General features: G+C 35.7%; 3 protein-coding genes and 2 pseudogenes across 3 annotated transcripts; 2 read left to right on the top strand and 3 right to left on the bottom strand.

Annotated features, from left to right (window-relative positions):
- Nucleotides 1-11,152: 11,152 nt before the first annotated feature.
- Nucleotides 11,153-13,192, bottom strand: LOC132562309 (cocaine esterase-like). Its single transcript, XM_060227051.1, has 2 exons — nt 11,646-13,192; nt 11,153-11,327 (listed from the first exon to the last, which is right to left on the bottom strand). Exons 1-2 carry the CDS (start codon nt 13,190-13,192, stop codon nt 11,153-11,155), a joined length of 1,722 nt encoding a protein of 573 aa, XP_060083034.1.
- Nucleotides 13,193-18,481: 5,289 nt separating this feature from the next.
- On the bottom strand, nt 18,482-29,696 carry LOC132562313 (interferon-induced protein 44-like). Its single transcript, XM_060227053.1, has 7 exons — nt 29,619-29,696; nt 24,459-24,998; nt 23,677-23,729; nt 22,290-22,487; nt 21,476-21,622; nt 20,474-20,645; nt 18,482-19,643 (listed from the first exon to the last, which is right to left on the bottom strand). Exons 2-7 carry the CDS (start codon nt 24,988-24,990, stop codon nt 19,333-19,335), a joined length of 1,413 nt encoding a protein of 470 aa, XP_060083036.1. The 5' UTR covers nt 24,991-24,998; nt 29,619-29,696; the 3' UTR covers nt 18,482-19,332.
- A 5,026-nt stretch (nt 29,697-34,722) lies between these two features.
- Nucleotides 34,723-38,221, top strand: LOC132562310 (uncharacterized; annotated as a pseudogene).
- A 240-nt stretch (nt 38,222-38,461) lies between these two features.
- LOC132562311 (uncharacterized) lies at nt 38,462-43,407 on the top strand (annotated as a pseudogene).
- A 1,403-nt stretch (nt 43,408-44,810) lies between these two features.
- On the bottom strand, nt 44,811-65,223 carry LOC132562316 (plasminogen-like). Its single transcript, XM_060227055.1, has 4 exons — nt 65,131-65,223; nt 46,406-46,955; nt 45,867-45,991; nt 44,811-45,491 (listed from the first exon to the last, which is right to left on the bottom strand). The coding sequence occupies exons 1-4, from the start codon at nt 65,221-65,223 to the stop codon at nt 44,811-44,813; spliced, it is 1,449 nt and encodes a 482-aa protein (XP_060083038.1).
- Nucleotides 65,224-144,179: the final 78,956 nt, after the last annotated feature.

Consider the following 144,179-nt stretch of genomic DNA (forward strand, 5'->3'; position numbering starts at 1 on the left):
TTCTAATCATGTATCGGTACCTGTAAAATGTATATAAATAGATATGATGCTTCAAGTTTTAATAAATGATTTGGTTTGAACTAGGTCATTAATTACCAATGATTATTATTTATCACATAATCTGTGTGTCATCCAGTGAATTTGCCCATGAACTTCTGTGCTTTTGTCACTAATGTAATTTAACCTGGAGCGTTTGTCATTGACTGTACCACTCCGAAATCGATTATCATGTCCTTCGTGTAATATGGACCATGGCGTTACGTCACTGAAAAACAAAAATGACAAAAATTGCTGCCATCATTTGATTTCGTCTTTCACATTTTTTTCCTTTCGTTTTTTTTTTTCTTTTTTTTTACTTAAAATCTTTCTTGAATATGTGATAAAACGTGTCCTCAATCTGTTTCCATCTCATTTAAGATTTTATGATTTTGCTCGTCAATGCTCAAAAACTAAGTCTAAAGATCCCTTATATTACACTATACCAGGTAACGCAGGCACCAATGAGAGACAGAGAATGATACACAGTGCTATGTGAGATAGTTTATAAAAAACGGTACCAATGTGAGAAAGTATATGATGTACGTTAGCAATTTGATGAAGCAGATTGTGAGATAGCGTGTAATACACGGTATTATTTTGAGATAGCGTGTAATACACGGTATTATTTTGAGATAGTGTTTGATGCACGATGCCATTGTGAGATAGTGTTTGATGCACGATATCATTGTGAGATAGTGTTTAATGCACGATTTCATTGCAAGATAGTGTTTGATGCACGATATCATTGCGAGATAGTGTTTGATGCACGATATCATTGTGAGATAGTGTTTGATGCACGATATTATTGTGATATAGTGTTTGATGCACGATATCATTGTGAGATAGTGCATGATGCACGACAGACAAAAGTGGCCCGAAGGTGGCTCGCCACTTTTGTCTCTATATATGTGCATCGTATTGATCAAATTGCACATGCTTTTGGGCAGTGCCGATATACTAGTCTTCTCTGTTAAAGAGTAGTCTGAGTGTTTTAATATATTTCGGTATGAAATACGTCCGAATTCTTAAAAGCGATTAGGAATATATAAATTTCATTTCGTTATATTTTAAACATGGCGTGGGGCTATAAGCGCGGTTAGGTTTACGCGCGTGCTCACGTGCTGGGCGAGTTTAGTGTGGTCACACCTGTAGGATTTTTACCTGTTCTGATCATCGACGAGACTGTTACACAACATTACGGACGTATTTTGCAAAATGAGCGAGGAACGGACAGAACATTTCAATTCTGGGAATGGTTCTGAACATTCTAGCAATAATTTGTCCACGTAGGACGCTCTCTCCTTGTTTTCCTCCCGTTTGCACACAGCTCTGTGTATGCACAGAAGGCAAATTCTTGAGGAGTTTGATAAGAAACTTCGTGTACACGAGCCGAGTGCCCAAGGTGATGTTCAAGTTTTCATCGAATGAAAAGCAGTTTACTTTCAATTCGGCCCGTGTTTCTGAAGTGAAGCGTTCTATTTCATTGGTCAAACAGGGTAACTGTGTTCAAGCTGTTGAATTACTAGAAAAGTGTATTAACTCTATTTCTGAACGTAATAAGTTGGTGAGAATTGCGGACAAACATGGGTGGGACACAGTGGACGAATATATGGATGACCCTATCGCTGATGGGCCTGATGACTCCCTTCGTCTCAGGCAATTAGGAAAAGACAGACCAACTCCAATGTTTCAGCCACTCAGTCTAAACCCTATTCAAAAGGAGGTTCGCATCAACGTGGGGGCTATGGAGGCGGTCCTTTCCAGGACCCCCAGCAATCTTTTCGAGGCCATCAACAATTCCCTGGTTTCATGGGAGAATTCCCTTCGTATGGACCAACATCTTTCCCCGGCAACGGTTCCCAGCATATTTATGGAGTCGGGACTTACCCGGGGGACGGCCCCACCCTCGTCTACTCTCAGACATTTGGACAAGGCCAGTCTGCAAGAGGCGGGACAGGTATGAGTTCAATCTGTTTCTACTGCAACGGTCCAGGACACTGGGCTAACAACTGTCCCAGAAAGATCAGAGCATTGACATCCGGTAATCAGACAGCCCCAGGACCCAAAAACTGAATTCTCATCAAAGTTATCGGTAAGATCGGTTGTAAATTTTAGTAAGAATGATGACATTTTCAATAGAGGTGAAGTGAAAAATATTGAAGACATTAGAGTTACATCTGTCAAGGGCAGGTTAAGAAGTTGTTAAGATTTTTGGAGATATACGTTAAAGGCTTCCGATAACATTTGTAATGTTATTGAATTTGGTTACTTGATGCCATTCAGTAATGAGCCCCCTTGTTCTTTTTCTACTAACAACAATTCAGCTTTAACACATGGAGAGTTTGTTACGTCAGCTATAGCAGATTTAGTGAAATCTGGAGTTGTTACGGAATGCGATGCCGTGCCTTATGTTGTGAATCCTTTGTCCGTTTCGGTAAACGCGAAGGGAAAAGAAAGGCTAATTTTAGATCTCAGATATGTGAATTCTTATGTCGTTAACAAAGAGTTTAAAATGGAAGACGTGAAAGAAGCCTTGAACTATGTATCTACTGCTGGTTTCATGTTTAAGTTTGATCTCAATTCCGGTTTCCATCACGTAGATATACACCCAGATCATTTTAAGTTTTTAGGATTTTCATGGAATGACGTTGATGTAAAATTTAATGTCTTTAGATGCTTACCTTTTGGTCTATCCTCTGCGCCCACATCTTCACAAAGCTTTTTAGACCATTAATACGAAGGTGGGGATCTAAAGAATTTAGAATGGTGGTCTATCTAGATGATGGCTTTGGTACAAATGATTGTTTTCAGTCTACTTTAAAGATGTCAGAATCCGTGTTAGCAGATTTAAAGGGAGCAGGGTTTGTACCTAATGATCAGAAAAGTGTTTAGATTCCTGTGCAGTGTCTAGAGTGGCTAGGTTTTACCTGGAATCTTAAACACGGAACATTGGATATCAACGTAGGTAAAAGACAAGACATTCTGGAGTAGCAACCGACGTCATAAACAGGTCGAACGCGATTTTTGCCAGAGACGTAGCAAAACTTACAGGAAAGATCATCTCAGTTTGGGGAAGTCTTGGTAATGTGTGTAGGTTTAAAACTAGATCGTTACATAGTAATATCTGTCAAAGGAAAACCTGGGATACTCTGGGACTCTTTAGTACATAGTATGTGGTCCTCGGATGAGGTTCGTAGGAACTCTACTTGGCGTTGACTCAAGGCTATGGTGATTACCTTAAACAGTTTTTGTCAGAAGTTGTATGGTAAAAGTGTGTTGGTTCGTACAAATAAACAGGGTGTCTCACGCCTCCTAGAAGTAGGAAGTATGCGTACAGACTTACAACAGTTGGTTTCAGAAGTGTTCAAGCTAGCTGAACAGTATAGGTTTTCTTTGTGTATTCAGTGGATACCTAGAGGAAACAATACGTTGGCGGATCAGTTTAGCAGGATAAAAGACTTTGACGACTGGTCTGTGCATGATAGTGTTTTCAAGCTCTTCGATAGTAAATTGGGTCCTCACAACTGTGATCTGTTTGCAAACAACAACTATAGCAAGGTCACCACAGTCTTTTCTAAGTACGCATGTCCAGGGTCAGCTGGGATTAACGCCTTCGCTTTCGATTGGTCCAAATTCACGTGTTGGGCGGTTCCACCTGTGTGTTTGATAGCGAGGGCTATCAACCACTTTCGCACGTGCAGAGCTAGGGGTACTCTGGTTGTATCACGCTGGCAGTCAGCTTCTTTCTGGCCTGTATTAGTTTCAAACGATAAAGAGTTTGTAGTTGACGTGCTTGAGTATGTGAAGCCCGCTTGCTTCTTTAAAGGCGGCTCTCAGGCTAACAGTGTTTTTGCGTTAACTCCGTTTCATACTAACGTTTTGGTTTTGAAAGTGGACTGTACTTAAAATGTACTTTTTTTGTTATTCCCATGTTGATATTGGGATCAGGGGTGATGGTTTTTCTATTTCGTGTTTTTGTAACGAAACTTTTGATTAACATGTTACGCTCATTAGTATTTACATGTGTGTTATTTTTTTTTCTAACAGTTTCCAGGGTTCTGGATTCAAATTAGGATCCGTATGGGACGACATCAGGCATATGGAACAGAACCCTTCTCTCACACAGGCCACTGTTAATACAGAGCTTTTAGTAAGGGCCAGTCGCGCCGATAACACTATTAAAAAAATACGACTCTTATTTTTTTAAGTTTAAAGATTGGTGTGATACGGTACGTTTAGATTTTTTACCAGCTAAAGCTAGTACTGTAGCAGTTTATCTTTCGTTATTGGTACAAAAATCTGTATCGGTTTCGGTTTTGAATTCTCATTTTTATAGCATTAAGTGGCAACATGATTTTTCAGCGGTAGATAATCCATGTAATGACAAGTTTGTATTAACCGCCTTGGAAGGAGCAAAAAGGCTGGTGTCAAAACCAGTCTGTAAGAAGGTACCGTTGTCGACTAAGCATCTACTGAATATAGTGGAGAATTATAGTGATATCAATAGTTTGGTAGATCAAAGGATTTGTACAATATGCCTGCTTGGATTTGCAGGAGTTTTTAGATTTAGCGAACTTGCGCGAATGAAAGTGTCGGATTTAGTGTTTTTTAATTCGCATGTCGAAATTAACGTTACTAGCAGTAAGACTGATGTTTACAGAGAAGGTAACAATGTGTTTATTGTCCGAACAGGAAGTTCTACATGTCCTGTGTTACATCTTGAAAGACATCTAGTTTTGGCTAAACTTGAAAAAAAATTCAGAACAATTTGTATTTAGAGCGCTAAAATTTTCTAAAAGTAACGGTAGATAATAAGCCTTTGTCTTATACAAGGATGAGAGAAATCTTCTTAGATGCTATTTCTAAGATAGGTCTAATAATTTATGGCCTTACAAGGAACAAAGGAGGGCATAAATATATGCTAATGACTACACTCACGTGGACGAAATCCAGAAACCAATATGAGAAATACACCTACAGAAGGACGGTTGGAGTGTGTTTTTTTCAAAAAGGGACATTGTTAAATCACTATGTCCAAAATTGTCAACATATCGAAATGAGTTATTTAGACATGCAAATTACATTTAACCTGATTTTTTTTTGTTTTGTTTTTTTGCAATAACAAATAAAACAATGTCCCCTTGAAATCGATGATCATGACAGTATCTGTTTTCAGCTAACAACGTAGATTTCTCAAACGGTGGAAGAAAACCAGTACAGATCCAGTCTGGAACAAACATTCGCTTGATTTAAACATATGTCATTGTAAATCAACATTTATTAAATAATTGGACAAATTGGGGTAGGTGGGATTGGGGGAGGAGGCGGTATTTCACGAGCTTGATACTTTGTATATATGTAGATAATGCATCTGCTCCGTGCAATCGAAACAGGTGATACACTGTCCACATGTCTAAACTCACAACTCGTCAATGTGTATCACTTCATTTTGCATTTAAGATATTATCTTTTTTTTTTCAAGTGTATAAAGGTACAGAATCAAAGTTTGTCATAAAGGTCTTCACATGGGTTACCACATCTATATTCAGGTGAACTATTTAAGTTCAATTCATCATTTTACTGCGTTTCAATAATGATAAAAAAAGTCGAATCGAAAATGAAGAGGCAACTAGTAATTCTACAGTTCTTTATGTTCCAATCACTCGCAACTTACAAATTAACTTTTCTATTCCTTGTTAATTTGTTTTTATAATGGGCCGTTTCTGATCAAGCGTAGACAAAAAAAAAAAATAAAAACAAAAAACAAAACAAAAAAAATCAGGTTAAATGTAATTTGCATGTCTAAATAACTCATTTCGATATGTTGACAATTTTGGACATAGTGATTTAACAATGTCCCTTTTTGAAAAAAACACACTCCAACCGTCCTTCTGTAGGTGTATTTCTCATATTGGTTTCTGGATTTCGTCCACGTGAGTGTAGTCATTAGCATATATTTATGCCCTCCTTTGTTCCTTGTAAGGCCATAAATTATTAGACCTATCTTAGAAATAGCATCTAAGAAGATTTCTCTCATCCTTGTATAAGACAAAGGCTTATTATCTACCGTTACTTTTAGAAAATTTTAGCGCTCTAAATACAAATTGTTCTGAATTGTTTTTCAAGTTTAGCCAAAACTAGATGTCTTTCAAGATGTAACACAGGACATGTAGAACTTCCTGTTCGGACAATAAACACATTGTTACCTTCTCTGTAAACATCAGTCTTACTGCTAGTAACGTTAATTTCGACATGCGAATTAAAAAACACTAAATCCGACACTTTCATTTGCGCAAGTTCGCTAAATCTAAAAACTCCTGCAAATCCAAGCAGGCATATTGTACAAATCCTTTGATCTACCAAACTATTGATATCACTATAATTCTCCACTATATTCAGTAGATGCTTAGTCGACAACGGTACCTTCTTACAGACTGGTTTTGACACCAGCCTTTTTGCTCCTTCCAAGGCGGTTAATACAAACTTGTCATTACATGGATTATCTACCGCTGAAAAATCATGTTGCCACTTAATGCTATAAAAATGAGAATTCAAAACCGAAACCGATACAGATTTTTGTACCAATAACGAAAGATAAACTGCTACAGTACTAGCTTTAGCTGGTAAAAAATCTAAACGTACCGTATCACACCAATCTTTAAACTTAAAAAAATAAGAGTCGTATTTTTTTAATAGTGTTATCGGCGCGACTGGCCCTTACTAAAAGCTCTGTATTAACAGTGGCCTGTGTGAGAGAAGGGTTCTGTTCCATATGCCTGATGTCGTCCCATACGGATCCTAATTTGAATCCAGAACCCTGGAAACTGTTAGAAAAAAAAATAACACACATGTAAATACTAATGAGCGTAACATGTTAATCAAAAGTTTCGTTACAAAAACACGAAATAGAAAAACCATCACCCCTGATCCCAATATCAACATGGGAATAACAAAAAAAAAGTACATTTTAAGTACAGTCCACTTTCAAAACCAAAACGTTAGTATGAAACGGAGTTAACGCAAAAACACTGTTAGCCTGAGAGCCGCCTTTAAAGAAGCAGGCGGGCTTCACATACTCAAGCACGTCAACCACAAACTCTTTATCGTTTGAAACTAATAAAGGCCAGAAAGAAGCTGACTGCCAGCGTGATACAACCAGAGTACCCCTAGCTCTGCACGTGCGAAAGTGGTTGATAGCCCTCGCTATCAAACACACAGGTGGAACCGCCCAACACGTGAATTTGGACCAATCGAAAGCGAAGGCGTTAATCCCAGCTGACCCTGGACATGCGTACTTAGAAAAGACTGTGGTGTGACCTTGCTATAGTTGTTGTTTGCAAACAGATCACAGTTGTGAGGACCCAATTTACTATCGAAGAGCTTGAAAACACTATCATGCACAGACCAGTCGTCAAAGTCTTTTATCCTGCTAAACTGATCCGCCAACGTATTGTTTTCTCTAGGTATCCACTGAATACACAAAGAAAACCTATACTGTTCAGCTAGCTTGAACACTTCTGAAACCAACTGTTGTAAGTCTGTACGCATACTTCCTACTTCTAGGAGGCGTGAGACACCCTGTTTATTTGTACGAACCAACACACTTTTACCATACAACTTCTGACAAAAACTGTTTAAGGTAATCACCATAGCCTTGAGTCAACGCCAAGTAGAGTTCCTACGAACCTCATCCGAGGACCACATACTATGTACTAAAGAGTCCCAGAGTATCCCAGGTTTTCCTTTGACAGATATTACTATGTAACGATCTAGTTTTAAACCTACACACATTACCAAGACTTCCCCAAACTGAGATGATCTTTCCTGTAGGTTTTGCTACGTCTCTGGCAAAAATCGCGTTCGACCTGTTTATGACGTCGGTTGCTACATCCAGAATGTCTTGTCTTTTACCTACGTTGATATCCAATGTTCCGTGTTTAAGATTCCAGGTAAAACCTAGCCACTCTAGACACTGCACAGGAATCTAAACACTTTTCTGATCATTAGGTACAAACCCTGCTCCCTTTAAATCTGCTAGCACGGATTCTGACATCTTTAAAGTAGACTGAAAACAATCATTTGTACCAAAGCCATCATCTAGATACACCATCATTCTAAATCCTTTAGATCCCCGCCTTCGTATTAACGGTCTAAAAAGCTTTGTGAAGATGTGCGGCGCAGAGGATAGACCAAAAGGTAAGCATCTAAAGACATTAAATTTTACATCAACGTCATTCCATGAAAATCCTAAAAACTTAAAATGATCTGGGTGTATATCTACGTGATGGAAACCGGAATTGAGATCAAACTTAAACATGAAACCAGCAGTAGATACATAGTTCAAGGCTTCTTTCACGTCTTCCATTTTAAACTCTTTGTTATCGACATAAGAATTCACATATCTGAGATCTAAAATTAGCCTTTCTTTTCCCTTCGCGTTTACCGAAACGGACAAAGGATTCACAACATAAGGCACGGCATCGCATTCCGTAACAACTCCAGATTTCACTAAATCTGCTATAGCTGACGTAACAAACTCTCCATGTGTTAAAGCTGAATTGTTGTTAGTAGAAAAAGAACAAGGGGGCTCATTACTGAATGGCATCAAGTAACCAAATTCAATAACATTACAAATGTTATCGGAAGCCTTTAACGTATATCTCCAAAAATCTTAACAACTTCTTAACCTGCCCTTGACAGATGTAACTCTAATGTCTTCAATATTTTTCACTTCACCTCTATTGAAAATGTCATCATTCTTACTAAAATTTACAACCGATCTTACCGATAACTTTGATGAGAATTCAGTTTTTGGGTCCTGGGGCTGTCTGATTACCGGATGTCAATGCTCTGATCTTTCTGGGACAGTTGTTAGCCCAGTGTCCTGGACCGTTGCAGTAGAAACAGATTGAACCCATACCTGTCCCGCCTCTTGCAGACTGGCCTTGTCCAAATGTCTGAGAGTAGACGAGGGTGGGGCCGTCCCCCGGGTAAGTCCCGACTCCATAAATCTGCTGGGAACCGTTGCCGGGGAAAGATGTTGGTCCATACGAAGGGAATTCTCCCATGAAACCAGGGAATTGTTGATGGCCTCGAAAAGATTGCTGGGGGTCCTGGAAAGGACCGCCTCCATAGCCCCCACGTTGATGCGAACCTCCTTTTGAATAGGGTTTAGACTGAGTGGCTGAAACATTGGAGTTGGTCTATCTTTGCCTGAGACGAAGGGAGTCATCAGGCCCATCAGCGATAGGGTCATCCATATATTCGTCCACTGTGTCCCACCCATGTTTGTCCGCAATTCTCACCAACTTATTACGTTCAGAAATAGAGTTAATACACTTTTCTAGTAATTCAACAGCTTGAACACAGTTACCCTGTTTGACCAATGAAATAGAACGCTTCACTTCAGAAACACGGGCCGAATTGAAAGTAAACTGCTTTTCATTCGATGAAAACTTGAACATCACCTTGGGCACTCGGCTCGTGTACACGAAGTTTCTTATCAAACTCCTCAAGAATTTGCCTTCTGTGCATACACAGAGCTGTGTGCAAACGGGAGGAAAACAAGGAGAGAGCGTCCTACGTGGACAAATTATTGCTAGAATGTTCAGAACCATTCCCAGAATTGAAATGTTCTGTCCGTTCCTCGCTCATTTTGCAAAATACGTCCGTAATGTTGTGTAACAGTCTCGTCGATGATCAGAACAGGTAAAAATCCTACAGGTGTGACCACACTAAACTCGCCCAGCACGTGAGCACGCGCGTAAACCTAACCGCGCTTATAGCCCCACGCCATGTTTAAAATATAACGAAATGAAATTTATATATTCCTAATCGCTTTTAAGAATTCGGACGTATTTCATACCGAAATATATTAAAACACTCAGACTACTCTTTAACAGAGAAGACTAGTATATCGGCACTGCCCAAAAGCATGTGCAATTTGATCAATACGATGCACATATATAGAGACAAAAGTGGCGAGCCACCTTCGGGCCACTTTTGTCTGTCGTGCATCATGCACTATCTCACAATGATATCGTGCATCAAACACTATCTCACAATGATATCGTGCATCAAACACTATATCACAATAATATCGTGCATCAAACACTATCTCACAATGATATCGTGCATCAAACACTATCTCGCAATGATATCGTGCATCAAACACTATCTTGCAATGAAATCGTGCATTAAACACTATCTCACAATGATATCGTGCATCAAACACTATCTCACAATGGCATCGTGCATCAAACACTATCTCAAAATAATACCGTGTATTACACGCTATCTCAAAATAATACCGTGTATTACACGCTATCTCACAATCTGCTTCATCAAATTGCTAACGTACATCATATACTTTCTCACATTGGTACCGTTTTTTATAAACTATCTCACATAGCACTGTGTATCATTCTCTGTCTCTCATTGGTGCCTGCGTTACCTGGTATAGTGTAATATAAGGGATCTTTAGACTTATTTTTTGAGCATTGACGAGCAAAATCATAAAATCTTAAATGAGATGGAAACAGATTGAGGACACGTTTTATCACATATTCAAGAAAGATTTTAAGTAAAAAAAAAAAAAAAAAAAACGAAAGGAAAAAAATGTGAAAGACAAAATCAAATGATGGCAGCAATTTTTGTCATTTTTGTTTTTCAGTGACGTAACGCCATGGTCCATATTACACGAAGGACATGATAATCGATTTCGGAGTGGTACAGTCAATGACAAACGCTCCAGGTTAAATTACATTAGTGACAAAAGCACAGAAGTTCATGGGCAAATTCACTGGATGACACACAGATTATGTGATAAATAATAATCATTGGTAATTAATGACCTAGTTCAAACCAAATCATTTATTAAAACTTGAAGCATCATATCTATTTATATACATTTTACAGGTACCGATACATGATTAGAAAATAAGATTACAATACTGTGACAGTTGTATTGTGTGAAAGTAAAATTAGAATTTTGCACAAATGCATATTTGTGACTTATTTCCGGAAAAGACAACAAATTGGCAATTTTTTTATTACAAAATATTGCAGTTACTTATTGAGATATTCTTGGTTGAGATCATGTGTGAAAGAAGGATCACAGCTCTGTTTTGGCTTTGTTTTGAACCATGTTAGGAAGATCGTGTAACAAGAAGTTCATCCTTCTTTCATAAAGGTTCTGTCCTTGCACGGGCTTGAATTTGAGTTCCAGATAGTCCCTAGTCTTAATGCTGAATTTCTCCCACGGCACCAGACCAACGCCGTTCGGATTGCTAAATACGAAAATAAAAATTGAGCATCAGTATGATAAATATAAACACACACACAACAGATGAAGTCTAGAACGTATAATTAAATCCAGGTATCACACCTGAGTGTAAAGGGATTCTAAACACTATAACGATGAACATGTCTTTAATGACCTACAATTGTATGCAAACGGAAAAGAGGGTTTTTTTGGGGGGTGGGGGAGGGTTTGCTTTCATTCTCGTGGGTTATCTAATATTTTTAAAGAAATTATTTCAGAAAGAGTGATTAGGGAAAAGTAAGACTTTTTTAGCACGATTTTTGTAATAAATGGATGTGCTTACCCCGTTTTTGCAAAGTTTGTCCAGTATGACACTAAAACATCCGTAAAGGCTCTCCCTTCCTCCGTAGTTAGCGACTCATCTTGTTGACTAGCTGGACCAAACAGATAAGGAAGTTCCATTGCATGTCCAGCACCCATCCCGTCCATCCAGGCTGGTAGTGGGAATAAGTAAGTAAAATTCAGTGGCTGACTGTACACGTAATGATATGTATTTGAAGATGTCCTGTCCTGAGCATGGAATTCAACAAGTTGTAACGTTGGTGCTACAAAACACGAATCCTCGTACAAATAGTTGATATTTTTACTTTGTTGCAGTGGGTCGTCTGAACTGTACTCCTTGCAAATGGCATCAGAGAGTAACTCATCTCCATACATATCCCTGGCTACGGCTGGTCCTAGGACCTCGCAAAGTACACGGGTCGGCAATCCTTGTTCTATATCAAACTGTAGGGATTTCTGATGGTCATTGAACATGTACATAGTGAGCGACCCTTCGTTGCTTGTAGTTCCCGCTATCACATCCAAGGACCTATAGAAAACAGACACGTCTGAGTTGAGATTCCTAAGGCTTTCAGTCGGCTCCTCAAAAAACAATTCACCATCGACAACCGGCCAGAGTACTGACCGTAACGAAAAGTATCCAAAGTATTCGACGTTCAGAGTAGGGTCCATCTGGGCCTCTAATAATTCGTCTGCGGTCTTCTTTTGGAAGCATTCCGTTAGCACAGTGTTGTCTATTGCAGCATCAGTGTCTGGAATACATTTCAGTTGTTGAGCCATCGCTTTCGTTACTCTTAATGGATCTCTGGAAAAAGCCATCAAGCTGGTCACGGCGCCACTCTGTGCAATGATCCGATGAAAGAGACCTTTTATGCTAGGAATGACTGCTAGTGTCGATACCGCAAAACCTCCAGCAGACTCACCAAATATGGTCACTTTGTCCGGATCTCCACCGAAAGACGCAATATTCCGGTTAATCCACCTGAGGGATTCTATCATATCCCAGATTGCAAAGTTGCCCGGAATCACATTATCTCCAGTACTAAGGAAACCAAATATGCCCAGACGATAGTTGATGCTGACGACAATGACATCCTTTAGTGCCAGGTAGGAAGGGTCATCAGCAGCGGCCTGTCCTATCAAAAACGACCCACCGTGGATCATAACCATCACAGCCTTTTTCTCAGATGTAGTTATGGCGCGTGGAACAAACACATTAAGTTGCAGACAGTCTTCAGACAGCTCTTGATTCTCGAGTCCTTCCCACACGCCGGCAAGTAGCTCTTTATACTGTATACAAGACGGTCCGAATGCTGTACCGTCCAATGGCTCTGTCCACGGTTCGATTGGCACCGGTATTCTAAACCTCAGCTCACCTATCGGAGGTTTTGCATATGGTATGTTTCGAAACTGCAAAACATTTTGTCCAAGTGCTGGGACGATTACGCCTTTGATTGGTCCGGACGGAGTGACAACAATAGGTGCAAACTGGCTTGCAACAGGTGCGACTATCAGCGATACCACATATAAAGCCAGGAATCCGGCCATCTTGACGAGCAACTCTGTAAGAACATAGGTGAGGTTAGAGTACGATTGAAATAATACCTAAGCTTGTTAAGACATCCTTTCAAGATGTTCGTACTCCCAGGCCACTTTTCTTCATTGTACTTTTTTAATGTCTCCATGTTGATTTTTCTTTTGTTCATACGGAAGATTGTCGTCGTTTAAATAATTTTTGAGTTTAAGCAGATTACAAGTCGGTAAACTTCGGACCTTGGGCACAGATAAGAGGTTGGTGGTGTGATCCTACCCGAGTTGAAGCTAAATTATCATCCCGTCTTCCCTTCCCCCTCCCCCCCCTCCCGCCCGCCTTCAGCCCGCAGTACTATCGTGGCTAAATAGCTTTGCACGGCTCTTTACAATAACTCTTAATATCATACGTGGCAGGACATGGTGTTCAGCGAGATAGTCAAAGGCTTCTACATAGAGATCCCGCCTCAATGTGACATGGGCTGTTCAGTGAGAAACACACCCAGTGAACAACCATACTCTTTATATATTTGTGTAGATTATTCCCGTCATACCTGAATATATAACTTCGAAGATCTTTACCCGCTGTAAATATTCAATATATTGATGAAAATCCTCACACACCACGCCCATCTCTTATGGTGGGGATGCTGATTGCAGTTGTATCACGAATCACGTTCACATTGCAATACTTATTGCTGTATTTTGTAGAAAATGTCTTGTATAAGAATTCTAACATTTCTTTTAATTATTTTAATTAATTTATTAATTCAAAATATGTGATATACGTACATACTATAGGTGAAAAACTAAAATGTGTCAACTAATAAGTAAGAATAAGGAGAGGAGAGTGTGCGAGAAATATGGATGAATGTATTAAAAAGTATTTTAGTTCAGTTTAATAACCAAAAATATGTATTACATAAAGTTTACATAAAAATACATTTGTAAAGAAATGATAACTGTAAATACAACTAGAATATGAAAGACACTGACAAACATGTATAGATTGTACACTCAAGTCTAATTATATTCGAAGATAACGTATTCATTCAACTAGAAAGAAAGGGTATAAAAAGGTGAACTCTCAGCTATACGTTCCCCTTGTTTTCAAAATAACTTTTATTCAGTTAAATGAATGATAAAATATAGGTAGAGCTGCATATCTACAGCTGCACAGGTAACACTACAGGTAGCCTTGAGCTGTAACACCGGGTGGTCACGCGCTGTACTCGTACTCATGACGTTTTTATATCGGGATTTTATCTCATTAGCTGTCTGGTGCAAGGTAAGATTGAATGAACATCCAGGGAAAAACGTTTAACAATGACCTTTCCGGTCGTTCGTTCGTTCGTTCGAGCTATATTTGGACCATGGGTCGAGAATTCGTGCTTAATCCCTGTGGTCCGGCCTCGTTCGGCCACCGTTCGGTCCGACAACATGTGTATACTTAGCCGTCATTCTAAATATACAAGTTCTCAAAATCCATTTTTGTGTGATCTTACATGAAAGGTTATACAGTATTTAAGCGAGTTTAGATAATGGGAGTAATATTTGATATAGAACGTGTATTACAGAGCGAATTGACACTCTATCAATGTACATTTACGTGTACCTAAAAATGGAAAGCGCCAAATTTCGGTGTTACTGATTGTTCCCCGTGAAAAAATCTAAATATCCAACGTTATTGACCCCGTCGCCTAATATTTTCAACGGAGCCACATGTACATTTGTATATTAGCAGCACACACGCGTACATGTGCAGCAGCGAAGATGTGACGTACCCGGTTTGAAATACACCTACATGTATATTTAGTATGAGAGGAATGACGCTACACATGCATGTTTTAGGTTATGGTGACATTTTACTTACGTGACATAGGTCCAGCACGACTCCACACTGTACTGTAGCAACAATGCACTGTCGACCAAACTGACAGCTATAAATTTACTGAGGAATATAAACACAAAGACTCTCAAATAAAAATCTAAATATAGAACTAGTTGGTCAGTATGTGGAATATCCCTGAAGTTTTGTTTAGTTCTACTCGCTCTACCTGTGGTGGTTTGTGTTCAACAGGGTAAAGAAATGAACCGGTCTGTAGAGCATTAAGTCGTTACCATAACACAACCACGGTCTCTGTTTAGTGTCACTACTTCATAAATAATCTCCGTGATAACAGCCCTGTTGCTGTTTAGCGAATTATATGTGACATTTGTCACATTGCCCATGAGTACGACTCCGTAACTGTTCAGTTCAGGTATTTAGATAAAAGCGAAAATTTCAAATTCTTTGAAAATCCTCTGCTGGGGAAATCAGATTTCTTGTTTTGTTTGATGTTTTGCTGATGTTAAGCACAATATGTTTCTATATATTGTAGCTTTATGTAATCCTGTTTCGTAGAATACTTACAAATAAAAGTATCATTTATTCAATTAAACATTCATTTCCTTTGTCATTATATCGGTTTTAAGCAAATATTATGTGTTGTTTTTCAGAATTAGTACAGTGCATATACGTAGTGCAGAGAAATAAAAGAGACGACACGATCTAATTATTGTCAAGTTTATTTTAATATTGATTAACCATTCTAAAACAGTTACATGGAGTGATAATTAACATAGCATGTTCATTATAAGTATGCATTCTTTATGTAGATGTCCATTCTAAGATGAAAATGATGACCATGGTAAATAGTAGACAAGCAAGTAGGCAAAGGTAGAATATTTCATCCCCGATCTACAAAATGAAGTCAGATTTAGCAAGTAATTCATTACTGTAATTATCAGCTTACCCGTTTATACAAGTATGATACCAATCAGTTGTTTTCGGGACTTAAATTAAGTAAATTAGCTAATATCTTTTTCAAAAAGTGTTTCAAAATTAAATCTAGTTGCCAGGTGCAAAAAATCCTGTTGATCCCAAAAGGAAAGTTAATTTGCTGTAAACCATTTGTATCTCCACTGTTTCTCTGAAAACACAAAAGGTGTCCTGAATCTCTTTACAATTGTTTGTGATAAAAATGCCTGAGTCACCTTTGTTAAATTTTTGTCTTTAACAAATGCCAAGCAAAAACTTACAAAAATAGCCTTATCCAATATCTAGCATACAGATTAAAGCCTGCAGAGTATTGCTTGTAGTAAGTGTTGATTCAAAGGATATTGCAGAAATGTGACCAAATTCAACTCTTAAGATCCTGCGGTAAAGTTTACAAAACACTGAACCTACTTGACAATGAAATTGCATCCTATTTTGTAATTCCAACGGAAAAGAAATAAAAATATTCGAACGTTTGACCCCTGTGACCTTCAAAGTGGGTCAAGGTCATTCACTTGAACACGATGGAAAACACACGACGACAGACAAAAGGCGATAACAATAGGTCACTTGAGACTTGGCGGCCTTATGTGACCTGAAAGTCTAACAAGAACATTGTAATGTAAAGGTAATTTAATCCGATGCCATATGATTACAGTGCAATAGTGGAACTTAATATTGCAGTACAAATTTATTATCTTACTTTTCATGACTTTTATCATTTATGTAACCTTCGAATATGTCGCATTGATTTTAAGTCATTTAGATGTATGTTTATTAATTAATTATAATGAATATAACTTTAAGACAATGCTAATGGTATTATGGCGTATTTATACACGTACGTGATGGTTGATATATTGCAGATTATTAATGACCAAAAGTTCAAATGTTTTCAGTTTTGTAAACTCCACACAGATATAGAAAAAAACAAACAAAAAACAAAAAAACAAAACTACAACAAAAAAGATACACCATCATTTCAACATAATCATAATCCAAATGCAAATTCCTATTAAAGGAAAGGACATCATTTCTTCAATTATGATTGAAAAGAATTTAAAGTGTGTGTATAAAATGTTCATTGAAAAGATAGTTATTAAGCCATTAAGATGTCAAGTAAAATGGGCAACAAAAATTAATTTTAACGAAAATATTAGTTGAGGTGATGTATACACTAGTTGTTTTAAATGTACAAAAGAGACCAAACTTCAAGCATTTCAATATAAAATTTGTCAAAGAAAACTTCCTACAAACTATATCTTATTCAAAATGAAAATAGCATCCAATGAACTTTGTACTTTCTGTGAAAGAGAACCAGAAACATTGGAACACATCTTCACCCAGTGTTATTTCACCATCCGATTAATTGAGGAATTTACTGCCCCGGTATGTACAGTACAATAATCTACATATATATACATCGTTTAGAGAAGTAGATATTTTGTTTGGAAAACCTGAATTCGGACTCTGTTTGAATCATTTAATACTATTGTTAAAACAGCACATTTACTCTTGTCGAGTTAAAGAGTGCATACCTAACTTTGAAATTTGTAAAATTTTATTCAAAAAGACAATGAAAACTGAAAAGTGGGTTAGTATAAAGAATAATGGATTAGCGGAATTTCAACAAAAATGGGGATGTTTTGAAAATGCGTTGGACATATAAAAATACTTAACGTTGCTAATATATATTCCCCTTTCTATATTGTAAGATCATTAGTAACAAAACACATATCAAGAGTGATGTTTCAGTTGGGTAAGGCCCTCTGACAATGCCCCGGGGTACCCTTTTGCACACAATGTCACTCTTTTTTCTTGGGGGAGGGGTGGGGGGAATCCTGTAAATGTGAATTGTGTACATGTGGTAACAGTGAGAATGGTGAGAGGTGTACAGTTATGTTTAGATTTAGCTTATTGTTAGCAGTCGTAATGTTGAATGTAAGGAATGTTAGTATGAACATTTAGGACTAAAAGTATGTGTGTAGGTGTGTGTACATGTATTTCATAGTCTGGAATATGAGAAGTCTGAATGATGTGTGAAAGTATGAGAGCCCTCCTGTGTGAGGACACATTTGTAATCTTATCTATGTCTCGTCTTAGTCAATAAAATGTATAAAAAAAAAATAAAAAAAAATAAAAAAATAAAAAAAGGCGATAACAATAGGCCACTTGAGACTTGGCGGCCTTATGTGACCTGAAAGTCTAACAAGAACATTGTAATGTAAAGGTAATTTAATCCGATGCCATATGATTACAGTGCAATAGTGGAACTTAATATTGCAGTTTTATCATATATGTAACCTTCGAATATGTCGCATTGATTTTAAGTCATTTAGATGTATGTTTATTAATTAATTATAATGAATATAACTTTAAGACAATGCTAATGGTATTATGGCGTATTTATACACGTACGTGATGGTTGATATATTGTAGATTATTAATGACCAAAAGTTCAAATGTTTTCAGTTTTTGTAAACTCCACATAGATATAGAAAAAAACAAACAAAAAACAAAAAACAAAACTACAACAAAAAAAGATACACCATCATTTCAACATAATCATAATCCAAATGCAAATTCATTAAAATTTTATTATTTTTGATATCTTTATCCTCTAGATATATAAAAACAAATGTATTTTGTCTCTTACAATGGCAGCAAAAAAATCAAACCTCTCCAATAGCTAAAGGCACCAAGTCAGTGCTAACTTGCACAAAATGTACACGAAGCACTTGTAGTTTTGCGTTTCCACATTAACAAAAAAGCTTTCAAAAATAACGAAAGAGCAAAAATCACTACAAGAATGTTAGTTGCCCCATAGTAGTATAAAGTCTGTGGTTCTCAAGAACAGTTATAAAGTTATGTTCCATATAAATGAAATCTGTTTCCATGGATACAGAAAAATGTTATTGTAGAACATCTCCAAAGCAAAAGTCAGTACTAGAGAATTAGCCTGATAGTTGTACAAAGTTGCGAGTAGTTACATGTATTTTGAACGGTTTCAAAGCTCTGGTCCCTGTACATACGCAGATGGATGCAGAGAACCCAATAAAATATCTCTCCACACAAGTTTTGGATACAATATGTTTGAGAAACTTGACGTCTGTTTCTGGTTTTTATCATACAAAACGTTTTTTGAAAATAGGCGGTACTCGTACCTGAAAATCCATAAAGCGATTATTCGTATCTAACACACTTCTTTCCGACATTTGCTTACATATAAAAGTATTCACTCGAAGTGTGAAATTAACATAGATATAAGAAAGAATTTTGAATTTCTAACTTCTGATTTTCTTCTCACGATAAAGATTAATGTTCTTTGTTATCTGATGTCTTATTCCTTGATTACATTTTGTTGTGCTTTGGCATCCTCCATTTCATCCAGTTTGTTGTACAGGAAGTCATCAACAAAGTGTAGCATTCGTCTGAGGCTGAGTAGTGATAAGATGTTGGTATTCTGATCAAGTTCCACCTCACTTTCGTAGTTCTTGACAGGAAGTATGTGTGATCTAGGTAAACCCATCACTGTGGCAACCCTGTCAACACACTCCTTCATCGCTGGACTGAAGAACACCCTTCTGATGTCGTCTGAGACCTCCGCACAGATTCTGTCGATTTTTGTCAGCAATACAACCTGGGGTATCCCTGTGATGAACAAATACCAGATGATTTTGACAATTGATGCTCATAATGTTTTAAAATTCATTTAAATGCCATCATGCTGTTAAGGTATAAGCTTTTTAAAGCAGCAAAATAAGTGGATGAATAATTCCAGCTGACACTTGTTAATGATGTAGGTCAAGGCAATACCACAATACCAGCTATAAATTGTCCGGTGTCGTATGCTGACTGGCTGTGGTATAAATTTTGCGCAACGGGGATCAACTACCCTGCTTTTGTGTAGATAGACTTGATATGGCGTAGAATATTTTCTGTTTCAATTCACATTTTTTTCGAACAAAAGGGGTAGTTTGGAGGAGTCAAAATTGTTATTCACGTATTTCCATGCTTTAGTATGAAGGAAAACTAAACTGCTTTGAAAATTGTCTTAATTCAAAAAAAAAAAAATTAATAATTTCTCAATATGACATTTAATAAAGTGTTGACCTCGGATATATGTTTCAACTATAATTTGTAAGCATGAATTAATGTTTGAATAAACTATACAAAACAGCTTTTGTATGTCGTCAATTGTTTGATGTAAAAACATCTCATATTATCATAAACAACAGATTATTGGAACAGCACGTTATATTAATGTTGTAGATAATTTGAATATTGTGTAAGGACCAATTTTTTTATAGGAGCGATCAAGCATACTTTATGTCTCAGCATGCTACATACCAAATATTTCCCTGGTATTCAGAAATAATAATAGTACAATACATCTCGTTCTTATTTTGAAATATGTGTCAAGGTCATTCGTCGGAGAACAAACCTTGTGAAAGAATAAGAGTGCAAAAACTGAACTGTACCTCTTTGGTTCATGCGCATCTGCATTGATTTGATGCGTTCCATAACTTTATCAGGAGTAACATCAACAGTGCTACCATCTAGGACGAATACCACACAGTGGATTCTATCTGCTAACTTAGGATTCTTCACAAAGCCTATGGTGTCAGGTGTCAGTGGAACGGCAGGGTTGAACTGGCAATAATATACAATATACATAAGTTGATATACATACAGTAGAATCTGATATCGGAGTATTTAGTAACAAACAACGTAAACGGCAAATCACAGTAAGGTGAACACATTTCATTAATTTAGAGTTAGGTACAGAAGCTCTAAAGAATTAATTAAAATACATCATAGAGCTGTTTCGTCCTTCTAGGACTCGTCAGCGGTGCCGAGGGCTTCAAGCCTGAGGAAAATCAAAAGTGATCGAAATAAAAGTCAACATCAAGACGGGGAGGTGCCGCAGCCCCAAAATAAACGTAGCATACAGGACCTGTTATATTAAACATTCTACAAAAGTGAATGTATCAAACGCAAAAAGCTAGCAAAATATCCATTAAACAATGTCACACTGCTTGCTGTCTACGTGGTTAGCGGAAAATGCAGCATTGTTTGAAGAGTTTTTCTTAATGTTTTTAAGAAAATATACCGCGATGGCTGGGCTAATTATTTGGCAGCTTCATATAAACAAGAGTGAACAACTTTTATATGCAGTGTATCTCAAATATGAAGTCACATCCACGATCACTTCTTGAACGGTCAAGAAAAGGACTTCTTTAAGTTAAAAGTGACATTGAGCCCCTTAAACATCGCTAGCAAAAGTTTATAGATACCCAAAGGGATTATGTCCGCCAAAAGCCAAACCCTTAAATATAAGGCTAACAGCTTCAATAAACTCTCGTATGTATATGTTTTAAACATTTTTCATAAACTGCATTTGTTTGCCCGTCAATGCAGTGCATATGGAAAAGATCCATGTAAGATTGTCTAAGGAAATAAATTTATACATTTACACTCACTTTGTACCTGTCTGGTACATGACCGTCGAGTAGGTAGCCAACTTCATGGTCGTCAAGACCTTGATCCTCTTCAAGACCACGCGTGTCACATAACCGGAAGTTGAGAGGTTTACCAGCGTAACCGTCCCTGACTTGATACACCCGGTACTAAATAAAATACATAAAAATATATATAAAATAATGAAAAAAACATAGCAACCAATATCTCATTGATTTCATATTTTGAAATAGATTCAACAAATCGGAAATGGAATCGCAACAACTTTCACTTTTTTGATAACATATATCCAAATAAGCTAGCAAATATCTTCATCTGAATAAGTTTACCTGAACAATTAGTCTATTTGTTTTCTTTCCCTTTCTTTCTATTATTACATACACAAAAATAATACAAACCATGAAAGAAAATAGAAAACAAGAATGCTAACGCCAATATCTGTTTGAAATAAGCAATCAGAGTTCTCACAATTTGACGTTGATGGTTTTGTTTTTCGTATTTACTACTTCCTATAGGACAGGAAAATGTTCAACATACTGTTATGTAACAGACAACTGGTTGCATATATCACAAACATATTAAAAATACTACTTGAACACGTCACTGTACTGTTGCATTAATTATTTGATCACTATCTCTTACTCTGCTGCACAGTCGTCAATAAAACGAATTGAATGATTGAACAATTTTGACATCCCACCAAATATTGATGTTGATTCGATAACTTAGTCCTAATCGATGACATACTATCCTATTCTAAAGATAGCAATGCATATTTTTAGTTTGGTATTTTGTAGTTAATGTATATCTACTCACAGTTGTAGTTAGACTGTGTTCCGCACTTCCAGCGTTGGCCTGGCCACTTATATGTCCACGGAATATAGAGTTGATGGTATTGAAGTAGCTTGACTTTCCAGCCCCGACTTGACCGACCAACAATATCCTAACCTGCTTGAGATCCAGTCCAGGTAACGGTTTATACATGGCCACTTTGTCTTTGATGTCTTCCTCAAGCTGAAAGTAATGTAACTATCTGAGGCCCTTTTTATTTCTCTAGTATCATTTGTTTATCATATTGTCAATGAATCCGTTTCTGTTTCCATAATTTCTGATTCCTTGTTTCTGTGTAATATGTCAGAAGTGTGCAACTGACATGCGAGTGAGCAGCACGATGAACAAGAGGCCAAAGAGCCTTAACTATCACCCGGATTGCAATGCTGTTGTTGGCCTTATATCATGTCATAGAAAAAATGTTGTTCACAAAGTTAGATAACTTGAACTATATTGTACAATGCAATGCAAATGTAAAAACTGCATAACTGCCATCACATGTTATGGCCGCAGAGAAGAAATTACACTGAAAAATATAATTTTCCTATAACAACTACAGTAAACTTTACTTCCATCCGAGGGAGAAATGTCAGCCTCTATGTCATGACATTTTAAATTTTAGATTCCACCATACTTTGGTAATGAAAAGATGATTTTCGAAATTGCAACATTTTGGCTCATAATTCTGGCCCGCTCATCCTGTGAAGTGAGACCATATTGTTTACAAGTTTGTTTTACCTTGGAATCTTTCTGCAAATTTTCAATGAAATCGTCAGTGTCAAGGACTCATCAGTTGATTAAAATGGGATGATTGGAAAATCAAAATGACAGACGCATCTGTTAAAATTTCATAGACATCGCTGCTAACCTCTAAATGGCTAACTAAAGACACATTTTCTAAGGAATATTTTTTTTCTGGTTGGTTATGTCAAAAGAACTTTAGCATAACCAGTAGCAAATTCAAGTGTGTCGTTTCTATGACTACACTGCAACTTCCACCAGAATAAAAAAACAACAGGCAACAAGAAAATACCAACATTTCCACATAATCATAATCCAAAGGACATAATACGAACAAACAAAAGATTTACACAGAGACGCCTGCAAAAGTAAAAGAAGAATCAGACCAGGTGTTCCGTAATGGTAAAATAACCTTGGAACACTGCATACTTCTATGTGAACGTCGGATACATTATCTTAGCAAGTGGCAATATTAAACAATAAGCAATATCAAAAGACATACTACAAACAAAGTATGAAGAGATTGCTATATGGAAATATTATAACTACATGTATGACAAAGGGCTTTAGATAAAGAGAAAGACATTTACTTTACCGTCTGTGATTTTGTATATCAGCAGATGTATCTTACCTTACTACTCCACTCAACATCTTGAATCCATGGCTTCTGAAGCAATTCCTGTTCTAAAAATATTAAAGATTATATAGATGAAGGCAGAAGAAATCCAATAATCCGATATTTAACTAATTGACTAGTTATATTATTACAAGCATTACTGAAATTTGGCGCTCTAATTTTATTCCGAAGCCAGTAAACTTATTATAGTTAAATCTGCAACGAGGTTCTTTTGTATTTTTGGAAGACAATGTCACAAAATTTAAAAAAAAAATTATGAACTCAATCTTTTTTCTATTAATGAAAGAATTAGAACGAGTAATTACTGGGTAACCCAATATATGTATTCTAACAAATGGTGCGACTCTATATGGAATGATATTTCTTAAGCACAAAAATAACGTGAGGTTGTATATTTTTCACGTTCTAATTGATATTGGCTCCAAACTTAAAACTCGTTTAAGTAAAATAGAACGTTTTTAATTAATATTTCACGGTAGGACTGACAGTTACGTCAATCAGTTATTCCTTTTCGAGAAGTCTTACGTAAAACTATATTTGTTAATAGTTGTAAAGGGGTGAATTAAATTTTATCACGAACTTTACTATGCAATAACGTTTTGCAAGGGAGAGATCAACTCATCAGAAGAGGTATTTTCATGCATTTTCGTTGCAACAACGTCACTTCTTTTACCACCTCTGTGCGATGTGAAAAGACAAATCTAAACCCTCGTTTAATGTTCCCCTCGGGTTGAGATATCTTTGTCCACATCACACGTGTGCGTTAGATATGTTACCTTCTACACTGTAGACTTCCAGGTCTAGTACCTGTAAGTTTCCATTCATTACAGAGTTGTAGTTCTGTCCTTGAAAGTCGTAGGTTACTCCCCATCCGTTCACGTTACCATTTAAAGGAAAATATGTTCCTGATTTATTCACAGTATTTGCAAAAGAATGTAAGTCATGCCCACCAAATGTTGGCCCGTAAGAGGCATGTCCATAGATCGCGTTGGTTCCGTTCGTTTTGATAGGAAACTTCATGGGTTGATTTGATCCATTATATTCAAGTCTAAAAAGAAAGGCCTTAGCATCGATGGCATAAGCACCATTGGAATTCCAACTGACAGCGGTGTATCCCCCATACACCGAGTTATTGGTATTGTATAGGATGGTGACAGTGGGCCCCTTGTTGTCACAGAAAGAATGGAAGGTCGTTGAACAACATCCGTCCCGGCTGATCTTGTATAGTAGTGTATACTTGTGTTTTTTCGATGAGCTAATCCATCTGGAAAGATGATTCTTGTGGATTTGTGTAAGCTCGGTTGCCATTGTATTGACTGAAAACGTAAACATATTGTAATTATGCTTTGTCCTATTTCAAGACCGTTTATAAAACGCATCCAAGAGTCAACGCCCAGATATATTCGCTCTTTAAATACTTAACATACTTAAAGCATAAACAGACTTCCTACATAATATGTACATTAATAGGGCATAAGTCAGTTCCCAGTACCAAAAAGAAGTTACCTCTTACCCGGTAATTGTATTCAGCAATAAAATTTGAACCATTAAAGTTTATCACGCTGTCAGTGTTGGCTTCGGTGTTGATTGTGCTGCATATTTTTTTTTCGATCGCCTTATACATGTAATTATATGTACAGCGCGTAAAAGTCACGAGGGAATTTATGCATTTCTGGAGAGTATTTTTCGTGTGAGAAATCAGGACAGGAGGTAGGTCTACCTGACTTAATCTCCAGAATAAAGCTCATAGGGCCTGATAAGGGATTCCGACAAGGGACATGGTCAAACGTCGGATATAAATGAGTCCCAAGGAGGAACACCATAACGGATAAGTGAACGGTCATGAATCGCGAAATCATTATTTCATTTCTCAGTCTCTACAGCCCCTCCCCCCACCCCCACCCCCGTATTCTAAATAAATCCTTCTATTAAACATAACGCAGGCGATGTTTCAGCCCAGATTCAATAACCGCTACAGTTATTTATATTAAGTTAGTAGACCAATCATCCAAATTTCCAAATTTAGCCAAACAACATTTCGTTTCCTTAGAATCTTCATATAACTGCTACTTTGTTGGCAGAAATTATATGTCGTTTTCATACAAAAGTCCATACAATTTACCTTCAGGTAATTGCGATACAGTGCCTTCAGACAAAAAAGAACAAATGATGACAGGCCCTTGAAATATAAATGGGGAGGGGGGAGGGGTTAATAAGATTCAACAGCTAATTCCTAAAATTGATTGATTGATAAGAGCTATGTGATAAGCGAGTCAATTCACAACTAATTTTACCTATATATATAAATAGTAATATATGTCATTTATGTATGGCGATTCCTTCATTGTAAACAAACAAGTTCCATGATTGATGAGACTGCGGTCATATGTCGTTATCTTTATGCCACTGCCAAACATTATACTTACTTAATGGTCGTTATCATGAATGATGGTTTCGTTGATATTATCGCAGTTCTTATCTGGAAAACACGCTTTTACTTTACTTTTCCTTTAAGTATATATATTTGTTTGCATTGTGGATGGCGATAACGCAGAAGAAACTAGGTCTTATGATGGAGCACGTCTAAAAGGAGTCTTACGTATTTGGTCTGCATCATGTATAATTTGGTTTGCAATACGGCGGCGTTTTTCCGCTTACCGTTTGTAATACTTTCTAAAACTGCTATACTGAACGCTAGATCATTCAAGGTGATACCTTTCATTCTATCACTTTGGATTTTCTTCAGTCACAAACCAGGTTTAAAATTCAGGCTCATATCATCACATAAAAGTCCTAGAAGGACGAAGTAACTGTATGATGCAATCTAATTTATTGTTTAACTCTAATGTTAACTTTTATGAATCATGCCTATCTCTGTTCTTCTTAAACTTATCTAAATCTCTAGACAATATATGCTATTCACTTTTTTTTTACAATCTTCGAGATTGCAGATGGCAGACACTGCTTGTGTACTATTTAGTCCTTGAGGTTTGCTGTAAACTGCAAGCTACGTTTGAATTCATTAGAATTGTGGCACGGTTCAAAATATACAGATGTACTTGTCATTTTTCTTAAATTGTAATATATATGAATTATACGAATACTGAATTAAGGGGGCTATTGAATCCTCCATGTAGATTTTGACATTTCTTTCGATTAACTTGAATTTTCCCCGTCGCATCTTAGGTTTAAAATCTAGGCCCTTAGTATCACTGACGAGTCCTAGAAGGACAAAACAGTTATAGATTCAGTTTGATTTATAAATTGGTTCTACTTTGTTTTATATAAATTTGTATTGAATGTGTTATTCACTTGTGTGTCTATTGAGCAATCTTCGTTTAATAGCTAGAATAGCAAGCAATATAATTAAGTGTCTGTGATATTCCCGGAAAGAAGAAAAATTCAAAATCCGAAACAAAATTTACAGTAAACAGATAATCTTCCGAATGGAGGAATCGGGGATGGTTTACTCATCACTTGTCTGCGAAGCGCACAATCGCCGACATTTTTGCAAATATTTGCAAAACAAAGTAAACCCGATTCATATCAAATACGTGGGACCCGATGAAAGGTATCTATTTCTATGTGTGTCTTCATTAAAATTGTGTAATTAGTATTTTACTGGTTTTCTTACTTTCATTTTCATAAAAAAAAATATGAGCCCAGTCAGTCTCATTAAATTATTTGTGAACAGAGTTGTAAGAGGACACATCCCTTAACTGCCCCGATACCTGTACTGTTCTCGTTATCTTTACGTTAGATATGTTAATAATTACACTGTGACCAGTCACAAATGCACATGTATTTCATGCAATGTTATTGTATGATATAAACCAGACGGATCTTGGCGCCCTCCATGGTTTAATTTTTATCTGCTCTTTGAAAGTTCGATATTTTCCCTTCTTTTCTCTTCTCTGTTTTTGCCCTTAATATGACATTTGAAATTTGCAGTAAATTGCGATGATAATCTTTACCATGCAAATCCAACATGGCCACCAGGAAGCCATTTTGTTTCTTCAGATCAATCCCAAAATCAAATGGGTAAAAGGAGAGACCAATGGCAACATACGCATGAAATTTGAGATATCCATTCAGTACTTCTTAAGAAACCTATATATGAAATTTGAGAAAGATCTATAGAGTAGTTGTCAAGAAATAGCGATAATAAACTTGCAAAGTCAAAATTCAAGATGGCTGTCTGATCAGATCCAAAATCAAACCGGCACAACTAGGGATCAAAAGGAACCTACATATGAAATTTAAGAAAGATCTATCAAGTACTTCAAGAAATAGCGAAAACAAACTTTCTATGTCAAAATCCAAGATGGCTACCTTCCGGCCATTTTTTTTATTAATCATAAAATTAAATGGGCACAACTAGACGCCAATGAAAACCTACATGTGAAATTTAAGAGATATCTATCCAGTACTTTTTTTTAAGAAATTGTGATAACAAACTTAATTGAAAAAAATAAAAATAGCCGAATGTTGGCCATGTTTTTCTGATCTTTCTTAAATCACACGGGCACAACTAGGTACCAACGGGAACCTGCATATGCAATTTGAGAAAGGTCTGTCCATTATTTCTCAAGAAATAGCGATAACAAAAAATGTTTACGGACTGCTGACCACGGCGATTACAATAGAAAATCTCAGTTGATATAAGACTGATGATAGACTTACATATGAATGAACTATCCCATATTTCTAGTAGGGTTAAACTTTCTGACAAAAATTGGGTAGCTGAAGACGTCGCTTCCACGTAAACCAAGCGAAAGTGAAACCACGGGTTTAACAGAGCGGTACGATACTTTCAAAAATCGGGTCGTTGAAAACGTCGCTTCCACGTAAAACAAGCGAAAGTGAAACCATGGGTCTAACAGAACGGTACGATACAACGAACATTGACTTTTGTACATGTAAAATTGATATATCAATTTCACTTCTCTTATATGATACTTACACCTCCCCTCTATCTACACTGTGTGCTGATTAATTAAATTACTTCGATTTTTCGTTAATCATCTTATTGCCAAAAGTGAAAGCGGGGAACTACATGTACGATTCAACAAACTTACTTACAAAAGGCGGATCGCTGAAGACATCGCTTCCGCGTAACACAAGCGAAAGTGAAACCACGGGTGTAACAGAACGGTACGATGTAACAAACAATGACCTTTGTATTGTACATGTAAAATTGATATATCAATTTCACTTCACTTATATGATACTTACACTCCCCTCTATCTGCACTGCGTGATGTTTAATAATCATTCATCTTGTGCCAATTACCTCCTGTAAAATGATACTGGCCAGCACTAATCTAATGATAATTGCCCTTCTATTACGCGTTTGTACTCTTATGTGTACTCAACTATCCACCAGTCTGTCTTTTTTCTTCTCGTCTCGTACAATGTAAATTAATTCTCATATAACATCTGAATATTTTGTTTGTATATATTGTATTCTTATGCACATGTATTTAACTCGTATAAACCTGTAAGGCTTTGTGTGATAGCACGACAGTAATGATGATATGTGTAAACTGGTATCATTTAGGGTCAAGGTACATGTAGGGTAAAGTTTATATACCTCCCGGGGAAATAAAACTTAGATTGTCGAAAACACCTGAAGCTTAATTCTTGAGTTATTTTCCCCTTTATCATTTAACAGCGAATCATCACTCAGATTTTGGCTAAAATATGTTAAAACTCCCGAAACGTATCACAAACTGTTAATATCTCAGAATGAAATTATGATATACCAGTTAAACTAACAATAGTATCAAATGTAGATGTAATTTTAACTCGAGCACTGCGTCTCTCCTTTACGGCAAGTATCGTAACTCTAATACCATGCATCATGCTTTGTATACTCTGAATCGATTTTACTGTAAAAATTCTATGATATATCAGACAATATAAAGACATACTTACTGACGTGTAGCTTTCTCTGCTTGTGGTCCCCTCAAATGGGTCTTTCCTACACTGCCTTTCCGTCTTCCGTGTAATGTAAGCGAAAGCGAAAGTAAATTTCAAGTATTTGCGATAAGGGGGTTCTTTTTCTTGTTTCACTATCGTCCTTATCCCTGTTGTTTTTGCTTACGACCACCTTTTTACAACATCATGACTAAAACTATTCTAATGTTTGTGTTGTTTTTACTGATCTTCTGTGTTACGTCACGGCTATCGCATAGTGGAACGAAGGGAAGCATAGTGGAACGAAGGGAAGTAACTCTGTCAGTTCAGAATGCATTTGTTGTTGAGAGTATGTTACAGAAAAGCCATGAAACTATAAACATTGATCAGATGATGTGAAACTTTCCGTAGAAGTTCGCTACTTTTCTTTTGTTATGGAAAGGTTTTTTTTTCATACAACACCCACACAGCATGAAAATATCAGGAACTATCATTTGTTGTGCCATGTCCTAATGTCTGACGTAATAATTAACAAATTGTAAGCTTGCTGTAGGATTACTCTACAAACATATATTTACATGCATTGGTATTATAATATGGTTTAAAGGACCGAACATTCTAGACCATACCATCAATTACAATGTACACAACAATGCCTCATAAAGATTTTATCACCATCATAAATTTAACTTTGGCTTGGTTTGCATCGATTTCAAGAGGAAAAAACCAAAAAGACACTATAGAATTTGGGTGTTTACTGTGTACTGCATAAGTGAAATACGAAGGAAGAAACATTGGTTAATATGCACACTGAGAGATGTAACCCTGATTACCCGTTCAGTACTTAATAACATGTAAGAGACATGAATACCACAACTGAACATATTATAGACCGAAACATATACTGCAATATATTGACAAGAGCATGCCCATGATCATTTGCATGGGGGTGATAGTTATAATTATGTGCTTTGGAGTTGGGCATTTTCTTGTTTTTTTAAGTAACACCATCTAAGTTAAGAAATCATGTGGTTACATGTTTAAATATGTATAGAAGAATCAATATCTAATTGCCGTCAAAATAGCAGAGGGTAGCACTAGTTTGTCAGCCATTTTGTTCTTCCATCAGCCTAAAGATTACATAACCACATATATAGGAACCATGAAAGTATAATATATGGGAAAAATAATCTTTGAGTTATGGCAAAATACGTGAAAAAATACATCAAATAACAGATACACAGCGTGTAAGCATTAAAATTCATTCATGATCAATTATGCGAATTACAAATTATAGAAATCATACATATTTTCAGCATTTTTTTATACGAAAATATCTTGCCTTAGGCTACGTGTCCAAAAGTCAGGATCTACTTTCAGACGTTTCACATGAGTGTGATGAGCTTATTAAAAAGACATTATAATACATGTATTTTTAATGGTATATTTTCTACTACTACCATTAATGCTATTGATGTATTGAATACACTTATACAGCTGATCAACTACACACAAATCCAATAGAATTAAAATTCAAGTACAAAACTTCAAATACAATGTATGATAAATGTAGAATTTTGATAAAACTTCAAAAAGTTAAAGTTAACCAAAAGGCAGTCATGGTGGAAATATACAACCTAACCATTTGTAAATCAGTTCAGTAGCTACCACAGTTGATGTAAATGCAGTTCTAATAGTGTCTATAAGGTCAGGATCATACACTAGAATGTCATTACTGAAAAACTATGTCCTATAATTCAGTACATTCTGTTTTCAGTAGATTTTCAAGATATTGTCAAATAAAAGCCTAATAGAATTTTTTGAGAAAAAAAAAAAAAAAACAAAACAAAAATCAAAAACAATTATTTCAGATCATAAATTGATTATTTAAATGTATGGAAATGGATATTAAAGAAGAATTTGAATTTAATATTTATACATAGGAATTCTGCTCTCAAGGTTATCATAGACATCTGATAATGGGAAAAATAATTATCACAATTATTTGACAGTAGTCCTTCATGTATATATAATGAAAGTTAGAAACACAGAGGATCAGAGTAATTTCAGAACTACACTAACATAATTATATTGCAGCCAAGTATAAAGACAGATATTTAAACAGCATTAATTAGCAAAGTTCAATAACGTTCACAACTGATTCTTATCTAATACACTGTATAAAGTTGTACAAAATAAACTAACTAGATACTAATCGTAATTGACTGTCATTATTCTGTACCTTATGTATAGATGTACTTAAACTCATTTAACCATAGCTTGAATATTGCTCAGGAGCTATATTTGGTGTGCATTATATATTACTAGAAAATAAACAATAAAAAACAAACAGAAAACAAAAGTCTTTCATAGTCCAGACCTTAAATAGATTTAACTTGAGGTCTGACAACTTTTAAACCATATGTAATCTTTTTCATTTTTCACTTTGAAAGTTGTCATCAGTGCAAATTTCCTACTAAGGCCATCATCAGCCGAAGTACCGTGATAAGCAACGAAGCCTTAAAGGTCTCCTGTCCCACAAGAGATTTAAAGTTAACACATCTATACAGTACCTTTGAAAAATATTTGTTTTTCATTCTAGAATATAACTGGAGATTACTGACAAATAAACATAGTGAAAGACAGAATATCACATATCTGGTTCATGTGCATCTGCATGAATCTGATGACTTTCTCTTAAATAACATCAATAGTGCTACCATCAATGACAAAGACCACGTAATGAATACTATCTGACAGTGTAGGATTCTTCACAAAATCTACGGCATCAGTTGATAGTGGAACAGCAGGGTTAAACTGGCAGAGATACAAAACCCATACTGTAGAGCATCAACCAGGGATACATTCATACTGATGTACTGTTAAAGCTCAGATGTAAATAACTGATAATAAAGCAGAGTAAAAATATGCCTTTATCCTATGGGTGAAAATTTTTAAATTCTAAAGAATGAAAAAAAAAAAAAAAAAAAAATGGATTTGTAGGATAAGTTTAAGTTTAATGATGTATATAACAATCAATTTTATTTTTCATCATATTTAAATCAGCTATTGTCTGTGGACACCTATACATCATGGTCATCAAGACCGTGGCGTACCCATCCCTGACTTGATATATCCGATACTATATGGTCACTCACTTACAATAAATGGAGATGATTTTTTAGTTTGATGACATTAACGTTTTAGTCAGCAGATGAGTGTGTATAATCATATACTCAATTGACAAAGAAATGTAGGATGGCATTCTTTGAAATATCTTGCAAAGGCGTTGTTCAAAAACAATTAAAATCTGTCATACAACTCTCTAGGTTACATTGCACATCGTCCTGTACCAAATGTTTCATTATTGTATTGATGTTGTCTTCTAGGAAAGCACGAAATGGGAAAATCTCATGCACAGCAGTGTTGTGACATTGAGTTACACTGTTCGTCATACCATTAGGTAGTCTTCATAGAGGCACAACTTTTCCCCTATTTTGATTAATTTCTGGTAGCATTAAACAATGGCTAAAGGAAGTTCAGAGGGGTCAGGCCATTGCGATGATTATGTATGGTCAAAGTCAAATACAGGTTACCAGACATTGCGGTGTCCATATTTGCAATAAAGAACCTCTTGTTAGACGTCTAAGGGAAACTGGCGGGATGCTGACAGACCTAAGTCTAGGCGTCCGTGCGTGACGTCATAACGTCAGGGCAGGTTTATTCTTCTCGTGCATTTGCATAATCGGCACCTTAGTGCCACTGAATCTGTCCTTCATACCATATGTACTCATAATCGTCCTATTCATGCAACAACTAAGGAAACGCTATCTGTTTGTAGGTCTTCATCTTACCACTGCTCGTCGCCAGCGTCGTATGGTTTGGGTGGCGGCACATGTCCCCAATGTATTCCCATTGAGGCAGTGTAGGCTGGTCTTGATTACTGATGAGTCCCGGTTCACCCTGTTTTGAGCAAACGGTTGACATTGTGTTTACTGGCGTAGTTTTGCTGACTGCTGCATAGTAGAGACGTATAGGTTTGGGGTGGATCGGTTATGGTGTGGGGAGGAATCTCACATTGGTTATCACCACTAGTTTTATTAGCGGGTAATTTAAATGTCGCTAGGTATAGAAATCAGAACCTCCGACCCCATTTTTTTGTTTTTTTTTTTTGTTTATAATTTTTTTATTCATGTTTTCGTCCATACATAGTACAATACACAAGGTCATTAATATTCTTCATCAGCATTTACACACACTTTCACGCTACACATCGTAATATCCTAAATTTTAAAGTTGTACATACGTATTTCATGATAGAAGAAATTGGAAGAAGAAGAAGAAAGGCATAAGGTAGGAGAGTTGAAGAAGAAGGAAGAAGAGCATACGACAGATGGTTGGGAGAATGAAAAAAAAAAAAAAAAAAAGGATTAAGGAAGAAAAAGTATTTAGGAAGATGTTCCATTTTGTTTGTCTGCATTGCAGCAACAACAACAAAAAGGTTATCCTACACATTTTTACTTAAGTAAATATGTTGTTCCATTATTGCAGCAACCTCACATTCCAGCAGGATAATGCTCAGTCCCATTTAGTGAGGATGTGTCAAAATATTGAACATTATACTCAGCGTAAATTGAAAGTACCGTGGTTTATGTGAATTGTATGTGTGGTTACTGTGTGTAACTGAATTGTGAGGCTATTGTGTTAGGTGTGTGTCGATACTATTTTAATTTTCAAATTGTTAATTTCTTATTAATCCAAATGTTGATCAACGTTATATTTACATATATATACAATGTACAAAAAACATGTATACATGTAATCAGGGTATAGAATATGTACGACACTATGTAGTGTAGTTTACTGTGTATTTGAACAATGAAAACATTATTCATGTATCATAGTGCAATAGAGATCACGATATGAAGTAAAGTTAGGTTACTGAAAACCATATCTTAGCAGGTCGGCTGATACTGATATCATACAGGTTACATCTGTATCTCCTTCTGATAACAACATGACAACACGTACTGACAATATTTGGAGAAAACTTTACTAGCAAGTGTTTGTAAACAGTCGTTTAGGTTTGGATAAGAAACAGCGTACTTTGAAGTCGGTAAAAATGTGGGGTTGGTTCGGTAGATCAGTACTTACAGTAATTCTGATAAATCTAACGCTTGTACAAGCCGACCAGATATGCTGTGTACCTGACCAATTTGAAGGACGTGCGTACATTGGATACGGGAATGTCTTCATCGACGGAAAAACAAGTCAAAAGTCTCCGAAAACCGCATACTCTTACATAAATGGTACTATGTCTATATCATACGATTACACCAATAGACGCATGCGTCTAAAATTAGAGGGGACTGAGGTATCTCCATTGATACCCAAACCCTTGCCAGCAAACACAATGTACCTCAACGACTTCGACAAGGTGAGTAGGGCTGAAACCGATTCTATTACACATTCTAAAACATATGTTGATATATGAAATATGTTAATCTTAACGCTAGATACTTGTGAGACCTTTATAGCCGTAACAGTGTAGTTCTACAGAATATTACGTACAATAATAGGAAGGATTAATGAGGGGAAAAATATCCCAACCTATTTATTTTGGTTGATTTGCGATGTTGGTTTTATGTTTGGGATGGTTAATTATCGTTTCACTCATAAAGTGAAATTAATGATAATGGCAAATTTCTTAAAGCTACAATGTATTTATTTCATGCTTTCCCGACAATTACAATATAAGCTCATGTATAGATGTTCAATATGCAAATCGTTATATATCCAGTGAATAGTGAAAGCGAAGAAAATGATGTAACAGTGTTGTAGTTTGTACGTGGTGTTTGCTACAGGGTATAATGTACCAGATAGGTTTAGATGGTTCCTGTGAGAAGTCCGAACTAGATCACAACATGACCAGACAATGCATTTTATGTAAGTACATTATAATGACGTCGATTTGTTGCCAGAAAAATAATTATTACTATGTTTTATTATAGTAGTGATAATATTGAGTAGAATACTACACGATCAAGGGAAAGTAGGTTACCGCAAAGTTTTTTTTCCCGATGGTTCACATTTATGCAGTTACACCAAAATACTGAAGCAAAATGTATAAGACATTTTTCCACAATTCATTTACGTTCTATTTTCGATTCGTTCTTAAAAAAAACGGAGATGTCCTCTACAGATCACACATGTAGTCATTTTATTGGAATATGAAATTTCATTGCCAGACAAATTTAGGTGTGACAGAAAACATTATCATTTTGTTGTCGATTGTGAACGTTCGATTAATCTTTACTCTGAATGTTATTGTTCCATTGTACTTATATGTAGACTATAAATGTATGTGTTATTGAATACAGTAAAAATACTACTGTCTCAGTGTAACAAAGATATAATCGGCAACAATGATATTGTCACGAGTTTAACGAAAGATTTTTCATGTATAAAGGACTGCCTCGATTTAAAAAGTATTTTCTAGGAAATTGATGTATATGGGTGTTTGATCCTGTATGTAACGTTCTGACGTTTATATAGCCGGTGGATCTGAAGTGGTGTACGGATTTCTGGCAGGCGGAAAAAGCAATGTGGCAAATTACATTTTTAACACTGAAGGCTCCATTCCTTTACGGATCACCGCGTCTGTCATCAGAGGTAACTATAACGCGCACTTAGTTACTGTAATCGGCAAGTCATGCCCTTAAGATCACTGATCAGTCACGGAAGGATGAAACAACAATGCTGGAGTTTAATTGATGTTGTCATTGCACAAGTCATTGTCGTTGATTGCGTCGTAACCTGAGTATTGGGTTCTAATTAATTTGGATAGTAACACTGTTTATAATATATATAAACGTTTCACTTTCTTTCTGAATCCTCTATTTTTGAAAAATAGGTAATCTATATATAGAATTATTGGGCTACTGCACCTTTCCATCCATATGTCGTTATTTCTTTTGGTCTGTTTATAGTTTTCCCCAGTTGTAATAACACTTTCGGCCTTTAACACTTCTGTCGAGTCCTAGAAAGAATAAAAAGCTATATGATAAAGTTTTATTTATCATCTGTCCTATATTACATTATAACGCATTTGTTAATTTTTATCTAAGATGAGACAAAATATCGTAAAAACCCAAGAAAATACCAACATGGCAACATAATCATAATCCAAACTAAAATTCCATAAAACCAATCACAAAATATGAAAAAAGAAAGATTTACACGGAAGCTCCTGAAAAAGTACAAGGTGAATAAGACCAGATGTTCAGAAAGAGTGCGCGTCTTCTGCTTTGTCGACGACATCCCCTATTTAATCCTTGGTCAATTCAAGTAATGTCAACTTGTTAAATGAATGAAACACTAATGTAATCTTCAAATTACGACCTAAATATTAACTTTTATATTATTAAATATTAGTGCTCCATATACAAGGGAATAGTTTGAATAGGACGGATTACATTGTTTATCTATAGTATCACGGATTTGTCAATGTGGCTATGTTTCTGTTTATAGGTACATTTACCTATCAACATACCGATTCTTCGTGACATTAAACTAACTGTTTCCTATTCAATATGATTGTTTTAAAACTCCCGCTAATGCATACATTAATTTTTTACTCTGAGTTTTCGCCCCAATGTCATCCCTTGTGTTTCCGTCGTTAGATACATATGTCTTAAATATCATACATGTACGATGCTATACGATGGGTAACATCCGACTTCCATCTAGGAATATCCAGAATGTGTTAATAGTGTAGGTATAATGTCGATAGTGTATTTTCTTTTCGTTTACTTGTTTTTTCAAAGATGGAAACGATTGCTGGCCAGTGCGCGCAAACTTTATACCGGAAGCTGCCATTACAAGCAGAGACGGGCAGAGTGGTATAATGTATAACTTTGAGTTTTTGGATTCCTCACGAGGCATTCAAGATCCCTCAGTATTCAAACCACCACCCCAGTGTAACTGAATTCCAGTTACATTGTATGAAGGTGAGCTCAAAATAAAGAATAAGCTGTTTTTCATGCAATAATTCAGGCATAAGCACAGCTTCTATTGGACTTTCCTGTCCTCAATTTTCATTTGGAACAAAAACAGATAAAAAATCATTTGCATTTTCTTGGGGATCTGCTTACTCGTGAATTTTACATTTATATATGTATGAACTATTACAAATACAATTAAAATTATTTACACGTATATTTATACATGAAATCATGTGTCTATGAAAAAGATTTAGTTTTCCGTTTTAATTTTTGAAAAAAAGAATGAACCGTGAAAGATAGATGGTTTCTCAGTAGACGAAGTACAGTTTTTGTTAATTTTACATGTTTAACTCTCATTTCTAATAACGCTTGGAGTTGATGACACCTTTTCATACAAACGTGTAACACCTACAGTTTCAATTTACCGTGAACACGTATTCTGAAAAGCATTATAGTATATTGTGAAACCCTTAAGACCTGACTTCCAAGACTTTTAACGATTGTGCTATTTTTTCAGATAACTACCGGGATTGTAAATTGATTTTCAATTTTCAAAGTGGAGTTGATCGACAAAGAAAAAGGAACGAACATGATTGGTGTTGTATATCAAAACCTTAATTGATGTATCTTCAATTTATGTATACATTGTATAGGTAAAATGTTCCGAAATATTTCTAATGATGAATTGTTGAATAGTGACTTGTATTTTTGTTTGTAAGTGCCTTCTTCATGGTTTTAAATAGAATTTACATTTATTGGTCATGAAGACAGACGACTTTCTCTGCTCAACAGAAACAATTGCAGGTAGTTTGCGAGTGATATTCTTGTTTTGTCTCGGTGTACGTCATTAATTATGGGATGCCCACCGCAGGTATGTGGTGGTTTCAATATGTACGGTATCTTCTATTATAGGATATTCCACTGGATTAACGTAAAAGCTTATTATCTGTGGGCCTCCTGCAATATTTGTTTTTAGCTGTCCCCTTCCTTTCTATCCTGTATGTTTTCAGTGTTTTTTGTCCTCTCTAAACGTTCCGTTTGATATTCAACACTAGTGTTTCTAGTCAGGTAGTGATGATACTATGTAGTGAGAGGCTTATCACATTTCTTTCTTGACCACAACTTAAGTGTTTTTGCAACATCATGTGAATGCATATAGTTTTATTCTAAATGTCCCTTATACTTACACAACAAGAAAATATCGATAGCAATTAAATAAAGCTTATAATGATAAATCCGGCGAAAGAAAGTTCCTTCACAGTTACATCTTCAGCGACATCGCTATTATTGCAAGCATTGTCCAGATCCAAATGATAACAAATTCTAATACTGATATTGGACACAGGCCTCAGAAGACAGAAGAACGAATGAAAGGCGAACACGTCGAATCGGAATTTGTACGAAGAAACGCGCCATTTATCTTACCAAAATAAAGTGAGCTGCGACATAGCTATACCTGCATTCCCTCATCTCTTTGTCTTTAACGCGGTCTGTTGAGAGACTTATGACGTATCTTGTACATAGAGCCCTTTTTGTGAAAGTGATCTGAGGGAACCACTGACCTCCTTTAGTTGTGACCTGTAACAAAAGCTAATCCTATTAAGAACTAGACGATATGCGGTTGTAATGCGAAAATAAACACAATGTAATTCGAATTATTAATAGTAATGTCTTCTGCACAAACTTTATACTTCACTAATCTTGATTGATGACCACTCTATTTTAACAATGTACAACACATGATTGTGTAATATTGTGGCGGGAAATTAAGTGAAATTTTTCCTGGGGTTCTTACGAGATCTCGTTAAATAGGTTGAGACTTTGGTGGAAATTAAATGCAATATTTTCAAAAGACACATGGGTGATTAATAACATTCATTTTCAGAATCAGATATACGTTATGTAGCCAAGAATGAGGTATCACTGTATCATAAAGCTGTAGCATTCGTTAGTGAAGCTCATAGCACGGAGAGAAACAGGCCGGAAGGGTATTATTCTAAAAACGTTAAAATTCTGTGGAACCTATTCTCGAAACAGATGACCTGGCTTGGTACTGTAATGATTTAAAACACGAATATATGTATATACAAATATCCATATCATATGAATCATAAATATCTCAACATAAAAGAATCAACAAGACAAATTAATTTGACTATCTGTAACGTTTTCAAGTCTTGTTTCGGTTATCTTCAGACGGTTCATATTTATGTGTGTGTGTGAGACCATTATGTTATTGTTCATGCCAGACAGATTGGTGATTATGACGTGTACTTACCATTATAGTGAAAAATGTAGGTCGGCCATAACCTTGAAATAGAAAGTAGACAATAAACTACACGAATCACGGGAATGTTCCGACGTATCTTCTGTAACGTTTTCCTTCGTATCTTGTGACATGTTGTGGCGTATCTCTGTATGCCATTTTTTAATTCCGATGTAAAGTGGCAGGGTTCAGTAATCAAATGCATTGAATGTTTTCACGAAATTTATTGCAGTATTGAGTTAAAGTATCTAACATTGATAAATATTAGTTTCGGCTGATTCTTTCCCTAGAATTCTAGAATTTCCCGCAATAATCACCTAGTGTATTACTGCACAGAAAGCAGCATAGAGTACCAGGATGCTGCTGTTTAATCAATTTAAATAACAAGAAATAGATCGACAATATCCATCGTGAATACCGACCAGATTTGGCTATCGACAAACATCGTTTTCTTTCTACAACAAAACTTTCCATTTAGTTTTCTTTATCGCTGATTTTCCATTTCTGGCTAGCAACATCCTTGCATCCCCACCCTATGATATTAACATGATTCAGTTGGTTCGATATTCACGGACTACAAAATTGACTATGGATAATACAAGTACATTCAATCTTATTTTGAATAGTATTTACGAATGTCCCGTAATATCTTCTTAAACTGAGATTATGTTTCTTTTGGTGGTAGGATGTCAGAGGTATAACAATACTCTAAGATAGAGCGGAAACACTGTCAGTTGATACATGTTACTTGAAGTGGAAATTGTTTAGCCATGATGAAGCGAATTCTATACACTGAAATTATTTTAAATGACTGACAACACATGTGTGTAATCGTGTTCAAAAGCCATAAAAATAAAAGCAAATAAAATAGAAAAAGAAAAAAAAAACGTTTTGCTGCAGTATATTCCTTTAGATTTACTCTTTTACATGTATGGACTTGTACACTTTGATTTGATCAATATAAGTTAATAGTACAAAAAACCCCACATCCACCTCCCGTACAGAAGTCTAGTAAAATGCTGTGTATTTGTTTACACTTAGCGATTGACATCGTTAAATAGAAAACCCTGTCTACCACGAGTTTAACATTTACTGACCAAAATTTAGATTTAACTGCCATAGCAACAGATCGGACATCTAAGGGTACAGGATAAAAGGCTTGCAACCTGTCAAAATTAAATTCTTCTATTCTTGCATTTGGCACTTTGTATCTCCTATTACATGTTGGTGTTATTAGAGTCCTCGGTTATTGTTGGTGTTATTCGTGGGTACTCGGTTCTTGTTGGTGTAATTTGTGAGTATTCGGTTCTTGTTGGTGTTATTCGTGAGTCCTCGGTTCTTGTTGGTGCTATTCGTGAGTCCTCGGTTCTTGTTGATGTTAGTAGAGTCCTCGGTTATTGTTGGTGTTATTAGTGGGTACTCGGTTCTTGTTGGTGCTATTCGTGAGTCCTCGGTTCTTGTTGATGTTATTAGAGTCCTCGGTTATTGTTGGTGTAATTTGTGAGTATTCGGTTCTTGTTGGTGTTATTAGTGAGTCCTCGGTTCTTGTTGGTGCTATTCGTGAGTCCTCGGTTCTTGTTGATGTTAGTAGAGTCCTCGGTTATTGTTGGTGTTATTAGTGGGTACTCGGGTCTTGTTGGTGTTATTCGTGAGTTCCCGGTTCTTGTTGGTGTTATTCATGAGTCATCGGTTCTTGTTGGTGTTATTCGTGAGTCCTCGGTTCTTGTTGGTGTTATTCGTGAGTCCTCGGTTCTTGTTGGTGTTATTCCCGAATCCTCGGTTCTTGTTGGTGTTATTCGTGAGTTCTTGGTTCTTGTTGGTGTTATTCGTGAGTCCACGATACTTGTTAGTGTTATTCGTGAATCCTCGGATCTTGTAGGTGTTATTCGTGAGTCCCGGTTGTTGTTGGTGTTATGCGTGAGTCCTCGGATCCTGTAGGTGTTATTCGTAAGTCCGTGGATCTTGTTGGTGTTATTAGTGAGTCATCGGATGTCAGTGTTATTCGTGAGTCCACGATACTTGTTGGTTTTATTCGTGAGTCCTCGGATCTTGTAGGTGTTATTCATGTGTCCGCGGATCTTGTTGGTGTTATTAGTGAGTCCTCGGTTGTTGTTGGTGTTATTCGTGAGTTCTCGGTTCTTGTTGGTGTTATTCGTGAATCCTCGGTTCTTCTTGATGTTATTCGTGAGTTCTCGGTTCTTCTGGGTGTTATTCGTGAGTCCACGATACTTGTTGGTGTTATTCGTGAGTTCTCGGTTCTTGTTGGTGTTATTCGTGAGTCCTCGGTTCTTCTGGGTGTTATTCGTGAGTCCACGATACTTGTTGGTGTTATTCGTGAGTTCTCGGTTCTTGTTGGTGTTATTCGTGAGTCCTCGGATCTTGTAGGTGTTATTAGTGAGTCATCGGATGTCAGTGTTTTTCGTGAGTGCTAGGTTGTTGTTGGTGTTATTTGTGAGTTGTCGGTTCTTCTTGGCGTTATTCGTGAGTTCTCGGTTCTTGTTGGTGTTATTCGTGAGTCCTCGGATCTTGTAGGTGTTATTAGTGAGTCATCGGATGTCAGTGTTTTTCGTGAGTGCTAGGTTGTTGTTGGTGTTATTCGTGAGTCCGCGGATCTTGTTGGTGTTATTCGTCAGTCCGCGGATCTTGTTGGCGTTATTCGTGAGTTCTCGGTTCTTGTTGGCGTTATTCATGAGTTCTCGGTTCTTGTTGGTGTTATTCGTGAGTCCTCGGTTCTTCCTGATGTTATTCGTGATTCCACGATACTTGTTGGCGTTATTCGTGATTCTACGATACTTGTTGGCGTTATTCTCGAGTCCTCGGATCTTGTAGGTGTTATTAGTGAGTCATCGGATGTCAGTGTTATTCGTGAGTCCACGATACTTGTTAGTGTTATTCGTGAGTCCTCGGATCTTGTAGGTGTTATTAGTGAGTCATCAGATGTCAGTGTTATTCGTGAGTCCACGATACTTGTTAGTGTTATTCGTGAGTCCTCGGATCTTGTAGGTGTTATTCGTGAGTCCTCGGTTCTTGTTGGTGTTATTCATGAGTCCGCGGATCTTGTTGGTGTTATTCGTGAGTCCTAGGTTCTTGTTGATGTTATTCGTGAGTCCTCGGATCTTTTTGGAGTTATTCGTGTGTCCTCGGTTCTTCTTGATGTTATTCGTTAGTACTCGGTTCTTCTTGATGTTATGCGTGAGTCCTCGGATCTTGTAGGTGTTATTCGTAAGTCCGTGGATCTTGTTGGTGTTATTCGTGAGTCATCGGATGTTGTTGGTGTTATTCGTGAGTACTCGGTTGTTGTTAGTGTTATTCGTGAGTCCTAGGTTCTTGTTGATGTTATTCGTGAGTCCTCGGATCTTGTAGGTGTTATTCATGAGTCCGCGGATCTTGTTGGTGTTTTGGTGTTATTCGTGAATCCTCGGTTTTTGATGGTGTTATTCGTGAGTCCTTGGTTCTTGTTGGTGTTATTCGTGAGACCTCGGTTCTTGTTGTTGTTATTCGTGAGCCCTCGGTTCTTGTTGATGTTATTTGTGATTGATGTTGGGGTTGATATAAATGTTTTCGTTTAGGGTTAGGGTTAGGTGTTAGCTGTGAGTTGTTTCTTCTTAAAGAATGGTTGCAGCTGAATTTTCATAAATGTACATAGTTATGGTAGAGGGTTTGGTAATTCTGCCGTCCAGCTTGGGTTTTGTAATCGAGGTAAAATGTTTTGTTATATTGAGGGTACATTTTCTGCTCGCCTTTTTTATTCACAGTTCTTGCCAATTAGTTTATACCTTGCGGAGTTGTGTTGCTGCTGCTGCTGCTGCTGTTGTTGTTGTTGTTGTTGTTGTTGTTGTTGTTGTTGTTGTTGTTGTTGTTGTTGTTGTTGTTGTTGTTGTTGTTGTTGTTGTTGTTGTTGTTGTTGTTGTTGTTGTTTTTGTTGTTGTTGTTGAACTGCACGGCACTAACAAAAAATCAAAAACACAGATGTCACCAGGTCATTAGAAATATATTTACAGATTTCTCGGTTTCCCAACAATGAATTAACATACTTTATCATCTATGAAGTGGTGAAAATCCAACTCGTAGCGTGTTTGTACTCATGTTTTCTGTGTTGTCCTTCTGTAACTTGCCTTATATGTAAGGGTCATTTGACATCAAGTTCACAAATCAGCGTCTAATATCAAATCGATTTGTTGTCTGATTAAAACACAGTTCTTCATCCGATATAAAGTGAACGCAGTGTATAATGAAGGTTTGTATTTTATAAGACGGCTATACTGTGAAGCCAATCAGGATAAACAATCTCACATGATTAAAGTTCAAACATTATATAACCCAGATTTCGGTGGTGATTGCTAAAGAGTTTTTATAAGTAAAGGGAAGGCTGGGATTTTCTTTAGGATGGACTACAGCCATGTATTTCTAGAGTTCAATTGATCTATATCGCTTTGAGTAACCTGTTCTTTGTAAAATGATAAAGAAAGGAATCCCGTAATATACAAACGGTCATGGCCTCGTAATGCAGAAAATTGCCAAACAGATAGTAACATTTGGGACGATTGAAAAACAAAATCTATTAAGAGATATGTACCTACATTAAATTTATATACACAATGAAAAACTCTCAGTTTTGAGCATGTACACTTTTATTTTAAGGTACAACGTAAGGGTCCATGTATCTTTTGGTAATATAGCTATAAAGGCCTCGTCAGTACTACCAACAGTTGTATCCTATAATAGTGACTATAGCGTCACAGCATGTCATGTACGAATTCAAAATTTCTGTCGTGAACCAAGGGACGTAACTCATATGAACATAGAGAATACGTTTTCCGGATGGAAACCGGCGAATACTCCACTGAACATCAGTATCTTGTGTTTCAAGTTAAAAGCAACAGAGAAAAAATGAGGTCGATAAGTTTGCTTCCTGAGATTATTAAAAATTGTTGTACTTAATTATTTTTTCAAAATGATTTTTTGAATCCAGTGCATGTACTTTAAAACATTTGTATAAATTCCGAATTTTCCCTTTTCTCCGCATCCTTCACCGTAGCTTGTCACGCCATTTACATACCAACGGGTTTCATTGTTGTTATACACAAAAGGACACAGAAGTGGTCCCCCACTGTCACCAATACAAGAATCTATTCCTCCTCGTTTGTACCCGGCACAAAGCTGGGAACGAGTAATAGTGAAATCAAATGCTTTTTGACATTTTCTTTTCTTGACTATCGGTACGTCTGCTTCTTTTAAAATGTCACTTCCTGTCAAACTCTTACTCTGGGTTCTACCCCAGCCTATAGTCTTACAAATGGTTCTACTTGATAGTCTTTTGGATTTCACCGGAAGACATGCATAACCACTAATATTAGAAGTCCTTACAGGCGAATTCAATTTTAATAATGCTATGTCATTCATGACAGCTTTATAACTAAATAATGGATGAGGAAAATATTTAGAAACAGTGTAGTCCTCTTCCGTCTTCTCAAATTTTGTGACGTCATGCTCTCCCACACGCACAATGATCTTACGGGTTTTGCCTCTTTTTCGTATGCAGTGAGCCGCCGTGAGAACCCAGTAGGGGGCGATCAGGGTTCCGCCACAAAAGTGTTTCTTCCGTTTGTTGAGTAATTCAACCTAAAGAAAAGATATTTCAAAAAGATGTATTGGTGTAACATTCTCTTTGTAAAACACGAAATGAAAACAAACTCATTACCTCTCGTCTCTGAGTTACTTCCCTTTAGCCGATGTTAATGCCTTCATTTCACCATATCGGATAGATCACGTTAAACAACAGTATATGTCACAGTGAACTATGTAGTGACCATATTTTTAAGTTTACCAATGTCAACATCATCAGTATCGTTGTTTACGAGTTAAGTTATGATAATATTTACTATCATTGACGTAGTATGGACTCGATGATCCGAATACAAAACTGCAATTGTCCAAGATGTTTGATAAGCTGAGAACTAAGAATGTACATGATTAGTTGGGTAACAATAAACAAACCTGCCAAGGCCAACTGTTAGGTGATGAATATTGCCCTCCGACTATCTTAAATCGTCCGCTAGTACCAGGAGGCCGTAGACCACACGAGGCTTGAAGACTTTCTAACGTTATATTAGATGCAGCAGCTGGAAACATGTAATGTTAATATCAGTAAAAGTTACTCACCAAAACAATTTGTGGTATAGAACTATACAGAAAGTTTGAAGAAAAATAGATTTTATTTTACTTTGTACTATTTTACGAATAAAATTTTATGAACAAACAATACAAATACATTATATTATGATACTCTGTGTAATTTGAGTAAATTCGTCATAAACTACATAACATTAATAGAACACAACCGATCGAGGCTCGATTTTCATTAACAATTACTGTTTAAGATCAAATTTGGAGAGACATAGGGATGCATCATATAACAATGACCATTGCATATCAATACAACATCGGTTATCTAAATCTATTCGGTTATTTTATATCTATTTAAAAACGGAATACATTTTGTACGTTTGCTTTACAAAGGGCTTTTTACATGGTACCTTCATGTTTGTGTCGTTCCCTGTCTGCTTGTGCCACCTTGAACCTGTTGGTACTTATGATATAAGAGCCGTGACAGGTGTCGTTGACAATACGGCAGTATCGCTCTTCCTCAAGATAGCCACTTCCACATACGTCTGTGAACTTACACCGGCGGCGACGCCTCTTTTTACACGTTCTCGAACACGATCCCCACGATGACCAAGGCTTATAAAACAAGTCATATAACAAATCCTCCTTTTTCCTGTTTGATTTTGTTGACCCAATGACCTTGTACGTAACCTCTTTACACGGCCCACTCTTCCTATTGCAGGGTCGCTTTTCGCGTATGCGCGAATGACCACAAAAGGTAGGAAATCTGCATTTCCGCTTCCGGGTTTGTTGGCAGTGGCGATTACAACGAGTCCAAGGTGACCAAATTGTGTAATAATCACAAAAAATATTATTTTCGTCCGCTTCATCGATGGCATCTGTCACAACATTTTCAGTCGGAGAGGAAGTGTTGTCTTTCCTTGTCATATTTTTTATTTTGTCACTTGATGGTTCAATCATCTGACAAAAAAATAAAGAGAAATATACTGGTTACGTTAAGAAACAAAATGAGAGAATCTATCTAACTAAATGTATAATGTAAGATAAAGCATCAAACAAAAACAAAAATCAACTTGTCATCTTCAGTAAGCGTCTGTGTACGTATGCTGCGTAGAACTTTAGTTTACTACTATAACGTGAGAGATTTTATAGACTTCTTGGATAATGTCCAACACACAATAACATGGCAGTCAGTATGCACTGTATGACATGTCCCGAGGTCAGTTTGTATGATATTGTAGTCATTAAGTACTGTCTGACATGGGCGTAGTCAGTTTGTATGACGTGTTAGTCAGTATGCACTGTATAACCTGGGTCGATGTCAGTTTGTATGACGCGTTAGTCAGTATGCACTGTATGACCTGGTACGATGTCAGTTTGTATGACGCGTTAGTCAGTATGCACTGTATGACCTGGTTCGATGTCAGTTTGTATGACGCGTTAGTCAGTATGCACTGTATGACCTGGTTCGATGTCAGTTTGTATGACGCGTTAGTCAGTATGCACTGTATGACCTGGTTCGATGTCAGTTTGTATGACGCGTTAGTCAGTATGCACTGTATGACCTGGTACGATGTCAGTTTGTATGACGCGTTAGTCAGTATGCACTGTATGACCTGGTACGATGTCAGTTTGTATGACGCGTTAGTCAGTATGCACTGTATGACCTGGTTCAATATCAATGTGTTTGACGCGATAGTCATCATGTACTTGGTACATGGACAGTATATATGACGCGGACGTATTTATACTGTATGACTTGTATATGGACAGTATATGACGCGGCAGTCAGTATGTACTGTATGACATAGCCCGAGGTCGGTATATATGACGCGGACGTCATTATGTACTGTATGACTTGGTACATGGTCAGTATCTATGACAAGGCAGCCATTGGTAACAACAGGAGGGAAGGTGTGAGTTAGAGTATTATAAATCACCATTATTACGTTATTAATGGGAGTGTAAAATGGTGACTTTCGCTGCTATTTCGGTTGACACTGTCTGTAATGCGCAAGTTCATTATATGATGTTTGCTTGCGAAGCTTTGTCATTTATCAATGCTTTCAAATGACATTTTAAACCTTAGATAAAGTGCTAACTCATTATTATAACTGATATCATTAACAATGCAACATCGATATGCCTTTCTGTGGTCGACACTAGTGACCCAGATACTGTAGCAAGTGATCGCTTAGATGCTACACTTTAACACATTACCGACACTGACAACTCAAAACAAGGTCATTTTACAACGTGTACAGTGTTATCGATTCATAGGTTTATGCATATATGTATTAAATGCACATATTTCGGCAAACTATTTGTTCCATATACAATTTTTAAAACACCGATACTCCTTATTCATTCAAAATAACGTAAGTCGAAATATTTTCTCTTTTAAACATGTTAAGTCGTTATTTTCTTTAGGTCAAGCCAAATACTAAATATACAGTTTAACAAACAAAACAAACTAAAACGATCGCGTGTCTTGTCAATATACATAAACATTTTAGTAACATAATCTATCCAACTCACTCCCAAAGTCTTTTGTTTGAACATAACTCCTTTTGTTAGCCTTTTAAAATCTAGGCCGTTTTGTTAACGTATATTTTGTAACGTTACGTTATTGCATGTGTGTCAATTTCACCAGGGGCGTAGCTAAGACATCGCCAGGGACCGGATGCAAGTACATTGTACATTGTGACGGAAAAAGCCATATAAATGCTACATTGTAAACGAGACGGGCTAGAGCGGGGCCATTTTCATACGTGTGTTGTATATGTAACTATTATGTCATTAAAGCAATAAGCGACTTTATGATTACTGTCACAAATAATTGCCTGAGATGAATGGTCAAATGATCGATTGAAATAATAAAACGTCACAAAAAGCCATTTGTATATAAGTCACTACAGCTTCTCTCCTGAAGACAATCGTTGTCCTTTTGTGACTAAAACTGACCCTTTCTGACCCTGTATGGTGTTATTATGTTTTGTGTACCCTGGTCAAAGTACTTTTAATATAAGGTAGTGTTTTTTATGACCTACTTTGAATTTGCACAGTAAGAGTATTATGCAGTGAATATGAAGTGCCGTTCTCCACATGGTACATGATATTAACTATGGTCTCTCATCCACACTCAATTACATGTTAATGTCTACTATACTGCGAAGACAACCTTTAATGTGATGAAACGTGTCATTGAATTATACTAATTGCAAGGATAGGATCAGAATTTGTCCTTCAATTGCAAATATAGAAGTTTTACCCAAATATGGCAAAGCTGCAAGAGTCACCACATGAGTCGCCTCAAACGAGCGCGTAAGGGGGATGTGGTAATTTTTCCGCATTTGATTGTAGCTTCAAAGGTTTTACAAATTATTTTGAATATATAGCGAAATATATGTGGTTGTCGGTATCACGGCAATGCTGAGCTAGCTGAAATGATTTATATGTTTCATAATATCGACCGCCTACATATTGTGCATGCAAAGATCACGCCGTATTTAATTATTCTATCAACTGTGCTTGGTATGTTGTTATATAGAAACATACTGAGCACTGATACCATCAGAAAGACAGCAGCAGTATCGGCCTACAAACCTAGTTTCACGCAGATGTGTCTCGGGAATAATATTGAACCCAAACGAGAATTCATTTTCCTAGCGAGTAAAGTGTTTCTCCTTTTGCAGTGTTGGCTTCTTGCTGATGCACAGAAGCTTCGAAATTGCAATATCTCGGTATATCGAAAGGATTCGTTAATGCGGGTTTTCCAAATTGTTATTTAAGTAAATTTGGATGTTTTATGCCATTTAATCTCAGTTCTTTTGTATGCAATTTAGCCTGCAGCCTGCCTCTCCAAATTTCCAAACTTGAAAAATAGATAAATGCCAAAAAGACTAGTTTGTGCGAGCTTTTCATTTTTAAAAGACAATTAGTTGACTTTAAAAAAGGGAACTTGTTTGAGATAACGATTTTTACCAATCGATAAACAAATATCACAAAGCTATTTACAACAATACATCAAAGCAATTATACAATACAATAGAAGAGTACCATATTATCGTCATTGTTTGCTTTCATCTTATAGAGGTGATCTTCATCATGACTTCTGTAATCAATATAAATACCAACTGCCAGTATGTAGATTAGATGTATAAAAATCGCTTATCTTTAAAATCTTTAAAACATCTTCTCAATAACCAAAAATTCCATGGTACTGATATTGGGCCTTTAGCATGCTGGGATGAAAGGCTACCAAGTTCGTTAAAAAAGAATTACTTTAACGGACTTTCAAGGTCACAGGGGTAAAATATGGTAAAATCTTAAACCAAAAGGCCCAGAGTACTACTATTGGGCCTGAAGCATGATGGTAAGAAGGGCTACTAATCTGTAATTACATTTATCTTAATCCACTTATAACCAAAAAGGCCCAGGTTTTGATATTGGGTATGTCGCATGCTTTTTCACCAAGCAATATGTCTGAAATAATGGCATTCGTGTATTGCATGTATAAAGAATATGTTTTCAAGTTTGCAGAAAATGTTTTTATGAGCCAACTATGTCTTCTATGTAAGCTGTAGTGTAGTTGAGCAATTTATCTTAGGCCTATTTGACCTCTTTGATATACAAGTCTTACAGGTCCAGCTGCATACAAAGAAAAAGTTCTATGGAGTAAAAATATTTGTGAAAAAGTGAAAGTAAAAGTGAAAAACATGTGTTTTTGTTGATCGGTATAAAGATTTTTTTCTAAAACAAAGCATTCGATTGATAATGATTTCGTAGCAAAATTACATATTTGACAATAAAATTATTCTGCTATAATTTGATAACTTTGTGAAGCTACTTATTTTTGTGAAAGTCTTACCAGTCCACTGTATATTAATACCAAAATGAAAGAAAGTGACCGCCGGTCAGTTTTGTTTACCTAGAGAAATCTAACCTGATTAATTCTAACACCGACTGAATAACTCTAGCTCGTGTATGTAGCCCATATACTACAACTTGGCGCATTAATGAGAGATAGGCGAATGAAATACAACACGTGAAATATATAATCTATATCTACCAGGTCTACTTGCTGGTGGACGTTACACCTTGACCACTGAATGTGTATTCATACGCTTGACCAGAAGGGTGTTCATAGCCTCTGGTTACATAGAACGTAACGGGAAACTGGGGTTAGGATGGAAATATATGCCAATGTACTTATGTCTGGAGATCCTTAACTTCCTTCTCAAACTCATGTTATCATTATACTGACCTTACTTTTCTTTATCAAATTAACGAAAAGGTTTGAAACTGGTTAGAGGACAACCTAAGCAACCAGAACTTCCCATTCCTACCTTTCCCCCTCTTCCTTCGCCTTCTTACCTGCTCTTCTATACGTGGAACATCAGTAATTAAGTACTAGTATATAAGTAAAATTGTGTATTATTGTAAGAGTGTCTAGTACGTAACAAGACCTTATGCTCAATCCCTTTTATGCATTATCGATAAAATGTGTTTGAAAGAATTTAAATAATCGTTAGTATACTTATATTTCTAATCACGATAAGGATTCCATGAACCACTACAACACAGTGGACGGTTAAGATAGATATAAATGAAGGTAATAAGCGCCAATATCCAGGTCCCAATATCAATAATAGGGTCCTATTCTATAGGGACGACATACTGCAATGGCGTTTTGTAATGATTTAAGTATGATTATCGCTGATATGCATGTCACTTTTGCCCTAATGATTTAATAAATCGTGATATGCTTGAAGTGAAACAAACAACTGACCTACAGGCAAATATTGATAGTGTAATATCCGTTGTTATTTGCTGTGTTAGTTTTTTTTTCTTTTTCAAGTGTGAAGTCATTGGGTACAAGTAGTTTTGATTGGGTCTTGTTTCGTCGTGTTGGATGTATTCATCTATTTCAACAGCAACCGTTTATCATTTTCAAAATAATTTGAATACACCTGAGCATGCAAAGAACACAATAACAACAGCAAAATGTGTACTATACACAGTCTGTTCTATAGAGAAGGTTTAAAACATGTTTCCTTTCCATATCAAATTTTAAACTAAGTTTGGATACGTATTACATAAAGATTCGGTACAATTTCTTCGCAATCTTGGTTATGAATTTATGGTTTTTAAATGACAGTGCACGACAATACATAGGTTGGTTTAGCCCGACCGAATTTGCTCTTAGCTGAAGACTAGGGCGTGATTTTCTGGTATGTTGACTCTACGTCGAGATGTAGGTTGCCGAACATGACACTGAGGCCTACAATGTCAGTCGAACTGAATCTGTAGACATCGATTAGAGCAATATAGCACAGTATCATATCTCGTGACTTATTTCTCAAAAACAAGTGACGAAAATGGTCAATTTGTCTAGACATTAGCTTATCATGATGTATTATGTTCCACAATGGTTGGCAATCATCACTGAGTTTCCATTCAGTCGATCGGTAGATATAAGCCGACTGAACAAACGTTGGACGAAAAAAAAATAAGGATTTTGTCTATGGATGGTGCAGCGTACAATATGCCTATGTACAAATACGTTAATTAAGAGATAAATACATGATCAGACACCAAATTGCTTTTTACTATTTTTGTTTGTTGAAGACCTTCTCTTTTTCATTTTTTTTTTTTTTTTTATAAAATATCATCTTTGCAGTTTTCGGCTAATTCAGCCTGATCATATTAATTCGAAATTTTATCTCCTCTCCATGGCCCTTTCTCATTGTCTCATATAATCACTTCAGATCTTAAACAATAAAACTATGTTTCCATCACTAGTTCAATTCTAGGGATGCTTTGTTTTCTTAATCGTCTGATGTTTATCGGCTACTTGTGCCTAACTTCTTTTAGTGGTTAGGTGATAATATCATACACAATGTACAAGTAGTATTTTCTTATAATTCATATATGTCGTATATCTTTAATCTCAAAATAATTCATAAAAAAAACTTTATCGATATTTATTATTTATATCACAGTCTAGCATACATCTAAGTCGGCAGTCATATACCGCTTGATACAAATTATCACGGACATAGACACAGAGCCTCATTTTCGATAATAGACTATTTCGGTCAGGACTGTGTTCTATACATGGAAAGAGTGGGTTTGATGGTCTTTCCATCGCAGACTGTTTATCAATTTTCTTTTCAGGAAAATATTGGATTGTGCATTGTAGATATCAAGATTCGCTAAATATAGTTTCATCAGACTATTGACACTAAACCATTCAGTAATCTTTAAAAAACGCAATGACGGCCGATTATATCTAAGATATGCTTTAAACACTCCTTGTTGTAGGACATTTACCCCATATGATAAGCTTAATAAAATTGGCTGATGTGTTGATTTGGTAGAAATAGTATTAAAATAATTGAACAAAAGGCAACATTTTATGTACGTTTTTTCTGAATTCATTAATGTTTACTGATGTCGGAGCAATAAAAGTAGATTTATAAATTCATACTACCAATAATTGCAACACCAAACAAAATCAAAGAAAAGATGGCAAAATACATAAGATAAGATCAACAAAGAAAGTACCGACATGTTAGCAGAATCTTACTTCAAACAAATTCTATAGCAATAACGAAAATTAGGAACAAAGGAAGATTTCTTGTTTGATCCTTGAAACAGTACAAGGACAGTATGACCAGTTGTTCCGAAAGGGCAAGCGTCTACCGCTTTATCGACAACATCCATTATGTTAGTTTTTGTCAATCCAAGTAAGTAACGTAAAGTTCAAAATAGAAAAAAAAAACAATGTTAAGAACAACGGAACCACTAGTCTTACCATAGACATATATATGTGATGTATGCGTCTCTGGTCATACTAACGAGAATCGATCACCTTCAACTTCATATCGTACAAAGAAAAAATAAACAGGCCCTTGAATATCGAATCAACTGCAACATACAAGCACTATAGTTTGGATAAGCTGGCATGTTGCTATCTTTGTATCTAGAAATGGAAAATTGACAATAAAGAAATGGGAAGATTTAGCCAATCACTGTTGTTTTTGATGTCGGAAAAGTGCGACGCGGTAAACGGCTGGTGAGAAAAGCCTGACGTTTGCTTGAGTTCCAATAGATACGATGGTCACGGGCAATATTTTTTTCTGTTTTTCAAAATAGAAGACATTAAAAAAAGTGAAGTGAAACGCATGGCAAGACGATCATTACTTGTTTTGGTAACTGAAAACAAGTTATCAATTAGCCCGACATAGGTTAATGCGATATACTGATGAATGGATTTACGCTTTTTAAAATGTAATCACTAGCACCTGCCAAACGGTTACTACAGCCAATTATATGTAGTCCGCCTTTGAAGATATATTCATTTTTTCTTTCGTCATTGTATGATGCATTTGTTCCTTTATATTGCCACCTCGGTTGTATGACAGATAACAATTTCATATAAAAATATTCGGTTGTCATTCTGCTGCGCGTTTGGTGTGTAAGTCTATGTATACTCACATGGTAATATTCATGAACATTGTTCAAAAAATATCTTTCGCCAAACATGCAAATCAATTTCTCGCAGTAGTTTCCTTTGAGCTATTTGCTACTTAAGCTGTTTTGTACAAATTTTGTTTGTCCGAGATATTTTGATGCTTTGAATCCTGCTCTTCTGTTGACTACTTTGGCCTGGTATCGGGGAATTACAAACGAGCGTTCTACTTTGGCCTAATTTTGTTCATATGCATGTAATGTACTTGTCCAGAAGCAAACATACCATAATTAAACCAACCATTTGCTATGAATACATCTGAGGAAACTTGTATGATATCCAAGACTGAATCAGAAAATACAGAAATCAATTTATCTCAATGGAATTCGTGATTCACAGATACAGCAGACCAAGCTATATACAACATCATCCTAATTTCATTGATAAAATTTTATGAATCGTTACAAAACGCCAATATCAACAAGGTTTTATTCAATCGATGTGTGTAGATGCATGCAGCGTGCTCGTGATCATAATGCTTACATTCAGTGCAGTATTCCAGCTTTATGATGTCATTTGATGTCGTAGATAATGTTAGATCAGGGTTGTCTTGCCATCTATTTTCTTTACTTTATTGTGATAAGGCACACACAAATATGGTTATTCTATGTCATAAAATGAATGATGATGCGGGATTTTTTTATACTTAAACAAGACAGTGTTGCAGTTCATCAAGAGCTAAAATGTGCATATTATGTTGAGTTGGCATAGACAAAGATTGGATGCAAATCTATTTCTTCTACAAACGACGTTTGGAATTTGAAACATTTCATACGTTCGAATAAAACGTTCCAACCGTTTTTGAGAAAGAGGGAGAAAGTGGATGATACTATTTATATAGATAATTAAAACCTGCATTGTTTTATTATAATGGGAATGGAAAGGCTAAATATGGATAGTAAAATTACAGATGATAAAGAAACACAATGTTTATCTAAACCGAGTCTTGAACTACTGTACCAATTCCCTGAGAAATATTGCATCCTGTCACATCAGGATCTAGGTCATGTAAATAATGAAAAGACATTATAACAAAGGAAAGTTAAGACACACCAATAAACATTAACTCTGGCAGGCTATCCAAACTTAAATATGTCTCGTCCACAGAACGGACAACACAAGTGAATAGCACATTTTAACACTAATTGAGAGTTAGATACATTAGAGCCGAATGATCAATTTAACTGCATCATGTAACTATTTAGCTCTCTATGAACCGTCTGTAATACCAAGGGCCTAAATTGTGAAATTTAGGAGAAGATTTAGGAAAATCCAAAGTGATTGAAATAAATGCGAAAATGTAAGCGGGATGTGTTATAACCCCATACTTATTGGTGATCAGATTCGGAGTTTTGGTCCTGTGTTGTAGTGCTTCACTTCACAGGTTATGCATCTATCCCGGAACTGCATTCTTTGACAACGTGGTAGAACGTTAGTCGACCCTGAAATGTCGCTCGCGTAAGCCAGGTCTACATATCAGCTTTATTCATAAAGTTCGATAATTTATCTTTGAAATTTCCATTTTCATTTGCTTTACCAATCCATTATTTATAAATGTATACATGTAGTAAAAGACCTGGTTATGTTTTCCATGATAGTTGTCGGCAGCTAACAGACACAAGGACATGCAACACAAAATTTTGAGAGCTAAGGATCGGTCAATGAAGTTTATGGCCAGCATGAGGACAGCGTAAGCCATGATAAGCTTGTAATTCAAATCATGATACTCTCCTAGTGCACGTTGTCGTTCCTCCTTTTACGTATTCGACGGCATTCGAAACGGAAAAGTCGTACATATTCGTGGGAAACAAATTTCGAGGTTTTCCAAAAACATGCATTTTCAATGACAATAAATTCATCACGAAAATTGATGATTTTACAATAAATAATTTCCTTTTTTACGATTAGATTTCGTTTTATCAACTTTTTTCTCAACTTCGTTACCACTAGAATGATGTGGTAGCCGTCTATAACAATATCAAACAACACATATAATAATTGTACTATTTCTTGATTGTTTATTATTATCAAGATAATTGTTGTTTTTATTAATAGTTTATTATTCTCATGATAACTGGTGTCTTTTATTAACAGTTGATTGTTTTAAGGATAACTGGTGTCTTTTATTAACAGTTGATTGTTTTAAGGATAACTGGTGACTTTTAATACTCGCCTTTTTTAAGACGATACAAAAATACATAGAGTGATCAGGCCTCTGATATTTTATCAGAAACAGAATGCAGTTATGCCTGTAAGATAACAAAGAGACTAATTATGTGTTTACTAGTAGTGGTTCATTATTCCCAGGATTAATTTTCACATATAGATCATGCTTTGACGGCAGTGTTAGTTATATCATGTCTATAGTGACGTAGTAATGAAGGATTCTTCATTGAGGGATGGCGTAATTGAAGTGGTTTATTTGTGATAACTTGTGAAGTTTCGGAAGCGATTTTTATTTAAACTATTTACCAACAGATATTATTGTATTATTAGAGAATCAATGAGATTTGTCTCGGCACTTACACTCTTTGAGAAGTCTTATTTTTTTTCTAATCTATCCCTAGCCTAGAGCGACCAGGACTGAACGTCGGCTTACATTTTTTAAATGTACGTCCCGTTTAATGCATTTATGATCATCGTCAGAAAGCTTACAAATCGACATGACATGCGCCTGTGTTCAGAAAATATGTTTTATTTGCAAATATATTACGTGTATTTTTGATTTTGAAACCAACATAATAAAAAAATAGGTTACGAGACATCCTTTTTAGGCTAAACGTACTCAGTACGCATAGCCTATTGCTACGGCCTTTCAGACAAAATTTACCGATTCTGGCCTTCTCATTGGCTGAAATATCGAAAAGAGTTAGAGCCCTCTAGCGGCAATTTTCTGCGTAAATAATGCCACGATCTTTCAAATCGCTATTTTAAAAGCATCCAAAATTAGTTTATTTTTTAAAATAACAATACGATTACTATATATTTAAAAAAAAAGCACAGCGTGGTTGAACTACTTATAAATTTTGAACAATATATTTTACGGAATTCTCGACATGACGTAAGCGTACAGAACACTGTACGTGCGAGTTGATAAGAAGCTAGTCTGGGGGCTTGGTTTGAATTATCAACTAACAGCACTTATAAACAAACAAAACTTACAAACAGAACATCAGTTTTGTTTTAATCCTTGTCGTTGTGGCAAGATCGTCTTGATATATAACATCACTTTACCTCAGTAGACGTCACCGAATTGGACTGTTCGTCCCACGCGCACACCCGCCGATATAACACTTTTTTCAGGTTTTTCAAACCCACTGCCATGACACTTTTTCAAGTTTTTGAAGATAAAAAGTTTGCGCTTCGTAGACAAGGTACATTTAGTGCTCATGATTTATGAATAATATATTTTTGATACTGTACTGATCATGATGTTGACTCTGTCATAACTTATATTTTTTGTCTTTTAGTTTTATTTGATGAAGGTTGATTGTGCTGATTTCTCAAGGTTTGTTAATGTGTATCAAAGTTCCTTGAATTGAAAATATTTCTTCAAACAAAGCGCGTATAAAAAAAATAAAATATTCATGTTTATAATTATCAATTAACTAGAACGAAATATTTCCATACCATATTTATTCATTTAGCGTGTCACGGTGACTTATCTAATGCATTGGAGATCAGAAATAGTAGTAGCTATAGTGAAAATATTGTAAATTTTGTATGTATATGGAAGTCTGGTTTAATCTCAAAGAACTATGTCTTTATAGACATAATTACTGCAAGAAAAGTCTAACCATGATACTTCTAGGAAGATAGGCATGTAAATACATTTAATGTAATTACTTACACTTTAATCTACATGAAATGCTGTGTACACCTTATCTACTTTCCTCAACTACAAATATAATTACAATAAGTAAGGACTATTACTTTGCAATACATTCAAAATAAAGAAGTAGGTATAAAGTCCTTTTGATTTGTCTAAATCCTCATATTGATAGGATAGTAATTGCAACGCCTTGGGTATTTCAAAGGTTTTATTTAGTCAACTTCATCATAGAGCTATTAATCATTTGGCTTGTTGGCGATAAATATATGGTTGTGTGTATTTTGTTATTTTTTTTACCTATTTTGATTTGTTCACATTATTGTCGTCAAATTTGAAATAAGAATTAAAGAAGATATAAAATCGTTTAAATTAGGAAAAATAGCCTCTGGTTCTCTTATTTTAATAATTTTTGCATTCCAAAGTGTAGGAGTATGGGGAAAGTAATATAGCTTTGCGGTTATTTGTGAACATTTTTCAATACGTTTAGCCTTTCAGTACTTTCAGTACTTTGATTGTTAATGAATTGCAAATTTGACTCCGAAATCTCTTTCTCGACTGCTGTCCAAGGCATCACCGATACTATGATAATGTCATATACGGATAAATGTATGTTCCTTGTCATGATTTAACAGCAATCATGGCGACACGTTTTAAAAAATCACTATAATAAACAATAAACATTTATGATATCACAAGATACAATACGTAAACGGTTGGCGAAATCCGAGGCATTTGTGTGTCTCTGGAAAGATTAACTAGGTCAAAAAATAGGCCCAAAGGAGATCGATCCCCGCATATGTAATGAGATTTGAGTAAATAGTTATCTACATCCCGGATCATCAGATCTATGGAAGTGGTAACTGACCACAGTGAATGGATGTCCGTGGTATTGACTTCTTAAATAGGATAATGTCACATCCATAACATACTACATGTCTGTCCTAACTACCAGTTATAATACAGACCGTAGAGAGAAAGCTTTTCCCTGGGAGTTTTTGACGTCATACAGTACAAATATTTTATCCAGATATGCTACGTTTTAACAGCAAACATTTATAAAAGTATTATACTTATTCGTCTGTAATAATATGCTTTCATTATCTATATCAACAAAGCAGGCATCATTTATGTACCAGAGCGAACTACACTAAAACCTTTCCATACATACCATCCACGCTGTAGAGTTTACATGCAGTCTCTAGTATACATTGCATCTTCCCATACAAAAATGTAGTTGCCTCAATAATGACAGTAGCCCTGCTAATTGAAACTTTACCATCAGCTTCTATTAGATAAAAATATGTATGTTTTCTTATTCACTGTTTACAAGACGATTTCGAGTTCGTTCTGACAATCAACGGTTCAGTCAACATGGAGCTATGAAATGGTGCGAATATTCACTGTTTACAAGACGATCTCGAGTTTGTTCTGACAATCAACGGTTCAGTCAAAATGGAGCTATGAAATGGTGCGAATATTCACTGTTTACAAGACGATCTCGAGTTTGTTCTGACAATCAACGGTTCAGTCAAAATGGAGCTATGAAATGGTGCGAATATTCACTGTTTACAAGACGATCTCGAGTTTGTTCTGACAATCAACGGTTCAGTCAAAATGGAGCTATGAAATGGTGCGAATATTCACTGTTTACAAGACGATCTCGAGTTTGTTCTGACAATCAACGGTTCAGTCAAAATGGAGCTATGAAATGGTGCGAATGCACATGGAAATAACCTTGTGAATAGATTGTATCACTGATTCTGCGTTCTAAACTGTTGAAAATTCCTCTTGAATTATCTTTATGTTGTCAGGAACTACTGTACACTATTTTAGTGCTATATAGTTTCCATTTTGTGATAAGTAAGTTTAAACATTAAAAACATCTTACCTTAATCTATACTTTAAAGTGTTATGTCAAGTCTCCATATAAATCTTTAATATACGTTACTACATACTTGCATGTATGAAAAAATAATTCTACTTGGAAAGTGTTTGGCACTTGTGATTCTTCTTTACAATCATATAAGTGAATTAAACTTTTGGGTGATACGGGGTTAGAGGAAAACATTATATACATTTCCAACATAATTTCGATAGTTTATGCTTTAAACAACACTGTCGAAAATGATGGGTAGCACCCCTTTAATGATAATAACAGCGTACGTCAAGGACGCCGGGATTCGACCGAATGCTCAATTTATACGGGTTAGCAGGGCATGAGAGTGCAAGTATTCTTAAAAATACTTTCGGATGAGCGGAGCGTTTTCTGCATCAACGACCATACGATGTCCTTGATTTTTGACACAAAATGTCAAAAGGTTTCACCTGAATACATGCGACCTGACTCGTAGCGACCTCGTGTCATAATGTAAAATAAAACCAACCGTTCTATCTTTGGAGCGTCTGCGTTCCAGAGCCTGCATGTGGTTCCATGTCTGTCTGAGATTAAGGTAGAATGACTCGCGTGATGTTGTTCATATGTTCACGTATAATACTGCTGGCGAATCATTCGTCTGTAAAACACACATAGCTTTACCTTATATATGGCATGTGTATAACATTTTTCAATGCAACTCTCTGAACTGTATTTGTGAATTAAAAGTCCATTTTATAAAAGAATGAAAAATAAAAGAGCATATGATATTGATTTCGTTTCTGTGTATACTTTGATGTTATTTTACTCTCAGTCTACAACTTACTGATCGGCTGGTAGTGTTCGTAAAATCATTACAATGTACGTTACACAGATGATGGCGAATATAACGACTTATTTTGTTATAGTCTTAACTGAAAAAAGTTAGCACTGATAATACAAAGTGCAGCTCAAGATCGATGAAATGACCATGCTCCGTTGGCTGGATGTAATCAATGTTATTGCTTAAGGTACAAAGAATTGGTCTGCGTTCTTTCACAAAAGCTTCCTTTTACTCTTTTTCTGATATGATTTACGCACGAAAGTATTAATATCTATATTCATGTTTTTTGTTTATTGATTTATGCATATTTTATGACCACAAGGAAAAGCAATAGGATTGGGCTCAAGTTGTATCAACGCTGTCAACGTTCTTTCCCAAAACAAGTATACATTTCAACATTTGATAAACACAATTGAAAAGTCAACTTTGAAATTAAGATAAAAATATATTACAATCTGTTTTTATAAAGCATGATCACGTAATATTTTTTTCTGGTTTTCTAACATTGCCACTTTCTGTTAGTTGTTCACTGACGTGCTACGCCTAAATGAAATGATGTGTGAACCCAAATGAAATGATGTGTGACACACCCAAATGAAATGATGTGTGACACACCCAAATGAAATGACGTGTTCTGTAATCACGGTCGTTGCTCAGAAAGCTAAAATACTTCCGATTCGTAGTCTTTACAGCAGGAACATTAATTGTGCACGTAATCTTTTATACCGCATACAGGGCATTTTCTGGTGTCACTTTACACCCAACTCTCTCTCTCTCTCTTTCTCTCTCTCTCTCTCTCTCTCCCCCCCCCTCCCTCCCTCTCTCTCTCTCTCTCTCTCTCTCTCTCTCTCTCTCTCTCTCTCTCTCTCTCTCTCTCTCTCTCTCTCTCTCTGTTCTCGAATCCAATGCTATGTTGGTTATCGATGTTGATAACAATCTTTGGTCGGTAGCGTAGAAATAGAATGACAATACTATTACTGGATACAATTTCATGTTACAAAACATTGATTAGTTTCTAATGATGACGGTTGAACTGTCATCAAATATATCTTTACAATATGATCGTTAAGTATAAGCAAAAAACAAAAAACCATCTCACGTCTCAATGACTACCTTAGTAGTAAGCAGACTCTTTATGCGTATCACATGAACAGTCTGGTCCGTCTGTAACACTTCTACTGAGTCGTGACAAAATGCCTCCTTTTACAACCAGTCGCGGATGGAACTGACGTTTTGTTTTACTCATTTTTTGGCTCCTTTACTTTTGAATTACTCTTAAGTACGCATGCCAACATTGATTTGCAAAGAGTATATAAAAGCGTTATGCCGTCTACTAATTTGTCTCCTGAACATATGTTGACAAACTTAACATTGGGTCATTCCTATAGAGTTGTTATATATATTGAATACCGTTGTTATTCCTTTACTAGTTATTTTCTACACTTTTCTATAGTGAATAATGTCTGAAATTCCAGACACCCTCATGGACAGATTTCGTTTTCTTACATATCAACAGAAGTAGGTATTAAAAAACATTTGTAAACTAGATTTTCGGTCAACATGTGTTATGTTGAACCCTCCAACAGTTAAGTCCCCTGGTTCAACATAACACATGTTGACCTCAAACCCAGTCAAAAATGTATGTCTTTTTTTTAAATATCAAGCGAGTTTAACTGGTAATCTGAAAATTCACCCAATTAATATCAAAGAAGTATTTATGTGATTACATCCGCATTTATTGTTTTTTGAAATGACACATTTGGGCTCATATATGATAAATTAGATAACGGGAAACATTACGTTAATATAGGTATTATCCAATCATATATATTTTTATAAAAAAATAATCTATTTGTAGAACATTGTTGAATTCGTATATTTGGGTCCATTTGATAAACGCTACCTCCTTGGATGGTAGGGTTTATTTTTTACCTCCTTGCCAATGTCATATGTGTGCACGTAATCCGAACTCGTGAAAAGTTCCTACACAAATACATAACTATATAATGATAATATAATATCATATAGTGTTAAAAGGAACCGAAGACTGTATGCATTGATAACACAGCAAAAATACCGATATATTAACTCATTTCTGATTCCAACTCAAAACCGAAGAAACGAAGGTAAGACGTAGACATAAGAAAATGATATCCTCGATGACCCATGGAAAATACAAGGAGAAAAAGACCAGGTGTTCCAGATGGGTAGTCATCCGTGTGGGTTCACGATGACTTTTTCAAATAGTGTACCATTACTGACACAAACGCATAAAACCGTACAATAATACGTAATATTGTTGAAGATAATGAGAGGCAGAGACTGAAATCGCTTAAAACTCTGAGATTTGAAACTATTATCGATTTGTCCATGTTTGAAGTATGCCTTTAGATATGTGTAGGATGTTGAAAGTATGTATTAGATATGATTTTGTTCTGCTTATAGTTTTTGTGGTGATGAATTGGCGAACTATTGTGAACCGTGCTAATGATGGTTATGTAAGCTGCTTTTATCACAAAATGGAACTTTGTAAATGATTCTCCATGGTAACTGGAATACTGAGGAGTTTGAATGTAAATTTGGTGGCCATCAATGGTACTTTTTATAGAGCCTTTCCTACTTTAAGTAAAATGATGTTAAATGCCATCGCGTGGAATCATCATGTGCGAATTTTCAAAGCATGACTTTCTCCTAAATGGTGATATAGACCAGTTTAAGTAAATTGTGCATGTTGTAGAACCTATGCCAAGGTGAAGGCTTAATGCATTTCATTTCTGTCATAAAATGATTAAGGAAACGTTCAGTAGGTTGTGATTATACTTTGCATGTTATTTCATATTGTTACAATGTATACTGTATTGGTCAAACTGAATAGTGGCGAACATCACAATACAAACAACGCCCCGTGTTGTTTATGACATTAGTTCCGACTAATCTGAATGTACTTCTGTCGCATCCTAGATTTCTACCATTTGACACATTTTTTATCAACGAGCCTTCCAATAGTTTTTTTTTTATACGGAAACAATTTAAGTCATTTATCATCCTTAACAATAGAAGCACAGTAGTTGAATACAATCTACGAATATACAAACCACAACAAAAGATTGTAATTAGGAATAAAAAAATAAAATATAAATACGGAATCGTCATATTTGAAATAGATCATGCCTTTCAATTCGCAACATCACATGTAAAATTTACCCCCCCCCCATTGTTAACTTATTTCGCAACAATCATTAAAGAAATTCATTTCGCCGACCGTTTTAAAAATACACGAATGAATTATTTATAAAGTGAAAATTTATGAAACCTTTCGTTTTAAACAGCATGGCACAACTTCAGGAGTATTTGAACAATATTTGATCGGTCATTGTAATTACATCGTGCTTTTGTAGGCAACACATCAAAACCAAAGTCATAAAACCAATAACATAAAACAATTATCAATATTCTTAATTTTGATTTTTGATTTTCTGAAGGGTCAGTTTACATAATTTCAATGATCATTTTGAATGCATCGTAACATGAAAACGCACTATTGACTATAAATAAACTGATCTGGTCCGCTAAGGGCTATATTGCATGGTGACCTCGATTGCGGTTGATCTATCCGTTGTTGGTTATATATCACTATAATACTAAACCGCCTGTGGTATTCTTTATTGATTCGCCTTGAAAATCCTTGTGGTGCACTTGTTTATATACATGACTTTGTATCCCTGTGCAAACGTGAGAGTGGATTAATATAGTGCATTTGCACTGAAAATCGTAAAACAATTGAAAGTCGGGTGCAACCAAAGTCAACAAATCAAAACAGGGGGATATAAAACAATTCTGCAAGAAGTTCTAAAATTATGTAAAGCATGTTAATACAGCCGTTAGATTACAGTATGTTTGTAGTCGCGAACAAAAAATGTCATCAATGTGTTTTATCAAAACATAAATATCAACAACAACATACTCCTTATTTCTAATCCTCTATTTTTTAAAAAATTCAAACGATGTCACAGTGGGGCGGTTAAAGTATTTAAGAGAATATAGATAATGTAATTTTAAAAAAAAGCTTACCTGTGCTGTAGACATCAAAGTTAAACACACCTGTACCGCAAGAAGCACTTCTGTCTTTCGAGAGGAAGGCCTTGTGTGTGACGCGCAGAACATAATAAAAAGCTAAACGTATTTCATATATAGATATCAACAGGTTGAGTCTGTGTTACACAGGTACCCTCGTAATGGTCTGTTGTGTGCACTGATAAAAGCCCCATTGGTTGTATAGTGCTAAGGGCCTATGGGATAGGGTATTTATACCGCTGGATTCGGTACGCTATTTCATTTATTAACATAAAGGTCGGTTAATAAACGTCAGAACAGACTATTAGCGCTGTTTCGTGTGCCCTCTACGTCAAACCGATACTCTTGCCTTCAATTGGTCCAACTATATAATTGTAAATAAGCATATCTATTCATACCCATAAAATAACTACGAGGACGTGCGTGACTCGATCTGTTCTAGCACACTGCGTATATCACAGGAGAAAAATAACCGATAGCATGGTACTTGTTATTATACTGCCAAGCTTGTCCAGAGTACGGCCAATATCGTGGTATACAGCATAGCTTCACTACTACACAATGATACCGAAATAAGACAATGCAATTCGACAGTTTGTTAGTATGGTCAGATGTGATTCAGAATTTATTATAGAAGTGGTGTTGGTGCATCGTAAAACTTAATTACAAATGTACATGTATCAGTATAGAAGCAGACCTTGTGTGACTAAAATTACAGTTTCAAGAAACTTTCATTTTGACATTTTATGTTGTAAATGCAATGTTGTTGCAATATCTTTAATTAGAATATGTCATTGCTTTTAAATGCACTAATGGTATTCTACATGTCATTTTCAACTTAAGTTTTGTAACATAGATGTCAATCGTATTTGGGAAGCAACATTGGAATAAGCTTCACAATGAACTCAAGATAGGAAAATAAATAAATAAATAAATAAATAAATAATAAACAAAGATGTTTCTTCCGAGGATAAAATAGATTAAAACCAAGAAAGTTACGGAAGAGAAAGTGTGTACTGCTTTTCAACAACACTCGTCAATCCAAGAAGTAGGTAATGACACGTTCGTAAATTAAAAACAACATACACAACAACAATACACTCCTAAAATAACGAGAAAATACCAATTAGTAAACATAATCCTAATCCAAACTCAAATTCAGTAAATTATAAGCAAAAGAAAAATTGACATGGGGACTGCTGAAGAAGCACAGGTGTTCTGGAAGAGTAATCGTCTTCTGCTTCATCGATGACACCCGCCATGTAAATCTTGGTTAATCCAATCAAACTCCCAAATAACAACAAGGAATACAACAGTGAAACCGACAGGCAAACTCACGAGCATCAAACACGCCCAGTATTTCTCAATGATATCATTATTACGACCATAAAACGTCCACATATTCTTCATCAACCTGTATCTGATGAAAACCCTTTTCTATGAGTTTGTCTCTCGGTTGACGACTTCTTGCACAAAAATCGTGATAATTGGAACATGCCCTTACATAGACGTCAACTGAAAAAAACACACGTCAAAATATTAGCCTTAATTAGAGAGAATAAAACAGACACATAACAGTCAAATAATACACTAAACTGCTCCTCACAACTAATTCAATCTTTCCAGGAGTTATTTATGCCTATAATATAAGGTATTGAAATCAAAAGGGGCACAAAAAAGTAAAGAAATAGATGAAAATGTGCACTTACGGCGTAATTATCAACATATGATTAAAAAAAGACAAATTTTTAATCATTCAATAATTTGTATATGAATATGAGGAAAACTGAGATGTAGATAACAAAAGAGAATGGTTAATCTAGGAGACAACTAACATGATATGTGACCTGATATCGAACAGCATGATGGAATAAGAACTGATGCTATATGTACATAGCTTAACACATTGTAATGGTCTTGTGGAGAGTATACCTGGAGATAATAGATGTAACTTTTAAGCATGTACAGAAAAACATTTACCAAATCTGTTTTCGTCCTCATATAAAACAGTTTTATTCTGACCTGAAATGATAATAGCTTTTAAATCAGCTTTGATTTACACTTATTTACTTTTTTTTTAATAATAGTGACAAAACAAAAGAGTACACATAGACAAAAATTAAACTTCAACGAACGTGTTCACTGACTTTATACTTTAATTTCTTTACGTCTGCTTTATCAAATTTAATATTTCTGAAAGAGAAGACTAAAAAAACTTTTTGAAATTTACATCTACATGATAAAATCACCCAGGAGCGATCCATTTAACTCTCTCACTCTTAAACTACCACTAAAAGGGGAGATAGATTTTAGAGAACACCCACGACAACTTGTTTTTTTTATACATGTATATCTGAATATGTATTAGTCCTAAATTCAATGGTGAGTAATATGTCTTTGATGGAAATTCATTTTTCCATTAATTTTTGAAGCAATAAAGGCGTGTGTTATCATTGTTACAGTGGCATAGTAATAAGATAGCAGAGTAGACCGGGGTGTTATTGTCACGATACCGCAACAGGTCAACCTATTATCAAAGAGATGGAAATCTCCGTTGGGTCAACCTCTATAGAAAAATCCTACCTTTGAAACATAATACTTTTACACCTATTTACGCAAAAAAGGGACTTCATGTTCTGTAATATAAGTTAGGATTGTTTCGATGTTATCAAAAGGAAGAACCCTGAAGATTTGCACTATCTCCGTACACTCCTGTATGTATCAATTATTTTACTTTACACTTGCGGCTATGTAACAAAATATAACTAAGATAAACATGTACCAGCTTGAACTGAAAATTCAAGAAATCAGAACTCAAATTAATAAAAAGTCAGCATCAAGATCTGAGGAAACTGTAGTACACATAGAAATACACAAGAACAACAATCAGAATAGTTGATAATTCAGAATAACTATTGACTACGAGATCCATTATAACATACATGTAGAACGACAATATGACTGGGAGAGGCATCATGACGACAAAATGACTGGGAGAGGCATCATGACGATAAGATGACAAGGAGAGGCATCAGTACGGCAAAAGGATTGGGAGAGGCATCAGGACGACAAAATGACTGGGAGAGGCATCAGGACGACAAAATGACTGGGAGAGGCATCAGGACGACAAAATGACTAGGAGAGGCATCAGGAAGACAAAATGAATTGGAGAGGCATCAGGACGGCAAAATGACTGGGAGAGGCATCAGGACGACAAAATGACTGGGAGAGGCATCAGGACGACAAAAAGACTTGAAGAGGCATCAGAACCACAAAATGACTTGAAGAGGCATCAGTACGGCAAAAGGACTGGGAGAGGCATCAGGACGACAAAATGACTGGGAGATTCATCAGGACGACAAAATGACTGGGAGATTCATCAGGACGACAAAATGACTTGAAGAGGCATCAGAACCACAAAATGACTGGAAGACGCATCAGGACGACAAAATGACTGAGAGATTCATCAGGACGACAAAATGACTTGAAAAGGCATCAGAACCACAAAAGGACTGGGAGATTCATCAGGACGACAAAATGACTTGAAGAGGCATCAGAACCACAAAATGACTGGAAGACGCATCAGGACGACAAAATGACTGGGAGATTCATCAGGACGACAAAATGACTTGAAGAGGCATCAGAACCACAAAAGGACTGGGAGAGGCATCAGGACGACAAAATGACTGGGAGAGGCATCAGGACGACAAAATGACTGGGAGATTCATCAGGAAGACAAAATGACTTGAAGAGGCATCAGTACGGCAAAATGACTGGGAGAGGCATCAGGACGACAAAATGACTGGGAGAGGCATCAGAACCACAAAATGACTGGGAGACGCATCAGGACGACAAAATGACTTGGAGATTCATCAGGACGACAAAATGACTGGGAGAGGCATCAGAACCACAAAATGACTGGGAGACGCATCAGGACGACAAAATGAATTGGAGAGGCATCAGGACGACAAAATGACTGGGAGAGGCATCAGAACCACAAAATGACTGGGAGACGCATCAGGACGACAAAATGAATTGGAGAGCCATCAGGACGACAAAATGACTGGGAGAGGCATGAGGACGACAAAATGACTGGGAGAGGCATGAGGACGACAAAATGAATTGGAGAGGCATCAGGACGGCAAAATGACTGGGAGAGGCATCAAGAAGACAAAATGACTGGGAGAGGCATGAGGACGACAAAATGACTGGAAGAGGCATCAGGACGACAAATGATTGTTTGAGGCATCACGACGACAAAAGGACTGGGAGAGACATCAGGATGACAAAATGAACGAGAGGCATCAGGACAACAAATGACTGGGAGAGCCATCAGGACGACAAAATGATTGTTAGAGGCATCGTGACGAGAAATGACCGGGTGGCATTTTGACAACAAATGATTGTTAGAGGCATCACGACGACAAAATGATTGTTAGAGGCATCGTCACGAGAAAATGACCGGGAGAGGCATTATGACGAAAATATGACTAGGAGATATATCAGGAAGACAAAATAACTGGGAGAGGCATCAGGACGACAAATGATTGTTAGAGGCATCGTGACGAGAAAATGACCGGGAGAGGCATTATGACGACAAAATGACTAGGAGATGTATCAGGAAGACAAAATGACTGGGAGAGGCATCAGGACGACAAAATTATTGTTAGATGCGTCAGAAGGACAAAATGAACGGAGACATTATAATAACGAAATGAACGAGAGGAGAAGCATTAGAATGAAACCACACAAAAATGATTACTTGCTAAAACAGAATGGTATATGTATCCAGAACTCGTAGTAAAGATATACGTGACGTTATTGATTATAATTATGTCATGTCTACCTAAACACCTCTAATTATCTCGTTTCTCCCGTATCTCCCCAGACACCTCAAGTAAACACGTGTCTCTCGAAACGGCCTTTAGTAAGTCCTGTCACTAAAACAAAACTCTACTTACTTCAAGTCTCTCTAGACACCCCTTGGTAGCTCGTGTCTTAGCTAAGCTCATGTCTCTCTAGACACCCCTTGGTAGCTCGTGTCTTAGCTAAGCTCATGTCTCTCTAGACACTCCTTGGTAGCTCGTGTCTTAGCTAAGCTCATGTCTCTCTAGACACCCTTGGTAGCTCGTGTCTTAGCTAAGCTCATGTCTCTCTAGACACCCCTTGGTAGCTCGTGTCTTAGCTAAGCTCATGTCTCTCTAGACACCCCTTGGTAGCTCGTGTCTTAGCTAAGCTCATGTCTCTCTAGACACCCCTTGGTAGCTCGTGTCTTAGCTAAGCTCAAGTCTCTCTAGACACCCCTTGGTAGCTCATGTCTTAGCTAAGCTCAAGTCTCTCTAGACACCCCTTGGTAGCTCGTGTCTTAGCTAAGCTCAAGTCTCTCTAGACACCCCTTGGTAGCTCGTGTCTTAGCTAAGCTCAAGTCTCTCTAGACACCCCTTGGTAGCTCGTGTCTAAGCTACGCTCATGTCTCTCTAGACACTCCTGCATGGCTTGTGTCTACCTTTGCGCCTATAGTAATTTCATGTCTAAACGCCTCTACTGAGCTCATGACTGTCTAGACATCCCTAGATAGCTCATGTCTGTAGTACGTTCATGTCTACAGTAACACCTTAACTGAGCTCATGTCTCTCTAGACACTCCTAGATAGCCCGTGTCCATAAAATTCGTCCAAATATTTTTGGATGCCTCTGATTAGTTTGTGTTTATCTTAACACCTTTACTGAGTTCATGTCTCTCTAGACACCTCTAAATAGCTCGCGTCTATACCTAGCTCATGTCTCTCTAGATACCCCTGATTAGTTCATGTCTACCTTAACACCTTTACTGAGTTCATGTCTCTCTAGACACCTCTAAATAGCTCGCGTCTATACCTAGCTCATGTCTCTCTAGATACCCCTGATTAGTTCATGTCTACCTTAACACCTTTACTGAGTTCATGTCTCTCTAGACACCTCTAAATAGCTCGCGTCTATACCTAGCTCATGTCTCTCTAGATACCCCTGATTAGTTCATGTCTACCTTCATACCTTTTCCTGAGCCCATGACAATCTAGACCTCTCGGATTAGTTCACGTTTTCCAGACACGCTTAATTGACATTTACAAGAATAATGAGACTCGTTTGTAATTTGACTTCAGTGTCCATACTTTATTAGAGTGGTCCTTGGGGCGTTGAAGGTTATAGAAAGACTTCAATATGAAACGTAATTGTCTTCAAATTATCGTTAGATGAGAAACATAACGGAAACAAATAATGTAAAACGATGTATTAATGAATTAAACAACTGGGTATTGTAATCCATAATAGAGTTTATGTTTTGATGAAGGCGAATGTCCAGGTACGACCCACATCAACTCCGGATACACCCTTAAGAACATTTTTTTTCAGAAATTTACTTCAAAGCTAACTTCAGGGAGACGGTTTTGACATGATCCGGTATGAAACATAATGTATATTAAGTTTTGAGGTCATTCGGAGGTCGCATGGGAAATGAATAACCTCCAACTAGGTGTTCTGCCCCGGTGACACACATCATACAGACTTTATTAGCGGTATTACCACATCACATTCCATTCAGTCAGCTATTGAGAAAAAAAATCCGTCTGAAGTACGTCGGTCACATTTTCATCCGTGTTTATTGAAACTAGAGTGATCATGTTGAAATCTGGGTACGGCCTAGGTAAAAGGCCTTCCTCGTCATATTTATTATATAGCCATATTGATCTTTAGATAGTGGACGTACTTTAATGCTTTGTGATAAATCACAATAGAAAATCCATTAATTTTTACGTTCATATTCTTATAGTACAAAATTCAATGACAATAATTGTCTGTAACACTAGATTATTTATTTAGATAAATTTTGGTTCCCAAATAGACCAGATATTTTTATTCTTATTCCTCAAGATTTAATTACATAGATTTAGTTACACTTTGGAGGGTAGTTTGATTGATAAACCGAAAATAGAAATGCATTACATCTGTGTATTTCTTTTTATAATGTGTTCCATAAAGGACACTTTAACAATATTCCTTATTGAACACGAGAAAGGGTGAACATTTTACGGTACCTTGTGTTCACGTAATTATCTGTTAAAAAAGTGGAGCTATATATGCTTTCTTATTGGCGGAATTTTTTTTCATAAAAAATCTCGAATAAACCACGAGGATTCCATTTTATAAAAAAACATGTATTTTTAATTCCGATCAAATTACCTATTTTATTCAGTTTGTTTATCGTTGATATATTATTATTATTTTCAATTTGACTCGTTTGGTTTTCTTCGGCAGTTGTATATGTGCTAATCAAGCTGAATAAAATTTGTAATCCTTGTTTTACTGCAGAGAACAAGCTTTCTGCATGTATATTCAACTTGACTGACATCAGTAAAAATCACATATTTAGAGCTACTCTCTTTATCAGCAATAAATAAAATGATAGGATCAGAAAAGACGGTCAATAAACATTTGATAACGAAGAAGATAAAGATTTGTCAGCTCAATGTTGAAAAAGAACTCCCCATGTGTTTGTATATATTCAAGTTACGAAAATACCATATATATTTTGAAATTTAGATACATCGTAATGTAAAAAAAAATCCGGTAAATGTTAACAAAACTGCTGTAGAACTAAGATAAGAGTATTTTTTAATTGTTTTTATTAGATATTTTCACAAGAAAATGATAGAAGTTAAGTAAGTCTAACCGGCGATTGAACTTCACCTGTGAGTGACACTGGAATACCATGAGGTAGGTTAATATCTTTCGCCTGATTGCAGGGGCTCCATACGCTGAACTTCCAAGGAAATCTTGTCATATCAATATATATGGTTAAGAGTTTTTACAGATGATAGATTAGACAGCTAATTAAATGTTATGTGGATCGAAACATATATAAGTTAGTCTGATAATGTATTGTTAGACTTATTCCAGTGATAACAGAGACAATATCGACATCTTTACACAATCTTAATTCAAACTCAAATCCGATGAAACTAAGACAAAATAAAGAGAAAGTAGAACAATGATAGCATTAATGACAAACAAACAAACAACAACAAAAAAAGAAAGAAAAAACACAATAGGATACAGTTGGAAAGGCATGAAGAGAATAGAACAAAGTTACATAAAATGATAGACATATTTTAACTTATCGGCGACACGCTATGTAAATCTTTATCATTCCAAATTATACTTACTGACGATGTGTAATGCATACTAATCCATTTTTAACCATCACTACAACTGTCTATACGTCGGAACCCCTTCTGCAATGTACCTTCCATTTCTTTTGTAACAGGTTTCGTAATAAAACAATTGAAACATTTCCCATCTAAACAATAACATCAATAACCCGTTTTGTAAGTCCTTATCAATTCAATAAAGTAATGTCACGTTCCCAAATGAGAACAAGGTTAAGGACAATGACTCCATGAGACGTAATAGCGTTGGTCAAAGACGTCCTGTTTTATATTGCAAGGAAATAAAATATTTCAGATTTCCCCATAATCGTCATTAATCGTCTCCTTTCGAATCCCTGTTTTGTAAGTTAAAGCGACAGAAAGGTGTTTTTAAGAGTCGAGACGGCTGCTGCCTAATCAACTCTTGTGTTAAAGTAGTCAAAAAATTCACTCCTCAATGATACTAGTGGATGAATATTTAAATTGAAAGAAAACTATTGATCATAGGTTCACTTTCAGAGTTCCGCCGTTACGAATAACATGGTGAGTGATATTTACAGTACTTTGGAGAATTGTAAGAGACGACCGTTATGTTTAGAGGTAGTTTAACAGTCTGGTAATGAAGGCGACCTCTAATACTTCAGTTAGTCCATTTGAAATAGAAAGATGTGTTCTTACATAAAATGGCTTCAGTTCCATTGAAATAGCGTACGATCTAGTTTCGAAACCTACTTAAAAGACAACGAAGCTGCATAAATGTAAGACTAGTTTCAATAAACTTATTTGCTCTTCCAATCACGGCAAATCTCTTATTCAGTATATTTCCAAACGAAGTTGTCATAGAAATTGTTAAGGCTATTCTCTGATAGAAAAGTCATCAGTGCAGGTTAAAGGATATCGAAACTCCCAGAGTGCATTTCACTTCCAAATATAAATTATGCATGTAATACCAGCTGTAAAAGTCATCATACATTAGCCATTAGCATCTCGGGTAAACTACAACTAGCCACGTTTGGAGAGTTCATACTATTTTTTCACGTGTCATCCCAACTGAGAAAAGATAACATAATGGACAAAAATAGATGTGTAATAGATAGGAATCCTTTTTAACCACCGTGACAGCTGAGTAGGAATTCGGAACCTATTCAACAATGTATCTGTCCAAAAACAATTTTTGTAACAGACGAAACCTATTTCGGAACATAAACTTTATTGAAACATGTCCCATCTAAGAACGTAACTTTAATAACCTATTAAAAGATTACTATTGCTGTTGCGAATACACCAAACATTCAAATCAAATTATTGGAAAACTGGTGACTTTCAGGTGAAACCAACGTGCTGGTGGTTGTCAGGTAAAACTAACGTGTTGATGGCGGTCAGGTAAAATCATCTTGCTGGTGGCTGTTATGTAAAATCATCTTGCTGGTGGCTGTCAGGTGAAATCAACTTGCTGGTTGCTGTCAGGTAAAACCAGCTTGCTGGTGGCTGTCAGGTAAAATCATCTTGCTGGTTGCTGTCAGGTGAAATCAACTTGCTGGTTGCTGTCAAGTAAAACCAGCTTGCTGGTGCCTGTCAGATAAAATCAACTTGCTTGTTGCTGTCAGGTAAAACCAGTTTGCTGGTGGCTGTCAGGTAAAATCAATTTGCTGGTTGCTGTCAGGTAAAACCAGCTTGCTGGTGGCTGTCAGGTGAAATCAACTTGCCGGTGCCTGTCAGGTAAAATAAACCTGCTGGTGGCTGTCAGGTGAAATCAACTTGCCGGTGCCTGTCAGGTAAAATAAACCTGCTGGTGGCTGTCAGGTGAAATCAACTTGCCGGTGCCTGTCAGGTAAAACCAGCTTGCTGGTGGCTGTCAGGTAAAATTAACCTGCTGGTGGCTGTCAGATAAAACTAACTTGCTGGTGGCTGTCAGGTAAAATAAACCTGTTGGTGGCTGTCAGATAAAAAAAACCTGCTGGTGGCTGTCAGGTAAAACCAGCTTGCTGGTGGCTGTCAGGTAAAATTAACCTGCTGGTGGCTGTTAGATAAAACTAACTTGCTGGTGGCTGTCAGGTAAAATAAACCTGTTGGTGGCTGTCAGGTAAAATAAACCTGCTGGTGGCTGTCAGGTAAAATAAACCTGCTGGTGGCTGTCAGGTGAAATCAATATGATTAACTGAATCATTGCACTAAAATTTCGCACAAAAATAAGTTTTTTTGAAGTGTTTCATTAGAACTTACGATTCAAATCATTAAAACCACGTTCCAACAACAAGTTCTCACTCGATAAATATTTTTCACCTTTTATCCGAACAATACTGGTGATGAGCCTCAAGGCTTTGTTGGTACAAGGTCAGCGGGTTAACGTTATTGACAGTGTAGTTAACGCGTCTCTTACAAGTGTCGGACTAACGCAGATCCTCATTCAGTAAACGATAATCTACTTCAGATATGCCCTTGAAAGTAAGTCTTATCTTTTTTACTCAACTGACATTTAAATCTTAAATACAAAAGTATCGTTAGTTTTTTTTAACTTAAAACTCATATATTAAGTTTTCGAGAAAACACATCGTTAACTCCGAAATGAAAATAATTCAAATACCAAAATCATGTTTCAATAAAGCATTTATAACGTTCTTTGTCTTTGCCATTTGGCTTTCACTGGACTTAATTGAAGTTTTTTCTAGATAAATATTTTCGAAGAAAATGAAGAATAACTTCCACAGCAGGAGATGACACTACACCTTTTTGCGCGGAAGACGTGACAAGTATTAAATACAAACAGACAGCGCCCTATATATATGTCAGGAGTGTTTGTATCTAACGGAGATTTATATTTTATTGATAAACACAATTGCCATACTGAAACTTGGCAGGTCGTTTTACAGCCACTAACACGTCGTAAGTCAGTTCGTGTGTACGAAATGCAAATAAGACTGAAATGTACATGTAAGTCAATGATACAACGCCGACATAATAATATAGTGAAGTGTCTGATAAAACATCTGTGAACAACAACACGAGAAAGCCGCCATATCAATGTCTAAGTCGGTGAAAGATGAAAAAAATTCATACGAAAACCCTTGAAATGTACCAGGATATTAAGACCAGATTTTCAAGAAGGGTAAGCGTTTTCTGTTTTTTTTTAAGTAAATTCAAGTAGAGTCACGTTCTTTGGTGAGCAATAACCCCACCAGGTACATTTGAAAGCATCGAAACACGTTATATCATTTTCCAAAAGGAAATGTATTTCCCTGTATGACCATGATAACAACCAGCGTCTATTATCGACTTTCGTTTTTTTAAATTTAACTGTCAGCTGTAGACTACTTTCGGGAAAATCTCGTGATGTTAGGAACAAATTTTTGAATACCGAATTACATGTACCTGCGATAAATAAACAAGCAAATATGAAGTATCAAAATGTAAAAAAAAATATTTGGGAGACTGTCAAGAAATCACTTCAAGCGAGGAGGGAGAGTAGAGATGAAGAAGATAGTTTTCTGATAAAAAAAAGTAAACGGAATTCTTTAGGTCAGCAGGCAAAAGGCCGGAATCCAACATGGTCGGAGACAGGTGGCAACCTCCTAGCAACCCCGGTTATTACAGAGAGATATCGCCAATGTTGACCTGACATTCCGATAAACCGATACACTGTGTATACCCGAGACGGCAGTGCGGAGTGATAACCACTGGCTATTTATAATAAAAAAAAGTTTCAATTGTATCGGTTTAAGATACTTTTGAATCTCTTTAGAACTTCGATCTAAAAAAATAACTCACCTTTGTCAAGGAGGATCTGTCAAGCTAAACATCAATTATTCGATAAACAAGCCAAGATCACCAGTCATTGAGAATTCCTTTATCATATGACAAGATATACAAAACACCGCACGGTGGCATGTACCCTTTATACGGTATAGAAATTCAATAGCTTATGTATACATGTGTGTAGTTTATTGGGTGCAAATATTTAGGGTTTTAGATCAAAGTCGAGTGAATGACATTCTAAACATGTTATTTTTGTAACTTTTAAAGCTACAGTGTACTCCGTAAGGAAACAAGTTTTATACTAGAAATTGTTGTCGAGAGATAAATCGTTTTATGTAAAAGTGACAAACTAAATCTTCTGAAAGGTTCACAAATCAAAATTAATCATCTGGAATTAATGTTTATCCTTACAGTGTACTGGCCAATTTGATTGATCCATGTGTCTCCCGACATAAACATGGTTACATCACACGGGCCAAGCGAATTGTTTGGAGTCATGGCACTTGTATATAGTGCAACAGGAGAACAACAATGATGTTATTTAATGGGAACCAAATTAAAAACTTCACCATGTTAAAGAACATGATCCCATTCCTATGAACAGTATCCAGTCCGTAAAACACGCTGAACGATAAGAGTGTTGTATAAGCTAGGCTTTCATTCAAGCTTCATGGAGCATGTCTTAAAATGTCATTAAAACAAACAAACAAAATATACCACAAAATTTTGTAAAGGGATGTCAGCAGCATTAATCCTGATTTGCCTAATGTAAGACGGTAAAACATACAGTTATTCCTACCCTATAGATATAAATATCTAGTTAATTAGTATGACGTTAATGTGTGACTTTATAACCATGACATGCCTTCAGTTAACACATATACATGACGTCATTGACACCTGACACCCCCCCCCACTCCCAATGCATTCGACAATTTACGATTTTGAACATTAAAATTGTACATGTCAAGAGTACTGAGAATGCTAACAATTTTGTCTTTCCTACACAATTTTCCTTAATCGTGTCACTTATTTTGAACATTAGCCAATTTCGTGTTTAAAAAGAAAAGTAGTCCCGGAAGCATTTCTGATTTAAAAGTCCACAGCATGCAATCTGTCTCATACATAGAGTCTATGTCTCTCTCGAATCTCTGGTTACATATTTCATATTACGATATATTATCGAAATTCAAAATCTTCGTGCTAAAATCTAACGACGATTGAGATAACCCACGGGGTTGAAACAACTCGGTCCGCCTCACTCAGAGGTGATCTTTGCGCCATCATCTAAGTTCTAGATGTGAAATTTTCCAACTGTGACTTAGTAAAGCTACATTTAACTATTGAAAGGTTGGACTGTATTAGTTGTCAATATGAATGCAATGTTGACAGATGAATGTAATGATTTCCGTTAGAAGTAAGGAGTTTTCACAGATTGCATTCATATCGATAGTCAATATGATTTGACGGCCGCTCAGTAGTTAAAGGCACTGAATGGTTAGATTTCTTTATCTTTTCTCGTGCGTTGCATTTTAGGCAAGCATTGTAATACTTAAAATTAGGCTCTTTACAAAATTATAACACGATCATCAGCTTCAAACTAACGCTAGTCAACACTCACTGTCGTGTTTACTACCCATCGCTGTTTTGATCGGAGATAGCCGAGTTCATCACGTGACCTTTCGGATCTTTGTTTTAACCCGCCTTTTTATATCATTTCTTACAATGTATATAATTTTGTAATTAGCTATAGTCTTGACAGAGCGAAATAAATAAACTTGAATTAATCTGAACCTGAAATTGCACGCGCAAAGACCTTGTTCACACTCTCAGAGCGATAATGATATTAATCAATGTTAGGTCGCTCCTATTTTTTATTTTAATTTTTGACGTTTTAAAAAAAAAGTGGTTATGCAAACTGTAAAATAATACAATTAGCAAAAAGTACACAATTTTTAACCAATATGTAAATATCAAAATGATTTTTATCAGTTATGAAATGAATATCTAACCATTTATTCCCTTTAAATAAATAAATAAATAATTACATGAATAAATAGATAAATGTAAATTAGTAGACGTACAAACGAAACAAAGAATTACATAAACACTATAAAAAAATCAGCCAATAAAATGTATCGTATGCTATTTCAGATCCGGCACCAGGCCTATTCACTTAGATGAACTTCCTGCACTTATGCATTGTTCATATCTAAGCCAACTTAGCGTGTTAATACTTGCTTTACCGAGTAAAGGAAACCGAAAAAAAAAAAAAAAAAACCGAAAAAAAAAACAATGACTAATAAACTTCACAGCTGCTCATACGTTGTCCTATACCAAGAGTGATACTTCTGTTAGAACAGAGATGGTTTTCCGTCGCTAACATGTTCCAGTCGAAGCTAACGATTCTAATCAGGAATGATGAAACAAATGTGACGTTGCCAATATAACGGGTTAACCGACATCTTATGATGATGTAAATACGCCTGGTGACCTTGACCAATAACTATGTATAAGGCTGTTAAAGAGGTCACTTGCCATTGTATGACTGTACGGTAAAGAGTTACAGGAACCGACTTCATGAATTATTAACATATCTACTGTAAGGATTGTAACATCACCGTAACTATGTCACTGAAACTGTGATGGTCTTTCTTCTATATCTACAAATCGATGGCTATGAATAATTCTATATATTTCATTGCCCCGTGCTGAGTAACAGGTACAGGAAGGCCAGGCGTTCAAATGACGGTAACCCACAAAGCGAGAAAGCGCTGCAGGGAGAGTCTCGTATCGTAATGAGAGCTGCAAATTTGATTTGCTTAGTATAGGTCTATAGGATATCTTCAAATTGTATGATATTGGAGATCATCACTGTTGGTACCGTCATAGGTTAATAAAAGTACTTTTTCATTCTAAGTTTCGATGCCAGGCAAATTTGATTCAAAGTAAAAAAAAAAAAAAAATAGATAATTTCTTTTAAAAAATGAAGAATAATAAAAAAAAAAAAAAAAAAAATGGTTAGGTTTTGAGAACGTAAACATTTTATTGAAATTTGAAACATATCACATGAATATTTCTTAAAAGATTTTACGTAAGATTTTCATCCTTAAGAGAAGGAAATGCTGTAAAGGTGGAGACGTCATCGCCAGAAGAAATATTAATCCTTCATTATAAAGGTTTTAAACGTCATCGTCAGGGTAAATGTGAATACGGCATTGTAAAGATGGAGAGTCATCGCCAGGGTAAATGTTAATACGGCATTGTAAAGGTGGAGACGTCATCGCCAGGGTAACGTTTGCAACATCATTTCCCCTGTGCCTGGACAGTGTATTGACGTTCAACGTGGATCTGTTCGGATGTCCTTGTCAAACCCTATGGAGTACTCGGAACTCCTAGCTTTTTTATCCGGAGATTAAGAAATGCGAAACAGAAGCTAATCCGTCACCGTAGTCCGTCCGTTTAATAGTGTTTCCTTGAAATCTGTAATTAAAGAAGTTTAATAAATTAGACGTCTACTATATGTGACGTCTGGAAGAGTATAAGACTGTCATGGAATTCCATACCACAGCGTCATGTCTCCTGTGAATTCTTCACTGCACAAGTGTATGGAAATCCATAGTAGTGATCGTCAGGTTAAATACATCGTAACGTACAGTATAGCTGATAATAACTTTTCTCCAGCAGACTGAATTCATATGTCGTATTTATCAATGTTTCAATAATAAATGGCCAAAGAAATATAAATATAAGAAAAAAAGCAGCCGTTTTTCTGTCTGGTAACGTAATTTTAAAATAAACGAATGAATCAATGTAGTTAGAATAGATTAAGAAATGAAATGAAAAATTACACTAAACTAGTCCCAAAAATGCCACATTTTAAAAATAAGACACATTAGCCAACCTCGAAGTGTCTACCATACAGCTGATTAATATGATGTCTAATTTAGTTATCCGTCTTTGACTTTACAGACTAAAATGATTCTATAGATCGACCCGCTTCTCAAAGGAAATTTATCACATGTGAATTATACATGATTGCAGTTCTTTCCAGACAAATTGTAAAGGTCACATTTATTCACGAGTTCGCGGATTATCGTCTACATTGACAGCAACAATGTATATGAACACGTGAGGTCTGCTCAGAGCGACAATTACGCCACATTCTGACAAGACGATGTGCTGACAAAGCGTGGTGCAGTAACAAAAACGGGACTTTTCGAACCTTTAATAAGCTAGGCCGTTCTATAAGAAGCTTGGCATCAACGATTGCAACTTAACGCCAATTTCGACTGTCGTCTGGAAAAGAAAATGAACATGTTCTATTGCACGGAGGTACTTTTTTAAATCCGCAACGGTCATGATTTTTTTTTCTCTTTCTTCTTTCTACTTCTGCTTTTACTGCTCCTGTCAACATACATTAGCGGAATGTCTGAGCCTCACCTACAGAAATATTAATTTGAATTTACTGAGAAATCTTGCAAACTCAGCGCTCTTTTATGATATTCTTATATTGTAGGAAAAAAATGTAATATGATGCTTTCAAAATGCTTGATTTACCAAAATTGGCTAAGATGATATTGGTTTTTCAAACACCAAAAAGAAAAAAAGACAAAAATAAAGGAGATATATTGTAAAATACGATCACGTGGTAAAAAAATAAAAGGAATACAAAGTTATTTTGAAATTATGAAGTTTCAGCATTTTCAAAAGTCATTGACAATATGATCTATTCCAAAACGATCCAAAATTAAATAGTTACTTCTGTCACTATTTAAGTCCACACAATCACATGTGAAAAAAAAAACCTTTGCCTAGTTCAAGCAACAGCTGTTGTTCAAACAGATACTACTGTTAATATCCACATAAGCATCAATATAAAACAACAGTCATTGTATACACAACGATCGACCTGCCCGTGCAAAACAGCTAGTTGTGTAAGCATAACCATCAATACCAAACAACCATTAGTCTTCATCCATCAGTTACCAAACAACAATTAGTCTTCATCCATCAGTTTCTAAACAACAACTAGTCTTCACCCATCAGTTACTAAACAACAATTAGTCTTCATCCATCAGTTACTAAACAACAATTAGTCTTCACCCATTAGTTACTAAACAACAACTAGTCTTCATCCATTAGTTACTAAACAACAACTAGTCTTCATCCACCAGTTACTAAACAACAACTAGTCTTCATCCATCCGTTACTAAACAACAACTAGTCTTCATCCATCCGTTACTAAACAACAACTAGTCTTCATCCACCAGTTACCATACAACAATTAGTCTTCATCCATCAGTTACTAAACAACAACTAGTCTTCATCCATCAGTTACTAAACAACAATTAGTCTTCATCCATTAGTTACTAAACAACAACTAGTCTTCATCCATTAGTTACTAAACAACAACTAGTCTTCATCCACCAGTTACTAAACAACAACTAGTCTTCACCCATCAGTTACTAAACAACAATTAGTCTTCACCCATCAGTTTTTAACAACTAGTCTTCATCCACCAGTTACCATACAACAATTAGTCTTCATCCATCAGTTACTAAACAACAACTAGTCTTCATCCATCAGTTACTAAACAACAATTAGTCTTCATCCATTAGTTACTAAACAACAACTAGTCTTCATCCATTAGTTACTAAACAACAACTAGTCTTCATCCACCAGTTACTAAACAACAACTAGTCTTCATCCACCAGTTACTAAACAACAATTAGTCTTCATCCATTAGTTACTAAACAACAACTAGTCTTCATCCATTAGTTACTAAACAACAACTAGTCTTCATCCACCAGTTACTAAACAACAACTAGTCTTCATCCATCAGTTACTAAACAACAACTAGTCTTCATCCATCAGTTACTAAACAACAACTAGTCTTCATCCATCAGTTACTAAACAACAATTAGTCTTCACCCATCAGTTTTTTAACAACTAGTCTTCATCCACCAGTTACCAAACAACAATTAGTCTTCATCCATCAGTTACTAAACAACAACTAGTCTTCATCCATCAGTTTCTAAACAACAACTAGTCTTCATCCATCAGTTACTAAACAACAATTAGTCTTCACCCATCAGTTTTTTAACAACTAGTCTTCATCCACCAGTTACCAAACAACAATTAGTCTTCATCCACTTACTAAACAACAATTAGTCTTCACCCATCAGTTTTTTAACAACTAGTCTTCATCCACCAGTTACCAAACAACAATTAGTCTTCATCCATCAGTTACTAAACAACAACTAGTCTTCATCCATCAGTTACTAAACAACAACTAGTCTTCATCCATCAGTTACTAAACAACAACTAGTCTTCATCCATCAGTTACTAAACAACAATTAGTCTTCACCCATCAGTTTTTTAACAACTAGTCTTCATCCACCAGTTACCAAACAACAATTAGTCTTCATCCATCAGTTACTAAACAACAACTAGTCTTCATCCATCAGTTTCTAAACAACAACTAGTCTTCATCCATCAGTTACTAAACAACAATTAGTCTTCACCCATCAGTTTTTTAACAACTAGTCTTCATCCACCAGTTACCAAACAACAATTAGTCTTCATCCACTTACTAAACAACAATTAGTCTTCACCCATCAGTTTTTTAACAACTAGTCTTCATCCACCAGTTACCAAACAACAATTAGTCTTCATCCATCAGTTACTAAACAACAACTAGTCTTCATCCATCAGTTACTAAACAACAACTAGTCTTCATCCATCAGTTACTAAACAACAACTAGTCTTCATCCATCAGTTACTAAACAACAACTAGTCTTCATCCATCACTTACTAAACAACAACTAGTCTTCATTCATCAGTTACTAAACATCAACTAGTCTTCATTCATCGGTTACTAAACATCAACTAGTCTTCATTCATCAGTTACTAAACAACAACTAGTCTTCATTCATCAGTTACTAAACAACAACTAGTCTTCATTCATCAGTTACTAAACATCAACTAGTCTTCATCCATCAGTTACTAAACATCAACTAGTCTTCATCCATCAGTTACTAAACAACAACTAGTCTTCATTCATCAGTTACTAAACAACAACTAGTCTTCATCCATCAGTTACTAAACAACAACTAGTCTTCATCCACCAGTTACTAAACAACAATTAGTCTTCACCCATCAGTTTTTTAACAACTAGTCTTCATCCACCAGTTACTAAACAACAACTAGTCTTCATCCATCAGTTACTAAACAACAACTAGTCTTCATCCACCAGTTACTAAACAACAATTAGTCTTCATCCATCAGTTTCTAAACAACAACTAGTCTTCATTCATCAGTTACTAAACAACAACTAGTCTTCATTCATCAGTTACTAAACAACAACTAGTCTTCATCCATTAGTTACTAAACAACAACTAGTCTTCATTCATCAGTTACTAAACAACAACTAGTCTTCATCCATCAGTTACTAAACAACAATTAGTCTTCATTCATCAGTTACTAAACAACAACTAGTCTTCATTCATCAGTTACTAAACAACAACTAGTCTTCATCCATTAGTTACTAAACAACAACTAGTCTTCATCCACCAGTTACCAAACAACAATTAGTCTTCATCCATCAGTTACTAAACAACAATTAGTCTTCATCCATCAGTTACTAAACAACAACTAGTCTTCATCCACCAGTTACTAAACAACAACTAGTCTTCATTCATCAGTTACTAAACAACAACTAGTCTTCATCCATCAGTTACTAAACAACAACTAGTCTTCATCCATCAGTTACCAAACAACAATTAGTCTTCATCCATCAGTTTCTAAACAACAACTAGTCTTCATCCATTAGTTACTAAACAACAACTAGTCTTCATCCATTAGTTACTAAACAACAACTAGTCTTCATCCATTAGTTACTAAACAACAACTAGTCTTCATTCATCAGTTACTAAACAACAATTAGTGCGCATTCGATCATCCATATCAAACAACAATACGGTCCACCATATGTTAAACCATAATTGGTATCCACACAACCTCCGGTATCAACAATAATTAATGTTCACACATCAAACATTATCAACAACGATTAATGCCCACACAACAACCAGTATAAACAACAATTAATGTTCACACATCAAACATTATCAACAACAATTAATGCCCACACAACAACCAGTATAAACAACAATTAATGTTCACACATCTAACAGTATCAACAACGATTAATGCCCACACAACAACCAGTATAAACAACAATTAATGTTCACACATCTAACAGTATCAACAACAATTAATGCCCACACAACAACCAGTATAAACAACAATTAATGTTCACACATCAAACATTATCAACAACAATTAATGCCCACACAACAACCAGTATAAACAACAATTAATGTTCACACATCTAACAGTATCAACAACGATTAATGCCCACACAACAACCAGTATAAACAACAATTAATGTTCACACATCAAACAGTATCAACAACGATTGATGTCGACACAATCTCCATTATCAACAACAATTAATGTTCACACAAGAAACAGCATCAACAACGATTGATGTCCACACAATCTCTAGTATCAACAACAATTAATGCCCCCACAACCTCCAGTATCAACATTAATTAGTGTTCACACAAACACATGTATCAACAATGATTGATGTCTACACAACCTCCAGTATCAACAACAAAATCCAATGTTTAAATAACTATATATACAGGTATTAACTCGTATAAAACACCAACCAATGTCTACATAACTACATATTCAGGCATTAACTCGTATAAAATAACAAACAATGTCTACATAACTACATGTTCAGGCATTAACCAGTATAAAACACCAACCAATGTCTACATAACTACATATACAGACATTAACCAGTATAAACACAACAACCAATGTCTACATAACTATATATACAGGCATTAACCAGTATAAAACACCAACCAATGTCTACATAACTATATATACAGGCATTAACCAGTATAAAACACAACAACCAATGTCTACATAACTATATATACAGGTATTAACCAGTATAAAACACAACAACCAATGTCTACATAACTATATATACAGGCATTAACCAGTATAAAACACCAACCAATGTCTACATAACTATATATACAGGTATTAACCAGTATAAAACACCAACCAATGTCTACATAACTATATATACAGACATTAACCAGTATAAAACACCAACCAATGTCTACATAACTGTATATACAGACATTAACCAGTATAAAACACCAACCAATGTCTACATAACTATATATACAGGCATTAACCAGTATAAACACAACAACCAATGTCTACATAACTACATATACAGACATTAACCAGTATAAACACAACAACCAATGTCTACATAACTATATATACAGACATTAACCAGTATAAACACAACAACCAATGTCTACATAACTACATGTTCAGGCATTAACCAGTATAAAACACCAACCAATGTCTACATAACTACATATACAGACATTAACCAGTATAAACACAACAACCAATGTCTACATAACTATATATACAGGCATTAACCAGTATAAAACACCAACCAATGTCTACATAACTATATATACAGGCATTAACCAGTATAAAACACAACAACCAATGTCTACATAACTATATATACAGGTATTAACCAGTATAAAACACAACAACCAATGTCTACATAACTATATATACAGGCATTAACCAGTATAAAACACCAACCAATGTCTACATAACTATATATACAGGCATTAACCAGTATAAAACACCAACCAATGTCTACATAACTATATATACAGACATTAACCAGTATAAAACACCAACCAATGTCTACATAACTGTATATACAGACATTAACCAGTATAAAACACCAACCAATGTCTACATAACTATATATACAGGCATTAACCAGTATAAACACAACAACCAATGTCTACATAACTACATATACAGACATTAACCAGTATAAACACAACAACCAATGTCTACATAACTATATATACAGACATTAACCAGTATAAAACACCAACCAATGTCTACATAACTATATATACAGACATTAACCAGTATAAACACAACAACCAATGTCTACATAACTATATATACAGGCATTAACCAGTATAAAACACAACAACCAATGTCTACATAACTATATATACAGGCATTAACCAGTATAAACACAACAACCAATGTCTACATAACTATATATACAGGTATTAACCAGTATAAAACACCAACCAATGTCTACATAACTATATATACAGGCATTAACCAGTATAAAACACAACAACCAATGTCTACATAACTATATATACAGGCATTAACCAGTATAAAACACCAACCAATGTCTACATAACTATATATACAGGCATTTACCAGTATAAACACAACAAACAATGTCTACATAACTACATATACAGACATTAACCAGTATAAACACAACAACCAATGTCTACATAACTATATATACAGGTATTAACCAGTATAAAACACCAACCAATGTCTACATAACTACATATACAGACATTAACCAGTATAAACACAACAACCAATGTCTACATAACTATATATACAGGCATTAACCAGTATAAAACACCAACCAATGTCTACATAACTATATATACAGGCATTAACTCGTATAAAATAACAAACAATGTCTACATAACTACATATACAGACATTAACCAGTATAAAACACCAACCAATGTCTACATAACTGTATATACAGACATTAACCAGTATAAACACAACAACCAATGTCTACATAACTATATATACAGACATTAACCAGTATAAACACAACAACCAATGTCTACATAACTATATATACAGGCATTAACCAGTATAAAACACCAACCAATGTCTACATAACTATATATACAGGCATTAACCAGTATAAAACACCAACCAATGTTTATATAACTACATATTCTAGTTTATGATAACAATCAATGTCTACATAAAACAACAATTAGTGTCCCCGTAGTTACATGTTACGGTAAAAAAACAATAATTCAAAACAATAAGTGTCTACAGAACAACCTATGACACTGTACAACGACAGTTAGTGTCGACATAACTACGTGTACCAATAAAAGACAACGATTAGTGTTCACATAACTACATCAGCAATTAGTACTTATCTTATAATTACAGGTCCCAATACAAAACACTTACCCTATCAATTAATAATTATGTCCACTTGTACAAATATTACATTGTAATGTCCATATAACAACCTGTATCTGCAAATAATTTACCTTAGAATCCATCAAATGTTTACTAGATAATGAAGATAGTGATAGTAACTGGTAGAATCTACTTGTTTGCTATCTTTTTTCGTGGACATTTGTCTTAAACATGAGACAAAATTCTGAAATTGTACTGTAGATTAATTTTGTCCCACTGAATAAGATAACTGACATCAATTTGCACGTACTTTGTTCACTGACTGAATGGATCATACACGCCCCGTTATTCATCTGATTATAATGTTTCTATCCATCATTATATAAAAAACAGAATGTCAGCAGGGCTAAATGCTCAAATAAATAATAATCGTCCTTTTTCTGTATAGACAGGTCACAAGCAAAACTATTTCTTCAACATGCAACCGGCGTCTTGGAGACGAAAATTTGCCTTTTTATACAATATGTTTATACTATTCGATTAATGTGTATCTTTAAGTACTAGTATTCATTGAGTTTCCTTACTCATTCACATAAAACACGAAGAAAACATAACTGGACACAAAAATAGATTAGATTAATACAAACATTCAATATTTCGTAATCAATAATTCAGCAGCACTTAAGTGTCCTCTGCAATATCAATCAGAAAAATCGGTTTGGATGACCCGAGCGTTTCCTTTTCAAATACGATAAAACTAGAAAAACAGCTTAATAAACTGCTATCGACATGCTTGCCCACCCATTCACAAAAAGATAGCATGCCGAAGCCCTTGCAGAGCATACAAGCGCTTATTAAGTAAAAATCGAGGATGGTTGCAGAATTTCATCCAATTTTCGTGGTAATATTTCAGAGTATGTATATATCAGAAAAAAAATATATTCCTATACACTCATCGTATTGGCATGATATAATCAAACTGACTGGCTGATGATAAATCAAGATAAATGTCAAGTTGTACACTTATATATCAGAGCAAAAAAATACGGATAACAAATTTCATAAATAGCTCGACATTGATTCCATTCCATTATTGGCTTAAATAAATGATAAAAATGCATGTTATCAAAAAAACTGTTGTCGTTTTGTGCAATTTATGGAAGCATACTAAGTGATATGAACAGACAATAGTTAAAACATTTACTGAAAACGACATAGTTTCGGAGGAATATAGGTCGGACCTTGTCTCGGAACGCTTTCCATGAATGAGGAAACGCATGTGAATGAGTATTTTGATAGATGCTCCAGACAGTTTATTTCTAATACAATTGACAATGCATGTTACATATCTCGAATATAGATGCCGCCTTCGACAATTACAGACGATATATATATGAATTATCTATGTCGTTTTAGTCGATGACTTACCCAGAACAGACTGGCACGTGACGATTTATGAATGGCTTGTACGTAATGTCTTAACATGGTTTGCACTTGTTACCATACGAACTATAGGTAGAAACGTTCATTATATGTAAGATTCTTGATATATATCGAATGCCTTTGGTGTTTAAAAAGGGTGGTGATTTATTTTTCATTTAAACATAAAGGGCACTTTTCTTCCATTAATAGTAACTGAATTGGCTGATTTTATCACTATATGAATAAAGCACACGCTGATCTAGAATGAATACTGAATTCTTTAACACACCTTATATACTTCATTTTAATAGGTAAAAATGAGAAAAACATGTCAAACTCACCACACTTTAGATGAACAACAGAACTGATGACACGGCAAAATCGCCACACCTTAGATGAACAACAGAACTGATGACACGTCAAACTCTCCACACCTTAGATGTATATCAGAGTTGATGACACGTCAAACTCGCCATACTCTAGATGTACAACAGAATTGATGGCAGGTCAAACTCGACACACTCTAGATGTACAACATAACTGATGACACGTCAAACTCGCCACACTCTGGATGTGTAACAGAATTGATGGCACGTCAATCCTCCCATACTCTTGATGTACACGACTTCTTGATACATTCTCAAACACTTTAAGTCAATTTCACGATATCTTGTGTGATGACAAGCGACCTGATGCAAATTGATTCCTAACAGATATATCTGCAGTAGCTAGATGTATTACATTCTTTTCATTTTTAATTGTCAAATTTTAGTATTTTAATTAAAGTTATTAATTTGAAAACTCAAGATACAGTATAGTTATTCAGATTTAAGCTCACACCATGAAATGCACAATTCGTATGGTGAGGTGTTTACATTGGCAGTGTTTAACGTCATCAGCTACCGTTATGTCCAGTTAGATACAGTCTACGTACTGTCTGAACCATTTCTTGATCAAGTTGATTTTTCTCTTCAAATTTGAATTGAAATCAAAATTCTTTTATCAAATTATAATGTTATTGTTACATTACCGAGAACAGCAAAGGACAATTTCGGGTTTTAAAATAAAAGTTGCCAAATGCAAAGATATTAAAGACAATGTGACATATCTTTCCACATATTTGTTAGTATATTATACATTATACAAGAAACAATATCATGTTTGTGTCCAAATTTTGTTCTGATACCGGATTTTTTGCTGTGTTCTGATGAAGGTTATTACATTCATATATTAATCGTCTAGATAAGTCCTAGAGAAAATTTTTTGCTTTATTCTGACAAAGGATATCGAATTTGATCAGAATCCGCCCACAACATCTTAATCTCTTGGTGATATAAAAGGCAATCTATTAACCGAGACAGACAGGTGTCTGGTTAACTCTCTGTTAAATTTTATTTTTCATAAGATTTTAAATGTTTATTCTTTAGTGCTGGAAATAAAACTACATGAAAAGAAACAAACCCATTGTTATGTGGCTGGAAAGAACATAAAATACATGTCGTTAGTGTTAACACGTGCGAGGGCGTGAGGGTTGTTATGGAGAATAAAAATGGTTTCTTGTTTCATTTTATTCTTAATGTACAGAATATTGTGGAATTTACGCCTAATGCTGCCAAGAGGAGGGTCCAGCAATACAACCATAATGTCTTTAATGATTATATGCAGAAACACAACTAGTGTATTATGCTTCCTTTCAATACAATAGCTTCGGCTGAGGTAAAGAACCCATTGCATAAAACAAGGAAAAGGCGATGACACAAAATTTAACGTTTGGTTTTGTTTTAACGTAATGACATCGCGCAGTTTTTTTTTAAATATTTTTAAAACTTGTGGTTGGTGGACTGTCACAAAATATGATATTATCATATATGATTTATCAGATGTCGGTCACAGATCAGTTCTTGTCTTCTAACATAGATATATATAGACTTCACGTATGATGTCGGTTCCTGAACTTGTCTACGACCTTACTTATCGTACGACTCCAACAGAACTGTCAAATGTCGATAAAATTCAATAGTGTTTATACACAGATTCATACGATGTTGGTCACAGAAAGAGAACTTTTCCCCGACATTGATGAAAAGCAATGATAATTGTCTGATATTGGTCACGGAAATATCGTTATCCCCTGCATAAATGTAACACAGTGATAGCGTTCGACTGTGTGTATACACGGATTTGAGGTTGGTCTCACAGCAGTCGTTGTCCCCATCACAAATGCAAAACAGTGATAGTGTTTTAGGAATTTATCTATTGTAGTTAACAAAGCAGTCGTTGTACCCGACACAAAATGTGAAAAAATGTAAAAGAATTAGTATATATTCAAAGTTATCTGATATCTGTCACAGAGCAGTCGTCTCCATTTGTACTTAAACTGATTCGGCGCAAACGCATCAATCTGAAGTAATTCATATATGCTTTCAATAAAAAGAATCAATATACAGCCACAGGCTAATTCTGATTCGTGATATCGGTTTATAATTCTCTATACTGGCGTTGCTTACATGATTACTTCATTCAGTCTTGTCTACTGTCGGTTTCATTCATAAAATCGACGTTATGGTTAAAGGATCCGCCGAGTTGTCTTACTTGTGATTGTATGAATGATTTGTATAGATGACTGAGGCGACGTAATGCCAGAATCATTTACTTCCCTTGTATGTGGTAGTGCGTGGGTGGCCGCCAGGTTAGCTGTAGCTGCAAACTTCTTCGTAATTTTACACAATGCATCAGACATGTTTAGCGATAGATTGGACTAGAGAATTATTCGATGAAAAAGTGAACCGACAAAAAAGATTTACTGTGGTGAAGTGCCGTTCATAAGCACCTGTCGATTTTGGTAAAAGTCTAATTCGATAAGAGTTTCTGCGACACTGTATCTCCAAGAGCTACATCCGGGTTTTAATTTCACCACATCTGATGTTAATCAAGTCTGCACATTCCATAGAGATTCATTAATATCAATTAACTTTAAATAAATGGAAAGTAATTGACTCTTAAATCAATCATACCATAACAATGCTCCGTAAACAACTGCTTTACTATTTTGGGACGAAATTTTCTACATTTATATGAAGGCGATCGAAACATTGACAGAAATTGCATGAATTAACTCCTTTTCAACCTATTGTTTGAGTATTTATAAAAAACAGATTGAGAGAGTTGATAACTTAATCGTTCTCTAAACTGAAACCATTGTACTAATACCTAAACTAAAGTCGATTTTGTTATTTTAAACGAACGATTGATTGCATGATCAATTGGCATTGTTTATTCTCTGATTGATTAATCATTCAAGCGAGAGTCTCCAAAAATAAAGAAAATAAACCAAGTACATAGTCATCAAGATACCACGCCCATGTTCATTTATAAAATATTCACAAGTAAGAAACATGGAAAACTGAAATTTTGAAACCATTTATTGTTTATGTTCAGTTTAAAGACCTGTTGAAAGTGATCAATACGATGACAATTTAATAGCATAATACCGTGAATGTTAAATTCAGCTTATCAAAACTTTATATTCACTTCTTTTTACCCAACGGTAATGGTTAAAATATTTGTCGCTTAATTTCAGTGATACTGGACCAATCAACGATTCTTTTATCGCTTTATCGCTCCAGTAAATCAAAACGGTGAAATGGTTTATACACAGTAATAAGATACAATACAGCATCTAATAGTCAGATACGTAAAATTGCGAGAAAGCTACTATCAGTAAAATAAATCATAACCGGTGATAGTACAACATCACTTTGAACATTTCCAAAAACATTTCGGAGATTCACTACAATAGGTTTATTAAAACTTATCGCCAACTGGTCTCATCATGTTGTTATGTTTCTTTTCATTCGTTGTTCACATTATTCCAACTTTTACTCTTTTCGTCCACCTGGCTTATTCTCTGGCTCTCCTTCCTTCTTGTGTTCCTTCAGCTCCTGTTACCTTTTCGTCCACCTGGCTTATTCTCTATTCCTAGCTCTCCTCCTTTCTTGTGTTCCTTCAGCTCCTGTTACCTTTTCGTCCACCTGGCTTATTCTCTAGCTCTCCTTCCTTCTTGTGTTCCTTCAGCTCCTGTTACCTTTTCGTCCACCTGGCTTATTCTCTATTCCTGGCTTTCCTCCTTTCTTGTGTTCCTTCAGCTCCTGTTACCTTTTCGTCCACCTGGCTTATTCTCTGGCTCTCCTTCCTCCTTGTGTTCCTTCAGCTCCTGTTACCTTTTCGTCCACCTGGCTTATTCTCTATTCCTGGCTTTCCTCCTTTCTTGTGTTCCTTCAGCTCCTGTTACCTTTTCGTCCACCTGCCTTATTCTCTGGCTCTCCTTCCTTCTTGTGTTCCTTCAGCTCCTGTTACCGTTTCGTCCACCTGGCTTATTCTCTATTCCTAGCTCTCCTCCTTTCTTGTGTTCCTTCAGCTAATGTTACCTTTTCGTCCACCTGGCTTATTCTCTATTCCTGGCTTTCCTCCTTTCTTGTGTTCCTTCAGCTCCTGTTACCTTTTCGTCCACCTGGCTTATTCTCTATTCCTGGCTTTCCTCCTTTCTTGTGTTCCTTCAGCTCCTGTTACCTTTTCGTCCACCTGCCTTATTCTCTGGCTCTCCTTCCTTCTTGTGTTCCTTCAGCTCCTGTTACCGTTTCGTCCACCTGGCTTATTCTCTATTCCTAGCTCTCCTCCTTTCTTGTGTTCCTTCAGCTAATGTTACCTTTTCGTCCACCTGGCTTATTCTCTATTCCTGGCTTTCCTCCTTTCTTGTGTTCCTTCAGCTCCTGTTACCTTTTCGTCCACCTGGCTTATTCTCTGGCTCTCCTTCCTCCTTGTGTTCCTTCAGCTCCTGTTACCTTTTCGTCCACCTGGCTTATTCTCTAACTCTCCTTCCTTCTTGTGTTCCTTCAGCTCCTGTTACCTTTTCGTCCACTTGGCTTATTCTCTATTCCTGGCTTTCCTTCCTTCTTGTCTTCCTTCAGCTCCTGTTACCTTTTCGTCCACCTGGCTTATTCTCTAGCTCTCCTTCCTTCTTGTGTTCCTTCAGCTCCTGTTATCTTTTCGTCCACTTGACTCATTCTCTATTCCTGGCTTTCCTTCGTTCTTGTGTTCCTTCAGCTCCTGTTACCTTTTCGTTTCACTTGGGTTCCTTTCGCTTCTTCGTTTGTTCTATTTCGTCCAGTTCCTGCTTATTTCTGTTCTTTGACCTGTATTTCATCACTGATCCAAATCATTCATGCCAACTTGAACACGAACCTGTTACATCCATTCCAGCTTCCTTCTCGCTTGGAATGAATAATTGGTCAAAATGGGGTTCCTGTCATTGGCGGTATATAAAGGTTTTAAGCATCAGTGAATATGATACGTAGAACATGCAAATGCTTGCTTCATGCGGACATTTTGCGCCATACAGTATGCCTTCCTATTTGTTTTATGATCACATCGGTCCCTTCTGAGTGTTAACTCGGTAAGTTGCTGTCTGGATTTTCTGCTGATGTTTTCATTCCTCTATTGTTGACTCCACAGTTTGTTTTCGTTTTTTTCTTTTCTCTTTCGATATATCCTGAGTCTTGAGTCTCTGTGTCGCATTTATGCCCCCGGATCCAAAGATCGGGGCCATATTGTTTCTGTGTTGTCTGTTTGTCTGTTGTCAACTGTAAGCTTGCTCATAACTATTGCACCGTAAGAGGTCGGGCTTTCATATTTGGCATTTGTGTTCCTTATGAGAAGACCTTTTCGCTGATACCGAAATATTTGACAATGTAACCTTGACCGTGTCTTATGACCTACATTTGAAAAAGAAATGCATGGGCTATAACTATTGCACGATAAGAGATATGACTTTCTTATTTTTGGTACGTGTGTTTCTTGTGATGGTGACCTTTGATTTAAACACTAAAAAGACATGTTTCACAAAGTGTGCATGTAATTAGGACATGCCTAACACAGAACACTTTTAATGTCCCGCTTCAGAATTATCGCAACCGCGGGCGTAGTGTTTCATTAACAGATCTTGTCTTGATGATTTCTTCTCGGTTTTTCTCCTTTCCGCAAACGTAATTTCTTAGCGTCTTACTTTGCGAAACCCCACTTTTGGCCAAAGTGTCGACATTAACTAAAGTCTATACTATTTCTTCTTACTTCCCTAAAAGTTGGACTTAAATGGTGTAGCGGTAATCTTCCGTATTTGTATTTTGTGACCGGACGAGGCATAATGATATCGTGTTTAGGTCAAATTCAAATATGATGATACTATTAATGCGTTTCTGAGTGACTGCATTATCTGCGAACATCGTCTGCATACCAGCCTGGCTGCACAAACAAATTAACAGACATCAAGTCAATCGTTTTATCAATGTTTGTGTTGTTTTATCCGATTACGTTCTGATAATCTACTTATGCATGGATGTTGTTGGAGGTTAAGCGGAAAGGTACTTCCTGATTTAAGCACGTTAAATCCGTTTCCCAAATCAGCGTTTGACGAATTAATGATCAACTATAGTAATATTGTCTAAATACGAATTTTCGTCTGGCCATACCATATGATGCAACTCTTAATGTAATAACGGCGCTTAATGTAATAATTATTACAATAAGCGTTGCAACGGCTACGCTTAATATCATAAAGATATTTTTATTGCATTAAGCGAGGCAACTGTTACGTTTAACGTAATAATAACTTTTTTATTACATTAAGCGACGAAACTGTACAATTGACAAATTTAAGAAGGTCCTTAGTGTAATAAAGTCCGAAATGAAGGGGGACATATTGAGTCTTCTGTTTTGTATTATTATGTCATTTTGGGTATTATTAGGGACCCACATCGAGATGCGGAAGCCCTATAGGAATCACCCTGTCCGTCTGTTCGTCGAACCGTCTGTCCATCCGGACAGTCAGATGTACGGACGTTAACACTTTTGTTTTCCGATGGCTTCAGTTATGATTAGATTAATGATTAGAAAGCCATCAAACCTTGCATGTGACTAAAATGCCAGTTACCTCACTTTTTGTATGCATACACATTATGATGATCCTCGTCAGCCGTGTCATATCAAAGACGTTTAAAATGGCACTTAAAGCTTCCCCCCTTAAAATATTAATACTGCAAGGAGCAAGGAACTGAACGGCCTGGAGTCAGTATAACGGTGTGGGTAGTGGGTTGGGTACATGTATTGAGTCTGCCATGCATGCCATGTACCTATGATATTATCTGCAAATGACTTAAGCTGTTGCGCGGACGCTAAATGCAGATGCAAAACTACACATGGCGATGACCGCTTAAAGGCCTACCAATTTTTGTTGAATAGTAAGCGATTGCATAACTGCACAAACTTTTGACTACATTACCCTTAGTCCATAAAGGAGTATAGCTCCATGAAAGTATTTGAAGCGAAAGCTAATCACAATTAATTGTAATGCAATAAGTATTCCATTTGTGGTAGCAGTTAGCAATACATATCCTGCCGTTAATATAATAATTTTCTACTGAATCGAAATTGATACTACACACGAATCTGTCATTAACCGTTATCAAACTTGTTCAAATAGTTCAAAACGACGAGGAGAATTAATTGGTTTATTGTCCGATCAACACATTGCAGGTCATTTACGGATATGCCAGTTTAAGTTGCATAGGAAGACCCTAGAATATCTGCATAGAACCACCGACCTCCAGCAGGTAACTGCCAAATTTCGACCACAAGGAAAGGAAATCCCTAAAAATCATTATCTTCTCTGAACGGGTTTCGACCTAGACCGTTCGGCCACCGACACCCCGGCCCCTCCAAACCTTGACAGAAACATACACCATTGTAGTATATTATTGCTATATTGTCTTGTAATCGATACACAGTGTACTTCCGTAACAGTATAAAATTGTTACATTAATGGTAATTTGAACACAACCACAACGCATAGTGTAATAATTTATTTTGTATTACTCTAAGCGTAACAATTGCAACTCTTAATGTAATAAAGATAAGTTTATTACATTAAGCGTAACGGTCGCAACGCTTAATTTAACAATTATTACATTAGCGCCGTTATTACAATAAGAGTTGCGTCATCATATCTAACAAAAGTTCGGTCAAATATAAAATGAAAAACCGACACAAACTGAATCATGTGACTAGTTTCGAAAAGATGACGCTATTTTACCAGGCAGCATACGAATTTGTGACGTGTCGATTATAGAAAAATATATATAACAGAAAATTGATCTACTGTAGTAATTTGAAACAGATAATAGCTGTACCGGAAGTAAAATCGGGGACACGTCAGACTCTACTACAACATCTTCCACATACTCTTCTATAACATTTCGTCAATAAGACTTCGTTCTCCTGAGAGCTTTCTTTCCCGAACTTTTTGTGTAATGAATTATATTGAAGCCTACGAATAAATATACAGAGGACGAAATCCTAGAAATGATTAAGTATCTGGCTGAGAAAATCTTCGTGGAGTTCGATTGTAAAATCATCCAACCTTGGAAAACGGGAAGTTATATGTTTAACTCAATATTACTATTTACAACTTTGTTTGTACAGAGTGATGTATTTCAGAGTCACAAATTTTATATACTAACAAGTTTAGAATTTCGCTGCTAACGAAATAATTCGCATGCTGAATTATTCAAATCAAAATCATAAAAATCAATCTACAATGAATTTGTTTTTGTCCTAACAAAGAGTAACAGGCATAAATACTAAAACACGCTGGTATACAGACCATTTACAATAATTAAACTTATTTGCATACGATTAGGTGAGTTGATTTATAACGTGATTATAAAAATTGGGTTTTTGATATTGGTCTAATCATGGTCAGCCGTATTGATCCTTCGACTTCAGATCAATACGGCAGACCTCAGCACAATAACCAGGTCGATGTACACTAATCAATGACCTAATATTAAGTGTCAGATTTGTTTTTTTATATGCACTTTTCAGTTCCTGTCTAATAATCAAAGAGTTAATATAAAGTGAAATTATTATATTTTGTCTTGTGCTTCGTTTACATTTCTTCCCGACATGCCTCTTTTATCTTTTCATTTTTTTAAGCCTCTGTCTCAACTATGCTATAAGATCGGTACTGATAATGATGTTCGATAACTTGATAGATACGCAAATTAATCACAAGCATATCTATGGGGCGTTGTAATGGACTGGGCTACAACTCATACCAGGGTCTTTGTTTCAGGTCATCTACCTGAAATGTTGCTGTTTGATTGACCTTCTGTCAAGAGGACGTAATTTATAATGAACGAAGAAAACGTTAGATAAGTAAAGGGAAAAATGAGGCAAAACATGAACAAAAGAAAGATTAACACTCGTGAACCATTAAAAGGAGACTAAAACTGATGGACATATCACATACTTTCTTCTGTTTCTACTGATCCATCTAGTTAGGTCCAATACCTCTGTTTCTACCGATCCACCTAGTTAGGTCCAATACCTCTGCTTCTACCGATCCATCTAGTTAGGTCCAATACCTCTGTTTCTACCGATCCATCTAGTTAGGTCCAAACCCTCTGTTTCTACCGATCCACCTAGTTAGGTTCAAACCCTCTGTTTCTACCGATCCACCTAGTTTGGTCCAATACCTCTGTTTCTACCGATCCATTTAGTTAGGTCCAAACCCTCTGTTTCTACCGATTCATCTAGTTAGGTCCTATACGTCTGTTTCTACCGATCCATTTAGTTAGGTCCAAACCCTCTGTTTCTACCGATCCACCTAGTTAGGTTCAAACCCTCTGTTTCTACCGATCCATCTAGTTAGGTCCAATACCTCTGCTTCTACCGATCCATCTAGTTAGGTCCAATACCTCTGTTTCTACCGATCCATCTAGTTAGGTCCAATACCTCTGTTTCTACCGATCCATCTAGTTAGGTCCAATACCTCTGTTTCTACCGATCCATCTAGTTAGGTCCAATACCTCTGTTTCTACCGATCCACCTAGTTAGGTCCTATACCTCTGTTTCTACCGATCCACCTAGTTAGGTCCAATACCTCTGTTTCTACCGATCCATCTAGTTAGGTCCAATACCTCTGTTTCTACCGATCCACCTAGTTAGGTCCTATACCTCTGTTTTTACTGATCCATCTAGTTAGGTCCTATACCTCTGTTTCTACCGATCCACCTAGTTAGGTCCAAACCCTCTGTTTCTACCGATCCATCTAGTTAGGTCCAATACGTTTGTTTCTACCGATCCACCTAGTTAGGTCCAATACCTCTGTTTCTACCGATCCATCTAGTTAGGTCCAATACCTCTGTTTCTACCGATCCATCTAGTTAGGTCCAATACCTCTGTTTCTACCGATCCATCTAGTTAGGTCCAATACCTCTGTTTCTACCGATCCATCTAGTTAGGTCCAATACCTCTGTTTCTACCGATCCATCTAGTTAGGTCCAATACGTCTGTTTTTACCGATCCATCTAGTTAGATCCAATACCTCTGTTTCTACCGATCCACCTAGTTAGGTCCAATACCTCTGTTTCTACCGATCCATCTAGTTAGGTCCAAACCCTCTGTTTCTACCGATCCATCTAGTTAGGTCCAAACCCTCTGTTTCTACCGATCCATCTAGTTAGGTCCAAACCCTCTGTTTCTACCGATCCATCTAGTTAGGTCCAAACCCTCTGTTTCTACCGATCCACCTAGTTTGGTCCAATACCTCTGTTTCTACCGATCCATCTAGTTAGGTCCAATACCTCTGTTTCTACCGATCCACTTAGTTAGGTCCAAACCCTCTGTTTCTACCGATCCACCTAGTTAGGTCCAATACCTCTGTTTCTACCGATCCACCTAGTTAGGTCCAATACCTCTGTTTCTACCGATCCACCTAGTTTGGTCCAATACGTTTGTTTCTACCGATCCACCTAGTTTGGTCCTATACCTCTGTTTCTACCGATCCACCTAGTTTGGTCCAATACGTCTGTTTCTACCGATCCATCTAGTTAGGTCCAATACGTCTGTTTCTACCTATCCACCTAGTTTGGTCCTATACCTCTGTTTCTACCGATCCACCTAGTTTGGTCCAATACGTCTGTTTCTACCGATCCATCTAGTTAGGTCCAATACGTCTGTTTCTACCTATCCATCTAGTTAGGTCCAAACCCTCTGTTTCTACCTATCCATCTAGTTTGGTCCAAACCCTCTGTTTCTACCGATCCACCTAGTTAGGTCCTATACCTCTGTTTCTACTGATCCACCTAGTTAGGTCCAATACCTCTGTTTCTACCGATCCACCTAGTTAGGTCCAAACCCTCTGTTTCCACCTATCCATCTAGTTAGGTCCAAACCCTCTGTTTCTACCGATCCATCTACTTAGGTCCAATACGTCTGTTTCTACCGATCCATCTAGTTAGGTCCAAACCCTCTGTTTCTAACGATCCACCTAGTTAGGTCCTATACCTCTGTTTCTACCGATCCATCTAGTTAGGTCCAATACGTCTGTTTCTACCTATCCATCTAGTTAGGTCCAAACCCTCTGTTTCTACCTATCCATCTAGTTTGGTCCAAACCCTCTGTTTCTACCGATCCACCTAGTTAGGTCCTATACCTCTGTTTCTACTGATCCACCTAGTTAGGTCCTATACCTCTGTTTCTAACGATCCAGCTAGTTAGGTCCTATACCTCAGTTTCTACCGATCCACCTAGTTAGGTCCAAACCCTCTGTTTCTAACGATCCACCTAGTTAGGTCCTATACCTCTGTTTCTACCAATCCACCTAGTTAGGTCCAAACCTTCTGTTTCTACCGATCCACCTAGTTGGGTCCAATACCTCTGTTTCTACCGATCCATCTAGTTAGGTCCAATACCTCTGTTTCTACCGATCCATCTAGTTAGGTCCAAACCCTCTGTTTCTAACGATCCACCTAGTTAGGTCCTATACCTCTGTTTATACCAATCCACCTAGTTAGGTCCAAACCCTCTGTTTCTACCGATCCACCTAGTTGGGTCCAATACCTCTGTTTCTACCGATCCATCTAGTTAGGTCCTATACCTCTGTTTCTACCAATCCACCTAGTTAGGTCCAAACCCTCTGTTTCTACCGATCCACCTAGTTAGGTCCAATACCTCTGTTTCTACCGATCCACCTAGTTAGGTCCAAACCCTCTGTTTCTACCGATCCATCTACTTAGGTCCAATACGTCTGTTTCTACCGATCCATCTAGTTAGGTCCAATACCCCTGTTTGTACCGATCCATCTAGTTAGGTCCTATACCTCTGTTTCTACCGATCCATCTAGTTAGGTCCTATACCTCTGTTTCTACCGATCCACCTAGTTAGGTCCAATACCTCTGTTTCTACCGATCCACCTAGTTAGGTCCAATACCTCTGTTTCTACCGATCCATCTAGTTAGGTCCTATACCTCTGTTTCTACCGATCCACCTAGTTAGGTCCAAACCCTCTGTTTCTACCGATCCACCTAGTTAGGTCCAATACCTCTGTTTCTACCGATCCATCTAGTTAGGTCCAAACCCTCTGTTTCTAACGATCCACCTAGTTAGGTCCTATACCTCTGTTTCTACCGATCCATCTAGTTAGGTCCAAACCCTTTGTTTCTACCGATCCATCTAGTTAGGTCCAAACCCTCTGTTTCTACCGATCCACTTAGTTAGGTCCAAACCCTCTGTTTCTACCGATCCACCTAGTTAGGTCCAATACCTCTGTTTCTACCGATCCACCTAGTTTGGTCCAATACGTTTGTTTCTACCGATCCACCTAGTTTGGTCCTATACCTCTGTTTCTACCGATCCACCTAGTTTGGTCCAATACGTTTGTTTCTACCGATCCATCTAGTTAGGTCCAATACGTCTGTTTCTACCTATCCACCTAGTTTGGTCCTATACCTCTGTTTCTACCGATCCACCTAGTTTGGTCCAATACCTCTGTTTCTACCGATCCACCTATTTTGGTCCAATACCTCTGTTTCTACCGATCCACCTAGTTAGGTCCAATACCTCTGTTTCTACCGATCCATCTAGTTAGGTCCTATACCTCTGTTTCTACCGATCCATCTAGTTAGGTCCAATACCTCTGTTTCTACTGATCCATCTAGTTAGGTCCAATACCTCTGTTTCTACCGATCCACCTAGTTTGGTCCAATACGTTTGTTTCTACCGATCCATCTAGTTAGGTCCAATACGTCTGTTTCTACCTATCCACCTAGTTTGGTCCTATACCTCTGTTTCTACCGATCCACCTAGTTTGGTCCAATACCTCTGTTTCTACCGATCCACCTATTTTGGTCCAATACCTCTGTTTCTACCGATCCACCTAGTTAGGTCCTATACCTCTGTTTCTACCGATCCATCTAGTTAGGTCCAATACCTCTGTTTCTACCGATCCATCTAGTTAGGTCCAATACCTCTGTTTCTACCGATCCATCTAGTTAGGTCCAAACCCTCTGTTTCTACCTATCCATCTAGTTTGGTCCAATACGTCTGTTTCTACCGATCCATCTAGTTTGGTCCAATACGTCTGTTTCTACCGATCCACCTAGTTAGGTCCAATACGTTTGTTTCTACCGATCCACCTAGTTTGGTCCAATACGTTTGTTTCTACCTATCCACCTAGTTTGGTCCTATACCTCTGTTTCTACCGATCCACCTAGTTTGGTCCTATACCTCTGTTTCTACCGATCCATCTAGTTAGGTCCAATACGTTTGTTTCTACCGATCCATCTAGTTTGGTCCAATACGTTTGTTTCTACCGATCCATCTAGTTTGGTCCAATACGTTTGTTTCTACCTATCCACCTAGTTTGGTCCAATACGTTTGTTTCTACCTATCCACCTAGTTTGGTCCAATACGTCTGTTTCTACCGATCCATCTAGTTTGGTCCAATACGTCTGTTTCTACCGATCCACCTAGTTAGGTCCAATACGTTTGTTTCTACCGATCCACCTAGTTTGGTCCAATACGTTTGTTTCTACCTATCCACCTAGTTTGGTCCTATACCTCTGTTTCTACCGATCCACCTAGTTTGGTCCAATACGTTTGTTTCTACCTATCCACCTAGTTTGGTCCAATACGTTTGTTTCTACCTATCCACCTAGTTTGGTCCAATACGTCTGTTTCTACCGATCCATCTAGTTTGGTCCAATACGTCTGTTTCTACCGATCCACCTAGTTAGGTCCAATACGTTTGTTTCTACCGATCCACCTAGTTTGGTCCAATACGTTTGTTTCTACCTATCCACCTAGTTTGGTCCTATACCTCTGTTTCTACCGATCCACCTAGTTTGGTCCAATACGTTTGTTTCTACCTATCCACCTAGTTTGGTCCAATACGTTTGTTTCTACCTATCCACCTAGTTAGGTCCTATACCTCTGTTTCTACCGATCCACCTAGTTTGGTCCTATACCTCTGTTTCTACCGATCCACCTAGTTTGGTCCAATACGTTTGTTTCTACCTATCCACCTAGTTTGGTCCTATACCTCTGTTTCTACCGATCCACCTAGTTTGGTCCAATACCTCTGTTTCTACCGATCCACCTAGTTTGGTCCAATACGTTTGTTTCTACCGATCCACCTAGTTAGGTCCTATACCTCTGTTTCTACCGATCCACCTAGTTTGGTCCTATACCTCTGTTTCTACCGATCCACCTAGTTTGGTCCAATACGTTTGTTTCTACCGATCCACCTAGTTAGGTCCTATACCTCTGTTTCTACCGATCCACCTAGTTTGGTCCAATACGTTTGTTTCTACCGATCCACCTAGTTTGGTCCAAACCCTCTGTTTCTACCGATCCACCTAGTTTGGTCCAATACGTTTGTTTTTATCGTCCTCTTAGTTAGACTTTTTTTTAGATTTAAACTACATCACCAAGTAAGGCGGATCTTTAGATTGCAATGTTTACTACTTCATCGACGTTTGACAACCTTTGACCTCACCTTTATCCACCAATTAGGAAGTGGACGATACACGGAGGTTTAGAATCATTTTCATATAATAGTAATACCTAATCACCTGTTTGTCTTTTCTACAATCTATAAAATACGTTGCCATAGAGTATTTGTCAAGGAAAATGCCAACGGGTCCTTCACCGTTTATACTGACATATAAACCGACTTCTGTATTGTGAATTACAAACATAACTTAGTCCCTGAACGCAACGTAAACACAAGTATACCTTATACATCCTTATATGGTAATAACCGTCCAAAGACACGTGACTATAACTGAACGAAATATCAACTCTGGCAATTGACCCTGACGATGGAATGGATAAACAAATTATAATAGTTATTTGATATGAAACTTATCACCGTATTTCATACACTTCATGAAATGTCTTCAAAGAAGCATCCTTGTTAAGTGTTTGTTTTTGTTTGATGTCCTCTTTCATGGTCCATATCGTATCGTTTTCCATAACGCTTCATTTATGAATAAGGCTCATTTGTGACATTCAAACCATTCTTTTTGTTATGCGCACCGGTACTGTTCGGTTTGTATTCTTTTGCAAGGCACGTCCATCGAGACCATAAATGTATGCGCGAGATCACGCATGCAGAAAACACGCGCAGTTTTAGTCAATCATGTGTGACTATTTAATTGTTCGGGGAAGGTCAGTTCCAGGACGATCAGGCATTTGTAAACAAAACAGCCCCTTTCTTTTTGTTACAATTGCATGCATATAGGAGATAATGCGTCATTATCTGATGGCAATGGAAAGGTCGTTTTTAACAAAGGATTTAAAACCAAAAGTTTTCTTTTTTCCGTTGCATGCACATGTACACAATTTTATATAAGAAGCTGTTAAGTATAAACAGTGCCTTTGTTTTTGTTTTTCTTTAGTACTTGTTAGTTAATGTAAAATACTTTATGTGTTATACAAATCAGCTGATAAGTATTTCACTTGATTTTTTAAATCAAATATCCAAAAAATGAAATTACATTGCTATCTTATACTGTCCGAAAATACAATGGATACGCTATAAGTTTACACGATATTCAAGATATCAATTTAAAGTTCTGCATTAAAAATGTAAAGAATGATGGAAATAGATTTCCATTTATTCACAAAAAATGTCATCGATCATCGAACATGTTTCCTTACGGGGCGATTTCGACGACGACGACTGTTTTCATGTTCTCTATCTCTGGAAATCAAGTGTTGTGAGCGCCCTTTCAATATTTGGAAGAAATCATTGAGTACCGAATCACCTGTGACATGTAAACAACATAGGTTGATTAGACCTGGTGTTACTATCTAGAAACAGAACATTCAAATAAAACAAAATATTTACGTTATCATACAGCAAACTTACAGAATGAAACAGTTTATTCCCTTATGTATGGCAATAGTTTATTGGAAATCCTACCATAGTAATTCCATGATTTTCATGGTTTTATCCGAAGTAGACTTTTACGAAATATGCTTTGATATTCTTCAAAACCATATTCGTGAACCGTCGTTTACCTTCATTTAAAAAAAGAAAGCTGTAATTACCGTGGAATAAAGACGAAATATTTTGTCAATTTGGGATAGGATATGCTAGTTAACAGAGTGCTTGACCATCTCTATAACTGTTATACTGATATTTCTTTAATAAAAAAATTTAATAATGTGTAGGTAAGATTTCCTGTGTAACCGACATTGCCAAAATCTTTTTTCAGTTTATATCGAGAATGATAAAGAACTTGATGAAATTAACTCTTACAGAAAGCTATCGCAGCAAGCTCCCATTTCACCCACTCTTTACCATACTTTCAATTGAATCTTGAAATTTACATATTGGATGGTGTTTTACCATATTTTGGCCCCTGCACATTTTTGGACAAATCGTTAAAGCATCGAAGGACTAATGTACGGACAAACTTAGATAGATAAGAAACCATACATATTATATGTATAAAACCTTTTCCTCATACATAACAACGAGTCAACGTACATGACATTGTTAGGAACTTACGAGGGATGACTGATAAGTTGTGTACCTCATATCTATGGGTTTGTCTTTTGTTGGACCTAGCATTATTTTTCAACATAATCCTCTTCAGAATCTATACACATTTGTCAGATATGGTTAAGAGCCTCAATGCAACTTCTAAGAAGTCCTTTTCTTGACGTTCAGGAAATCCTTCACGGCTTGAATGACGTCATCAATAGACCGAAAGTGGGTACTTGAAATGTCCTTTCAATTTTGGAATTAGACGAAAGTCTGATGGAGCGAGTCAGGCGAATAAGGCGGAAGCTCAATAAATTCAAATCCACAATAGTTTATGGCAACCAGTTCAATGACAGACTTGTGAACAAGGACATTGTCCTAGTGGAACAAGAACCTTACCCGAGTTTTCTTGAGTTTAATATTTTCTCTTTAATGCCTAAAAAGTGATGCATAATATGTGTCGTTGATTGTTTGCTCCTTTTGCAGATAATCTACCATCAGAATACTATCAGCATCCCAGAAAACCTTGGTCATAACCTTTCAAGCTGATTGAACAGTCTTTGTCTTCTTTGGTGTGGGTGAAAGAGGGTACTTCCATTGTTAGTCTGTTGTTTGGCCTCTGAGGTGAAATGCCGGACTCATGTATCATCACAGACATAAACATCAGCAGAAAGTTAGCAGGATCTGCCTCTAAAAGGTTCAGATTAGCACGCGACAAAATCCACCCGATGTGCTTCTGATCAACTGTCAGAAGTCTTGGTACCCAACCTGCTGAGAGCTTTCTCATTGCAAGATCTTCTGTATGAACGGAATGTTCTCTTGTCCTATGGAATTCCAACTTTACTGGCGTTATATATTTCTATGTAACTGGCCTGTCCGCCATAACAATATCATGAACTTGTATTGGCTATTTCCAGTGATAAAACAGTGACAGGCCTTCCAGGACGGGCGTCATTCCCAAGGCTCTATCTATCACGCCTAAATTCCACCACCCACCTTTTCACTAAAGTATATAAAGGGGCATTGATCTCTAGTGTTGCTACCATATCAGTATGAATATCCCTATGTGCTAAACATTTCTGATGCAAATATTGAATCATTGCTCTTTCAGCAATTTTGTCATTTTGCAAAAGCCACTTGCCTTGTTTACTACCACTACGACATAAACTGACCAAATAACACCAGTCTTCGGGTAGTCAGTGAATACTAGAGCTGGAAAAGGGCATCCCCGATAAACTTCTTCAATACAAGACTCACAAATTATCGATCAACCTTCATATGTCCGATATGGTTGGCTTTCCTGAAACCAAAGTATAATGACAGCGGGCACTTAAAAAATAACATATAATTTTCCATTAGAACTTGAATAACTTTCTTGAAACATTAATTCCAAAAATGTAAACATTTAAAATTCTTAATTCTTGATATAGTATTTTCAAAATTTGAATTGTTCATTAAAGATACAAAGCTAGAGGATAATTCATGTTTGTCATGAGAAAATATCAACATTATTTCATATACATTCCAGTGCAGATATCCGATATTTTGAATACTTAAATACTTTTGTTAATAATGAAATGCTAGACTTAAACGTCCCTGTAATTAACCTTTTAGAAATATATACCTGGTAGTTAATATTTTTACGCGATTGATATAACAAAGGAAACACCGTAGAAAGGTTGACATTACCAAACACAATTACATCAAAAGATTAGAGGAATTTAAAATCATTATCATTACGTGTATGGACACTATTACTCCCTTGTTAAGAATAATAATATACCATCTATTGTAGTGATTTTTGTAATTCGACGTGTTGTTGACGTAACTGCAAACTTAACATTGACTGAGCAGATAAAAGAATTTATAATAATATGGTAAATTTTATGATCACAACTTTACAATCGCAAGTATAATTAAAATATCAGACGAAAATAATTATCAAAATTGATTAGGAAATAGAATAATTGTATCTTAACAAGCAGGTGTGGTCCACACGAACCTATAGTGCTAATCCCTTACGTAAAATCAAACAAGAAAACCAAATTATTATATAAACGTCAAAGCTCAAGGACGAATTTGGCATTAAATGTGAAAAAATGGAAAGGCATTAAAACTGATACTCGGAATCAGATACAAAATACCAAAGGTTGAATTGTCTTTTTAGACAAAGCGTATTCTGAAAAAGAATGGCCAGAAATAGCAGCCCCGACGCACTGTCTACCTTCTATAGCTGTTTCAGGTTCCATCACTTGTTTTATTTCCCTTATGTATTTTACTTGTATGTTAGTTAGAAAGTTAGCAGGATCTGCCTCTAAAAGGTTAAAATTAGCACGCGACAAAGTCCGCCTGGTGTGCTTCTGATCAACTGTCAGAAGTCTTTGTACCCAATGGACTGAGAGCTTTCTCATTGCAATATCTTTCGTAAGAATGTAATATACTCTTTCCTTTACAGTCAAAATTTCTTGGTCTCAGAAAATATTTTTTAGAAATTTCAGTAATCAATAATGCAACATTGATAGGGTTATGCTATCGTTAATTTACCGTCAGCTGTACCATTCGCCTGTTGTATCCAATTATGTCCTTGTTTTAAACCTGCGTTGATTCTTTGTGTTGGTAAGCTTTTGATGACCACTAAACTCATTATATGCACAATAATATCATCCTGAATCTATATCTTGACATCGATATCGCCTTGGGAGTTCAAAATTTACAACTTAATATAACGCAGGTTTCCCATCATACACAGCGTTGCTCTGACATTATCTTTCCAAATAGTGACACGTTCAGCACTAACAAGGTGGTTGACGGGTAAATGACCTATTCAGATGTCGAGACGATTGATAAGTTTTCTAAATTAATAGGCCCTTTCTTACTCATGATAGCAAGAACAACTTTTAAACATTATTATTCAGATTCATCTAACAGTTGTAAAATAGGCGATATCTCTATAAACGTGTTCAGTGTATAAAAGATCTGATTACTGGTGATTTATAGTCAAAAGACGTGTATTGACATTTAGCTCTTATAAATTTTACACATTGATTTATATTCTTATGTAATTTAACCTTTATACTGTGATTGTGCTGAAGAAACATATAGAAACGAGATAATTTTTCATCTTTTCTTTGCAATGTCAATACAGCGTAAATGTTTTAATTTCGATCAATCTTTAAGATGTAAGTTAGGGGAAATCATTTTGGTTCATATTTCACTGTGATTGACGTTTCCTAATCATAAGTTAGTTATAATTTTAAAAAATATGTATTACGTATTGTACATGTAATTACCAAAACTATGATTAACATTTATTATGTTCTCATGTTTTAATATTTGATGTTATATCTTGTTGACTTTTTATCTCACAAATTGATATCGGTGATGCATTTTAAAAGCTACGAGGTATAAAATACATGTACAGCTCTTTTATATTGTACGGAAATAGACGCATTATGTAACTCGCAGATACGATGACAACTGAATGAGATCTATTTTCAAAAATTCCACAAGCATTTGTGATATGTGTTTATAAAAGGGAATATGTTTTCCTGACATCTCCTTTAACGTTCTTATTACACCAGTCACCATAATATCATAGGCAAAAAAGTTCAGTTCGACTTCTACTTTTTATATCACTTATATCTCCCCGTCCTACTAGCCTACACTTATCTTTATCATTAAAGACACACGCCCTTTTATCTATTTTAATTATTTTTTTCTTTCTTTTTTTCTTGGCAATTTTTATTCTTGCTGTTATCACCTAGCACAGTGTTATTTTCCCTATCGCCTCCACTGTTTTGTCACTTTTAATAATCGGCACAGATGATTAATACTCGAATATATATATATGATGTATGCTTGATTAGATGTAGTTGATGACAACATTCCAAAATAGAAACAGATGCCACTGAATACATCCAAACGTACATTCATGTATATTTATATGATTTCAAAATGTACTTGGGTCGATGCTAATATTCTACACGAAGGGAGACAACCTGAACATAAAGATGATGATTTAGAAAGTCTGTCTTTTACATGATTTCAGAATGAAGAAGAAAAATGACTTTAAAAAGATCTTTCATCTGCGCATCACTTTTCATTATCATATATCATGATATATCGTTTGTCTTAAAATGAGTTCAAAGTTCAGGGCTCTTTAAAAGTTAAAAATCTTAATTAGTATTTTTAATAACTAGCGACTAATTTAAATCTTATGGAAAAACGATTTTAAATTTCCAGTTCAAATATCGTGAATTAGTTAATTAAACAGTAAATCCTTTCTGTACATAAGACTGTTTGGCAATTTTTATCACCAATTACATTTTTTCACATAAAGCTAGATAAGTCTTTTAACGAACGCTCATTTTAAGTGTAATTTGACCCAAAGTTATTGGCCTGCTTACTCCCGAATCAATACCATCAGTAGAGACGGCCTTAGCCTAACAAAGAAAATGTTTTCCGCTTCATAATACTAAAACCTGTGCAAAATTAAAATACATGTAGTTGATCATCTCGTTCGTGTCAAATAACTGTCAAAATGTAAGATTCTCATTTTGTATCAGATTTAAATGTACATCTCTGTGGTGGGTCGATATTTCGTGCAGGAATTAAAATAAACAATATTCCTACCGGAGATGATGAATTTGAGTAAGATACGTGTTTAGATTATTTATATTCTAGATTGAAAACATTAGTGGTCTAAATGAGTTTGTATGTATACAGTTTAAAGAAACCATAAATGTATGATGTATATGTATAGCTACATTTCAGTACCACTTAAGGATTGAATCATGTTATGTTGAGGTTTATGGGGGAGTTTATGAATTTTTATGAACTGCGAAGCTAATTGCAGTTATCGCCTATGCTTTATTTTCTGTAATGTATTGATACTGATCAAACTGAATTGAATTATACGGTTTTAATGCGTTATCTAATCACGAATTTAATGTAATGTAGGACTGGTTTGTCCAAGATGTAAAACTATAATGTTTGACAAACAAAGTAATAACATATCTAATATATATATATATATACCTGATATGTAATTCAAACTGTCATCTCTCGATGTTTCATCCTTGTCATTTAGTTTTTTGTTCACAATCAAAGCTTGAAACAGGTTCGCACAATACAGGTTATTTTTCCATAAGCCAAAGACTAATTGCATAACCTTCGATATATTTGCATGAATAATATATACCTTCATCATCTCTTCATCCAGATCATCAATTGGATGAATATACTATTTATATTATACATGATATATATATATATATATGCTTCTGACGACCATTTAAAATGTATATTGTTGGGATATAAAGGCTCGGTGATAAATGTGTGATTAAAGTCTGATGTGAGAGGCCGATACCTAGCTTTTATGTTCTTTTTGGACAAGTTATGGCCTCATAAATGTTTATATATATAGCGACAAATTTTAAAAACGTAATAAAAACTTCAAGCAATCCATTAATTAACTACTGTATCTACACATGCGCAGTCCATACTCTGAAAAGTGACATACTATTGGACGTTATCAAGACTACGTTTAAGACATATTCGATATCAAATGCATTTCATATATTCTGTTTTGTTGCAATATTCTATATATTATATCTATGTATGGTAATAAGTTTAACTAGTATGCATGCCTTTCAATTCTTTGTGGTCTTAAAACCATTTTCTTGAACAAACACACTTTTTGTGACCAAGCTCAAATACGTTTGGTGATAAAGCTAAAATCTGACTGGATTTTCTCTAAAGATTTCAAAGGAAGTTGGTTGAGTACAGACTTTATGCTTGAGCATAAGAATGTTTTCTTAAATACGGTCTCCGGTTTTCACTTTGAGGAGGTGGTATTTCTAGTTTAACTTGTCAGATGTCGTCGATGTTACAGAGGATGTTTATTTTCCCGAGACTAATTGTCTGTTTCTCCTGGAGTTTTTTCATCAGCCTCAGAATGTTTTTTTTTCAATTGTTCATATTATGTCTTGGTTTTATCGATTTCAGTTCTGAATTACAATTTCTGATATGTCAATCCATTTCTTTTAAAACAAAGAAGTCACCCTTAAAAAAAAAAAACAAAAAAAAAAAAAAAACAAAAAAACAAAAAACAAAAAACAAAAACCCACCCACGATTAATATGAATTAAGTGGTAATTACTCATGTACTATAAAGATCCTTGCTAAATAATATTTTATTGATCAACAATGAACAGTGTACCTTTATCTCGTTAAAACAGAATGCAGTGTTAGATTATATTTTTCATGCAATGATTTGTCACATTGTTGTAAATTCATGTTTGAATTGACTCTTTTACTTTTTATTGGTTAGATAGGCAAAGTGGTGCCAATAAGATATATCGGTGGTGGATTAATATGTTTTCTTATTAGGAAAATAAGACAAACAAATATAAAAAAAGGAAAGAGAAAGAAGAAAAATAGGAAACATACTGACAAGTTAACTTAAATATTGTTGGAAGTGATACGACAAATAAAACACCATTCAAGAAATTTTCTGAAAACTTCAGCAAAAAAAAAAAAAAAAAAAAAATCACACTGACAATGAACATGTACTTTGAATAGCATTGATAATGCGACATGACGTGACTTTTATGATAGTTTATTTGTTAAAGTGAGACTAAAATCATGAAAATAGATAAAAAAAAAATAGACAATATAGCAAGTCTTATGATAAACTACTCAAAAGGCAGATCATATATAAACTTTTTAAATATGAAATTTAGAAATAGTAGTTTAGAAACAGGTGACATTAACGTTGTATCTATTTAAAGTGCATGCATTGTATTTCAAAAGTTGCTGTATATAAAAACAAAGGAGCAAGGCGATTCTAAAGAAATAAAGAAAAAAAAAATGAAACAGATCAGCATATGTAATAAAAAATAAACATTTGATGCATAATTTAGGGATAATTTCAATATTAAGCACACTCATTGACATTTGTTATGGTGGTCTAAAAATACATAATTGCAAAGACGATAATTTGCTTTTATTAAGTTACACTATTCAAAAGTGATGTTGTTTCATAATTAATCAGTGTTATAAAACACATACAAATATGAATGAATTCAAAATTATGATGACTGTGTACTTATAATAAATCACGACTATTCATATAAGATATTTAAATAAATTTTACATAAATATTGTGACAGATGACAAACATATATAAAATTGACTACTTATGTGTGTCTATAATTATCATATCCTGCTGACATTTTTGAACCGGTAATTAGGAATCCAAATAAGGTCTATTAACCGGTCTTTCTATGTTTCAAAACCTGTCTATATTGGATCACTGACCGGCAAAGTCGACAGGCATGTAATCCCATGTAAATGAAGACAATTCTGGCATGTACCTTACATCAGGTTCTAGTAGTAAGCTTATTTGATAGACATGGTCAAAAAATGTCTTGTCATTTACAAACAAGACAGCAGTATTAGAAAGGATTGGCAAGGACGTTGTGACCTGTTTTAATAAGTCTCTTATGAAATCAAAACAAAAACAAGATAGCCAAGTGAGTTTCTTCCTCTTGGTAATAGTCTGTTGGGAGATGCTGTTCAGAGAAGATTGTACAACTGACACATAATAGAAAAGTTCTTTTATGTAGATTATCAGTAGAGCCAAAAACGAATTAAACTGCATCATACAGTTGTTCCGTCCTTCCAGGACTTGTCAGAGATGCTAAAGTGGTATAATAAAGCCTACATCAACAGAATTGTACATGCAGTTATAACAGTACGCCATGTAGGTGATGGAGAATATTCAAGTCATGAGACCGTGCATTGACTGTTGCTAAATGTTAAAAAAATTAATTTAGGCGACATGAATTACCATATGTGCTTTAAATCTAATGATAGAAGAAGATAAATATTCTTTCTTTTCTAATGTGATACTGGCAATTAAATTGAAGGTCACCGTAATGATGGTAATTGTTATGGTGTAAGATATTTACCTGGTTGTATTTCCTTGGCTATCTATATTGTTTTCGTTCTGAAATATGATATGACATGACAGGTGTCGTCGATGAAGCAGAAGACGATTACTCTTTCTGAACCCCTTGTTTTATCCTCCTTGCACTTTTTCAGACGTCTTTACGAAAAACTTTCTTTTGTTCAAAGTTTGCTCTGATTCATAGAATTTGACTTTGAGGATGTTTTTAACCTTTATTTGAAGATTTGTGACTTAACTGCAAAGTAGTTTGTATAATCCGGCAGGGATATGATGACATAGCATGTAAATAGACAGAATGACATATCCTAACTGGAATCAGTAGCAAAATGCAATGAATATTGCTTCTTCCTTGATAAATAACACTCATAAATCATCTGCTGGGCTGGCAAATTTTCCCTCGTGATGCCATGGAATAAAATAAAACTACGATTCATCAGAAAACAAGGAGTCTCTATTCAGATATATTTTCATTTTTATTTCGTTTGTCTTTATTCACAAGTCATTCAGAATGAATAATAAATTTTGGAATGATATGGTTTGGTTAAAGGATGTAAATTGTTAAATTAGTGTATGATGGTGTTTCTAATATAGGTGCTTAATATAACATGATTTATTGAATCGTTAAAACGTCTGACATAATATTTAGATAGATAGAGTGAGTAACGCGTGCATAATCTATATCAAGTCATCTGATGATAATATTGATGATTAAGTGTTACTTACGTACACTCTTATCACATCTTAAACCTAGTTATCCGTGAATGTTCAGAAGGAAAGTAAGCATAAATTTTCTTGTAATATTGCAGGTCAAGGACACGGAATACACATTGATGTTGGAAGAAAGTGAACAATTGTTCAATATTTTTAAACAACGAAAAGCAAATTTTATACAATGAAATTTTACGTATAGTTTTCTTCGAAATAGTAAACAATTATTTATACACCATTTGCCTTTGTTTCGTTCGTTAGAGTTGTCGTTTGGATGAATTTCAGGTGATTTCCATAGTGTTGGAAGAAACTTATGAAGAAACATATGGTTTCAGTTTCTTCCTGATATATTTTTTAGATACCACGGTATCTTATTTTGTCTGTAAGAAACATTCATTGAGATGACACATTAATTGATGAAATAAAGATATCCCAATATCACATTCCAGTGACAAAATAAGGAAATGTCTAAGTTGAAAACAGCTTCAAGTTTCCGCAAGATTTTATGTCATAATTATAGAATTAATGACTGTCATAATCTCCCGACGACGATAATATATTAAGTATCATGTGACCTACGTTTATAGCTGAGAACTGTAACATATTTATTATGTTTTCAAGTGGAAAAATAAAAGACGGAAAAAAATCAACCTAAAATTGCATGATACATTCTTCTGTTCAAACTGTTAAAAAATATGACGCGTAATGTTCACATTATAGTGTGTATAGATAACGAAAATGAAATTTGCTATCTATTATTACCACATCAATAGAAACGTGTAATTGTCAATCTTTCCGGGAACGATTTATATGTAATTGATATACACTGTATATGTACAACATGCAATTGAGTTTGATGACTATTCACACGCAGGTCATCATACGAGGTCATCGTACTGGAAACGATTTCGACACGTATGTGAAAACGAATCTCGTATACTGGCTTGGAGTGAGGGTTGTAGCTCTCCAGACATATAAATCATCTTATCGATAAGAACGCATGGATGGATCAATTTTTATAAAATTATATTCATTTTCATTAAGAAAAGAACAAAAATACACTGAATGTGAATTATAATGTGCTTACTCATATATGTGCCATATGAATCTGTATTGATTTAAGATATGAGAGGTCAAATGGTGTGAATCATTCAATTTATATTAATGTTAAAGTATACTGAAAGCAGTAGTTACCTCATATTCATTTACAGACTCAGTGATATTTCAGGTTATTAACATTCTAGACCTAGCGCATAAATGACGAGAAGTGGAATTGAGAAGCTATGAAAGCTCTATCGGATCAAATGTCAAAAACAAAAGCATATCGTTGTAAAAAAGTTATAGGTTACTCGACAAAGTTAATTGTAGCTTTTAAAGCGACTTCGTAATTTCTTTAAAACGCGATTATCATCAACTTATATCAAGACATGTGGACTTAAAATAGTTTAAAATTGGTTTCGGTAATCGTGAGTAATTTGATGTATACATCATAAGTGATCTTGAAATGATCTCTTCAATCACGTTGGACGATCTAACCACCAAACTCGACGAAGATGTTGTCAACCAAGAACTTGGTATATTTTTTCTTTGATTTTTGTAGCAAGGAAGACTAATGATTCCTTGCTGGTAAAAAACGGTGAAAAAAAAAAGAAAAAAAAGTTTTTTTTCTAATCAGGAAAGCTGTAAATCTGTCAATTTTTTTAAGGTAATTACAACGATGTCTTCTAAAACGGCTGAGTTCATTTTAAATAACAGAAGAAAAAAACTGATGGTGCAAATCAGCAAATTATATATAAAGTCTCTAAAATTTGAGTTTTGTGCTGATACAAATGATATCCTTACAATGATTATGTTTCTAAGTTATTCGATTTTATGTTGATTAAATCATGTCACATTCTTCGGTGCCACACGGAACGGTGAATAGTACCGATGCATCACCATAAGTCAGGCTACCAGTATTTAATTATTTGTCAGCTTACTTAGCATGATAACAACACATGTTAAACCCTTGTTCATTATAAGTAGGTATTTATAGATTCTTCCTATACTTACAAAGGCTGCGGAGATTATCTGTATGAATAAAGAGATATTGCGTTAATAGCTACATATAGTTGTGTCCAGTTTTAACCAAATCGTGATACAGACTACACTTCTCTTCAACTCGTTTATAATTAGACGACTAATTAGTAAACGACATTAACGATGCAGTTGTTCAACGATGATTAATTACAGCATGAATGAATGTTTGATGTTTGAAAGGAACCATTATTAGATGATGAATTATAATTACATTTTATTACGTCAGGTGTGATTATGACATTTTACAAACTGATAATAAACAATAATATTATGTTAAATCATCTAATAATCTAAATCGCATACTTATATTGTAATTTTTGAGAAAAATAATCGATAAAAAAAAAAAAAAGACAAAAACAAAAAACGATTAGCACAACATCAATTTTAACAATCACACGGATCGTTCACAACAACGTGCATGTGTTTAACTGGTTACAGAAATGATTGCCGTAACTTTTTTTTAATAAGGAGTGATCTCAATTCTTAGTTTTCACAAAGTAAGGATCAAAGCTATCCACATTATCTTCGTTTGATTTAATGTTTCGGTTGCACAAAATGCATGAGATTTAAATTTACTAGATATGTCATTAAAATAACGGTTTCTATAGACTAAATACGGTACATTCGAAAGAGGGATATGTTTATATTTTGCGCCATCAAACAAAGAACAATTTTTCTTTTCAATCAGAGCCATGCTAGTAAGTGAACTATGTTTATATCAACCTTTTTGATGAAGTTTGTACTAGGTAATACATTCTTAATGCCTTTGTGTGATTGTATAAACATTTAACAAAGATAAAATGATAATAATACTAATAATGATTCCTCAGTATAAATGTGACGACATTTACACGAATTTCACAGGAATGTGATTGATCACATTCACAGCATATTTATGATATTATAACATTCCGTTTCTGACAACAGTACGACACTAACTATTCTCGCACAAAATGTTTAAAAAAATCTAAAGTGACGAATGCAAGAAACATTTTATGATACACGTGAATGTAACAAAGTCCCATGTCTTTGGTAATTTGCCTTATGCATTAATAGAGGACATTCTTTAAGCATTGAGTCTTGTTTACCGTTTTAGGAGCATATTTATTCATTTTTTAAACATGTTCATAAACATTGCATATATTTTAATGACAACACCAGGTAGTATGACTCATGAAAAATAAGCTATGACTGCGGACATTTTAATATAGCTAGATTATAAAGAATAGGTCTGGATACAACATCTCAAGAAGAAGAGATTCTATCTTTGCGGGATTTAACAAGATTCCCCATTGACTGGCCCTATTGGAAATAGTTGCATTTGTATCGGTTCGCCATCGAAAATATCAGCTGGTCTATAAAGGGGTGCGTCATCAACTAATAATCAAACTCTTAAGACTGTTAATTGTCCAATATCATATATATGTAATAAAATAAATATGGGCAGAGTACAGATCCTCGTGGTACCCTTCTCTACTGTTTCCAATTGGATTAAAATTCATCTATGGCCACTCTCTGGCTTTTAAAGTAAGGTAAATAAGAACCATCCATTTCTTTTCCATATGTTTTTAAAACTAAATAAAAATAAACATACCAAACTTACTAATCGCCTATAAAAAGTTTACTGATATCACAGAATACCGGTCTTGCTCCTTTCACTTATTTATTTGTCCAAATGGTCAACGATGTCATAAATTGGCTAGCAGTGGAATATTTCGAAGAAAGATATTTAAACGTATATTTAAAGACTTTTTCAAAAATCTTGCTAAACCTAGGAGTAATAGTAGTTGGTGTAGATATAGATGCGTCAATATTTCAACCATTCGCGGAAGGATGATATGTGTGTCTGAGATTCATTGTCCTGATCAGACAACAAGACATGACATTTGAAAGGCAATATGTTATCTAAGTAATATGGAACAGGAACGAGAATCAATCAATGATCATCTATAGTCACTGTAGTACCGTTGATGGCAATTAAATGGTGACAAAGCCGTCATATAAGAATTGAAAAGGTGAGACAGTTTATGTTTTATACAAATGTATTATATCTTCAAACAATATAAAACAATCATACTACATTGTAACACATTAATCCAACGTCGAAACACTTAAACTTCTTTGTTTCATTAACTGTATTACCGTATCAGTTTAAGCGCTTCAAGAGCAGTAACCTGTCGGATTGACGTCTCCGAGGCGTTAATCATGATTACTTTATTAGGCACAACAAGCTATCAGAAATTCAGGGGGAGACTCATACATCACTGTACCTACTGATGAGCGTGATATTAATATGAAATATGCAGAAATTATGACGTCACAGACATATCTATATCTCTGTTTGCTGAGCTCATCATCAGACAGAAGGCAGACAGGACACACAGGGGCTCTGAAGATAGGTAAGCGTACGTGTTAATCCTGTACTATCGAATGGAACCTTTAAATAGATCATTACATTTACCACATAGCAAATAATTAATAAAACTGCTTAGTGTAGGGATTTCGTTATCAGATGTGTGGAAATAAATAGATGAAATATAATATTTAATAATTCTAAATCAGCTGAAAATACAAAGAAGGGAAGGTTTTCCGTTTCCATATTTTCATCTGTTAAATAAATCTTAATATTGAATCTTCATTACATGCTAGACTTATACGAATGCCATGAGCATTCATGTTAAGCAATGACTGTAGTATTAATATAAACACTAAGGCTGAATGATTCCAGAATAAATTTTATTATGAAAATGATCTTATTTTCATTCTGCTACTGAAAAGACAATAGCTAACAATGACTTCGTAATTGATAAATGGGGAAAATATTTTGTTTCCATTAATCCATTTCTTTCCAGAGCATCACTAGTGCAAATAAAATAAAACCATAAATTCGCAAACATGTGAATGAAGACTATATTGAATGGGATAAAAAGTGTTATTTTCTGCAATATCTTAAACAATATGAAGTAAAACAAAAACCGATGACTCAAAACAAGAACCAATGACGTCCAAACAATTGCATGCATTAGGATTGCTGAGTATCAGTAGAACGAAAAAGGAAATACAAGGATAATTGCATCAAAACACATAGAGTGTCCCTTATAATTTTGTAGTTTCTTTCGCCACCAACACAACGATGGGAAGATTTCTAGTCCTTGCGATGATGTCAGTATTGCTACAAAGTGTGACATTTGTACAGGTAAGGGATAAACACTGAATTTGTACTCACAATCACACCACTAGCCTTTATCAATCTGAAATGTGTAGATAATCACATTAATTATTCCGTAACTGACTACTAATACACATGTACAAAAAACAATATACAAAGTATGTGAATATTTCAGCAGCATAACTCTTCTTCGTCAATCGAATGAGGAGGGCGATCTTCTGTAAAGATGTCTTGAAAAAACATGTCGGACAAACCTTTCAGCCGTTATTGATATTGAGGTTCTTGGATTTTTACGGATTTAAAAAAAAACAACTCATCAACGTTTTCATGATTGATTTTGTAGAACTTTTGAATGAATGTGCCAGGCCACTTTAGATTATAACTTCTTAGAAAACATTCAATCGGTTTTTTTTTGTGCAAAATATTCAGGAGTCCTACCGACAAATTACACACTTCTGAACTTTATATAACATCTATATATAATATTGTTACTCACGTCTGTTAAATCGACATTTTCTTATCTTATTAAACGAGGAAGTAAGATCAATGATCTTGCGAAATGAGTATCATCGATGAAGGTTCAACATTTTATAGCTAAATCCTTTCTTTCATTTTAATAAGGCTGATGGTCCTGACGGCGATATAAACCTAGACGATGACACGCTAACACAAGAAGAAATTATGTTCTTGTTTGAGTACTTAGGTCTAGATTCATCGATGGCAACCAACTTCACAGATATGATTATGAAGGACGGGGATACAAATGCAGATGGTGTCATTGAACAAACAGGTAGGTTCTGTTTAATTAGCATTTTAACCAGTTGACTTTTCTCTCATCTAAATTCTAATGCTAAACTATTATTTTATCTATTTTGTATCGGTATATTGATTTTTTTAAAAATCTTGATTGACCTTGTTCATCTGCACGTGAATGTAAGAATGTTTCAATAAGGTGTATCACTTTGAACGTACAGAAAAATATGTAGCAATTGAATATTTAGTTAAAAGATAAGAACTTAAAAATATGTTTTCCCAATCTAAGCTAAATGCCAAGCTGAAGTATGCGTGTCTTAACGGAAATGTCATTATTTCTGGAAAAATGAAATTTCATAAGTAAATGATACAATTAGAGAAAAGAACGTTCGGTGAAACATTTAAAATATTCTTATGTCATCTGTCGGTAGGTTCATTAGAAAAACTTGATTTTATAAACTTTTCTACTTACTAAGTAACAATAAAACATATATGTTTCATGGATGAAAATTTCTCCTACGTTTCAAAAAACACATCATGAACGACAGTGATTTCAAAAACCTAGAAAAAAAACAGCTCAAACGAGCCTTTATTTGAAAATCGTTCACAAAGCAGACAAATCATATATCGCCAGCGTTATGGCAATCAGATGGCCCATATGATGGCTACTTCTAAATGTGCTTTATCTAGCTCAAACGAGATACCGTTTTTTATCAAATCAAAACCATACGTATTTAAAATAATTCATTTGTAGTTTATAAGTTTCGATTTAAACATACGAGCTTTATTCTTTTGTCATTTTTTAGAGATGAAGACATGGGTTTGATGGATGAATTCACCAATGACATTACTTCACTATCTCAAGCCCAGCGACATACTTTCGACAATGAGATATGCGGGCTTTTTCGGAAATCCTATGTTTATATTGCTTTTGTTGGTAGCCTATTACTTCCCATATATCGTTGCTTTCTGTTTCTGTACAAACTCCGTTGTCGCTTTAACAATGATAATATGCATTGTATATCACCTATGTGAATAAACCATTTGTAAAAACCATCGCTTGGTTAAACGTTTTCATTTCTTCTTTCACTGAAGATTGCATGGTGTCTACTACCTTATCTATATATGATATAGATATAAACATAATTTGATGACGATATTAACTGTGCACCGGGAAATCAGGCCAATTCAAAGTAAGTCGAAAATAAGTCAACCTTATATAGCCCTTTCATACAATCACCATGGGACAAATTGAACACGAGCCAAATTAGTCTTTAATTGTTCAAGGGCGAAAATAATCATGGCCGAAAAAATTTTGCGATACACAGTATTTGGTTAAAAGTATCAATGCTTAATTTGCTGTAATTTGTGTTTATCAAACTGTCAACAGACGTGGTCATTTTGGACCAGACTATACACAGTAATGTGTAGGTAAATGATGAAAAAAAAACTTTGAATGGTAAAACCGAAATACAGCATATAGTAAGTTACTACAACAATGCATTAAAACCTGTGTATTGTTGGATAAAACAAACAATAAAAATCAAATACGTGAAAGTCGTAAGATCTACGGTTCATATATTTTAAAAAAATATATATATATTTCCCGTATTTCATCCAATTCTACTGGGATGAATAGGCTTTTCAGATCTTAGTCCTGGAAAAACCTGGTACGAATTTGTAAAAAAAAAAAGAAAAAAAAACACATTCCATCGTGTATGCATAACAAACAAATGTGTCTTCATCCCGGTGAAGGGAAGATTGATATATGTGCTGTTCGAAGCCGAGAAAAAAGGGTGTTTGTACAATTCCATGAACTTTAAAGATTTTGTTTTAAGTCTCGTGTAGCCATTGTTGCTGCCAAACATTTTTTATTGCGGCAGAGTTGGCTGGTTTTGCATCATTATATTGCAGTTTGTTGTCAGTCTGTTCCTGGATCAAAGCGTTCTTAGACTCTCTGTCAACATTTCAATTACCAATGATTCCAACATGGTCTGGAACCACAGGAACGTTAACCGACTTTGTTGTGAAATATGATTTATTCTGAGTACAAACTTTTTTATCGCGGCTTTTTAAAAATTGTATAATGATTAAACTTTCCAAATACAGAAAACGAGTCTGATCATTTTTCTGTTTTTTTATCCGATACGATTTGATTAAATCCAGTGCAATATCAATGGCGCATACTTCGGTAGAGAATATGGAAGCAACAACAGACAGATGTTACAGATTATAGCTCGTGAAACAGTATGCTGCTCGAACTCGATTCCGTTCTTTTCAAACCGTCAGCATGCGAATAATAATGTGAGAGGAGTTCAGAGAGGTTTAATTAGTATGTAACTGTAATTGTGATGGAACGATCATGTCATGACAAGCCAACTTGAAGCTGTGTTCACGGCAGGACAAGCCAACTTGAAGTGGTATTCACGGCAGGACAGATTCCGCCCGAGTCTACATATTTGTATGTTTAAAAAGTCAATGTCTGATTCATGAAAAAGTTTTCGTACTCGAAAATCATATATTGGAATCAATATGATTTTATCTATATCAGTTTTTGATACATCAATTGATAAAATATTTTAAGGAACGCATTCGAAGAAATATGAATGAATATTGAGGTCGAGAAATACAAAAGTTCTTCATATGTAAGGATAGATTTGTTTCCATAATACTTGAATACCTGTGGACATAACACCCGTTATTTTCCTAAATGATACTTAATTCACGAATCCTTGATACGATATTTTTACTAGTTGTGGTAAACAAACGAGTTCTCGCATATGTTTCCCTGTCAGTGTATATACGTTTTATGATATTCACAAGAAGGCCTTTAAAATGAAACCCGATATATCATCGTTTCAACAATTGTCTGAAATGTTGCAACGATAATCCATCTTATCCGACGTGTTTAAAACAACAGTATCGCTTATCAACTGCCAGTATAGAATATGTTCCAAAACGGATCGTTGAACACTAAGGATTTAGATTTCTTATTATGGTTAACATTGTTGTTTCCAATTTTAGTAAGGGAGACAACTCGTATTCCTTACCGGTTTAATCATTCACACACATTTCCAACTTTAATTATTGGTTTCTGTCCACAGAACATTTTATTTATCTAATTTGTTTCATACACGCGGTGTTAGTGCAGTTTCATTTATGAAAATAGACATCCAACTTAAGAATAAGATTTTCAATAAAAAAGGAAATATTGAGTTACTTTTGCACTCAGCGTAATGATAAGAAAAAAAAAAAAAAGATAAACAGAATTTTTAAATGCATTTGACTTTTTTAAATATGGTATGCGACATAGACATGCAGATAAAACATAAATAGGAATAAAAGTTAATTGAGTTAATAATATCATCAGGATATGTAGTTTTTGAGGTGATAAAACGAATTTTCAAGTGTTGAATTCGTTCTAAAACACAACAATAATATGATACAGCTATAACAAAACCATTTACACAACTTTTTATTTCTCCCTTTATTACTCAAAATGAGGCACATTAAAAATAGTATTGCGGCGCAATGTCCTCGCACACAGTAAATGTTGAACAAATAAACAAATGCTAGTGGGGTTATTTATAATACGATATTATATATTGGTAGTGTTCGATAAAAATGGTTAAAGGTTAAACATATTATCTTTTTTAATGTGTGTAATCTTATCAATATATACGTACTTTCCGTCTTATAATTATGGTAAAAATAGCGATACGTTCATCAGTAAAACATTACATAACTTCTATATTTAACAACAGACAGCACGGTTTACAACAGAGCAAACGTACCTTTCCTATAGGATTTGCGTTATAACAGAATTACCTCTCTTTGAACGCTCTTGAAGATAATATTTCTGTAAATAAAATAACGTTGCCGCGCAATCGATTTGCCTCGATAGAAATACATCATCGTAGTTTGAGATAACGTATTGTGGGTGTAATATCACAACATTAATGTATAAAGGTAAATTAAGGGAACACATAGTGACAAATAGTAAATAATTACAGTAAATAATAATAAAACCGAACACTTTTATGACATTGTCTGTGTTTATGTTTTTTCCCTGTATTTCATTGCATATGAAGATTTTTGTTAAGTGTGTCTATCCGTGAACAGTAAGTGAATCAGTATGCCATCCCGAGTAATTACGGTAAATCAGCACAGACCAGCTTCCCGAGAACACAAACATTGTGCTTTCATATTGGAATGTATGTATACAATAGTGTTATGTCCTATTCTGAATTAATGCCTTGGAAAATGACGGTGTGTGATATTTTTTATAAAGCTTGGTCGCTGTACAAAGTTGTATATTCAAATGACAGTTTATAATTGTTTTTTTTCCGTTATTTGTACGTAAAGTGCAGTTTTTGGAATCGTCGATAGTTTCTTTTCATTTCTCGATGGATAAAAAGTTTACTCTCCGCCCACTTGTTAATGATGGGAGGAATCAATGGCAACACGCCCTCTGCGGCAGGTCTGATGGAATATCTGATCTTCTACTGGTTGTGTGATAACAACTTCTATTCTATTTACATAACCAACCTGACGAAAATGTTCCAAAGTATTTTAGAATATTTGTTTACATTTACCTGGCGAATGGATCGCTGTCACTCAATGGTGAATGGATCGCTGTCACTCAATGACGTAAAAAAACAACAATATGATAAACTATGCAAATATCTTACAATCTATACAACAATTATCAACAGCTAATTAACGGATGGTTTTGTTTGGAATGTGACGGGCCTGCTCATGAATACATTTTGAAGGATTGAAAATGGCGCGAATAAGCTGTCAATGACGCCACGTCATGTCACGTAAGTTGTTATGTCACGTGATGTATTATAGAAAAAACCGTTATCAAATTATCTATTCATACATTATGTATTATGTATGATGTATTTATGTATTTTTTTAAAAGATGTATCTAAGAAATTGATTTAAAGCTTTGAAAGAAATATTTTCCGGTTTCATGCTGGTATAACATTTATGCAAATTGAATGAACACTATCAAAGCCTAAATGATTTTCATCTTAATTATTCCATAAAATATTTAATTAAATGTGGAATTTCATAACAAAATTATCATTGTTATGCAAATTACAATTATCAATAACCGCTGTGAACATTGCAGGGAGACAACTCAAGTATGGTAACGCTTCTCTTTATGTAAAAGTAAACTAAGTATGTTATCCTTACATTGCTATAGCTGAAATATATTCCTACTTACTAGAAAACTAAATATATTTTATAAGAAAATAGAGGTTTACTTTTTTGTAGGATCTTCGGGATAGCAGGTGGTAGATATTGCCGGTCGACTATTAGTCTCACGATTCAGGATAGGCACATGTAGTTAACGTTATTTTAGAATGATCAGGAATGAAAAATATGTAATTTATTGAAATAGCGGGTAAGTGCATCCCTTTCTAGATATTGACATTTCTTTCAATCAATTTTGCTTTCCCAGCCTCCTCCTGAGCTTTATGATTTAAGCCCTTAACATCAATGGCGAGTCCTAGTAGGAATAACCATCTGTGTGGTCGACTTTTTCACGGAGAGACCATAGCTAGACTTCCATAAAAATGACATCAACATCACGAACCTATATAAAACCACAAACGTTTTTTTACATATATAGTAAGATGCGTCCGAAAAAATACGTCAGACGAAAAACAATCCTAAATTATCTTGGTATACAATGCATATGTATAAAATAACGCTTCACCAGCAGTTTCTTTTATCTGACCAAATATGTTTTCCCATTGTTTGCTAGATTCGGACAACACTATGAAAATTCCAGACAATGTCGTGTTCGTGCTATAACCGACACCACAAACAATGGAAGTAAGATGCACGGTCCATTAAAGGGATATCATACAACATATGTTTCAGTGAACGACCATTTATTATTTCAAATATCATTTATTACAAAATATGCAGTAATGTGATTTATTTGACAACAGTTACGAATCGAGTGTTTTTCCAACTTATTTTAATCACTCTGGGTCGCCCGGATGAAAGCGCGCGAATGGTTTTGTTGTGAGAGGAAACCGGGGTATCCGGGGAAAACCCACATGGTCGGACAGGTGACCCCATACCTATTTACGTCTGTTACAGGAATTAAACCGCGGACGTATAGGTGAATGGCGAGTGCGTTAACACTGCGACACCCGACCACTCTCACAGTTATGTTCTACATTGAAAGTATGTGCTTTAGGTTTGATATGTACTATTAAACTTATATATAATATGCGATTAAAGAAGACTGACGGAGTAGGGTGTGTGTGTGTGAGGATGCGTGTGTGTGTGTGTGGGTGTGTGTGTGTGTGTATCCCCCCCCCCCCAAAAAAAAAAAAAAAAAACACGGCGTGGGGGCGGGGATGAAGGTCAATGGAGTATATCCCATAAAATGCGACCGAAGCCGACAACCAATCAGCTGTACGGATTTTAAGTCACCTGACAAGTTTCTTGGTCCACATTTCTCTTGTTTTCCTGTAGGCTATGATATACAATGGTTGATTTTGTTGTTTCCATGTCTGCAATTTTATTCGTTAAAGTTTTCTGTGTTGTTCTTGATATATGATATACTAAAAAAACACAGCTCGTGTAGTCTTGACCACACCATATATATTGACCGTGTAGTGCGTATACTCATTTCAAAAGGATTTTTATTTTCCCCTGGCACAAAACCAATATTTTGTTTTGTTCAATTTTTAAACATCTATTTCAGTTTCAGCATTAATTTTTTTCTAGATTGAACCATTATTTTCTGTATATTTCTATACAGATGAAAACCCGCATTAATTTAAGGTCCAGGCATGTTCAATTTATTGTTAAATTCTCAATCGTTTTAAACTGGCTAACAATTACCGGCATCATGCAGATCCCCAACCGGTTTCCGTCTTGTCGTCCGTATTCATTCCATTTCTATTTGAACAACGTATCAAGCCGAGTAAAGGCGTACTATAAAACACGTGTTGGCCATGATGGCCTCACTGTGTGCGCAAGGCCTTGGTTTTGCTAAATGCTAATACATGTATCATATATTATTAATATATAATGTTTCTTGCTTGTAGTGCTTGATTACCAATAGCGTGATGAAAATGTTACGTTCCAAAATTGTCCAAATTGTTTGCCTGAGGAGGAGACTGAAATCAAAACGCTGCTAATAGACAAGGTCAGTAAGTATTATACACACACACACACACACACACACACACACACACACACACACACACACACACACACACACACACACACACACACACACACACACACACACACATATATATATATGTATTACTTGACTATAACAAACCACGCGTGCTCAAAGCTAACAAAATCAGCATAATATATTTTTTGTTACCAATTTTTTTATATTGTATTTATTTGATTTTTCATACTAAGATTATTACTAATATTCAATAGACAAAAAATAACAATTTTCTTGGCTTGTTTTATGAATGATGTATGTTCCTTGTAGGCATATAATAATTATATTGGCTTTTTCCCGACCAAATGATGTCTTTTAAAGCATGAATATGTAATCCTAAAATATATTTTTATGTCATTTAGACAAAACATCACGCAAAACGGATATATCTTTTGTTTGTCACTGAGGATGTGAAACTGTTTCGAATAAAATTTACTGTTTAGGGGACCATAGACTATATTTAATTTTACAACATGACATTCTTTAAAATTCACCAGACATATGAAAATTACTAAAGTGATAGAATTATGAGGCTAATACCTCTTCTGATCCAGATTTTCACATTTTTTTCGACCACCTACGACTTTTTTTCATCGCGTCCTACGCTCCGTAGTTTAGGTGACTTTTATCCTTCTTGACGAGTTCTAGATTGAGGAAACACCTGTCTGATGTAGTTTAATTCATTACTTGGCTCTACTGTATTTAACTTTATGTTGAAAGGTGTTAATCACGTGTATGTTATTGTGTACTTCTTAGGATTACGGATAGTTATTCAGTAATATATATGTTTTACGAGTCAATCATAAAGTTTATAAGGTGTGAATTTTCTTTCACCTGTGGATTCATACCTGTTGTTATACATCACCAGGAAACCCCATTTCCCCAAATACAAACGGCAACAAACCCAGAAACTATTTCAAAGACATAGAATATGCTTGTCTCATTATAAAAGCTGCATATGTAGTACTGGTTTATCACCAGCCTATGCTCTCAGCAAAATTAACTTACGAGTTCCTATGAACTGACTCCTGTAATGCACACCCATCACGCAAATCACGATCTTCCCAACTCATAAGCGTTACATTAAAACACGATGGAAAAAAAATCACGGGACCCTTTTAGAATGTTATCTGTTTTTTTACCATCGTTCGAATCAAGGCATTATTTTAGCATGAAAAAACTGGAGAAAAGTAATCAATACTTTGCTGTGTTTAAAATTCTGAGTATTTCACACATAGCATGATAGACTGCTTCAATTTCATGTTTTTCATGTACAAACCCTTCACGGCTTACTCAGGATAAAACACTTCAATTTTCTCAAACAATATTGTGTATTTAATTTCCGATATAGCTCTCTTTTTAGTGTTTATGCATGAATTCCTCTTTTCAAACAAATGGCATTTCAAATAAAATAAAAGATTCCCTAGAAAGCTCATTTAAAAGTACACGACTGGAATCCTGCCTGATAATGCAACATTGTATTTTATGTTTCCAAAACAAATACAGACCCTTCCAAATCTGCATGAGATTCAGCTGCTGATTTGCGTCGTTGCTGTAAGGCTCTGATAAGTGAAGCCATTTGAAAAAAGTAGCAGACTTCAAAAGTACTTCTGTTGACATTGATTGGAATCGTGATGGTCCCTGTCTGAAGAAAAACACTAGCGGTTTATCTGTTTTGACCACTTCAACGTCTTCTATGAAACTTCGTCCACGTCTTCACAGCTATGTATTGACCTTTGTTGTTATCGAATCCAACATGTAACTCATCTCCCATTAAGGTTTGTCGAGAGCTAGTCATTTCTAATATCACATAAAAAGAAACGTGACAAATATGCCTAATCCGTATAGCCAATAACTTCATCCTAAATCTGTTTACTGTGTGGCTTCAGTGGCTGGAAAATACATTTGAAATGACCGTCTAGTGTTACATTACATTTCTTATTACCAGGCAATCGTTAACGTAGAACCAAAAACATTAATACCTTAACACATTATGTTATTGGTGTATAATGCCTTGAAGATGTAATAGTAGTGTAAAATAATTATTTTTCATGTACATATTCGAATCACTTTGAATTTTGTTCCGTTTTCAGTTTAGATCAAAAATGAAATATCATAGCCTTCGCTCAAATCAAATTTGTTTATTTTGAAACGTAATAAAATTTTTGCACGTATCGACTGACTGCTTAAAACATTCCGTACTTCCAATATTTGTTTGCAATTTTTAAAGTGAAATACAATTCTATATTACTTTACTTATTAGGTGACGGTGCATGATTCTCTATTCTGAATAAATCTGGAATGAATTGTACATATTCACAATAATTTGAAATATGTTTCTATAAAACTATTGATTTTGTTGAACACTATGTGTAATTGTAGGTGATGCATGCCATGGGAATATTGATAATACCTACACTATACCAACAGTTTAAACTATACAAGATAAAATTAAACGTTATTTATAATTTCTCCAAGACTTTGATAAAGTGCTTGCAAAGCCTTTAGAACAATATCATATCATTGAATTAGATATCATATATCATTCAGGAATGTTTTATTCCTTTTCTTCATGGGAACTTTATATCGGCCTGTGCAAATTGTCATATATATAACTTGATTTTAATAGCATTTAAATTTTAAACTGAATTGAACGTGTTCTATCTCTGGAAAATGAATTGAAATATATTGACAATTAACAAATTTAACGACAATAAAAGCATGCCATAAATTCACATAGCGCCACTAAACACAGATAATGTTTGTGCATTTCAGTAAAACAAACTATCAGGACGTGACTAAGCACGTGAAGAAATAAGTGAAGAGAGGGAGAACTGCTCCAATTTTAATCATAAGAGACAGGCAGTTTTTTCAACAAATGATATCTTATAACCACCTATATTTTTTTGTTATACTCTATGTAGATTAATTTGATATTGAAAGAGGTTGATCACTTACGTGTCCTTTTTAAAATCATTTTTATTTCCGATCGGGAACCCCAGCTTCCCTAGTGGTTTATTGAGCAAGCAGGTATAAAACACCACTTCGCAATCGTAATACCAAAGTACGATTCTTGAGTAGTCTCTGCGCAATTGAACAACGAAAGTACAGACCCTAGACAGCCACTACTCAATCGAACCACCAAAGTGCTGTTTCTATGCAGCAATTGCGTAATCGAATGACCAAAGTATCGGCACTGGAGGCGACTCGATATAAAAAGATCTTATTACCAGACACCCCATAAAAATTGCACAAAACTGCACACTCGGACCGTCAAAGTACGGATCTTAAGCAGCCGTTACGCGTTCGGACGACCAAAGTACGGATCCTAGGCAGCCATTGCGCAATCGAAAGATGAAAAAAAAATATGAAAAAACTTTCTAGACAGCCATTGCGCATTCGGACGACAGAAGCACAGACCCTAGTTAGTCAGTACGCAATCGGACAGTCAAAGTATAGACCTAGGAAGCTACCGGCGACCAGTGTAAAAATCCTCTAGACAGCCATGTTGCAATTGGATGATCAAACTATGGAGCCTTGGCAGTCATTTCGCAATCGCACGTAAAAACTATTGACTCTGCAGGCGTCCTGATGTAAGGATCTTATTGGACGACCAAGGGACGGAAGCCACGTGCGACGTGAGTAAAGACTGTCTTAGCCGCTAATGCGCAGTTGGACGACCAAAGTACAGACCCCAGACAGGCTCTGCGCAATCAGGCGACAAATGCAAGGATCGCAGACATCGTGCAATTCACGAATGCAGGGATCTTGTGCGTGAGCATTTAGAAACGCCACCGCACAACCGCGCGAGTGGACGACTTATATAAGGATTATTTAAAAAAAATCATGACACATCCGGTGACCGAATTGAGGAACATTAAAACAGTAGCCACGGTTCAATGTAAGGGCCTCATTTGCGGTCGTTGTGCGAACGACCAAATATAGTCACCTCAGCGTAGCCAAAGCAGAAATGCGCCACCCCATCTAAAGACGTTTTTACCAGACACTAAGCATGCGGGCGACAAGTGTAAGGTCCTTTCTTATATATAACGTATCGGACATAGTGTTACACATCTGTATTGGCAAAGACACGTCACAAAAATGCAAACTCAGCTAAATCTTCTCTGCCGTGCGGTGGTATCAAGGACAGATTGTATTTGTAACCTGTCGGTTGTTGTGGCTGAGAAATGGCAAAGAAGAAAAATACAAGGTCGCACCGTTACTATACAATTTGTCTTAATTACGTTTCATGAATCATTTATCTCCATTCTGATGTAGACCTTATTAGTGTCTGACGGCGATGGTTTATATGTATAAACGGGCCTAACTTTGGGTTGGATGTTATTGTGTGTTTCGTTATATTGAAAAGAAAGAAAGAGATAATCAGTTTCATGTCGTGAAAGTAAACCACATGCAACGAGGTATTTTAACACGAAAACAGATTGTCCTGTATACATGTTATGACGTGAGAGCTGGTTTTTGCAAAGAGTGCGCCAAGTCGTATTCTATGTTCATGCTACATATCATGACATCTGTGGTAATTAAGGAAGTAAATAACGGCCTGTGACTTAGAACTGAAGGAATTCAACATACGACAGATATCATTAAAGTCGTTCCTGTTTCCATTGAGAAATAGAAAGAATCATTCCAAGTTCCCCTTTTCATAGCTTTTTGATAATTCAGTGGTATTTACGCCTCGCTGATTTAATCCACTTTGAGTTCCATGCATGTGACAAGTGACAAGAAAAAATGAAATTACACTCATTTTGATTACGCATAATGTGTAACAAAAAATGGAAAATTTGAAATGCTAATTTTACAACACAAAGCAACGACAGCTGAATCTTAATTTGAAATACGGTGTGAAGAGGTCGTTCATGAAATTTATTTGAATTCAAATCCTCTGTTGTATTGACAAAATTTAGGCAAAAATTATGCGAAAAGGCATGTTAAGGATATTGTATACACGACGAAACCTTTATTTGTTCATTTTTTCTTGTTTAATCAAATGTTTAGACGCTAATCGATTTCAGTATTTCAAGAAAGTAAATATATACATTACAGGAGGTGGTGGAGTTGAACAAAATTAATGTTTAAATTAATGATTAGATTATTGCAGCACGTGCGAATCATCATCTAACAGTATCTATATTCCTACAGAGTGTACCGCATTCACATACACGTACATTTGCCGTGTTCACCATGATTTATTTACATTGTATTAACAAAATGCATCTGTCAAATACGACTCCGCAGCCAAACCATCATATGTAACAGGTTCGGTACCTCATGTTTGCATACAATGTTGCTTATGGCACTATTTCTGTTGAGATTATGTTCCAAAATCCGTTAAAAGGAATCTGTGTTGTTAGTGCTGTCGACGCCCTGGCCATCTTGGACGTATGGTGCAGTTTAGTTAATCATTTCGCTATATTGTAGCTAATTCTAAACTTCTCTTAAAGGAATTTTGCTTTCGAGATTACAGATAGTATTCACTGCTGGTGGAGTTTTAGTCCCAGTGTTTCCTGTAAGCTGCATGTCATGTTTTAATTCGTGTAATCTAATTCATAAATTTAACTATATCTAAATAAAAATTGGTTAAAGAAATAAAAGAGGTACTCAGTAATGATTACCAAATTACGTCGTGTAAGGTATGAACGATAAGATATGTACTTTACGTTATGTACTGTAAGACACGTGCGTCGAGATACCTCTTATAAGAAATGTAATGCAAGATATGTATTGCGAGATACGGTAGGATAAATTGTACCTACGCTAAGACATTATTTAAGATAATGAATATGCGATATGTACTGTGAGGTACAATTATACATACATTAAGATACGTATTTTAAGATATGTAATGAAATTTTTACTATATGTAACATAAGATACTTACGTTAAGATGTGTATGTTGAAATATGTTAATTACAAAATACATTATGTAAGTATGATAAGTATAATATCCTTTTTTCTAAGCTGCCTTCGTTTACATACGTTTCAGGAATCTACTATCGAAGGACATCAAAGAGTTTTGTAAGTAAGTCTTGATGATGTCGATCATACTGTATGAGGTTTATTTAGTTTACAAAGATTGATGATATTACCAGCTTAGGAAGTAGCATGTACATACAGTTACAATGTATCGCAAATTAGTGAGAGATTGGTCGGGTGGGGCAGTGGTAACGCAGTCATCTTTCACCTAGCCGTCCGGGGTTCGAATCCCGGAAAAGATGTGAAGAGGTATGGGGTCACCTGCCCGATCACCTGGGTTTTTTCTCGGGCTCTCCGGTTTCCTTCCACAGTAAGAATCGTCTGGCGCTCCCATCTGGACCAACAAGATTGATTAATATAAGTTGGAAAAACTTACTTCGCGACTGCTGTAAAATCAATAAAGTTTGTTAGTATTATTCATTGATTGAGAATGTCAAGGACCATACGACATGGCGTGTTAATTCTACCATGTAATATGCGTGTGATGATGCCTGACAGCGACATAGCAATGGCAATTTTACTGTCAGGAAAACAAGTTGTCTGATCTAAATGGACAGAGGTTTGGACATGTATATACTGCTTCAATACCATAGGAGAACAAACACCAACAGTTCAGATTAATTGCCCAAAGTGAGTTGTATTTCAATCCAGTAAAAAACACTTTGTACTCATTTTGTAAGAAGCAAATACGCCAAATTACTTTCCAATACCATTCTGTCTTGAACGTCGAAGGAAGAATATCATGTGATAGAAGCAAAAAAAGTATCTCTATGTTTTTGAAAACAAGTATACTCATCGATACGCGCCTTGCCTAAAGTACAAAGATCCTGTTTCACAATTGAACCAAAGCCAATGTTTTTTGTTTTATTTTGGTTTTCTTTTTTTATTGTTTACAAATACGTCTTGTCACGAGCGAATCTGATACTAAATAGAAAGGGTAATTGCTCTGCTTATAATGTTACGCAGACATGACATTTTTCTCAATTTTTTTCTGCGCTTCTTAATCGATATAATTACAAAAAATATTAATTCTACTATCCGTTTACTTTGCTTAAACCTTGGTGGTGCTGTATACAATTTATTTGAACAAGTCAAGAACATGTTACGTAGGTCCTTATCCTATGCAATGATAGACGGTTCGTATTACGATAAATAATAAGACCCAGTGTTTTCTGGTGTATCAATATCCCCTTTAAAATTGGTTTCAATGGAAGACAATGTCTGGAATGAAGACATCTGGTAAAACGCAGAAACAAAAAATCTATATGATCATGCAATCAACCCTTATCTTTCAAAGTGATTGTATCACTCTTGGCCTCGCCACGCTGTCCTAACATGAACCCTGTGTCGGTTTCATTGGTGAGATACTACCGTGTCTCACAAGAAAACCCCATTTATCGTCATTTTTTAATATCGCGATCGCCCAATCTGTCAGACATCGGTCTGGAGTTAGTATATTATCTTATTTAAAAATGTGTATTTGTCTTCTAAGTTGTAAAAGAAAAAAAAACAAGAGAAAAATAAACATGTTAATAACAGTATTAATTTAATATGAACATCTATGAAATGAGTGTAAAATATTAATTGAAAGAAGAAGAAAAACTATTCCGCAATACTTGAACGCGACTTTGACATGACCGACACGACTTTCCATCGGACAGTATGATGTCATGGTTCCGACTTTCCTGAAATCGGGTTTCCTTTTTTAGATGGTTGCATTCCTGTTTTTTTTTTTTTTTTTTATTTCTGGATTTGCGATGATTTTATCAAAAACATCTAACGGCGTTAGAAAAAGATTCCATAAATGCAGGTTGTCCATGCAGTCGTAGGGTTAAGTTGGGAGTTTCCGTATTCCATGACAGTTTGTTTTTAAACACTTGAAAAGAGACTCTAAAGGATATCTGAATATTTTATTTACATTTTGGAAAAAAGTTCTATCTGCTCCATTCAAAATAAAAAGCTGTCAAAATGTCCAACTTTTTCATGTGAAAAATAATCATGGTTATTCCTACAAATGTATTTAATTGGGGATTAACAAGTGTGTAGGGTATGATTGATATTTTTGAAGACGCAATTGCCGCGACTGTGCCTTTCAATGTCGCGACTGTGCATTTCAATGTCGCGACTGTGCCTTTCAATGTCGCGACTGTGCATTTCAATGTCGCGACTGTGCCTTTCAATGTCGCGACTGTTCATTTCAATGTCGCGACACAGTCCTATTTTACTTTCCAGGATATTTTGCTTGATAAATAAATATCCTTCAATTTTTCATTCCCAATATATACAATTTTAAACTATATCTGTGATCAACATACTCGTACGTATTTTCCATTCATCAATATGCCATCACTGTCCTGTATTTAGATTGTCAGAGTTAAATAATAATTTTGTAATTCCTGTCAATTTTTATAACTGTTTGGTATACTTTACTGTACCGTATAGCCAGTATTTTTTTTCGGGTCAATTTTTTCTCAATTTTGTAAAAGAATGGTCGAATCATGTATTAAATAAATGAAAATTCGCGATCTTGGTGTCGAACAACATCTAATACATACGTGTCGCTTTATTCAATGGAGTAAATTTTCGCGGTCAAGTTAGTTAACGTCGAAATATCTAAAATAACATCCGTAAGAAAATAACCGCATGTACGGTAACTTATCTCCCTCCACAACATAAAATTCTAGATTTCCATTAAACGTTGCTATATCTGTGTGTTTATTGTAAAATCATCAAAATAAATATCTTCTGTAATTCTAAAAAAGGAATAATTGATAAATATCTAAAGATGGAACTCATGTGCATGCACGCGTTCTGAACGAATACGTATCTTATAAAAGTTCATTAACCTCTCTTTAAAAGGTGTTGTTTTTCTCAAAAAATCAAAATTAGTTCCAACGATACTATAAATTGTTTAGTAATACGTTTTCAATAGCACTAAAAGTCTGTGGTTATACCATTTAACAGACCATAAATGTGAAACTGGAACCGAGTGACGTTTGTCGTTTCTTTAAACGAGCCTAGAATACCAATAACATTGCAAATGAAAACTGTTAAAATGCTTAGTACGCCAAGCTAAACAATGCTAAATGATTAATGTAGACATGCTGTCATTAGATCAGAAAACAATATCGTTAAGGTGTACACTACCTGACTACCTAAGTACGTTTTGTGTGGTATTGCGAATTACAGGGTAAAGTGGTACATGTTTGTCGCGGGCTAGATAATTTACGGCATCGGGCAGGATCGGGCAGAATCGTCTGTCGGTCTTTTGTGACCAAAACAGATATGAGTGTTTTTTTATGTAATATGTCTTCATTTTTCCTTAAAAACTGTTCTAATGTTTAACATATTATGGTATTAATGCAAAAGAAATTAATTAACATCATTAAAACGGCGATATTCTACCCCGATTTTGCCCGATCCTGTAAATCGTCGCCCGATTCTGCCTGATTCTGCGCGATCCTGCACGATCCTGCCCGATCATGCAAATCGTCTAACCTGCTTGTCGCTTGTTAATGCTTCTAGATACTAAGCAATGGTTCATAAGTACTTTGATAAAGATGTAAAAGGAAAGCGTATTACCGCCTGATTCGACGAAATGTCACCAACGAAGAAATGGTGAAAAAAATATTTTCGGCAAATTAGGATAAGTACATCTAAAAGCTAATCATGAGGAAAATGTCTACGATTTGTGGTTTAACATGGGAATTTCCCCGCCTTTAAACTCCATTTTGGCACACAACACTACACAGGTACACGTTTTTAGGTAGTTGAACCTATACAGTTAATTTAAATCTTATTCCAAAAATTGATATAAGCTTAAGCTAAAATGAAGAAAAGCAAAATAAAACTTGACAAATATGGTACTAGCTTTAAAATGTGAATAATTCTCTATATCAAAGTCTAAAGCAACATTTTCATTCGGTCGCACATTCGATAAAATATTTATGTATTATTATTTTTTACTCTGTTTTGTTTCTTTAGAATAAATACTTTTTGTAAATTGATATCGAGTTTAACTCTCCATATGAAATGCATCGTTTACTTGCCGAAGTCTTTCCTATTACCTGAGGTGATCTTGATGGCAGTCGACGAGTCACACGCTAGCGCTAGTACTGGAGAGTCCGGCTAGACGGTGTTGGAAGCATGGTAAAATGTTGAATCTAAACCATGCTTATTATAGGAACTGATGATTGGTTAAGAATAGTGAACATCGCGTTCAGTTGTTCTATTACGGGACTCTCCCTTACTTTTGTATCTTAGTTACCATGGTTGTAAATGAACGTAAAGTCTACTACATCTTAACATACCGATATAAAGGGTAAAGTTCAACAACGTCATGGTTGACTGAATTTCTGGACAGGTAAATTAATGGGATTTGTTGACATAAGATATGGTTTATCTGAACATCATGATACTGTGGAAAAATAGTGTAGCTCCAAGCCGAATCACACGTTAAACACAAGTTCCTTTATTCACTTCCCTGCGTTAATGAGGCTTTGGAAGATGCATATATTGGTGGTCAACCACTTACATTTTGTGAAATGTTTCTTAACGACCTATGTGCCTTTTGTTTACCTTAAATTGTTGTTCTATTCACATCTACAAATTGTTGATTAAGAAACAACCTGTAAGATTTTGAAAATCAACGACATACTAGTAATACCTAAACAGGAACCCAAATCACTTGCCATTGAAGATTATTAAAACCAAAAATAATACACCGTTTTCGTTAGAAATGTCTTTGTATTAAAATAAAACTCTCGTTTGTCACCATTTCCATATGTATTCGTAAATAATTATCTCACATTTGGTATTTTCCTCAATTGAATACGTTTAAATGTAAATCTAAGAAAGAGAATTTGCGTGTAGAAGGTTCATTGATGTAGTGTGATGACGTAAAAGTTATACAGGGTTTTAGACACTCCGGAGACAGAATGATTACCAACATTATGTTTATGATGGCCAAGCATGCGTTGAATATGATACTATCCGTATCATTCTGTAGACTTTCATACATATACTCGGCAATTTTCGCAAATGATGCCATAAGATTTGTGATATATGTTGACATCAAAGGAAACATATTCTGAGACTCCAATATAGGACGTCATTTAAAAATAGACATAAATTTCAACATACGGTAAGCATACATGCAAGCAAGGAAAAAAGATATTCCAAAATATAATTGCTTCTTAAAATAAATTAAATAGATTTACTGATGCATAACAGATTCGGTATCGACACTGTTTGATAATCAAAGCTTTTTTAATTTCAATGCTACCCGTTAATGTTTCAACACAGAAACCTCAACTTTGGGGAAAACAACAACAACAAACAACAACAACAACAACAACAACAACAACAACAACAACAACAACAACAACAACAACAACAACAACAACAACAACAACAACAACAACAACAACAACAACAACAACAACAACAACAACAACAACAACAACAACAACAACAAAAGAAAACAAAATCACAAGAAATACAAAAAATAAAAACAATAAAACAAAAACAGCGTCGAACAATCAATGATAAGTACATAAGTTGGAATTATCATAGTTTTGTTTCTGTATAACTGCCATGTTTTTACTTTATTACACGGTCTCTTTGTATCACGCACACACTAATACATTTGGTAGACGGTTGACGGAAATTATCTGTAAGTTAGCAGTCTACTACCGTGGGTAATGTCCGTTTGTCCTTGAACCGCATTAGTTGTTACATCACCTATGGAGGATCATATGGTTCGTTGTCTATGATTGTTGGCTGAAGGATGCTGTTATCCTTGGCTAGTCATTTACGTACGTATTGATATTTGGCGAATGTTACGCAAACAGCACTTAATAATTATGTTTCTCGTTTTTATTCTGGAGTTTGTCATTTATTTTTGTTTCGTTTTTGTATGTTTAAATTTTCATTTATTTTTTTTCTCTCGTTTTAGTTTTGTTTTAAGAAGAATGATTGTGTGAACCCTACCACACAGAAGAGATTATCTTTATGTTAGAATCCTACCACACAGAAGGGCTTACCTTAATGTATCAACCCTACCACACAGAAGGGCTTACCTTTACGTAAGAACCCCACCACACAGAAGGGCTTACCTTAATGTATCAACCCTACCACACAGAAGGGCTTACCTTAATGTATCAACCCTACCACACAGAAGGGCTTACCTTAATGTATCAACCCTACCACACAGAAGGGCTTACTTTAATGTATCAACCCTACCACACAGAAGGGCTTACCATTACGTAAGAACCCCACCACACAGAAGGGCTTACCTTAATGTATCAACCCTACCACACAGAAGGGCTTACCTTTACGTAAGAACCCCACCACACAGAAGGGCTTACCTTAATGTATCAACCCTACCACACAGAAGGGCTTACCTTTACGTAAGAACCCCACCACACAGAAGGCTTACCTTAATGTATCAACCCTACCACACAGAAGGGCTTACCTTTACGTAAGAACCCCACCACACAGAAGGGCTTACATAAATGTATCAACCCTACCACACAGAAGGGCTTACCTTTACGTAAGAACCCCACCACACAGAAGGGCTTACCTTAATGTATCAACCCTACCACACAGAAGGGCTTACCTTTACGTAAGAACCCCACCACACAGAAGGGCTTACCATAATGTATCAACCCTACCACACAGAAGGGCTTACCTTTACGTAAGAACCCCACCACACAGAAGGGCTTACCTTAATGTATCAACCCTACCAACAGAAGGGCTTACCTTTACGTAAGAACCCCACCACACAGAAGGGCTTACCTTAATGTATCAACCCTACCACACAGAAGGGCTTACCTTTACGTAAGAACCCCACCACACAGAAGGGCTTACCTTAATGTATCAACCCTACCACACAGAAGGGCTTACCTTTACGTAAGAACCCCACCACACAGAAGGGCTTACCTTAATGTATCAACCCTACCACACAGAAGGGCTTACCTTTACGTAAGAACCTCACCACAAAGAAGGGCTTACCTTAATGTATCAACCCTACCACACAGAAGGGCTTATCTTTACGTAAGAACCCCACCACACAGAAGGGCTTACCTAAATGTATCAACCCTACCACACAGAAGGGCTTACCTTTACGTAAGAACCCCACCACACAGAAGGGCTTACCTTAATGTATCAACCCTACCACACAGAAGGGCTTACCTTTACGTAAGAACCCCACCACACAGAAGGGCTTACCATAATGTATCAACCCTACCACACAGAAGGGCTTACCTTTAAGTAAGAACCCCACCACACAGAAGGGCTTACCTTAATGTTTCAACCCTACCACACAGAAGGGCTTACCTTTACGTAAGAACCCCACCACACAGAAGGGCTTACCTAAATGTATCAACCCTACCACACAGAAGGGCTTACCTTTACGTAAGAACCCCACCACACAGAAGGGCTTACCTTAATGTATCAACCCTACCACGCAGAAGGGCTTACCTTAATGTATTAACCTTACCACACAGAAGGGCTTACTTTAATGTATCAACCCTACCACACAGAAGGGCTTACCTTAATGTATCAACCCTACCACACAGAAGGGCTTACTTTAATGTATCAACCCTACCACACAGAAGGGCTTACCTTAATGTATCAACCCTACCACACAGAAGGGCTTACTTTAATGTATCAACCAGAACGAATAAAGGGAACGTGGAGGAATATGTGTTATGGCGTTCATCTGTTTTATAAGGCAGTAATTCATTTCTTACTGGCAAAATGTGAAGCTTTCTTCGGGTGTGATGACGATGTCATAAGTGATTATTTCTGTCTTACTTAAAAAATATTTGAAAATTCTGTTAATCTACACTGTTTAAAATCTATTCTAGGAGAATGTATTTTTAACGCATCCTCACTTCTTGAAATAAAATCAAAGTACATGATGGATGTGCTGCTTCACACCAGTTTGGAATAGATATGGTGAAGCACAATGGAATATCAAGAAAGTTTAAATGTAGATGTGGATTTCAATCAAAAATGTTAGATAACATATTCTAAATAGACATTGTTTGTCTATTGACGGTGTCACTCTTGGATTTCTTCAACCTTTATCATATATCAAGTTTAATTGTCCTATATATTTGTACCTATTGTCTCTTAACAAAGCTATTTTGATAAATGGCTTGTCTTTCCATCCTAACGAATGAAATCAATGACATATTTATATTAGTGTTGTATAAAACTGTCATCTGTTTCGGAAATAACATCTGTGAGTTATTTCGTATCATCACCAGTATAGTAACATTCAAGATATCTTTTTATTATTTCGTTTGACGAAATAAACAAGTTTGATACTATTTACTTTGTAAAAATATCTGAAATAATCAACAGAATATGATACAGTGGTATCCTAATAGACAAAGCCAATAACAGAACAAAGAACGAATCCAATACTACAAAGCGTAGTGTTGTGATATCCACTATCCCCGGGAACATCATCATTTGTGACGCCGGTTTTCATATCGTGATTTCAGATACATGGATTTATAACACGTTTCCAAACCAACCATTTACCTTTATCAGATAAAAAGTGTATTCCATTAACGATTGAGTAGGGAAGATCTATACAGTCAATAAGTCTGGGAAACATTACACGTCGACTACATGACTCTGCCACTACATACACGATTAACGATAATAAGCATTGTCGTCATGTAATGCTGAAATAGAAATGTAAAGCTGCACAACGATTTTAACATGTGGACATATACTGCAATTTAGCGGTAACCAAGGACAACGGAAAAATTCCAGAAGGATTTTTTTTATGGCCGATCTGTAGTCGAGTGATCGTTGTCTCCCATTCAACAATAGCAACACAATGGACGACAATATATTACAGTAAAAGTTAGAAGGTCCGTGAATTTAATTGCATGCCATTATAACCACAATGGTAATTACGATTAAATCATTAAGCATCGAATATCGATAACAAGAGAGTTATCAAACATTTAGGAATCCTGATAAAAACAAAGGTTGGTGAATTATGATTAATTTTCTTCTTGTGAAAATACAAATCATGCTAAAGGTGAATAGTATATGATGCTTATCCAAGCTCTTTCAGCTTGTCGGTGTGGGGGACGGTTGTCTGCTTTGATACAGAAAGTTATGTATATCATGTGTTATATACATTAAAACCAAGAAACAGTCTCCTGAAAGGTCTTAAGGTTTAATGATTATGATCGAAACTAGTACAATGCAGTCATGTCATATCACCTGGCATCTTTATTATAACACTTATTTTCTGTCCTCAAATGTACAAATGCAGATTTGATCAATGTCCAGTGTTCAGTTGATCAGATGTTAAAAAATCCCTATATTTCTGTTCCAAGATACAGATTTGTGGTCGTGTAACGTACCAAAAAGTCATTCATGCATCATCCGCACACCATAAGTATATATTCCGCATATAGTCCGCGAACTCGCACTATTTTACCTCGTAATTGCACTATATCAACCATAAATGTTTGCAATTAGATACCATTTGTCCTTCAGATCTTTTTGTAACTGAAACGGTTGAAGTGCGGTCAGAACAATATCAGTGTCATTATGTGATATGAAAACTCGTAAGTGATATTTGACAGGAACAAGCAAAATTCAACCAGACCAACAAGGTTTATTGTTTACATTCAATAACCTTAAAACTGTAAAATCGCCGTCAACACTTTCACAACCTCGACATTGTCGTATAGAAATACTTGTAATTTTGAATAAAGAGATTCAATTTGCTGTATAT

Source organism: Ylistrum balloti, unplaced genomic scaffold (assembly GCF_031769215.1).
Source record: "Ylistrum balloti isolate Yb309-2 unplaced genomic scaffold, AGI_CSIRO_Ybal_v1 Utg371392, whole genome shotgun sequence".
In the NCBI taxonomy this organism is placed as follows: Eukaryota; Metazoa; Mollusca; class Bivalvia; order Pectinida; family Pectinidae; genus Ylistrum; species Ylistrum balloti.

Excerpts from the sequence above, each read along its gene's own strand:
- LOC132562313 (XM_060227053.1), bottom strand. The coding sequence starts at position 24,990 with ATGGCAACCGAGCTTACACAAATCCACAAGAATCATCTTTCCAGATGG. Across the intron at positions 21,623-22,289 it reads AACACAGTCTAACTACAACT|TACCGGGTGTATCAAGTCAG; the intron begins GTGAGTAGATAT and ends TATTTTATTTAG. Across the intron at positions 20,646-21,475 it reads ATGTACCAGACAGGTACAAA|TTCAACCCTGCCGTTCCACT; the intron begins GTGAGTGTAAAT and ends TATTATTGCCAG.
- LOC132562309 (XM_060227051.1), bottom strand. The coding sequence starts at position 13,192 with ATGGCCGGATTCCTGGCTTTATATGTGGTATCGCTGATAGTCGCACCT. Across the intron at positions 11,328-11,645 it reads ACAAACTTTGCAAAAACGGG|CAATCCGAACGGCGTTGGTC; the intron begins GTAAGCACATCC and ends TTTCGTATTTAG.
- LOC132562316 (XM_060227055.1), bottom strand. The coding sequence starts at position 65,223 with ATGTTCTGCGCGTCACACACAAGGCCTTCCTCTCGAAAGACAGAAGTG. Across the intron at positions 46,956-65,130 it reads CTTTGATGTCTACAGCACAG|ATGATTGAACCATCAAGTGA; the intron begins GTAAGCTTTTTT and ends TTTTTTTGTCAG. Across the intron at positions 45,992-46,405 it reads GGAACGACACAAACATGAAG|CTGCTGCATCTAATATAACG; the intron begins GTACCATGTAAA and ends ACATGTTTCCAG.